This window comes from Sycon ciliatum, chromosome 1 (genome assembly GCF_964019385.1).
Source record: "Sycon ciliatum chromosome 1, ocSycCili1.1, whole genome shotgun sequence".
NCBI lineage: Eukaryota > Metazoa > Porifera > Calcarea > Leucosolenida > Sycettidae > Sycon > Sycon ciliatum.
Window position 1 is genome coordinate 43,613,596 of NC_088643.1, and position 123,544 is coordinate 43,737,139.

Genomic DNA, 123,544 nt, shown 5'->3' on the forward strand with positions numbered 1-123,544 from the left:
TCTTGAATAAGATCTCTTGGAATAAATAACTAACTGGTGGGCGGGAGAACGGGGGAGAAAAGACAAAGAAATAATAAACAACCAACAGTTATAAAACAGAGAAAAGGGCGAACACATCGAAACGACCAATCAGGGACTAATACGTACAGAACACATGACCAAGGCCAAGACAACCAGACCACGGACGAATCACACATGACTCTCATTCCCAGACCAAACTAGCACTGCGCATGTACAGCATTCACTTGACAGTCACTCTCACACAGACGGAAGCACATCCTCACTCTCTGACAACGCGTACTCTTGCATGCACCACATACCATAAACGTCACACATCACTCCATACTCGCGCGTACACCTAGACCATATATGACATCAGACACTGGACTGCACAAGACAAGAACCAAATACAGCGACATGCGTAAATCGTAGTCGTAATACAAATTCGTAACACATAGACTGGAGTTGGCTTGATAGTTGACAATTGAACAAATAAGAGCCCAGTAAGAAAGGGTTTGCTCCCCACACCGGAGCTCGCGCTATTCCGCCGACTTTACTTGACACTTGACAGCGTTGCGAATGACCGAGGGTCCTCAACGTCTGGTCTCACCGTCCAGGAGCGACACTGACTCACGCTGCTATCTGGTGTTCACGAGGTGTTTATCGCGCTGGAAGCGGAGCGTCTCTGTAAGTTTGTATCCCTGGTGATGTTTGTACCTGGAGAGCACTATATAAGTGGTGCTCTTCAGGCACAATCTTCCTCAGCCTACTCAAGCTCAACTGATGAGGGGTGAATTCCCCGAAACACTGTGTATTGAGCAGGGAGTGGTGCTTTCTTGCAGGTTTGCCGAGTCGAAGGTTCGATGGACTTCTCGTGTGCTCTGGATGGCAGTCGTGAGTCAGTCAAGTGTCAAGTAAAGTGGGTGGAATAGCGCGAGCTCCGGTGTGGGGAGCAAACCCTTTCTTACAAATCATCGCCGAAGTCGCAACCACTACTTCGTACTGAAGAGCCCAGTCTCCAATAATAGCCCAGTCTTTAATGATAGCTTGCATAGACCTCGGTCCTACCGGTAGGACCTACCGGTAGGACCATCATACACAGACATGCTGCATGGCCTCTGTTCTAACATTGACCTAAAACTTGACCCTAAACTGTTGCTCAGGGGCTAATGAAGGAGTCCACAAATTTTAGACGTGATCGCACAAGGCATAGTACGAAATTCCTTGGTAACAGCAAATGGTAACCATGGAAACGGTGTATGGAATTATGCATTCCACTGCCTTGGCAGACTAATAAAAACATTAGTACCTCACCACGATTGATGTGCCATGGTCAAAATTCACTTTGGACAGAGTTGCTAGCGCTCCGACAGGAGTATGTGCGGCCATTTTGACAATTGATAAAATTGCGCGTATGCAATGCACTGGACATAGTCTTGCATTTTGCGCCATTACTTTGCCTGACAAAGACGTCAACTCAACAATTGTTTCAAGAAATTTCTCAACCAAAAGCACTTTTGCAGCGCGATTTCTTGGGTCCTACCGGTAGGACCCGTGGTCCTACCGGTAGGACGGCATGCAAGCTATCATTAATAGTAGCGCGGGTAGAGCTGTCATTGGAAAAATAAGAACCCCGGGCTCTTGTCAGAGAAAATACGGTATTCATTATTTCAGAGACCGGCATTGCAATCAACGCTAATCATGTACTAGTACTTATTTTGAAGTTTCATTTTGACTGAGCATAGACATTTTGACTGAGCATAGACATTTTGACTGAGCATAGACATTTTGACTGAGCATAGACATTTTGACTGAGCACAGACATTTTGACTGAGCACAGACATTTTGACTGAGCATAGACATTTTCACTGAGCATAGACATTTTAACTGAGCACAGACATTTTGACTGAGCATAGACATTTTGACTGAGCACAGACATTTTGACTGAGCACAGACATTTTGACTGAGCACAGACATTTTGACTGAGCATAGACATTTTGACTGAGCATAGACATTTTGACTGAGCACAGACATTTTGACTGAGCATAGACATTTTGACTGAGCATAGACATTTTGACTGAGCATAGACATTTTGACTGAGCATAGACATTTTGACTGAGCACAGACATTTTAACTGAGCATAGACATTTTGACTGAGCATAGACATTTTGACTGAGCATAGACATTTTGACTGAGCATAGACATTTTGACTGAGCATAGACATTTTGACTGAGCATAGACATTTTGACTGAGCACAGACATTTTGACTGAGCATAGACATTTTGACTGAGCATAGACATTTTGACTGAGCATAGACATTTTAACTGAGCATAGACATTTTGACTGAGCATAGACATTTTGACTGAGCATAGACATTTTGACTGAGCATAGACATTTTGACTGAGCACAGACATTTTGACTGAGCATAGACATTTTGACTGAGCACAGACATTTTGACTGAGCATAGACATTTTGACTGAGCATAGACATTTTGACTGAGCATAGACATTTTGACTGAGCATAGACATTTTGACTGAGCATAGACATTTTAACTGAGCATAGACATTTTAACTGAGCATAGACATTTTAACTGAGCATAGACATTTTGACTGAGCACAGACATTTTGACTGAGCATAGACATTTTGACTGAGCATAGACATTTTGACTGAGCATAGACATTTTGACTGAGCATAGACATTTTAACTGAGCATAGACATTTTAACTGAGCATAGACATTTTAACTGAGCATAGACATTTTAACTGAGCACAGACATTTTGACTGAGCATAGACATTTTAACTGAGCATAGACATTTTGACTGAGCATAGACATTTTGACTGAGCATAGACATTTTGACTGAGCATAGACATTTTGACTGAGCACAGACATTTTGACTGGGCATAGACATTTTGACTGAGCACAGACATTTTGACTGAGCATAGACATTTTGACTGAGCATAGACATTTTGACTGAGCACAGACATTTTGACTGAGCACAGACATTTTGACTGAGCATAGACATTTTGACTGAGCACAGACATTTTGACTGAGCACAGACATTTTGACTGAGCATAGACATTTTGACTGAGCATAGACATTTTGACTGAGCATAGACATTTTGACTGAGCACAGACATTTTGACTGAGCATAGACATTTTGACTGAGCATAGACATTTTGACTGAGCATAGACATTTTGACTGAGCATAGACCGTGATTTTGACTGAGCACAGACATTTTAACTGAGCATAGACATTTTGACTGAGCATAGACATTTTGACTGAGCATAGACATTTTGACTGAGCATAGACATTTTGACTGAGCATAGACATTTTGACTGAGCACAGACATTTTGACTGAGCATAGACATTTTGACTGAGCATAGACATTTTGACTGAGCATAGACATTTTGACTGAGCATAGACATTTTGACTGAGCATAGACATTTTGACTGAGCATAGACATTTTGACTGAGCATAGACATTTTGACTGAGCACAGACATTTTGACTGAGCATAGACATTTTGACTGAGCACAGACATTTTGACTGAGCATAGACATTTTGACTGAGCATAGACATTTTGACTGAGCATAGACATTTTGACTGAGCATAGACATTTTAACTGAGCATAGACATTTTAACTGAGCATAGACATTTTAACTGAGCATAGACATTTTGACTGAGCACAGACATTTTGACTGAGCATAGACATTTTGACTGAGCATAGACATTTTGACTGAGCATAGACATTTTGACTGAGCATAGACATTTTAACTGAGCATAGACATTTTTTAACTGAGCATAGACATTTTGACTGAGCACAGACATTTTGACTGAGCATAGACATTTTAACTGAGCATAGACATTTTGACTGAGCATAGACATTTTGACTGAGCATAGACATTTTGACTGAGCATAGACATTTTGACTGAGCACAGACATTTTGACTGGGCATAGACATTTTGACTGAGCACAGACATTTTGACTGAGCATAGACATTTTGACTGAGCATAGACATTTTGACTGAGCACAGACATTTTGACTGAGCACAGACATTTTGACTGAGCATAGACATTTTGACTGAGCACAGACATTTTGACTGAGCACAGACATTTTGACTGAGCATAGACATTTTGACCGAGCATAGACATTTTGACTGAGCATAGACATTTTGACTGAGCATAGACATTTTGACTGAGCACAGACATTTTGACTGAGCACAGACATTTTGACTGAGCACAGACATTTTGACTGAGCATAGACATTTTGACTGAGCACAGACATTTTGACTGAGCATAGACATTTTGACTGAGCATAGACATTTTGACTGAGCACAGACATTTTGACTGAGCACAGACATTTTGACTGAGCATAGACATTTTGACTGAGCACAGACATTTTGACTGAGCACAGACATTTTGACTGAGCACAGACATTTTGACTGAGCATAGACATTTTGACTGAGCATAGACATTTTGACTGAGCATAGACATTTTGACTGAGCATAGACATTTTGACTGAGCATAGACTTCAAAAATGGACATTGTTGTTACCTTAAGGTGATCCCCAATTGCACTGGTGACTAAATGCACATTTTACTACACAAAGCACACTCCAGCTACAGTACGCAAGATCGCTGATGATATGCTCTACGAGAATATCACCTACCTACAGTGCTTGCATTCAAATTGGCACTCTAGACATGGGCCGGTGTCTGCAGCCGGCGTACATATAGAGTGGTGGATACAGTGGAAACAGTAGGACATCTCGCATTGTATTGCCTATGCAGTTCTTCCTAGCCACATGTGAGCATGCAAATGTCAAAGAACAAACAAAGAGCTAGAGGTTGGGCCAGGTTTTACGAAACTAGGAGAAATATACCATGACAAGCTGTATGGAGAAGCAGAACCTGGCAGTTCCTTCCAGTTGCTTGACCTTGGATCATGAGAGTATGCCAGCCACAACTTGAGTGCTGATTTATTGTAAGTCAAAACTGACACTGTACATGTTTGCTTGTGTGTGTATGTGTGGTGTGTGTGTGTGTGTGTGTGTGTGTGTGTGTGTATGTGTGGTGTGTGTGTGTGTGTGTGTGTGTGTGTGTGGTGTGTGTGTGTGTGTGTGTGTGTGGTGTGTGTGTGTGTGTGTGTGTGTGTATGTGTGGTGTGTGGGTGGGTGTGTGTGTGTATGTGTGTGTGTATGTGTGGTGTGTGTGTGTGTGTGTGTGTGTGTGTATGTGTGGTGTGTGTATGTGTGTGTATGTGTGGTGTGGTGTGTGTGTGTGTGTGTGTGTGTGTGTGTGTGTGTGTGTGTGTGCGCGCGCGTGTGTTTGTGTTGCATGATCCCGGAAAACCCTCCACAGGTTCTTGTAGCTGCTACATCATCAGCTGAATGATGCCTGTGGGCAAATGACCTGTGCCACTATGATTCCGCATCAGCACTACGTCATGTACTCTGTACTGTCTGAAGTATCTTGTTCAGGTAGCACACCACTACCTACAGACAAGGAGTCATTGCCAGTTTAGTACGACATTGACTGCATTTCCACAACATACACCCACTGCTTTAAACAACGCTACTACTCTTGTAGAAGTAGTAGTTGTCGATGAAGTGTGCGTGATACTGTGTACCCATTGCACAAGTAGCCTTCCATGTTTTGCTTTTCACAATTTTCTATGGCGGCGCTGCGAACTCTTCGTCTCTACTTCTTCACGTGCTCCTCAGCATTTGCTCCCATTCCCACATCCCTGGGATATCCCAATGCTGATTGCCAGTGCCCTGTGTTTTATCAACCTGCATCATGTGCATGACGTGCGACTGTACATGGTACACGGCCATGCTTTGCACTGGTAATGGTATTGTATGAATGGACTGGTTATGCGTGAGCACAGTCCCAGCTCACCTATCTTATTGAAGTGTGTTGTGCCTGTGAGGCCGGTCAGGGTTTGGAAGTACTGTACAACTACATAATCCATTACCCACTAGAGTAGTACAGGTCCAATCATCATGAATGTGCACGTATCTAAATGTGGTCAATGTGAGTTTCGCCAGCGCCTACACTAGGCTATAGGCTACACAGTAAACCAAGATAGAGACAACGATCTGGGAGAAGAGAAAGTCGATGCACTGTATGACTTTCTGCTGGCAACTGCATTCAGCTACTTTGACTAAATCACCTACATTATACATTGTCCAAAGATAAATTGTTCCGGAGGGAATGAAGCAAGTACATGTTGCATCTCATTGAAGTGAAGATCTAGTACAGTCGTGTAGTCGGCGTTTGGTGCAGACGTAGCTGAGTGAAAGAGCTGCCTGTTCCTAGTAGACCTACTGTTTGTTGCACACCACATGGTATTGGAGCATCTGGAACACCACGACCTAAGGTCGAGAGTGCACTAGGACTAGGGATCACCATCCTGTGCTTCCCGATTCTAACAAGTTTGGAGCCGATGGGCAATTGAAAACTGAACCGACAAAAACCTGAGAGCGCTATCAGGAAACAACTCCAGTTAGGAAAGAAGTGGGATACCCGCTTTGCACGCTTCACTTCAGGCTGTGAAATAGAAGTCCCAAGACTACAGACTGCTAGCCACTCTCTAGCAGGAACCAAGGTGGATTTTCCGTGACGCGCCCAGATCCCCCCTTCACCAGGTCCAGGATGACTCTCCAAGCGGACATGACTACTGGAAGCTTGTTGTTGCTGATAGCCATTTCGCAGCGAACTTCCTTCCTTGTCACCAGATCATTGCTACAAAGTAGTGACTAGTCAGTGCAGAGCAGAGCAGTGAGTGTCACAACTAAGCAGGAACAAACTCATGAACTGAATGCATTGTCCCGCAGTCACTGCATAACCTTCGTCAGTCCTTGGAGTTGCAAAGTTCTATAAAAAATACTTCGAAGTACAAAGTCTTGTAGACAGTGCAAGCAACTCAAACACATCCGGCGCCAACAGTGGTAGCAGCCCTCTACTGACACGTTCTTCTTAATTTTCAAAGGTCAGGAAGTTTAAGTATTTACGCCTTTAATTTATGGCTCTGATCATGGCCCATGGGACAAGGTACCGGTCACTCAGCTGATCAGAGAGCACTACGTGCACATGTAGTGAACTGCACTGCGTGTATTGTTATAATAAGGATGGTCACAGCTGAGCTCCGTGAGAAATTTCCCACCACACGCGCAAATGCTGTACAAAGACACAGGTCACAATATTTTATATCGACAGCCTAGCCTACCAAATTTTGCAAACTCATCACGTAGATGTCTGTTTACCGGCACACGTACATATGTACGTGTGCCGGTAAACAGACATCCATCAGATGGTCCATCGTGAAAAGACGGCGAGCCTACAGCAGCATCAGCAAGAGATGCAACCTCTGCCTAGAAGAAGAACTGCAGATCATCACCGCGGACAAGACAACGCTACTGAACAAGAGGAGTGAGCTTGTATCTAAATGCCGAAACGCCGACAAATTCCTACTAAAACTAAGACCACAGTGCAGCCGTGACATAATCACAGGTGTGCAACTCAGAGTTTCTTGCTCAATGCAATCATCAGGCGACTATTAGTATTACATGTTCAGTGGGACTTAGTGGGACTTGGCCAATAAAGTATAGTTTAGTGATAGCTGGTTGGTGTCTGATTCAGCACAAAAAATATTGCCATGATGGCCGTGTGGAGCTATTAGCGCAGAAAGTATGGATTGCTAGTGAATATAGAAATGGATGGTGTGAATTTGTAAACAGCAGCCAGGGTGTACGTGTGACCGTAATCCTTCAGAACTGTTTATCAATAACACTTTAAAAAGTGTTGCGGGGGCTCTAGGCTCACGCGGGTGTGCTCGCTTCAGATCATGTCACAGCACACTGTATGTTTGTTTTGAAAGTGCACGCAAGTGTATGTATACTATAGGGTGTATGTACTCTGAGTTGCATCCAATCTGTAACCTCTGTTGTGCCTCAGTTTGTGTGTAGGTGTGCATGCATGCATGCGCAATCACAAAGTAGGTGTCACATGACATAGTCATTATGGTCACTGCTATCGCGGCGCTTTTTTCAAAGAAAGTTGTGTCAGTGTCACGCCATCACGCCTGGTACATGGTGTCCACTTGATTTCTCCAAGAGTCCTCAGAACAAGGTCCATGGCCCCAGAGCTACCTACTACAATGATGAGCCAAGGGCCATCCATGACTCGCTGAGAACCGTAGCCGATGCGGCTCTTGAACAGTAAATGGACTATGAAAAATCCTCCCATGTTCACACAACACTCGATCGGTCCTGATGACTTCTTTTAGAAATATGCCTTCTGCTAAGACACGGTGGAAGTGGATCGTTCAACACCACGGGCACTGTATCACCACTTGAGGTGTCATGTTAACATGATGATGTCACCTATGGTATTGATATTTGGCACCTGTACAATGCAGAAGATGTAAAGCAACAGCATCCTAATCAAAATTGCTTTGTAAAATGATAGCTAGCGAGGGATGAAGCTTGAGTTTCGATCAACCACTACCAAGGCACAATACTTAGGGCAACATGGTCCTCAGGAGCTTGTCCTAACCTTTCACTCATTCTTCCTGCTCCATCTGCCTCTGCTGCTTCAAATCTGAAAAAAGGTTTTTGCAGGGCACCGCGCCTCTACCGCGTACCGTGACCACTTTGTACACTGGTGATGGTCAACTGATCACCACTGCTTTGAACTACTCAACTAGTAAAGGTAATAACCGTCCACTACAAGCTACGTCTATCTATTCGTGGCATCACTCCATCAGTCACAAACAAAGGGCGGGCAAAGAATCCAAAATTGGTCAAGCCACTTTGCCCAAAGGTATGGAGGCATCTTGCTGCTTCATCTGTAGAAAGTAGTTGTAGTTTCTGTGTTTAACCGTGAGCGAACAGCTTCCCCAAGGCCACATGCACGTGCAATGCTTCCACCACAACTGAGTCGGTGGCTTCAAACAATGGAACTCGCACTGAGCGGCATATTGTTTAGGAAAGATGATGACAGTGCGCCAGTGCTTTGGCGCAACTTTGGTTATTATTATTATGTGAGGTTATCAATATGATCGGTATTGAAGAATACCAAGCTGTTCACGATCGACTAGCGCTAGAGGTTGGCGCCATCCGCAATGATACCATAAGTACCAACAATGCACTAACACGCACGACAAGTACACACAGACAGAAAGCTGACTGCTTCAAGCCTGTTTTCCGCCTGCATGTCCGACTTTTTGTCCCTGTTCAATATTGCAATGCACTGCGCACTGTGCGGCACATTGTGACAAGTATTTGCTATTATCATGGAAGATCTATCCACAAGGAAAATATGACCTGTTTGATGCTCGTTCTATTCTCTCTTTCTCTCTGTCATGTACATGTACATGTATTTCAAATCAACTTGTTGAAGCATGCGTATGTAAAAATGGTTGGACCACGTCATCGTCTGGATGCCAGGCGAGTCATTCACTTCAGCGCACAATACTAATATAATAATGCAAGCCAACAAGTACTCTCTTTCCAAGTTATCCAGGTCCTTAGGCAGACAATTGTTATCGAGGCTGAGGTGTCTTGTCAACAGCCTGTGTATCTTCTGCGATTTATATATTGCAATGCCAAGTGTCCTGTAGATAATTACGATCAAGTTGCTACCAAACTGTGTTGGTATGCAAGAGGGATTGACAAGTGACATTTGCTGAGCATAGCTCGTGTAGGCTCTCCACGTATGTGTACGATCAAGAAGTTGGGAGAATTTCATGTAGTTTGAAGTGACACCCAGACAGCGTCACACTGCAGGTCACTGAGTCACGTCAGCTAGTGGTCGACCTGCAGAGTGCAGACACCACCCATCTTTACCAAACTTTTAGTGTACTACAGTGTACATGTAGTCAAAACTAGACTCGGATGGTGAGCCAAGGATTAAAATTAATTAAAAAAGGGAGGACCATAAGTTTGCAAGTTATCCTGCTAAAAATTGTTAGTGTTGGACAAAACGGATAATTTGTAAACTTATGGTCCTCTCTTTTTTTAAAGTTACAACTAAAGTGTACCTCTCTATGTGTTACGACCAGGTTGATACAAGTGTGTCCAATTACTAGAATTAGACCAAGGTATATTGGTAATATACCCTCCGTTTTCCAAAGCCCAAACGACACACCTCATGTACATGTACTAGCATAATTGGCTGATGTCTGGCTGTCCTAGAATGGGTTTTGTGCAGCTTGCGACATCGTCCGCAGATACGGCCAAGTGCTGCCATTGTGCACTCGTAGTTTAATGACTACAAGTATCACCCAGTATGCTCGCTATGGAGACTATCACAGTCACATGCCAATCTTGAACATGTCCTACATGTACATGTAGAGTCATCAATCTATTCTCAATGACCGTCATCTTCTTTATCTCTGTGGTATAAGTGCCTTCCTTCTGTGGTATCGTCTCGGACGACGGACGCTCGGTCGCCGGCAATTACATCGTAAAACAGTCTGTTTTAGACTTCGAGTATGTGTCAATGACGCCACTATTATTTCTCAAACACATTTTTCAAGGCATTTTACCTACAAGTACATGTATCGTGATAAAACTTCTCAATACAAGGGTTAGTCGGCCTATAATTTAGTTGTAAATGTAGGCAACATCTACAGTCGTCGTTGTATTCAGTACATTTGTGCCAGCAATCATCGCACTGGAGAGAGTCACACTAAGCGTGACCTACATACGCTGAATACAGATAGATTATATTGCTTGATAGAACAGTAACTATTCATCGCGCTGGAGAGAGTCACACAAAGCGTGACCTACATACACTGAATGTGAAAAGCCACTGAATACAGATAGATAATTCTATTGCTTGATAGAACAGTAACTATTCATCGCGCTGGAGAGAGTCACACTAAGCGTGACCTACATGCAGGTATAGATATGGCTTGATAAACACGACTACATAATAGCCTCTTGGCCACTTAGGGTGCATTCAAGGTAGGGGAAATGGACATGCCTCGATCCTTGTGGCTTGTTGTTAAAATACCGGTACTACCGTAGTAGTAGTAGCAGTAGTAAAACCTCTTGTGTGGGCAAAATAATTGTGCACTACTCTGGGCACTCAGTGAACAACACAGCATAGATGTGGTGACCGTCACCGATGGAGCCACACTGTTATAAAGGGTGATGACAATAACCTGTCAGTCACAACTACAAAGGCAGAACTAAAACACAACCCATAGTTGTACATGTAGTGCAGTTGGTTGATCCCAAGAATACTAAAGCGATTAGTAACTGCTGTAGTTGTAGGTCAAGAGTTGCTGTTGTCGCTGCTGCTGTCGCTGAATTAGGATTGTACTTGAACTCTTCTGCGGCACTCCGGTGCTCCAGTAAGATGGGCTTGCTACTGGAGCTGACCGTTTTTGTCTTGGTAAGCCAGAGGCATTGTGAAACTGATGTGCTTTAGTGTGTGGGGCAGGGGATACGCCGCTGAATGAATCGGATAATCATGCATATTCCAGTTCCTGGGGCGCTCTATCCCGCGCGCTCCACCCACCTGAAGCGCCGGATTATTGTCATGATAATCTATATTTTCAGGATCTCCCAAAGGACGTAGCCTATCGGGGATTGTTAGCCACGTATATGCTTTCCTTCCCTGATTTGGGTTTTCATTCATAATAATTGGTACTCGGGTTCGTGTTTTCATTGCATTGCCTTTGGTTTACTATGGCTTTCAGGCAAGCGGTGAGCTAGCTTGCAGGCTGCACCTCGACTCCCTACCGACTCGCATAGGATGCGGTATGCTCCTTTCTTACTGTTGGTACTGCCGTGGTGGGAGTCGTAATCATTACTTATTGAGGGTTCCTGCCTGTTGTTTGCGTGTCCATCATGAAATTGCCGACAAAGGATCGTACGAAAAATCGTCCGTCCAAGAGAAACTGTTTCATTGGAAAGGTTTTGTAGCGTTACGTGTGACAGACAGCAGAGCGCAAGATGCACATGCCGGAACATTGCTGAATTGGTCGATCGGCCTATCAAGTATTTGAATTGCCCACCATTATCTTTGTATCATTCGGATAAAGGCACGATTCCCCTTAGTAATTCTAGTGCAATATGACACCGCGCGGAAGCCGAAGTAAGTTGGGAATACTAGGTGCCACAATCGCCATAGGATTGTACCGTCTTTCTTCCGCAGTGTTCTGTTGATTTTCCGCTAGCTACACTTCAACCAGGTGAAGTCTACTGTAGTGTAAGCGATCGGTGCTGCATTGTATTCTTACTACTACTAGTATTATCAGCAAGAGTGCAATGGTGTAGTACTCTTGAGAAGAGCAAAGAAAGCCGAGCTTGGCGGGGCCTGCTTCGCAGTGGTCCCACTGCCTAGTCTACGGCTACACTGTGCATGGCCATAATTATTATATTATGGGCAGAGCATGATTGGATTTGGAGCGGTGCGTGTTATGATCTTCTGTCGCCAAAGTCGCAGCGTCTCAGTTCGTATTGTCATTTACATGTAGGTCTACAAATCATGTACACGTACATACAGTGCAGTGGTGGGTATGTTGATTGGCTAAATGCCACGAACTCTCAGTAGCAACTGAACCAATCCTCGCACCATTGTCAACGTTCCTGTACAATGTACCATGATTGTGTGACTGTGTGTGTGTGTGTGTGTGTGTGTTGTAAGCTATACTTCACGGTAATGATCACTCACTCAGACAGGGCTAGGGGCACTTGAACCTTTGTTCTACAAATGTGGTTTATAGCTACAGTAATTAGTCCACAGAGGAAGAAACAGTTCTGTCCGCAGATTGAGTAGCTACAGTAATTATAATGATAACATATATACTACATGTACTTCGAAGTAGGTAGTAATGGTGGTCGACGGGCAGCATGAAAAATGGGCAGACGACATTTTGTCAACTACTCGAAGTCATTCAACTAATACTTTCTCAACTTCATCCTTTGCGAGAATCAATCAATCAACGTCGAGGATCATACATGTGTTGTTGAAGGAGGTTGCGTTTGATGGTATCTGTCTGCGGTGTTGATGGTGGTCCATGATCAAAGTTCAATTCTTGAATTTCACCAAGTTTGAACGCAAGTTCCCGCCGTCATAAGAATCTGATCATGCTGACCGTACTAGTACCCCTACACCAACGGCATGCTCAAATCCATACAATGTAAGCAGCCTGGCCGGAATCGTCTCTTCCTGCAGGTGTGGTCGCGATGGGTTGCTGCTGCGCTCGCGCACATAATCTCATTGACATTGTTATTGGTTCTCCTCAAGGTAGATAGTTCGCGCAGCTTCTTTCGACGCTGAGTGCGGTTGCCGCGGCTGCAAGATCTGACAAGTGAAGTGAAAATTGCCAGTATAGGCAATGACCGGACGTCTCCGCATCGCTATTCATTATGTACCGCGGAAAAGAAATTGTTCAAAGTTTTATCGCATTATTCCTCTGGACGAAAAATGCCTGCCAACACCCACGCGTAGCTGTGCTGTCAAAAATCCAACTAATTGCCAACAGGTGTTTAGCGCCGTCTGACAGCTCCTGTGTGCAGGCTATGAGTTCTGCAATGTCAGCTCCACACGTGAGGTGAAAACAGTATGCTTTGGCGGTACCGACAGGAATGACATACACAGTCATGCACTCCCGTGGAAGCAGAGGAGATGGAAACCACTGAAGTCGGTGGGCCGGAGTACTTGTGGCTACTGATATGGTGCTGCATAGCGGTCAGACAAGTCTTGCTAAGCTATTATGCTGTGTGGTGTCAGAAACGCGCAATACATACTTCAAAGCTCCTCCTGACAAGCTGGCCTGGTCGCGCCGTCACAACAAGTACTCATGTCTCAAGGCAAGACAATCCGTTACGAAGTTATGTCCAGTTATGATGTGCAAACCAAGCAGATGCTGGAATAGGTAGCCTCCAAAAAACCCTCAGTGACCGATGACCAAGTGCCGGGGACATGAACAATCATGATGATGCCAGCACACCAGAGTACAAGTCACATGCAAGTTGATCTACATGTACAGTGTACAGTGTGCACATGCATTTGACAACATCTCCGTCCCTACGTGCAAGTCGTAGCACAGACTCTAAGCTGATCAGAAATTGTTTGTATTTTAAAATTGCCAACATTTTGCCCATTGCGCATCGTCAGGTAATCAGTAGAAGAGTTCTAATCTCGCTTTACGCTGTACAGAGTACAGAGAGTACTACAGACCCAATTTCACAATACACAGTCCAAAGACGTCATGGCATTATTCGTTTATTCCACGATGGGGAGAAGCCAATAAGGAAGATTGGCAAGTATGATAGATAGTATTGCTACACAGTTTCCAATCTCTCTCTTGTGATAGTATTGCTATAAGTATAAGTCAGAAACAGCTAGATGGGCCCGGGGAGCTAGCAATGAACAATGGATGATGAAGGAGGAACAGGTGTGATTGAGATACAGTCATGTTGTTTAATCAAAATAATGCACGTGACACGTTCGAAACCAGGAGAAACCAGGAGTGTGCGGCGAGCAGGAACAGGTGCTGCTCAAAAGAAGACGGGATGCATTGTGTCTGGAAGAATTTCTACGATGTTGGGTTGTGATGTAGAAAGGGAGTGAGTTGGAAAGGGTGAGGGCACTGTTGATGGGGGAATTCTCGGTGCCTGTTTGTGTACGCGAGTCCGATGGAGTGGTTCCTTGTCTGTCGTAGGGTACATGGTTGGTGTTGGCGACGCGGTGTAAGGTGTGGCTGTTGCCAAGTTTCAACATGGAGCAGCAAATACTGGTCCAGAAGTCCTTTCTGCGGGGACAAAAGAGACGGAGTGAAGAAAGTGTCTGCACCATACGTCGGAGCTCGCGCTTCCTGCGGACTGACTTGACAGTTGACTGACTGGCGGGAGGTTGGCATTAGAATCAGACTCTCGACTGCGTCGGAAGCACACGAGAAGCCCGTCGAACCTTCCACTCGGAAAACCAGTTACATGTACCTGCGAGAAAGCACACCGAGTGTTTCGGGGAACTAACCCCTCAGCTTGAGTAGGCTAATGAAATAATGATATTTAAATTATTATTATTTCCGCTCCCACTGCACTGACCTAGCTCCGCATTATGACTTACATGTAGTGATGTACTGTAAATATACAAAATTTCGGCGCTGCAAAATTTCGGCACTTCACGATTTTTGACATTTCGGCGGCGATTTATTTTCGGCGTGGGGTAGACATGGTAGAGGGCATGGTATAGTGCGACAGATGCTGTGAAAATTTTCATCGGCGTTTTAATTTAGGCGTTTTGGGTCGGTGCCGAATATAGCCGAAATTAAATAGCTGCTGAAAATTTGTATATTTACAGTATGTACGTGTACTCCGAGTCTCCGAGCCAAAACATCCCTGTTGCATGCTGTTGACGACCGACTCCAGATATCACTGCTACATTTTGTAGTGTGTGTCTGTGGAGTTCGCATGTCTCTCTCATTTGTACTGTAGCTACGGAGTACTGACTGTAGCCTAGGCAATAGCCAATCACATCGTTGTATTTTCGTGCATCCACATAATCTACATAGTAGCAATAGCGACTAATAATAATAATCAATAACACTTGTGCCTGACAACAGTGATGATAATGCACATGCCTTTTGTGTACTTCCAAGAAGTACACCGTACAATCTTGCCATCATTATGTTCAACAACGCATGGTTGTGTGTTACGTGTGATTTCTGATTTTATGAACGTTCCCTTCTTGGTGCTACGCAGTCGTTCCATGCAGCTTGCTCACAGTTTCCACTACCACAGTTTCGCCTTCCACAAGGTACGTTTCATGACGAAATTTAACAAAACGAAACATACTTCAGTAAATTTAATATACTAGTACATCATGTACATTTGTTTGAGGGAAAGTAATAGATGCAAACAGGGAAGTCTGAAGAATAATCGACTGCCATTACCATATAAAATGTAAATTAAAAGATAAATTGATATGAACGTTTTCTCTCTGCAATTATTATGGCAAATGACATACATGTACATGATATGATTTTCAAAGGATCAGTTGGGGAAGTGAACTCATGCGGCTTGAAAAGAGAAAAAAATGCTAGACCCACCAGGACTCGAATCCGGGATCTTGCTTGTCATGAGCAAGGCTCTAACCATCTGAGCTATGGGACCAGGCCGAACCAGTAGTCTATTTCAGTCGCTGACCAATTCTTTCAGCCATAAAGTTCTCCCAATCCTTTAAAAACTTATGAGTTTGAAAATTGTTTATGTGTGGTACGGTGTACATAAATTACACCTGAAAATGATTTTCCAAATAGATGCACTGTGTAAAGGTAAAGGGTGCAACCCTGTCACAAGAAGAGTGAAGACATGTTACGGTAGTCCACTTTTACCTACTAGGTTTGTTTTCTTTTATCAAAGAAAACATGTACTCCCACTGGGCCAGGAGGGAGGGGGGGGGGGGCAGGGAGGTGAGAGTATAAATGAAGATTATACATTGGCCACAGTGGCACCTGTGACCGACACTACATTATTCACACGCTGACTGGGACCATGAACAGTACTTGGGCCAGAAGCTGATAACGTTTGTACCCTGTGCCACTAGAACTAGCACTAACATTTACCATCGACTTATGGTAGCACTGACAGCTATTCTCCTGATTAAAAAGCTGCGTGGAAAGCCAACTGTGTCCTTTTCCCAGTTTTTGTGGCAGTGAAGAGAATGAAGTTGAATCATGGTCGATTTTGTTTATTATTTCACTTGAGTAATGTTTTACCATTATCACAAGGAAACATAGCCTCAGGGGGGGGGGGGGGGGGAGTTAACGAACATTCCTGCCTTGTGCTGGTGTGTATGTAAAAGTAGTTACTTTGCAATAGAGATTAGAGTCAGTATATTCAGTGTAGTTGTTTTTTGTCTATTCTGTGTGGGATACGTTGACGACTTGTAGGATGCGACCCAGCGCCGACTTCTCCTGTGAATGGCCGAGTGAGCTGGCAAGCCACAGTGAGCACTGTACGTGCAGCATTCCGATGTAACGCCGGCTTTACCCTGGTCGGTAACAGAGAGAGAGTTTGCACTGGAAATGGCTACTCTGGAAGGAACCCGGTATGTGTTGGTGGAGGCGGAGGTGGTCCTGGAGGTAAGTTTTGGGCGTTGCTGCTTTTGTTATTACTTATTGCCTGTCCACGCTGCCACTATGTGCACGGGCGCCTATGTGCACGGGCGCCTATGTGCACGGGCGCCTATGTGCACGGGCGCCTATGTGCACGGGCGCCTATGTGCATCTTGCTATGTATTTACAAATGTGTGAGTGTATTCGAATCCACCCGTGAATTTGTGTGTACAACTTGGGTGCGGATTTGCGCGCGCGCGCGCGCGTGTGTGTGTGTGTGTGTATATGTGTGAGGGAGAGACTGTGTGTGTACATATCGGTACAGTCCTGTGTGTAAAGGTGTAGTTCATTTCCTCTAATTTTGTTTGTCCACTTTTCAAGTGCATTCTTTCAGACGTTCACAGTGAACACGGTGCGCACAATGATGTTGACACTCAATTCCAGTTCAAAGTACAGGCCAGTTTAAAAGTACCTTCAAAAATGCTAACCTTTGAAAACTAACATAGACTGGCCAACATACCAGGGTTAATCCAGATGTAGGTGAATGTTACAGTGTTGTTGTGTTTCAAAGCACTGCATAGCCAGAAACATGGCAAGTGTATGACGTGTGCTTGCATACCTGCATGCGCATCATGTGCACACATTATGTGTGTGTGTATATGTATAATTAAATGTGTGTGTGTGTGTGTTTGCGTTTGTGTTTTTTCACTATGCGCATGTTGATACACCTAGTGGAGACACAAATCCCGTCGTCCTTCAGAGCTTGTGAGGAGCCGGTGGGACCGGCCAATGGCAGGGCGGACTGGACGGGTGCTGTGGATTTCAGCACCCTGAGAGCAACCTACACGTGTAATGTGGGTGCCACGTTGCAGGGACCAGCGGTACGAGTGTGTGATCAAGGAGTCTGGTCACCCGCAGAAGAGCCAACGTGCCGAACCGAACAAGGTATTCTACATGATTCTAAAGAGCAAAATGAAGGATATTAGTGCTTGAAATGAAGACATCAGAAGTCATTGAATTATGGATAATGGCAAATTGTATTCAATCTGACCATAGCCAAGTATGTTTTCTGGTAGGTGGGTCCCCCATGTAGCAAAGTCCCTGGTTTGAGTCCAGGTGGTGACAGTCTTTCCCTTTACAATTCCTTGATGGTGATCATACTATGTGCACACCCGTACAGTTTGAGTTACCGTACTGTCTTTTCTATCTATATGCCCACTCCTTTTCTCCCTTGTGTACACTCTGTTGTTGTTGTTGTTGTTGTTGTTGTCTTTTCTCTCTTTGTACACTCCGTTGTTGTTGTCTTTTCTCTCTTTGTATTTATGTCCAGACCAAAGTCCAGCATGTTCCACTCCAACTGTACCAAACAATATGTATATCAGATATAGACTTGTTGGCAACCGTCCAGTTTCGGCCACGTATGAATGCTACAGGGAAGGTTGTACCTTCAGCGGTGCTTCTGAGCGGACATGTCGGAATGGTCGATGGGTTCCCGAAGAGCCAACTTGCACTTGTGGACCAGAACCACGAACAGACCCGCCACAACCAACTGTACCACCTACAACAGGTATGCCTGTGCAATGGGTACCCCCCCCCCCCCCCTCTCCCCCTCCCCCTGCTTGGTGCAGTGGGTACCCCCCCCCCCCCCCCCCTCCCCCATTCTACACACATCCTTTTTGTTCCCTTTTTCCCCTCTACGTTGGCTTGTAGATGTATTGAAGTACATGCATGTGAATAACAGTATGTCCGAATAAGACACAATCCACATGATCCACATGATCCACACGATCCACACGATCCACACGATTCACATGATCCACATGATCCATAAGATAAAGAGAGAAACTGGCATACCAGCCGCAATGAACATCGCGTTATCTCATGTTATACCTTATCATCACACCTGCTCTTTAGAAGCGGTACAGGCAAAGGATACAATGACCCCCACCCCGTATAATGCTAGAGTGATAGAAGCAAGGTTATAAGATACCCGGAGAACACATTGGCGAAGGTGCTTGATTGCCCTATTTATTCTCGTACATTGCGGACATCCTTTCTGTTTTCTGTCCCCTTTCAAACTATCCACTGTGCTAAATGCTTGTTGTCAGGAGAGAATGTTCTGTTGCCGTTTGTGTTGACCTGAAGTGTGTGTGTGTGTGTGTGTGTGTGTGTGTGTGTGTGTGTGTGTGCTCCTTTAATCTGTACAGGGTTCACTATACGTCTACCGCAGGGTACGAGCATCTATAGCACTTTCAGTGTACGAGTCGTCCGCTTTAACGCAGCTAGCCAGCAGTGGGAAACTGCATTTACCCGCGAGGGTTTGAGATCCTCGGATTTTCCCTTCCAGGTGCCAGCACTACCAAGTGGCTATTACACGATCCATTTGGAAGGGTACTTTTCCAGCGGTCAATATCGAACAATCTCCACACTCTCCGAGGGAACTGCTCCATCAGGTATTAGAAAATATTATGTCATGATTACTAAGGGGCCATCCGTAAATATAGATATTTATTTAGAAACGAAAACTAGTTTAGGGGGTTCGAAAAATATCGATGTACATTTTGCATGCGTGAGCATGTCCAGAAAAAAAGATCAAAAATATCGATACTATGCACCATTTGTATGTGTTCGTTTCTCAGGGAGGGGGAGGGGGTTGAAGAGAAACGACTAGTTTTCGTTTCTAAATAAATATCGGTATTTACGGAAGGCCCCTAACCGAATAATTGTATAATATCCACCTTCCCGTGGTGTAATCTGTTAGCCACACATTGAGCACCAATGTGAGGAGTGATGCACAAACAGATTTTAACCAAGAGAGAGAGAGAAAGAGAGAGAGAGAGAGAGAGAGAGAGAGAGAGAGAGAGAGAGAGAGAGAGAGAGAGAGAGAGAGAGAGAGAGAGAGAGAGAGAGAGAGAGAGAGGGGGGGGGGGGGGGGGGGAGGGAGAGGGAGGGTTGTGTGGCAAAGTTTAGTTTTCGTTCGAATGAAGAGGCGGATTGAATGGAATTTTGAGCATCGAAAAGGGTTTCCATGGCAAATAGGGAGATAAGGTGCGAATGCAGCTATCCAGCCCAATGGAAAACATGGAGCGGATTATCATGAACGGTTCAAGAAAGTAAGGAATTGCATGGGAGGAAAGGAATATGCGGGGATGGCAAATATGCAAGCTTCAATGCAACGCATGTTTGTTCAGTGTTCTGCAGGAAGTGGTATCCTAAGGATACAGAGTTGTCACGAATACATATAATATGAGCTACTCAATCTGCGGACAGCATGCTGTTTCGTTCTTTGTGAACTCATCAGCGCGGCACAGAGAAAATGAGGCCGAACCTGATAGCAATGAAAATAAAATTTCCAAAGCCAGATTTAAATCAGGCCCGAGCGTACCTTGCCAGAGTGCTCAAACTGACAAGTCAGTGAGCTCTGCGTAATGCAAACAGCTATGAACTAATAAGTTAGAAATTTTATCACCTCCATATCGCACACTCATACCCAGTCACAGAGCATACATAACTAAGTTGAGGGAAATGGTGCAGATATGAGAGTAATCCAACCGTTGGCCATAAGCGAGGGTCCCTGGTTTGAGTCCTGGTGGTGACAGTCCATTTTTTCTTCAATTTGTTTCCCTTTTGCACCTTTCCCTCACACCAATGAATTCAGGTAGCGTCAACAATTTACCAGTGATGAGAAAATTACACCTCCGGGTTTATGGAATTCTGGTGCACTCGAAAACATCTGGTAGTTGGACGGAGAATAATGAAATGCATTTTGCCTCTTCTTTGATCGATAAAACTCTGTTGTGCATGCGGAATGGGTGAAGATTGAGTCGCTGTGTTGCAAAGGACAGATGTATTAACGGACATTTATCTGTTTTGTGGTGTATTGGTATCTAGGTCAGTTCATTCCCGTTTGGAGCCGGCTTCCAATTGTCACATTTTCCGGAACATCGGCATATATTCGCTTCCCGTCAGGTGACAGTGGGGCGCTCTCTCGTTATCAACAATGGCAGCTTCAGTACCGAGTCCTTGGAGGTAGCGAGTGGACCACGACAAGGATGTACTCACTGGGCACCACGACCGCCGTGCTTTCCGGACTGGTTCCGGGACAAGGGTATGAAGCTAGAGTTCGTGCCATAGGCCAAGGTGGCCAAAGCCCCTACTCTGCTGTTGCAGGATTCCAAGGTGAGTTTGCAGTGTTAGCCAAGGTGATGGGGGGGGGGGGGGGGTCAGAAATTATTCCTAGCTATTTATGTGCGCAAAGTCCATAAGATGGGAGTGTGCAAGTCCAGGTGAGTTTTTGTTCTGTGACTGCCGAATATATCACTGGTGAATCATGAAGTACGGTGATCCGCAGCCGCTCAGTCTTGCAACATATCCATGCAAGCCATGGCCGCATCATTCTACCAGGACTTGACATCAAGAAGATGTAAATGATGAACTGCGTTTTCCCCAGCTCACATGTCATGATGCACACTCATTGATTTGACATGATAGTGCCCTTTTCGTGTACATCTGAATTCCTTATTAGCGCTGTCTGGACTGTTAACATTGTTGATATCTGGGTCCTGGGTTCGAGCCCAATGGCAATGTTGGGTGCCAATTGTCGTCAGTGGAAGAAAGGAACAAATGTAAAAGCACGAGGAGATACATAAACTAATAATATTAGTGAAAAAGGAGAAGGACAAAATGTTACGAGTTTTGTCCTTCTCCTTTTTGACCATAATTTAATTGGCTCACCATCCGAGTTCAACTTAATAATATTAGCTGTTATCATTATAAAATGCAACACTACGGCAAGCACAGGGGTGTCGAAAAGGGCGCAAGTGTACCCAACTGTCAACTTACACGACCTGGAATGTTGTAGCTCGCTGCTGTGTGTGTGTGTGTGTGTGTGTGTGTGTGTGTGTGTGTGTGTGTGTGTGTGTGTGTGTGTGTGTAACCATTCCAAGTGTGAACTTTCAGTTCTAACAGGAATTAACAATGATTGTTTTGTCTTGTGGCAGTACCCGGCGCGCAGCAGCCCTGTGCCTCATCACCGTGTCAAAATGGAGGACGTTGTAGTAACTCTGGTAGTTCCTACGTCTGCACGTGTCTCAGTGGATATTCTGGACGCAACTGTGAATTCCGTGGTAAGCTTGTTGGTGAAAAAGAACTTGATGTGGCAATGTGGTTGCTGTCACCACCAGGACTCAAACCAGGCTCCTCATCTCTATAGACCAGCGATGCTCTAACCTGAGCTCTAGTGTAGCCGTCATCCCGGATTATTCTTCAGACTTAGACACTTACGTTTTGTGTGACACTACATATGCTCAGGTGGGACGCAGCCCTCGCTGTATCCACACACGTCATGTACTAGGTAGTGCACGGGGAGCCCCAATGTGTTAAGTATTCATCAGTGGAGGGAGATAAACAGGGAATGAGTATTCTTTTATATGCAGATATGCTGTATAAGTACATGCATTAGCAGTGTGGCCTGCAAATTGTGTTTATAAGCTCTCTGGTCTCGAATTCATGCCCCGCCAGCTTCTTCTCGTTGGACATGGTCTTGGCCGGGTGCTCTAAGCCTCGTTGTAAAGATGTGCCTGTATTCTATGGACTTCTTTAGATACACCGGTGCAGCCACAGCCAACCTCACCACCTAATCCACAACCATGTGAGTTTAGAAAGTGTCAGAAGTTATTGTGATTGTGATTGTATGGGGGACTTATGGATATCATTTATATACACAACTGAGTATACACAATTGAGAACGAAATGAAAAATCAAGGCAATCATTCCACTTGACAATGTCCGAATTTTGAAGTAAGCGCATGCCAAGGTCAGTAAAATGGAGCCTCCCGTTAAATCAATTTCCAACTCCCTCCAGTCGCGATTGGATATGGCATTGAGCGTATGCTGCTTCGACCAAACCATACGTTTCCAGTTACAATACATTGTAGGCTTTTGTGGGAGATAATTTTTCTTGTTAAGATGCTGTATTACAGCCCCATAACACTTAGCCGATTGGTCAGCTCCTTGGCAATGGTGCAAGCCTCCGATTGCTCAGTATAGCTATCGAATGAATATGGACGGAAAGTCAACTCTCTCCTGTGTGGTTTCTGATTTGACTCCGATGATGGCTTTGCACCACCAGCCGGCTGTCAGCCCAGCCCCTGTCTGAATGGTGGTGACTGCTACACGGACGTACTCCTTGTACTGCCCGGCTCCAGTTTCTATTGCTTCTGTCCTGAAGGCTATTATGGAACGCGATGTGAAAGTGAGTACTATGTAGTAAATTCTACTTACCCTCATTTTTTTATCCTCATTTTATGATTCTTTCCCAACTCAATTGATTGCACCAACAATTCCCTTTAGGAAAGACATCCTACATTTGTATTTCCTCTTGAAGGAGGCAACACATAATTATAACATTGAGTACGATATCCGTCCTGCAAAACAGTCCAGCAACTTTGGCCAAATGACTTCACTACCGTAAAAGTCCGTAAATAAGTACCTGCCCGAAAGAAATACCCCTTCATTCTTTTGGCTCTGTCTGTTGAAGTCAAGTCAAGCCCGATAAACATACCGCCCGAAATAAGTACCGGTACGGTGCGCACATGCAGCACGTAGCATGTACATCTACATGAAAAGGACCTCTCCACTACACACAAGTCAGGTCCGAAAGTTAGTTCGTGCCCGAAAGTCAGTACCCGCCCGAAAGTTAGTACGGGTGTGGTCACTAAATTCGAAAGTAAATACGTACTTATTTACGGACTTTTACGGTATGCCTGTACTGTTGTCTTCCCTAAGATGGTGTACACCTTAACACAGTTATTGGACTGTTGTTTAGTTTTAGCGGTATACTTATTCAGGAGAATGAAGTTGATGACTCCACTGCAGCTGTACTTATGGTTGATTCGCATGGTGGTATATTTATTCACTGTCCAATGGCAACATGAAAATGAATGTAAAGGGGCGTTGGCCAGCCATGGCAACAAAGGGAGTTTGGCAGTTCGGTGATCAATAACTATTTCTTGGAGGTGAACTGTGTTATTGGCATAATTTTTGTTGGTTGTTCAACATTGTTGTGTTGAACCTACTTGAAGTAGCTATCAGAAACCTATACTGCAGTGTGCTGTTCGTTAGGAATCTTTTTGCTCTCCTTTTAAAGGCACTGGCAGTTCGGGGCAGTTAGAAATTTGGATTATGGATGTATTTTGCTAGTAAGCATAGCACACATGCCTGTAGAATCTAAAATTATATTATTATATGTTGGACTCAGTGGGCAGTTATACCCCAATATGAAGTTTGCTCCCTGTAATTATAGAGTTCATTGGTCCACAATCCACAGGCTTTGCACAGTTCAAGATTGGAATCAAGTGTAGAGACATCAGCCTGTACAACAGATTTAATTTATTACTCAACTGTAAGGAGTTCCGTGACCTTATCAGCACAAATCCTACTAACAGTTCAAACCTGGATACCACTCACTGTAAAGGGTACGATTAACTACGCATACCCTGTACAATGTACAATGTACACAGCCAACAGCTGGATTTCACTTATTGTATAAAGGGTCTTACAGCAAGTATCAATGTAGCAGAAAGAAGAAAATGAATAGTCACTATTTAGATTTGAACGCCAGTTTTAGCCAAAAATACTTCCTTTCACTGATTAAAAAATTCTTTTGCATGTTTTTGTGGTTGCAGACAGAAGAGGTCAGCCAGGTAAGCAGGCATGCTACAGATTTTTATGGCGATAGTTGTTAATTGAATGGTGATAGAAAGGTTCTGACACTCTGCTTCACAGCTTCCTTGAATCTCCCCTTACCACAGTTTTCTTGTTGAATGTATGAAGAGCGTGCAAACTCTACTCTGCTCCACATGTACGAGTACATGTAGATATATAAAAGGCATGCATATCACACCACTCTGATCAGTGGTTAGAGCATCGCTGGCCTTGAGGCCTTGAAGGTCCCTGGTTCGAGTCCTGGTGGTGACAGTCAATTTTTTCTTCAGACTTTTCCCGTTTGCATCTTTCCGTCAAACCAATGAACCACTCTGAGACACTAGTAGATAACTATCTGATTAGGAGGCACCTGCTACTAGCATCCCTGGAACTTTGATTTTGTGAGAAAGTATAGTTGTGAGCTGCTGCATTGTCAGTGTTGCATGGTTGACACCATCAGTTATGTTAACACTGGCAATAATTTTGTGTATTTGCATTTTGTGAATGTAAGACTATGCAACCTGTATTTCTACGGATTTCATAGCATCAACATGACCGCCTGTAATTCTTGTAATTCTTGTGATTTTGATGCTGTTCACAGCGAATCCTTGTGCATCGTCACCTTGTCAAAACAGTGGCCAATGCCTTGCATCTGGTGCCGACTATTCGTGCCGCTGTCGCAGTGGATATTCTGGGGATAATTGTGAACAACGTGGTAAGCGTAAAGTGTAGCTACAAAAGCAACAGATCGCATCGTGCATACCGGTATTCAGTTCACAAGTCACTCTCACTGTCACTTCTTGCAGAAAAATACAAGGGCCCAAGAGCAAAGTACAGTGGTTTTTTATACAAAGTACAAGTAGCTTCGTCATGATATGAACTTCCACCACACACAGCCGCAAGCATTTGGGCGAAAGCTTGGAAAGTATTTGAAGTCCTTGGAGAGATTTGGAGAGGTTTTTTTCTTTCTTTTTTCGTTTGTGTAGCCAAGGACTTGGTGTGGCTGTGTGGGGTGGAATTTGATATCAAGCACAGCGTGATTATTATTTTGTATCTACAATCAGGATTGATAGCATGTCTGTCTAGTTTGCTTGGAAACAAGTGAGAACATATGGAAATATGCAGCCAGTGAGATCTAAAACTCATGTAGGGACTTTCAGAATATCTGCATAGAGCTCAGTGAAAGTGATAGGTGATAGCCAGCCTGGGGTTTTTGCACGCTGATTTATAGATCAATACCCGTTTTGTACATGTGATATGAGGGCCCCACCTACAAGGCACCACCACACTTTGCAAGGGTCAGTGCGGATCCAAAAGATCCAGAAGTCGTTTTTTATCGACTTCTGGTGTCATCACCATCGAGCCCTGTGATCCAGTATCAGTCTGATCACTTTATGTATCACATGATTTCGAGTCATAGTTTGTGCAGATGGACTTGTGTTGGCCTATTTTTCAGTGTCTATGTACATGTTTTTCTTCTTCTTCTAGAACCACAACCATGTGACTCCTCACCATGCCTGAACAGTGGAAGATGCCGCAACTCTGGAAACATTTACGTGTGCTCCTGTGTGAATGGATACAGTGGAGTCAATTGTGCTATTGGTAAGAGCTTTAAAACGAAGAATTAGGCACCTGCTGCGAGTAGGTTGTTGCAGTTCATTTTGTGAACTGTACAGTGGAAGTGCAAGTTTCAACAGATAACAAAAGAGCCGCATGATTAGCACTTATTTGCTGCGCAGTTCTCATTTTCTTTTATTCCATACTGCGGCATCCATGCAGACATGAAATGGCCAATTGTAACCAGCTATTGTTCGGAAAGATAGTGGGAGTGATGTGGAAGGCAGTCCTGGCATGTTATCATAGTAGGCCCTTTGGTAAATTTCTGGCCTATTTATTCCACATACCTCTCCTTTCCAGAGTCACCAGAGCTCTACTGTGTTTACGGTGAAGTACTTGTATACTGCACTGCTCGGAGTTGAATGTATACATCAAAAGCAGAGTTCTCTAATGACCAAGAGTTTTCTGGGAGGCAGGACTGATCTGCACCACGGGACTGGTTGATTGTAACCTCGTGAATCCTGGAGCTGCTGAAAACCATTGATTCTCTCTCTCTCTCTCTCTTTCTCTCTCTCTCTCTCTCCCTCTCTCTCTCTCTCTCTCTCTCTCTCTCTCTCTCTCTCTCTCTCTCTCTCTCTCTCTCTCTCTCTCTCTCTCTCTCTCTCTCTCTCTCTCGCACACTCTCTCTTTCCCTGCTGTGAGTTGCAACACATACCAGTATGTTGAATGTGAATGTTTTCTTGTTGCAGCTCCACAGCCCTGTGACTCATCACCGTGTCAAAATGGAGGACGCTGTAGTAACTCTGGAAGTTCCTATGACTGCACATGCCGAAGTGGATACACTGGACAAAACTGTGAACGGCGTGGTAAGCTATTTGATAAAAGTAATATGCTTGACAATACGAGTGGACTGCATTTATTTGATATTTCGAACCTAAAATTACCCGCCTCCAACTTCTAATTATCCAAATGCTGTACAGATCAACCTATTATGTACAGTTGAACATCGATTATCCGCACATCGACTATCCGACCATTCGATTATCCGTAACAGTTTTTTTGGGCGCACGTGCCGTAGAGTACGCACTGTGCATGTAGTGAGCCATTCAAAAATACGAAAATTTTGAAAAGTCAAAAGTAAAAAGGTCGTGCGGCTAGTAATAACCACTGAAAGTGTGTGAGTGACAGTTTTTTTCTTATCCAGAACATTTGCCTTATCTGAACACCGCCTGACAGTTGTCTGCCCGGAGGTGGTCGGATAATCGATGTTCAACTGTATGTCAAAAATTCTTGAAATCGCATGCAAATTTGCACATTTTATTTGCATGTGCACAACATAGTTAGTCACGCACAATGGACTATGGGCCGGGAATGTTCAGTTTGCCAAAGCACTGAAGTTATTTTTGACATAAACTTGAGGTTAGTTACACAGAGCATTAGGCAAATGGATTGCCTGGCGGATTGCTGACATAGTAGGCTCCCCACCGTGATGTGTCTGACCAGGTCAAGTTGATGCTTTGTCGGACTCAGCTTTGAACAGGTCACCGTAAGAACGGGCTGTGTAAGAGCGATATAGTTTATCCTGGTATGTCTGCTGGGTAGGGGGGGGGGGGGGGCATTGCTAGATGGGTGAGATGTGTGTATGATTCTTCATCTGCCACTTTACACATATGTGTGTGCAGTCACTGTGCCCCCACCACCACAAGCTGGTGATGTCGACATCACACCAGCCTCTCTGAGCATACCGGCAGGTGGTTTTGGAACTCTTCGCTGCTCCTACAGTGGAAATTACAGGGTATGTACTGATGATGATTTGAATAGCCTAGTAATAATACTTTTCTAATTGTCCGCAAACTCCAACGCTGTAATAATACTGGTTATCTCATGTGCAGATCTCTCATCACCTTCTACCATCCATCTTGTTTGGGGTGATGAGCCCCCCCCCCCCCCCCTTGTGTTTCAGTGCCCCCTAAACAGTGAGGGTGTTGATGATCTCCTTTGCGTCGTCGCCACATTCAACTATTCATTGCAACACACCACATTCAACTCTTCATTGCAACACACCACAGCGCACCATGCTCAGTATTGGCAACAGCATGAAGGCAGTGACTGAGTCCCTCTGCAAACTAGTGTTGGTTCCGATGATCATTTCATTTCCTGGTTTGCCTTTAATGTCTTGACTACCAGTGTATATTGCTAGTCCCCGGATTCCTTTCAAATTAAGAATGTGTAAAATGTATAGAATAATGTGTTGCTTTCTCCATCCTGTGTTGTCAGGTCAACCGTATTGAATGGTCTCGTGCAGATAGTCAGCCAGTCGGACTTGGAGTCTATCCCCGAGGGGCGTCCATTCTCTTCTTCGGTGCGCCAAGATCAGCGTACACCAATTACGTATGTACCGTGTCACACTCCGGTGGTGAAAGCCGTGGACAAGCAACAGTCGCATCAGGTAAGTTATCCTTTCCGTGTATACTGTACTGTTACTGTACCTTAAAGTTTCCAGAGAAAACTTAGTCAAGTGCATGTGTACTCAGGGGAGGTGAGGAAGGCCGCAGTATGTGAATGTTTTGAGAAGATTTGACTTATGTAACCACCAAACTAGACATGCAGTAAAAGCTTTGCTGCTTGCAACAGAACTATATCCTGTACCTAAGTGTTGTATACTGTGGGTGTCCTGCAGGACAAAACGGGGAAGGTGATAAAGGCGTGAATGAAAATTGGCATGACATGGAGATCTACATAATACTCTGAAGTAAGAATTTTCATCACAGCGACTTCCAAATAATTATTATTTGGAAGTCGCTGTGATGAAAATTCTTACTTCAGAGTGTGTTAAAAAACGGTTCATTTTATCCCTATGTTAAGGGCATGTAGTCACACAAAGGACATTGCCTGTGTTAGCAGTGTGCTTTGTCATATAATGGGGCTGAGTAACTGCAATTCAGATGGCGAGAGAAAGATAATGCAGAAACCTTAGTACATGAATTGCCACTGTCAACTTCTGGTTTACACTGTGGACAGAGGACAATCTGCAATGGTGATTTCGTTGTGAGCATTGAGCAATCAGGTCCATTAGCATCGGAAAGCTATTGAAGATTGCTACTTCCATCGGTATCATAATAATTATTATAGTTGTCAGGGATTTCTTGACAGGGATTTCTTGACAGGGATTTCTTGACAGGGATTTCTTGACAGGGATTTCTTGACAGGGATTTCTTGATACATTCAGTCAACTAGAGAATGTACTTTTGCCTATGAGAATTCAAAGGAATGTGACGTTTTCTACAGTGCATGCAGCATTGTTCCCAGACTGAATGTTGCCATGTCTTTGGCTGGATGGACCTGTTGTACATGGGGTGTTGTATGAGGTGTACTGTCATTTGCCCAGTTCACCAAAGCTGTGATCACCGTGGGGTGTTCTCCTCTCAGTGATGTTTAAACTGACCAAGCACGGCTGGTGAAAGTGATAACTAGCAAACTTGCACTACTAGTGTTTCACCAGATCATGCCAAGCCTGTATTTGGATAGGTACTGAGTTCATGATTGAGTAGGTAGTTCATGTTAATTTCCAGGCCAAGCATCACATGCGTATTCTTCTCTTACTGCTGTCTTCTCTTTGGTCCAGATGCTGTAGTGCAGCCCTGTGACTCGTCCCCTTGCCAGAATGGAGGAACATGCAGCAATTCACTTGGTACTTACTCTTGCAGCTGTACCCCTTCATATGAGGGATTCAACTGTGGACGTCGCGGTAAGGGTCTAACATAAACACAGTTTTGTGCACGTTTTGTCCCGGGACCAGGCTTATATTATATTTCCTAGAACAAAACTTAAGCCACCTCCGGAGATTGTTGCTCATGAGTGAATTAAAAATTAATGTCAATGTTCTCTGGAAATTTGAACCAATTTATGAGCATTGTTCCTTTTCTATGAGGAGAAGAAGAGTAAGTACACGGAGATATCACTAACTTTCCTTTCGAAGGGGAAAGGAGAAGACTATGGTCTCAAAACGGTCTCATGAAGAGTGCATAAACCAAAGTGTGCAGCTCTGTGTCAGTTTGGGACAGTGGAATTTGTCATTTATGTCCCTGTTATGCCACAATACACGATGAGGCTACAGAGCTAGGACAACAGACTAGGTTCGGGAGGACAGTTTACATTACAAGAGGCCAAGAGTGTCTAGACCAGAGTGTGCAAGTCCGCACACTCGCATGGGCTCCAACAGCGTAACCCATTGTTTATGTCATTTCTGTCAGTATTATTGTAAAGACTGATGTCATACTCGCAGATCGTGTAGATGCAGGGCAGCACTCAGTGCAGGGGCATACCTCCCCCCCCCCCCCCTTTCATCAAGGCGTACAACCACATCAGTGGAAACTCGCCCACATTGTGCCCATCTATAAGAAATCTAGCCGTTCGAAGCCCGCACAGTACCGACCAGTGTCACTGCTGTCTGTCATCTCGAAAATAATGGAAAGCATTGCCAACCATCAGCTTGTCAACTTCCTGGAGAAACACCAGTTGCTCTCGACTCGGCAGTTTGGGTTTCGAAGCGGTCTCCGCTCGGCAGACCTGCTCAAGGGTACTGCACCATGGCTGGGCACAGTCAGCTGGTATAGGCGGCCGTGCCTGTGCCATCCGATGATCGCCATCCTGTCTCTCTGAAAGATTATGCTGCACGTGCATGGCAGGTTTTTCACATTAACTATTCATGCTTACCATGGGTATGCTCTGTATCTTGTTTTGTTGTTGTTTGTTCTGTGCAGTCAGTATAGTGCGTGCCTGTGACTCATCTCCATGCCGGAATGGGGCAACATGCACCAACGTAGGCAGCGGTTATAGATGCCGGTGCACCACTCAATATAATGGAGTCAACTGCGAAAACCGTGAGTGTGATTACCTCATTCGCCTGTATTGCGAAGAAGCTACCTAGGCAGGAATTGGAGTCTTCATCCTCCGAAAGGAATGTGCGAGAGAGCTTGCTCCACCATTCACCAAACTCTTGTCTTTCATCAAGGCGTACAACCACATCAGTGGAAACTGGCCCACATTGTGCCCATCTATAAGAAATTTAGCCGTTCGAAGCCCGCACAGTACCGACCAGCGTCACTGCTGTCTGTCATCTCGAAAATAATGGAAAGCATTGTCAACCATCAGCTTGTCAATTTCCTGGAGAAACACCAGTTGCTCTCGACTCGGTATTAAGTCGGGCTCGCTCGTTCTCAGACTGTTAGACAACAACTGGATGGGTTCTGAGATATCTCTTACTTAGACTATCATGATCTCAGACAATACTACAAGACAAAAGCAAAAGGGAAAACCACTCGACAAACCATGTCCGCCAGTCTAACTCTCTCTCTCTCCAGAACTCCCTCAGCACAAACTCACCACTCACTCAAAGTATGGAAAAGCCCGTGCAAAGCAATAAGCACGTGACACGCAGATACCGCGCGACACTAGAACACAGCTAACAGTGCACTACACGTAGGGTAGTGACGACAATGCAAAGTCCGATACATGGCGACTGATATCATGCAGATCAGTAGCAGTTCAGTTAGTTGAGGTCGAACCTCAACACTCGGCAGTTTGGGTTTCGAAGCGGTCTCCGCACGGCAGACCTGCTCAAGGGTACTGCACCATGACTGGGCACACGCAGCTGGTATGGGTGGCCGTGCCCGTGCCATCGCCATCCTGTCCCTCTGAAAGATTATGCTGCACCTGCATGGCAGGTTTTTCACATTAACTATTCATACTTACCATGGGTATGCTCTGTATCTTGTTTTTGTTGTTGTTTGTTCTGTGCAGTCAGTATAGTGCGTGCCTGTGACTCATCTCCATGCCGGAATGGGGCAACATGCACCAACGTAGGCAGCGGTTATAGATGCCGGTGCACCGCTCAATATAATGGAGTTAACTGCGAAAACCGTGAGTTTGATTACCTCATTCGCCTGTATTGGCGAAGAAGCTACCTAGGCAGGAATTGGAGTCTTCACCCTCCGATAAGAAGGCAGCATTGCCTGTTCCCATAACGAATCAAATGAAGGAATATCAACAGCCTCTTCTAGAATATCATTCACAATTATCTGCCGATGGTCAGGGATGTTAAATTATGGTGTACATATCTCCTTCATCTGACACATCCACTTCACTCACACTCTGAAAGCTTTCCACCCAGAGTTGATTACATGAGCACAAGTACAATTGTATGGCATTCTTGTTTTTGATGCACAAGTCTCTGTGCTTTGATCCTTGAAGGGTGATGGCGTTCCTACAGATACGGAAAACTTGGCCTCTAGCAGAGCCTCATGCGAACCGTGAACACTTTTCATTCTTTTTTTTCTCTGCAGGATTCGGGTCACAGCCATCACCGTTGAGCGTGACAGTAAGTCCAGCGTCGGCTGTGCGTCAACTGACAAACACCACTGCATTGTACTGCCAGGCCAGTGTGCCGTTTGGCTACACCGTCACCTCCACGCAGTGGGATCGCACCAACTTTGCACCCATGCCCGTTGGCCGCAGCCAGCAATACACGGGCAACACCTACTTGGTCATCATGGACCACAAGCAGCCCGACAGTGGCACGTACCGCTGCACGGTGGAGGCAACCAACCAGCTAGGACAGACCTTGCGTGGGTCGGCATCGTCCACCATTACCGTCACAAGTAAGCGTGTAGTTGTGCCCAATATGCTCTGGGTAGGCACATGACGTGGCGCTGTCGCTTTCTCATTCTTACTTCACTCCAATGTTTTGCTTCGTTTTCATAAGGACTTCCATGCTGCAGCTTTAATAACCACTGTACTCGACTTGAATGGTACGAAAGGCCTAGTCAAAACTAGAATCGCTTCTGTCCTACGTGTGTTGGGTTCATTTTCTCTAAATCTATGGCTGACTTGTCACCTTCCCTTCCCAGTATTGGCCATGTCTTGTGTATGCCATGAATTGACGTATGTCATGTGGTTGTTCGTAGCGTTGAAAAGCAGGAACCAGAGTTGTTTTATGATTATGGCACAGCACAAACAAACACGTTTCCTATTTTCTCCATACCGTGATTGTTGCCAATGCAGATATCCGCATCCGCATAACGCCGGAAGCTGAGCAAAAGCAAGTTGGTGAGTCTATCCAGTTCCAGTGTATAGTGGAGGGCATATCTGAGACACCAACGTGGCGGCGCCGTAACTCTTCCAGGCAGTTTCCATCGGGCCGCTTCCTGTCGCTGCAGAACCTGCAGTCTTCAGACAGTGATCAGTACTACTGCCAGGTGTCATCGGGCCTAAGAGCCACGGCAACACTCACTGTGGTCCTGTCAGAGAATGAAGGCATGTGCATTGCAAACGATGGACGCAGCATGGACTTTGGCGAGTACCGCTACGTCAATGGCACCGAGACAGTCCGCGAGGCCAGAATCAGCCCAGCTGCGGACTTCATCTTCCTGGTGGACGAGTCTGGGTCCATGGTAGAGGAGCATGCTTGGCTGGAAAGAATCAGTGCTGGATTGGACCAGGCCCTACAGGCCGAAGGAATTGGAACAAGCATTCCCAACCAGTTCTGCTTGATTGGATTTGCACACCCGCCTTCTGAGACCGGACGATCTCTTCCCATGCCTAATGGCGAGGTGATGGGAAACGCTATGCAGTTTGACGAGGCCAGAAAGGCACTGGCCATAGACGGTCGACGTGAGGACATGTACGCTGCCATGAACCTTGGTTTTGAGCAGTGTCAGCTGCGGCCTGGCATGGCATGTCAAGTCATTGGTGTAACCGACGAAGGCCGTAACACTCTGGTCAACGACAACTTTCAGTCAATGCTCGCCAAGCTGCAAAGCCGCCAATGCGTGCTCAATGTGGGTGTCAATGAGCAAATGCAAGCCGAGACTGAATCTGGCTCCATCACAGCACTCGGTGTTAGCAGTAACAATGATAGCGCTATTGAAACACCCGGTGGAAATTTCGAACTCATCCGTGGCAAAGGCAGGGCCAGAGCAATCAGCGGCCATGGAAACACTGATGAGATGTATGTACAGCTTGCGTTCGCCACTGGCGGTGCCGCATGGGACCTGAATGAACTGCGCAAAGGCGGCAACACTGCGCTGGCATTCACCAGGGCCTTCATTGACTTGAAGGTGCGGGAGATCAGCAAACAAGTCTGCCAGCTCTGCGAGTGCACAGGTGGTCCACTGCCTGTGTGTGATGCAGGATGCTTGGGTAAGAATGATGTTGCGTCTGTCTCGATGTTTGCTCTCTCCTTGAAAAAGACAGTAATTTTGGTGTTGCATAAGCTCTGTGATTGTTCTTGGTGACAGAATGTTTTGGTTATTGGAGGAGTTGAATCTCAGGAACAGGAGTATAATGGCTCAAAAAGTTTGTCTGGTCACAGAGCCTCCATTGCCGTATTCCACTGGCCGTTAAGAGTTCAATCTCCCCGTTTACTTCTGAAGTACTTAGTTTAAGTATTGCTCAAGTCTGTGGACAGCAACTTAGTTTAAGTATTGTGTGGATATGTGCTCCATGCATCTGTCGATAACCTCCAGCAAGTGCATTCTGTCTGAAGCAAGTTTCTCCTCTTCCAAAAGAGACTTCTTCAGAAGTAAAAGGTCATTCCAGAAGCTGTGCCTACCCTTATGGTCACTCGGCGACCTCTGGGCTTCTTGATGTCTGTTGCTAGTAAATGTTGTCGTTGCATTATTTTCTCTCGTTGTTGTTGTTACATGTTTAGGTGAACCTCCGGGTGTAGCTGTCAGCGGTCCAACTTCAGTTCCTTATGGTCAGGATGTTGAACTTGTCTGCATACCAACAGCTGGTCGACCTCTCCCGGACCTAGAGTACAAGCCTGGTGTTAATGAAGTCGGACTACCCCCTAACTCAGTTTCAACGCCGCAAGGAGATAGCCTGCTCTTGCAGGTCACGAATCTCAGGGAGAAGTTCTGCATCGACTGCGTCGGAACAAACTTGGAGGGAGAGATCTCTGAAAATCACTGTGTGGATGTCATTCGTAAGTACCGGCTACTCACAGCATGGCAGAAAGTATGACGGTAGTTTGACGGCTACAGTATAACAGAAAACCCACTAGTTTAAAAACGAATCACTGTTTTTTACTACTTTTTTAACGCAGTGGTGATTACTCAAGTCATCTTTTAGTACTCCAATACATGTACTTTGTGAGTGACCTGAGACTTACCATGGCACTTCACATCCTAGTTACCGGTGTGCAAAGTTTGTAATTTGCTGGTGAAACCTCTATCAATCGTCTCAAAGTATGTACGGTTTCAGTGGCACAGTACACCCTCCTGTCCCTACTTGGATTGATTCTTTTTACGATAACTCGACACTAGCCGCTATGCACTGCATCGGTATGCTAGTACAAGTAAGAAAAACTAGCATACCCAAATCCTACCTGCACTGGCGAGTGTACAACACATTTCGCCATACCTATAGTTTAAAATAAACCCATACCTACAGCACACTTTTGAATTAGTTTGAGCGGTGGCACCTGGGATACGTCTTGCTAATGCAGCGACAATGTGTGGATGCACGATAATAATGGTACCGTGTGATGTTTTAATATCGCAATAAGCAGGAAGAGCTGAAGTGACATTGGATTACTGTATTAAATGATGCACTGCGCTCAACGTGACACTACGACAATGAAATCGTGACTTCAGCACATGGTTCAGAATATCTACCTGAGTCTGTGTATATCTCGACCTGAAGTATTTAAATGCTGTAATTTCACAAATTTTCGGCGTACTTTTATTTTCGGTACTTTCGGTGCATCTGTTTCATCCCATAAATTTCAACACACCGAACAAACACTAACACACGTAATCCAATAGGGAACTGCTGCTCTGTACCTAAATTTTCTGTTCACCTAACCTGACCTTTCGCCCTCATACCGAAAATATTGAGCACCGAAAATTTCTGAAATTAGAGTATTCGGCGAGGAGACAACAATTTTAATATCATTGCCGTAGTGTCGCGTTGAACGTAGTGCATTGTTTAGTAAAGTAATCCAATGTCACTTCAGCTCGTCCTCCTTATTGCGATACTCTCCTTGCCGAACATGACTGTGATGTTTGATTGACTTTTTCTGTTTGTTCTATGCATGTGCGTTCACCTGTTCAACCATGCAGCGATCCCACCAGAGGTGGATCTGAGAGGTGACAACAATGGGCCAGTCACCCATGGAGACCCACTGACTCTCAGGTGTATACCAGTGAGCGGACAGCCAGCTCCCTCGTTGCAGCTTGTGCCATCTAGAGGATACCGACTACCTGCAAATGCAGTGACCAGACAGGAGGGTAACACTCTTGTTTTGGACATTCCAAGTCTGACGGAAGACATTTGCTTTGACTGCATTGGAACGAGCTCTGCAGGACGTGACGTAGATTCAGAGTGCGTCACCGTCCGAGGTAAACATTTTCATCATGTGTACTATCATAAGTAGTAACAGCACTCGCAGCACTAGTGTAATCAGCTGAGTGAAATGTGTGTGGCTCTTGTTACCTTGGCTGGCAGTTGTAGTTCTAGTTAACCTCAAGTTGCATCGATGAGGCCTCCCATTGGTCAAAACAGTCGACTGTCTCTGGCTTTCATTACTCACTGCTCATTCATGTTGTGTGTGCTTTGCTGACATTGATCTGGCTGCAGGTGTTCCACCGGAGGTTGACTTGACTGGCACCAATAATGGCCGTCCTGTCACATATGACACTGATGTTATCCTGCAGTGCGTGGCAACGGCAGGAATTCCGCAACCTGATCTGGAGGTTAGACCATCAACTGGCTTCCAGCTTCCTTCAGGTACCACGACAACTAGGCGTGGCAACATGGTCGAAGTGACCCTGAACAATTTGCGGGAGGATGTCTGCTTTGACTGCATCGGGCTCAACTCTGTTGGTCGTGATGTGGATGTGTTGTGTCTGGATGTTCTAGGTAAGTGGCTGGCTGTAAGATGCCTGGATACATTTCAATCCTTTCAAGTCCAGTCCCAAGGGCTTGGTGCAGCCACTATCACACGAATGGCATTGGCAAATGAAAGGTTATGTCATGACTGCCGATCTACGGAATAGCTCCAACGTAATAAATTAGACCAGATGAACACTATAAGTAGTGGTGAGACGAATGTACTGAATGTTCGAATATTCGTTTGGTTTGTGATATTCAAACAAATAGTTATTGTGGTGAATATTAGTAATGTCACTGAACAGTGAATACCAAGTGCTTGTCGAATAAGCATTGAGTTTCAGACACCACCTTCCCATTCCAGCGAATCATGTATAATGTATGTGTTTACTCGCATGTGCTTGTAAACCCGTATCCGAGATAATATAAGTTGCGTATGGTCTGCTGCTCAATATTGCTCACAGGCGAACCACCAGCTGTTGACTTGACCGGATCCAATAATGGTCAGCCAGTGAATGAAGGCTCTCCTGTCAGCCTGACCTGCATTCCTACTGCTGGAGCACCAAGCCCACGCCTGGAGGTATTGCCCGCACCGGGATATGCTCTACCGCCCGGAACTCGCAGCAGGTTAAGCGGTGAACGGCTCATCATTGATGTGCCCAGCATCGACCGGTACACATGCTTTGACTGCATCGGCACCAACAGTGCCGGATCTGGCAGCGACCGAGAGTGCATCTCTGTGCTTGGTAAGGAACGATGGCTATGTGCAGCTATACAGCAGTACTTGAGTCTGTCAATTCACTGTCTATCCTAATTGAACGGCAATCTGGCAAACGCACCTGAGATCTGCTGTTGTGACGTGCAATTTCATCTTGAACTCTTTAGTTTACTTTGGAAATGTGCAACAGGATGGCTGTGCAGTTAGTGCTCTCTAGTTTGAAAAAGAAATTTAGCGAGTGAAGAATTGAACTGGCATTGGGAGTGCCAGGCAAGCCAGAGGTACTATCAAGTCCACCTCCCCCAGCGGATGATGGGGGGGGGGGGGGGGTGTAGCCTTGCAAATATTTCTGTCTTACTATTTTGAGACATTTTTGGCATGAACGATACTTATGCCACTTTTCGAGTGTGTGTATGGTAGCTCTGCAAGTATATTTCTGTCTTTATAAATTGTTTGGTTGTGTTCAGCAACGTGCCCACATCCAAGTGGTGTGGACAGTGTCTACCATGGCGGTACCGTGCGCAACTACACACAACGTCCCGGATCAGAGGAGGTCATCACACCCGGATCAGCAGTCGTGGCATTCGTCATTGACGAGTCTGGATCCATGCGTCAAGAACACAGATGGTTGGAGCAGCTGCCGGAGACGATGGAGAGGAATCTGCGCGCCAACAACATTGGGACCAGGAGGCCAAACCAGTACGGTTTGATTGGCTTTGGTCATGCGGAGCGTAACGACCCGGCACGTGAACGCGGTGTAGTGCTACAGGATTGTGGTACGGCAGGACAGGTGCAGAACGCAGTCAGAACACGGCTGTATCAAGATGGTCGACTTGAGGATGGTTACTCTGCCGTGGGGGTTGCACTCAGTGACTTGTCATGCATCTCTAACCTGCCCACACGCCGACGACAAGGTGAGAGGGTCGCCTGTCAAGTCATCTTGGTCACTGATGAAGGAAGAGACACGCTAACACAGTGGCGATATGACTCACTCCGAAGAGAGCTGGGACTGTATGACTGTGCACTCAATGTTGCCGTGTGGGAGCGTTTCCAGGGACGCAAAGATTCCAACGAAGCATACCGCCCTGCTCTTGGTGTGGCTCACAATAACCAAGCAGTTCTTGCGCTGCCTGGTGACCGCTACGAGATTGTTCCTGATGGTGAAGCGATCGCCATCACCGGAGCAGAAAATACTCACGAGTCATATGTCAAGTTGGCCTTTGAAACAAGTGGCGCCGCCTGGGACTTGGAGTTCCTGCGTTCCGATCTCTACCGTAACTCCTTCACAGATGGGTTCATCAAGGTGAAGGTTCAGGAGATCATCAGAGCTATTATCGGAGAGTGCTTCAACTGTGTCTGTGATAATGGCACTTGGCAATGTTCAGAAGTTGGAGGAGTAGTGGGTGAATTCACCTGCTTAAATGGAAGAAGTAAGTAATTGATGTCTATCCAAACCGCATTAAGTAGTCGGCTTTGTGTTAACTTCACTGTGCTGGTAACTCACTCAACGGTTGCAGCCAAATTGTCACTAGCTGGGAGTTCCCCTCACATTGAGCCTTCCCACCGAGCCCTTTGCTCCAGAATGGGAATGTAACAATACCCGTACGCTCCTGGCTCCGAAAAACCCATTTTCACGTCTATGTTACCGTTTTATCCGCTATACTAGCCGCTCCGGTGTACCCCGCCCCCCCCCCCTCCCGTTTGGACATATAGTGTCCTATTCCAGGTTTTATTCATTTGTGCTGAAATGTATTTTGCAGTATAAGCGTCTGTGCAAATTTCAGGTCTCGTTTAGAATCACAAGTGTGTTCAGTAACTTACAGTCTTCTCATGCGAGAGCATGGGCTTGACTAAATCCAAGCAGTGGTACCATTGTGTTGTTGAACATTACTAATGTCTTTCTCTCCTTGTTTCCTTTGCAGCGAGTGGCGGACAGGAGCCCGCACTGACACTGCCGTGCTGTGTGAACTCAAGACTCGTCACTGAGGGGCCCATTGCATGGTCGAAACTTGGCCATCCGGACTTTGAGCGCAGTGGCTTGGCGTTAGCGTTGGGACCCGAGGACACCGGTATATACGTTTGCAGAAGTCCACTTGGAAATGGCCTATCGGTGGTCAAGTCTGAAGGAGGGCAACTGAAGGCACAAACGCCAAGCGGCCAAGATCAAGTCTGCACTCTGTAATCCTTGCTGGACCATGCCCTCTAGCGCTCTCTCACACACACTTCTGATTAGCGCTATTGGAATTCTCACACTGCAATTCACACGCCCTATCAATCGCTTTAGTCAGGATCACCATTACTTCAAGCCCGGTGAGTTATTGCCACTGGCTTTTTAGGACAGGTTTCAGTAAGTACACTTCTGTCTGTCTCTCGTTTTCTCTATCTTTCACTCCCACCATATCCTGTGTCGATTCTCACATGGTGGGTGGAAATTTCTTACTGTTTCATTGTCAGCACACATGAGTCTACAATGTACAAGCACGAGGCATCCCGATGACCTTTCAAGTCCTTACTTTCTGAGCGGCTCACCAGTCGGTGTATGCTTCAGTACATAAATAGTGCATGATCATTGAATCGTTTTTGGCCAGTCACAGTAACAACACCCATGGTGAATGACATTGTTTTTTCCTTCTCTGCTTTTGCTTTGCACCAGACTAACACTAGTAACAGTAACACCGCTTGCTGTTGTCACAGTACTGTTTTTCAGTTGTACCAAGACATTTATGCATAACATATGCCAATGGTCCTGCAGCATATAGACATAGATAATATTGTAGGCCAACAAGGAAATCACGGTGAAGATATGATATGACTGTGTGCTACAAAGATTGTGCAGTGCCTGGCTTCGATTTTGATTCTCCAAGGTTTTTCCATGGCCGGTGTGTGTATGTGTGTGTGTGTGCGTGTTTGTGTGTGTGTGCGTGTGTGTGGGTGTGTGTGTGGGTGTGCCACATTGCCCCCCCCCCCCCCCACACACACACTCGTTTCTACATGTGTAGGGTCCCAAGACCTCACAGGTGGGGTGGTGTACAGTCTGGGTGATGTCCCAGGCTGTCCACCACTTCTAAGTAGATGTGCAAGTAGTTAAGTGCTGGTGGGGCTAATAAAATAAAAAATAATAATAATTATCCTGGAGAGCACTATATAAGTGGTGCTCTTCAGGCACAATCTTCCTCAGCCTACTCAAGCTCAACTGATGAGGGGTGAATTCCCCGAAACACTGTGTATTGAGCAGGGAGTGGTGCTTTCTTGCAGGTTTGCCGAGTCGAAGGTTCGATGGACTTCTCGTGTGCTCTGGATGGCAGTCGTGAGTCAGTCAAGTGTCAAGTAAAGTCGGCGGAATAGCGCGAGCTCCGGTGTGGGGAGCAAACCTTTCTTACAAATCATCGCCGAAGTCGCAACCACTACTTCGTAATAATAATCCCAAGCAATCTAACCCTAAAGTCTAGAATAGATGTGCTCCTTGTGGGTTAGTCATCATGATCGTTATCATCACTCGTTAAAGTGTTGCACTACACTCTATAGATCAGGGAGTCGTGTACACCCAGATTTATACGACTCCCTGCTGCAGATAACACAATAATATTGCACTCCTGGAGAGCAATAAGGTTTGTATAACGTCATCGGCGCACTTGTGTAAACACTTGTGCTTATGGCAATAAGCTCTCCAAGACTGCGATACCATGCTTAATTATAGCGCTAACGCAATAGCGCTAGCTCAGCGATGAACTAGTATTATGAATCCTTCATTGTTGTCAAGTCAGGATCCTGGATGATTTTGTTGCAACTTGGGGAGGACTAGTAACTGTTAAAGTGTTATTTTTAGATCCTCACGGTAGCATAATCATGGATTTGGTAGATCTACCTGGAGCACTGTCTGTGGCCAGTGTGGGAGCAGTGTACTAAACTGCAGTCGTGCAGACAGTTGTACTAGTCATAGTCATTTAGCTTGGTACAGTCATGTACATGTGTGTGTATGTATGTAAATAAGCCAACAACTAAAAAGTAGAAGTGCGGTTTCGACCTACATGAATATCTACGATGACATAGTAGATCAACGATCGAGGTGTGATTTCGACAAACAATACAATTATTGTTTGTCGAAATCACACCTCGATCGTTGGTAACACTTTTCACTGAAGATCCTATCGCCGTAATCATGGTAATGATAGCACTACTCTTGTACTAGTCTACATGTTACATTGTAGACTGTATAATTATGTAGTGTCAAAGAACTTTATTATTATTTTTGTAGTGCTAGTATATGTAGTAGCTGCAGCATTCAGGTTGCTCTCACTGACTCAGGTCGCACTATCCTATCGCGTTACATGGGACTATCGTAGGACGGCATCTTGGTCACATTCCTTCCGGTAGTTCGATAATAATAATTGTACGCTACGCATAGTGACTCGGTATTCAGAGAAAGACCTCAGGAGGGCCAGCGGAAAGTGAGGTCCTCTTATTGTTCAGTTCTGGCTGTGCAATAATACTGAGTATTGTGAATTATTGTTGCTAGGTGAAGAAGAAGAAGAAAACGAATGTGGTGATGCATGTAGTCCTCCAGGTGTGACGCTCGAAAGACGGAAGTATTTGGGAAGCCATGTTGCGTGTGACTGGAAGCAATTATATTTGTTCGGTGCCGGTTATGGCCAGTTGTTCCTGCGACTAGTAATCATCCAAGCCACAGCTCAGGTAAGCGGGCAAGTAAGGTCCCTGTTAGTTGGAGTCCTGATGGTGACAGTTGTTTTGTCTTCTTCTCAAAGTGGCTTTCCTTTTCCACACCCTTGACTATGGTATGTTGATACATTGGGGTTCCCGGCGTCCTGCAACTTTCTTTGTGCGTGAACTGTCACTTACAGTAGTGTGCACGTACAGTGAGGGAAGCCGCACACACTGTCCCACCATGTACCAGCCTGTGTAGTATCAGGAAGCGTGAATTTCGAAGTCTGAAGAAAATGAACTGCAATGTAGCTCAGCTCTACTAGGATGAAAACTACACCATACTCGAAGCTCAGTGGTTAGAGCATCGCTGGCCTAAACTAAAGCGAAGGTCCCTGGTTCGAGTCCTGGTGGTGAGACTTTTATCCCTTTTAATAATAATAATAATACTCAATCTGCGGACAGCATGCTGTTTCGTTCTTTTTGAACTCATCAGCGCAGCACAGAGGAAATGAGGCCGAACCTGATAGCAATGAAAATAAAATTTCCAATCAGGCCCGAACGTACCTTGCCAGAGTGCTCAAACTGACAAGTCAGAATAATAATAATTCGCGGGATTCGCATTGGCATCGCTTTTTATGTTCAGAAACACACAAACTAGCCTTCGCTTCCGCAGGCCACCACTATGCCTATGCCTTGTACACCTTAGTGGCAAATTCAGACCTCACAAGTGAGTCAGGGGAGAGTAGGTGTGTCTCTCAACCAATCGGGCGTGTAACGGCCCATAACCCTGTAAACTGCATCCTTGTTACCCTCACTCCGAGCTGTGAGTACCCAGTTGACCGTGGGTGTCGGCGCAGTTCACCACGCATAAAAAGTCTTTACTCACGTAAAAAGTCTTTACACGCTCCCTGCTACCAGTGCGGGTCTCGAACTCGGACCTCATGATTCGCAGGCAGGCCTGCAAACCAATCGGCCATATGCGTTGGTCTTTTCAAAAATGAATAGAAAGCTGCTGTTGGATTCTACAGTAAATAGTGGATATAATGTGCCCCTTTGATTTTCGATAATTTATCACTATATCCGGTGCATCACTATAGCCGATATGCATGTATGACTGACACATGGCACATGACTGTGCATGAAATGATGCGCACATGCTGGAAAAAGCATGAAAAGCAGGCACGTGTACATGTGGCTGCTGACAGCATACAGGGCGGGGGGGGGGGGGGGGGGGGGTGAGGGAAGAATTTTCTCTCAATCACGTCTGCTGCCAGATGCATCCAGGCAACACTGGATCAGTTTTGGAAGAAGTGAACTAAATTTGAAGAACAATTGTTTTGTGATCATCACTCTTGATCAGTATAATACGATATTTTCCTGTGCATTTGATATGGTTTGCTTCCTGAAGCCCATCACAATAAGCGATATATCGGTATAGCCGATAATAGTGTGTATAGTGATATTTTAGCTGTATTTTTTGTGATTTGATTTTGATTTTGGCGAGTTCGATCATTACAGCCGGTATATCGTTACACCCGGTCACTTTATAAACCATACTCACTGTACTACAGTGCTGGCAACTGAAATAATCCGACCCCCTGGGCGGCGCGGCACGCCGCCCAGGGGGTCGGATTATTTCAGTTGCCAGCACTGTACATTGTGTACTGCTCAAGATGACCAGCATGACCACTGTTCATGCCTCTACTGCATGTACCTCATTCAAGATGATCATCAGACCCAAATTTGTGATTTTCACCGCCATTTTGCGCCGCCATTCTATGCTGTGCTAGCTACTACATGATGTGTTAGTTATCATGCACATAAAAAGGTGACGTTCGCATTCTGAAGGACGGCGCATTCATTTTGAAAGGGGGGCGGTCAAAAAGTGAAGGAGGGTGCAGCCCCCCCCCCCCCCCCCCCCCGCTATGTCGCTTTGGCGAGAACCCTGATTGTCCCTGGTGGATCCACACCGTCGAGCATTCCAACACCATCGAGCATTCCAAAAACATACTGATGGAGAGAAACAACATTTCGGCAGTGTCTGTGTCAAGAGGGACTTACCCGGGACTATATAGAAGGATGGGAGGGGGGGGGGCATGGTGGCTACAAATACGTGATGAGATGGACCACTTACGGTAACTGTTATGCAAAGGGTTCTGGGTCTATTTGTGCTGTGTGTGTACATGATTATAATAGACTACGCAGTTGTAGCTGTCCACAGAGTGCGCTAGCACTGTATTGTCCTTGGCCAAGACTACAGATTGGTTATACAGGGTTATGGAATTGTTTGTTTTTGATCTGCAGGTTCCGGTGTATAGAGGTTCCGGTGTATAGAGGTTCCGGTGTATAGAGGTTCCGGTGTATAGAGGTTCCGGTGTATACAGGTTCCGGTGTATACAGGTTCCGGTGTATACAGGTTCCGGTGTATAGAGGTTCCGGTGTATAGAAGTGACTTGTGGTATATGTAGATGTATTCAATTTTCTAGCCGAAACGACAGATTCCACTTTCCTCTACCATCTCTACCATGTTTGAGGCTGGTAGAAGTTGGTAGACTAAGAGGCATGGGATTTCTTGTATCCATGGACATAGAGCCGTTTCCTACACAATGTCAAGTTGTGCACTGCACTGTAAGTATTGCAAAGATGGGTGATGTGCGGACTTTGCATTGACGATCTACCAAATCGGATAGGTCTGCGTTTGTGCACTTCCATCCTCCATTTTTTCCAAAATCTGTTCTACTCTACCAAAAAAACCTGCAGTAGATCAGAACAGCAAAACTAGACCTGCATGGTTATCAATATAATTATTATGCTAGTTACCTATCCGAGGAGCACTATGTACGAGATGTTAGTTGTATTACTGACATGACCAGCATGCAGCTAGCAGGCAGGTCACATGACCCCGTGCGGCTGCCTACACACAGGACTTAGCAGGAAGTAGTTGTTGTCACTTCTAAGCTGTCAGTTTCTCGCTTTGTATGTCACTTGAAGAATCTTTCAGCTGCACCATAATTATTGTCTACTATTCACACATTTTTCTGGGCACGGGATAGGTCACGGGTATGAGACTGAATTCTAGGGGAAATTCTTGTCACATCGTTGTCTATGGCTCTCTCAACTGATGCTCAGTATGTATTATAGGAAATATCGTGCCGTGAACCCCCCCCCCCCCCCCCCCACAAAAATCCCACCCCTCCCAACACACATGATGCACATACACACAGGGCCCAGTACAGTACACCCCTGCCAGCACACACACACACACACGCACTAACATACTCGAATGTACACATGTACACACACACACAGCGGACACACACACACACATGCACTCGGTCACACACGCATACACACACACACACACACACACATAGACTGCCCAGCACAATGCACAGAGGAAATCTGCACTGGAAATCTGCGTTACATGCACGTACAGCAGGAATGGTGGTTGGTGTGCTGTTGGGGTCCACATGGTGTATTGCCAGACCAGGAACTGTGTGCTTGCGTGGAATGGATCATTATGATTTTGTCTCTTGCGATGGAATCATGTGTGAGCATGCCCGGGACTGTATAGAGGTGTCACATATTATGGGAAATGAAGAAAGGTGGCAAAACAACATGGTTGCAGATGGAAGAGAATTTTATACATGTGACGGAGGGAGCTAAAATCATGTGATAAATTCGTGAATATTCTGGTCAATTCAAAATGTTTAAAAAGGTGTTGGTAGCTGGATGCCGGGAGATGCAATTGAATGTCGATGTAACTTCAAAGTATCATGACTGCTGGTGGGGGTAATACACAGATCTGAGAGCATTCTGATATTCATAATAATGGAAGAGACGATAATAATGGAAGAGACGTGCAAAGGCTGCATTGAGCCATGCTAGCGTAGACCAGCAGCAGGTTGAGGGTGGAAAGTAGCCGCGCGCGCGGGTGGTAACTAGCACTGGTTTAGTGCTGCATCCACTGTGCCAAGCGCGCCGTTGAAAGTCACCTGAGCATTGGCAAACACCGGAGCATTCTCCAGCACAGCCAGACATTCGTATCCACCCTGGTGTTGCGGTGATGCTCGCTCGAAGATAAGCTGCCCGTTGGCCTGTCGGACGTCACTTGGCAAATCAATGTAGCCACCGCCTGGGCCATTCTTAAGCCAAACTGCCGAGGAATAATATTGACCGTCATAGCAGCATGACAATGTGAATGAGGATCCAGAGACAACACGTCTGACATTACTGCTGACACGTAATCCCGGTAGGACACGTGGTCGAGGTGGTTGTGTCGTTTGACGTGGGAAAACTGGGGCTACAGTAAATGCCGGGCGGCGAATAGTCAACGGTGTGACTCCAGGTCTCCTTGGCCCTAGTAAATAAGGCAAGAAAACACCAATGAATGAGGAGAACTCATTACTCAACAGGTTAGCAGAAACACCAATGAATGAGGAGAACTCATTACTCAACAGGTTAGCAGAAACACCAATCTCTCTGCACTGATGTACACTTCAAAATTGCTGTAACATGACTCTCTATACATGGCAAACAGCAAGTCTCTGGTCCTTAGCCACTTTCCGGCTCCCAGGGATCATGCATTTGTCAGGACCAATCTGCATCCCTCCTGTAGCAGGACCATACCCCATGCTACATGCTTTATCGCGGATAGTGTACAGCATAGGTGCTGCCTAAAAATGGTCCATTCAAGCAATATATTGCCCATGTACTCAATTTTGCACAAGGTGTTGCTCGAGGAGGGGGGGGGGGGGGGGGTGGAGGAGGTTCCACAGGAATGAAAAATGGCGAGGACTACTTCTACTTCTACTGCAAATGCAAATGCAAGTCATGAGAGAAACGCACCAACTGTAAGCTCCACATTGACGCCAACACTGGTGCCTGCAGCATTGTTGGCTTGACACTGGTAGTACTGGTCGTCAACTCCACCGGTGGCATTCAGAATGATAAGATTACCACCGGACAGGCGTGTTCTCGGTGACAGCGGGAACCAGTTGACTGCAACTGGTGTGCCAGCTGAAGCACCAGCGGCGCGGCACACAAGCTCGACCAGATCGCCCGGCTCAGCCACAGCACGTTGGGGTGTGACGCTTGCCTGGATGGACGAGGTCACTGAACAGGGTATTGGTACATTCAGATACAGACACACACACACACACACACGAGTGCACGAGTGTTGAGACTGAGTGCTTTAAAAAATGTGTGAATGGCTGTTATGGAGGTGCAAATAGCAATGTCCAATTGCACCTCCATCAAACTTTCTGCCAAAGATATTTGGTGATCTCTTGTTCTAGAATGGACTCGGAAGGAGAGGCAAGGATTAATTTATAGAAAAGAAAAAGGACCAAGGACATTATAGCGTAACTTGTAGTTCCTTGGTCCTTTTTCTTTTCTATAAAATCTATTGTTCTACTTGGTATAGAACCACATACTCAGGCGCGTCGGAACGACTTTGGAGGTGGGGCGGCCATGGAAGGGGGTCCGGGGGTCCTCCCCAGGGAAAACATTTCAAAAATTAAAGCCAATTGCAAGCATTTCCGGGCATTTGGTGCCATTTCAGTGTACGGTAACTACAATGAAAGACTTTTTGATTCTGCAAAAAACCAAGAAGATGCTACGATCGGGGACAAACATTACCCTCCCCCGGGAAAAAAATTCAAAAATTGAAGCCAATTGCAAGCATTCCCAGGCATTTGGTGCCATTTCAGTGTACATGGACTTTTGATTCTGCAACAAACCACGATCGGGGACAAGGATTTGCCACGTTTGCGCTGAGATCATCGCGCTTTGTTGCAGTGTGCTAAAAAAAAAAAAACGCCGAAAAAGTGGGGCGGCCATGGCCGCCCCGGCCGGTGCGGTTCCGACGCCCTTGATACTGCACACTGACTCTCATGGCTATTACTCATGAGGCACACCTAGTACAAGTACATTTTAAAATATTCTTAGACCTGAACGAGTCGGAAGTGTCCACATTGGAACAGTAGCCTATGATTCACAGAGCATAATGCATGTGCCTTCCAACATGCTCTGCGGATTTGTGGAGAAAACAAGGTATGCCCTGCAAGCCATGGCTGGCAAACGCCCCCTCCTCATCTATATTGGCACTGATTCATCTTTAGCCACTGGAAGGTGTAATAATAATTAGTGCTGAAACGATTACGTTTTTTCCTTAGTGGCTTAGCTGATACCATAACGATCGGCTTATCGGCTAAACGATTATTATTGTAACTACATCAGTACATGTACATTCTGTGAATTCCAAAAAAATTACGAGTCCAACATCGCCAACGACGGAAAGCGGGCGCATAGGTCTGATCTCGCAACAAGGCCGTCAGCTGTTCGGACTGACCAGACGAATACAGAAAAGACAGAGGCAATTCACTGGTTGCAACCCAAGAGCTGATGGTGCCCTTCGCCTATGACTTCGCTGTCCCCGACGATGAAGTCAGAGAAGCCGGCCAGGGGTGCAGATTGGCGGATTTCGACGGTTGAGCTGACTTGAGGCGCACCAAGGCAACAAGTAACTAGTTGCTTTTGCTGTCTATGCTCAAAATAGGCCCAGACGCCAGGCCTAGCTCGTCGTCAAGCAAACTGGTTCGGGAACCGTTGACAGAATGGAAAACATGAACTGAAGACCACTTTACTGTCTTTAGCTCAAGACTACTCGCACGTGGAGGGAACTCCAGCCCCTGCAGCTAGTGTAGTCTGTAGACACATACTGAGCCTGCCCGTCCTGCATGCTGTATGTAAGAAAAGTACGAGCTCGTAGTCAGCTCAAAAGACGGTGACGGTGATCGTGTCGATGTTTCTCAGATCGCGCTTGTACTTTACACGTACATCGATGTTGCAAGTGTACAGTCATATCATGTACATATTCGTGGCATACTCGCAACACTTTCGATGCATGCACGCTTTGTGCGACCCCCAAAAGGTGGAAATCCCGTACCGAGCGTAAGTACCATTCTACTCGTTTAGCCGATAAAATCGAAATAACCGTTCGATCTATTTCTTATCGAGTAAGTAACGAGTAATCGATATAATCGTTTCAGCACTAATAATAATAATAAGTGCAACAAGAAAATGTACCCTCGCAGTGCTATATCAAAGAAAACGCGTGGCATCGTGGCATCGACAAACACAGCTTGCAGTTTTCTTACCCAATGGGCTCAGACAAGTTGATGTTCCAGGCACATTCTCCAGTAGAGTGCAATCCAACCTGCCATCCGTACACAGGCAATTGTAGCACATTCCAATAATCTGGATGATGATCTCCTGCACCTTGACGTCAATAAATCCATTAGTAAATGACTGCCTGTAACGCTGGGTCCTCAACTTTTCCAAATCCCACGCTGCGCCGCCGGTAGCAGCAGCCAGTTTGACATACTTCTCGTGAGTGTTTTCTGTGCCGGTAATTGCTACAGGCCTTCCATCGTCGACGACGGTGTAACTATCACCAGGTTCGGGTAGTACTGCTTTTCCGCTGGACGCCCACCCAAGAGCTCCTTCCCAAGGTCTGGTCGCTGACCGTCGCCCTTCAAACCGCTGCCAGACAACAACATTGAGGACGCATTCTCGCCTTCTCAGCTCATTCAGTATGGATTCATACTCCCAGCTAGTTTGCCGATCACGTCCCTCATCCGTGACCAAGATAACCTGGCAGGCAACCTTCTCACCGGCAGCACGTCGCGAGTTGATGTTCCGGATACAGCTCAGCTGGTTCACAGCTACGGAGATGGCAGAGTAGCCGTCTTCCAGCCGCCCATCCTGATATAGGCCACCAAAACTTGCCTGTACCTCTGGCGCAGTGGTACAATCCTGCAGGACAGCGCCATTATACCGATCTGGATCATTCTGATCTGGATGGCCAAAGCCAACAAGGCCATACTGGTTGGGAGTTCTCGTGCCAACTCCACGTGACTTCAAGTTGTTCTCCAGGGTCTGCGCAATGTTGCCTCCCTGAGCCAGCCAACGGTGCTCGCCCACCATGCTACCAGATTCGTCCACGACAAATGCAACCACAGCTGATGCAGGGAAGTCGAACTGTGGCGGAGCATTTCTGGTGGTGAAGTTTCTCACAGACTGGCCGCTGAGAAGAGGAAGGCCATTGTTCGGGTGTGGACATTGCTCTAAGTCACAAAACAAGAAAGCATGCAGACATACAAATATTATACCAACACTAGACTACCAAGAAGCTGAAGAAACTTCCCTGTTCCAACAGATCAGAATTTGTTCAAGTCTGCATACCACCCAGTGGATACCAATGTTACTGAAACAGGGCTGTCATTGACAGGACCGGCGGAACCGGTCCGGTTGCTCAGGCCATGGCCGGACCCAACTACAAGTTTGTCCACCAACGTGTGTTTACTGCTGAGGTGGCCATGTGTATACCCCGCTCCATATCATACACGAAGTATGAAAGACTAGCTTATGGCCAGACCAATCGAAAACTGCTTCCACCGGTCCTGAATGAGGTAAGTACATGACAAACATGCACTTCAAAAGGCATCACTTTTCCTCTACCAGATCACTGCAGAAAATGCTACCCGTGACTGCAAACATTCATTCAGCTCATCAGGGTGTGCAATGAAGTAAGGGAACTCAGAATCGCAACACCAGCCAGACTAGAGTGAAGTAAAGCTGTTTTCAGTCTCACCCGAGCATTCATATACCGAGTAGCATGCGAAGGTTTGGCGTGAGATGTTTAAAATATACTGTTAATCTCACACCTCGCAGCTCTACACATTACCCAAGTACTGAGTGATGAATTTGTGTCACTCTGAGTCACGGGAAAGCAGCAAAACTACAACAGACTGCATAGCAATGCTAGGGAGGTGATGCAATGCTAGGAAGGTGATGCAATCAGCTAGGGAGGTGATGCAATGCTAGGGAGGTGATGCAATGCTAGGGAGGTGATGCAATGCTAGGGAGGTGATGCAATGCTAGGGAGGTGATGCAATGCTAGGGAGGTGATGCAATGCTAGGGAGGTGATGCAATGCGAGGGAGGTGATGCAATGCTAGGGAGGTGATGCAATGCTAGGGAGGTGATGCAATGCTAGGGAGGTGATGCAATGCTAGGGAGGTGATGCAATGCTAGGGAGGTGATACAATCATCAATTAACCAGATACTAGGAGATTTGATACCTACGAGAAGTTTCACCCTTGGAAACAAAATTCAGAGTGTGATGTCATAGGTTTGGTGCTAACACTGCCAACCAGTGATATTTGCACCTCTGAATAATACTGTGCCATGTCTGGGTACACAGCCGAATGTTCATAGTGCTAGAGTTGTGCAGGGCTGGCTATACGGGGGGGGTTGCTGTGCCTGTTTAGAATCTAGCGCTGCTATGTTACAATGATGGGAACAATGTTCACGGGCTGGCACTGTAGAACAAGATCTAGATGGAGATCTAAGTTTTCTTCATGATTTGAAGTGATACCTCGTACTCTGGACAAACGCGCGAGAATGTCACTGCATTTGCTACATTTAGTGTGGCATACCTGTACTCAACGTCGTGCCAGATCCGACATACGGAGGACACTGCACACCGGAGCTACTCTTAAGGTCATTGCATAACCGAATGAACCACAAGCCGAATACAAACTTGGAGTCTGGAATACTGGTTGCTTAGTCAGACCAGTACGGCTGTGTGATACATACATGTGTACATCATGAATAAATCAACTGCACCAAATCAGAAATACACCTGCACTAGAAACGAAAAACGGAATGTTCCGAGGTGAAAGGACAAGTGCATGCAGTTGCTAGCTGCTTTACAAGTGACTGCATTGGAGTTTAGGGACAATTGGAAAATACTGCTTTACACGCTAGTTATTCAACTTACTTAGTACGGTTATACACTCGGTATCGCGGTGGTTTCCGGCTGGGTTGGTTCCCAGGCAATCAATACAGACCCTGTCCTGAACATTACGCAAGGTGATACCGATGCTGTTGCCACTGACCGCCATGTTTATGGCATCGGCAGGAAGGCTAGAAGGATCCCATGACAGTGTTGGGTCAGGAAATCCGACCAGAGGCTCACAGATGAGATCAACATCTGCCCCTTGATTGATTGGCAGTCCTTTGTTGGAACCAGTGATGTTGACCCTTGGAGGAATACCTGCAGAATATATAGCAGTCATGTACATGTACAGTGAGTAGACTAAGCCGCAGAAGGTGTGGAGGTTGTGCAACCTCGCGTGTCATCACTATCACCTTACTCCAATGCCGACAGTCCAACACGAAGTCAATGCAGCATTCATCTTGCATGCACGTGACCACCTAGGCCAGCTTGCTGTAACTAGTCAGTGTACTCACACAATACATCCAAATGCAGTGCGTGTACTGAAGTATATCCATGTGCATGTACTGAAGTATATCCATGTGCATGTACTGAAGTATATCCATGTGCATGTACGGTCATGTACATGTATGATCAGTTACATACAGTCGTTTGATGCGCCGTATGTTCATGTACATGTAGTCTGAATCTGACGGGACCGATAGCAATACCATGAGCTAATCTTACCGCGGACGGTGACACACTTGGTCTTGGTGATTTGACCAGCTTGATTAGTACCGATGCAGTCCACGCAGAAGTCCTGGTTAACACTTGGCACGGTGATAGTAGTTCCAGTGGCAGGGTCATTGGTAACCTGTGCTCCTGGTGGTAAAGCACCCGTCCATCTCACTGTCGGTCCAGGCTCACCAGATATTGGCAGGCAAACCAAACTGACAGGGTCTCCCTGAGGAACTGGATTCTCTCCACCACCGATGATAATATCGGGCGGAGATACTGCATCATCATGACAACAGAGAAAAATACAAGCATGTGTACTTCTAGCATCAGGACACATGGCACAGCACAGAACACACAGCACTGCCCTGCCCTTCCGTGCCGTGTCCAGCTCAGCACAGCACAGCACCCCTTGAAATCATGTGGATTAGGTGAGGATCTTGACAATGGGGACTATGAGGCCTTCAGAAGATGTCGCTGCTGAAGCAGTAACAGCATGTTAGTTCATGCATTATGGTGATTTTCATATGTGTATTGCTTGGGATAAAACATGATACAATCTACGCATCAATTAATCCACACCGTGAGTCATGGGACTTCCAGGCATGTAGCCCGTGAGGGGGGGGGGGGGGGTTGGAGCCTGTGCACCCCTAAACTCGTTCAAAATTTGTTCAGTATGGTTATGTGAGGACTGAACGTCCCAGGCCGGATTCCAGTTCAGCGGCCTACTATGAATCCAGAATATAATGCAAGTGTACAAAGTCCAATGGTACGTGTAGCTAGCTGTAGCTTGTATTACTGCATATCTGCCCAATTACAAACCAACCAATGTTGCAAGTACAAACTGCTGCAAGAATAATGTTGATCGTGCCCCCCCCCCCCGTAAATGATGGACCAGCTGGACTACTGACTTCCTTGTGGTCCACATAAACATGGCACTGTTCTACCTGTAGTCCAGATGGTCACAAACCCTGTTCTACTTACTGATATCAATGCAGACCGCGTCTGAGTGCGAGCCAGCAGTATTCTGACCGGTGCAGTTGACACAGTAATCTGATGTAGCACTGGCAACAGTAAGGAGTAGCCGGCTGCCATCGGGTCGGGCAAGTGAGCCAGACGGGGCATTGGGATAAGACAGACGGGGGTCGGGGATCCCATTCAGAGGTATACAAGTGAATGTCACTTCTGTGCCACTGACAACCGGCTCGCCATTGTTAGAGCCAGATACTTGAACACGGGGCGGCTCATCTACAAAAAAAAGAAAAAGAACATTAAACAGCCACACGGTTCTTCATAAGACCTAACACGAGGAAAAATGAGGCAGAAATGGTTTCATTTTACTCCTTGACGCGACAGAATGCATTCTCCAACAGGGTGGTGAATAAAAATAAACGCCCGTAGTTCAACACACAAGTGTTGTTACTGTCATACAAGTAGCTTGTACTTACGTATGGTCACGCATTCAGAGTCACGGCCAGTGCCAGCAGCACTCCGACCTACGCAGTCCACGCAGAAGTCGTCTTGGATATTGCTTACAGATACCGTGATGGCGTCACCGGACGCACCAACTTGAGCGTTGGCCGGCAGTCGTTCCCACCGGAGAACTGGCTCGGGAACACCAGATATGGGATCGCAGCGCAGGACAATGTCACCTCCCTTTGGTACAGTATCCCCTTCGGCTGTGCCCACGCGAGTCACATCAACAACGGGTGGCTCAGCTGCAGAAAGAAAACAACAACAATTCACAAGAGAAGTAAAATCTCATGTCACCAACACATGTCTCCAATAATAGTATTTTTGTCCAATAGTCATCAGGGCGAATGCAAGATAAAGAGCCTGGGTAGCTATGGCAAATATGGGCGCGCAAGTAGCTACCCAGGCCAACGGAACGAAAGGTGACAAAAGGAGACAAAAGGTGAGTACGAGGATGCATGCAGGCCAGCTTGGAAAAGGTTGTAGAACGTGCGGGAGGAGGTACCAAACAGTAGAATAAAAATTATAATAGTACTAGGGTTTCATGATTGCTCCACGCATATGTACATAATACATATCCAGTGCACGTACATGTACCGTGATGTATATCATGATGTAGAGTGAAATACTTGAACGAATACATCTCTCCGTACAAGGATTACCGGTATACTGGTGTACTAGCTGTGCTAGTACTTGTTAGCAACAATCCGAACTAGCGCACACGCTGCACTGCATTGCTTTGTACTGCATTCAAGACTGACGTCATGCGCTTTGTTTTGCTGCGTAATCACAAAATTAATGGCACCAGCCCATTTTGCGGAAAAGAAAAACAAATCTTGCTTGCCCTGTTGTGCTCTTCCAGACAACGGATCGTGCTTCAGCAGTGTTTCTTTTCCTTTCGTAGCTTTGCTGCCAGCCCGAGTGTCACCTCGACACTGTATTTCTCCAGTATGTCTGACCTTACTGTCGACACTGTCAAGGCAATGCCTTGCCAAGCCCTCCGCGGCGAGCCTTCTCAGCGCGGCTTGAATCCGAAAGGAAACTTAGTAAAAGTATTTACAGCACCGTTTGCTGGCACAACTAGCCCTTGGTAGCTCCGGCCGGGAGAACCAGCAACATGACAGTGCGGACACGGCTCGCGAGCCCAGAAGCCCGACGTGCACCAATGCCTCCTCCGCCAGCTCAGGTGACGCGGGCTCAACGGATCTCTGCGCTCCCGTACGGGACGAGGTGTAGTCGGCTTTGTCGGCCGCCATTTTATTATTATCGGAGAGCATTGTGCCGCTCCTCACCCAAGGCCAAGGCAATGCGGCAGCTGCCGCCACTACGCCAGGTCAAGCTCCTGTAACCCACCCGATCAGCCACCTGCACCAGCTGTGCCCAAGGCTGTGCAAGAACGTATCTTGCGAGGGGAGTTCGTAGATTTTTCAAGTTTGTTGCCTGACATTCTTGCACACTTCCGGCCCAACGTTCCGGCTGGTGCACAGCCCGAATAACGATATCCAGCTAAATATCGTTGAGTCGGATGACGCGAAGCAGGTGCGTCGCAAGGTTCACGATAATTATACATGTAGCTACCCGGCTCGAGGCATGGACCACATACATGTCTGTTATCACGGCTGCTGCCCTACACCGCACTGCTGAACTGCTGAACGGATTGCGTACCAGCAGTTGATCCTGACTGCTAACCGCCAGTTCTTCCCAAGCGCGTGGCTAGAGTACGACCGCCAGCTGCGGATGCTCGTGGCCCAGTAACCAGGCACGAAGAGGTTGGACACCATCGACGTGAACCTATGGCAGATAGCTGTCACAGCCATGCACACCCAAAATGCGCTCAATGTAAGACGTTCCATCCAGGGGCGGTTTGTGTCCTTTTCGTCTCCAAGCCAGCAGCATTTACCTCCAGTGGTCGCAACCATACTAGCGACGGCCAAGAAATCTGCCGCAACTTCAATGGAGGTCGCTGTTCTTCGTCGTCGTGCCGCTTCTCCCACACCTGCAGCCAGTGTGGCAAGGACCACCCATGCATCATGTGCAACCAGCAGCAGCGCGGAGCCAATCGGCCACCCCGCCGCTCCTAGCAGAACGGCTACCGAATCGCCTGACTCGGTACGTAGCTTCTTTCCTATACACTCTGCAGACACCACACTGCTAGCTGACCACTTTGCCCGCCTGTTACGTAACCACTCAGATCAATCATGTGTTGCGTATGTTCTCCACGGCCTGCGCCGTGGCTTTACTCTTGGATCTGCCGGCCAACACGACATTTCGGGTTTCTCTAATAATCTACCCTTGGCTTTCACTCACTCGGCATTTATATCCGAGCAATTAGCTGCTTCCTGCGCCCGCAGCGAGACCACAGGCCCATTTCCGTCACCTCCATTTCAGTTCATGCGCCGCTCTGGTATTGGTGCCATCCCCAAAAAGAACGGCAAGCTGCGAATGATCCACCATCTGTCTAGTCCGGAAGGCACCGGCGCGAACGACAGCATTCCTGCCGAGCCGCTCTCTCTGCACTACGCGAGCATTGACAACGCGATCAACATCATCAGGTCATGCCCACAGCCTGTGTATTTGTCCAAGCTCGATGTACGCAGTGCATTTCGGCAGATCCCAGTCCGCCGTCAGGACTTCGCTGGGAAGGCTCCTACTACTACGAGCGCTTTCTGCCTTTCGGCCTCCGCCCCAGCCCAGCCGTCTTTGACTCAGTAGCCACAGCAGTCAACTAGATCATGCAGCACGAGTTTGCTATAGATCACCAGCTTCATTACCTCGATGACTTTCTCGATATCTCCACTGGTTTGGCTGCAGCCAACCAGCAACTCACCATCCTCCTCCGGGCATTCACGTATCTCGGCACTCCTCTTTGCTCCATCCCAGCTCGAAGGGCCACCACCATCATTGACCTTCCTTGGTATTGTCCTAGACTGCGAGCGCCACGAAGCTCGGCTACCAGAGGACAAGCTGTCCGAGATCCGTGCGCCACTCATGGCTACTATCAGCGAGCGCAGCATCGGCCAGCGTCAACTCGAGTCCCTCCTGGGGAAGCTCACTTTTGCTGCCCGAGTCATCGTTCCTGGACACACATTCATGCGTGAACTATGATCAGCGTGCCCTGAACTGTATCTGTGTATGCGAGCGCGGTGCATAAAGCCCACCTTGAGAATGGGTTTGCCGGCCCCTTAGTAGATGCGTGGCTTCTGAAGAGGGCGTTGAAGGGCATCCAGCGATGCCATGGTACGGCTGTACTCACCCCTCACCTTCCTATAACTATGCCAATCCTACGACACCTGACGGATGCACGCCGGAAAAGTAGTATCCTGAATGGCCATGACAAGCTGCTCTACCAAGCCGCCATGCTGCTTCTTTGGATTTCTTCGGTGTGCTGAATTCACTAATGGCATCACACGGGGCTGTACTAGCTCCCCTGGTGACAGACGCCTGCAACTCTTCCTGCTTTCATCCAAGACGGACCCATTCGGTAAAGGCGTTACTAGTGACATTGGCCCGTCTGTACCGCCGTACTGCCCGGTCCGTACCATTGTTAGCTACCCATGTGTCGCGAGGGACCGGAGCAACTCTTGTTCGTACTCTCGAACAGACAGCAGCTGACCAGGCAGTCATTCACAGTAACAGTATGGTCTCTTGTCGCTGCGGCCGGTGTACCATCCCAGTCGAACTACTCCGGGCATTCGGTCCACATTGGTGCAGCCACCACCGCTGCTATGGCTAGTGCCCCCGACTCCTTCTTCCGAGTGGCAGGTCAGTGGAAAGAGCGATGCGTGTCTATGCTACATCCGGACTACAACAAGCGGTAAGCGCCAGCTATCGTCCCGGCTTGCTGCCGTGCCATGGATGACATGATCCCCAACTCGGGTGAGTAATAAGCTACTGAACTCTAGCTGCACAATGCTTGCCTGTGCTGACATTAATTGACCCTTGCTGTGCGTCAATAGTGCTTAGCTAACGGAGTGCTGGTTTCATGGGTCCACTCTCACAACTGGTGTTATCTAGCTATTTGCTGCGGCTCTGCCTTGCGCTATACTACATCCATTTAGCATTGCAGCTCTACGTTGAGCTAACAGCAGCTCTACTTTGAGCTAACAGCAGCTCTACTTTGAGCTAACAGCAGCTCTACTTTGAGCTAACCGCAGCTCTACTTTGAGCTAACAGCAGCTCTACTTTGAGCTAACAGCAGCTCTACTTTGAGCTAACCGCAGCTCTACTTTGAGCTAACAGCAGCTCTACTTTGAGCTAACAGCAGCTCTACCTTGAGCTAACAGCAGCTCTACCTTGAGCTAACAGCAGCTCTATTTTGAGCTAACAGCAGCTCTACTTTGAGCTAATCGCAGCTCTACTTTGAGCTAACAGCAGCTCTACTTTGAGCTAACCGCAGCTCTACTTTGAGCTAACCGCAGCTCTACTTTGAGCTAACCGCAGCTCTACTTTGAGCTAACAGCAGCTCTACTTTGAGCTAACAGCAGCTCTGCTCTGAGCTAACACCAGCTCTACTTTGAGCTTCAAACCAGTTGTTTCGAAACCAGCACTCCTCAATCCAAAGATGCCTCTTTGTTGACTTGTTTGTGTGAGGGATGGGGCTAATGGTGTACTAGCTGTGCTAGTACTTGTTAGCAACAATCCGAACTAGCGCACACGCTGCACTGCATTGCTTTGTACTGCATTCAAGACTGACGTCATGCGCTTTGTTTTGCTGCGTAATCACAAATGGCACCAGCCCATTTTGCGGAAAAGAAAAACAAATCTTGCTTGCCCTGTTGTGCTCTTCCAGACAACGGATCGTGCTTCAGCAGTGTTTCTTTTCCCACCATCCCTCCCTATCCAACTTATTCACACCATCATAATTATCATACCCACTAATCGGGTCCACTCTCACAACTGGTGTTATCTAGCTATTTGCTGCGGCTCTGCCTTGCGCTATACTACATCCATTTAGCATTGCAGCTCTACGTTGAGCTAACAGCAGCTCTACTTTGAGCTAACAGCAGCTCTACTTTGAGCTAACAGCAGCTCTACTTTGAGCTAACCGCAGCTCTACTTTGAGCTAACAGCAGCTCTACTTTGAGCTAACAGCAGCTCTACTTTGAGCTAACCGCAGCTCTACTTTGAGCTAACAGCAGCTCTACTTTGAGCTAACAGCAGCTCTACCTTGAGCTAACAGCAGCTCTACCTTGAGCTAACAGCAGCTCTATTTTGAGCTAACAGCAGCTCTACTTTGAGCTAATCGCAGCTCTACTTTGAGCTAACAGCAGCTCTACTTTGAGCTAACCGCAGCTCTACTTTGAGCTAACCGCAGCTCTACTTTGAGCTAACCGCAGCTCTACTTTGAGCTAACAGCAGCTCTACTTTGAGCTAACAGCAGCTCTGCTCTGAGCTAACACCAGCTCTACTTTGAGCTTCAAACCAGTTGTTTCGAAACCAGCACTCCTCAATCCAAAGATGCCTCTTTGTTGACTTGTTTGTGTGAGGGATGGGGCTAACGGTACATGTACAACATGATTGTATACATCAGTATATGAGAAGAGCATTGCCTGCAAGTCAGACCCCCCCCCCCCAAACCAAAACATCTTCCTACACCACTGATGTACTTGCATTCATCTCCAAAAATAGAACTTCATCTAAAAAAAACAGTACTTCATCTCCAATAGTATCGCACGGTGAGCATTAATCAAAAATAATAGAAGTAAAAGTCTCTAGCAGACGTAAATACCAGAATGAAAAGAGCGTCGCTCATTTTAGCGCTCATTTGGCTTACCAAGGACATCAACACACTTGGTCTTCGTGATATCACCAGCTTGGTTGGTACCAACACAGTCGACGCAGAAGTTCTGCTCCACGCTTGGTATGGTGAGAGTGACTGCTCCGTCGCCAGTATCGCCAACCTGTGCTCCAGGTGGCAGTGTACCAGCCCAGTTGACTACTGGATCTGGTTCACCAGCGACGGGAAGGCAAATCAATGTGACTGCGCTACCTTTGGGAGCAGGCTCGTCACCGCCAGCAATGTTCACGTCTGGTGGAGTAACTGTACAAAAGAACATGCACAACACAGCATGCATTGCAATGATTGCTGGTAGAAGACAATGAACATTGAATCAATCTGGTACTACCTGCATATTGTACTCTCCTTGCCTTGCCAAATAGTCACCAGCATAGCCTATAGGTGTAAGTTGCACAGGAATATAAATTAGCAAGGGGGTTGTTTACAGAAGTTTGAGACATGAGAAATAAGAGAAAAATGTGCACCCCGAAGGCGAGAGAGCTAGTAATGTCCAGGTATTTCTGAAGAACCACCGCTGCCAGCAGTAGTAAACTACACACTCGGCCGCTCAAACACTCCCCTGCATATTCCCAGAAAACACATGGATGGATGTGTACAAGTGTGCATGGCCATACTATGTTAAGTCCCCCTTAGCCACAGCATATGCGGTGATGTGTTACAGGCTAAATTATGGTGTTAGAATTACATGGTGTCAGGTCAGCAGCACTAACTTACTGACATCGACGCAAATCTGCTTGGTGGTTGAATCGAGCGCATTCTGGCCGGTACAATTGATACAGAAATCAGCCGTTGCCCTATCCACAATGACCTGCACCGAGTTACCAATTGTCTGCGTACGTGCATTGACTGGAAGAACGCTGGTGAAACTGACAGTCGGGTCTGGTATTCCAGCAACTGGCACGCATGTCAGGGAAACTGTATCTCCATTCACGACCGGCTCGCCGCGATTGGAGCCAGTGAGCATGATCTGTGGCGGTTCAGCTGTGAGCAAAGAGCAGACAATATTGCAATTTTCTCAGATCACCGATGATCACCTGCGAAGTGAAACAGCAGTGGTCAATGATGATAATCAATGGAATCCACGCACAGAATACGTCAGCACTGTTGGTTGTGCGATTAGATCAGAGCAATAGGGTATTAATAGTTTAAAGGGGAAGTTAAGGCAAAAATTAAAATTTCACCAGTTGTAGTCTTCGGGGTGCTGAGTCGAATGGTCGTGGTCCGAGGAAGCTGAGACGCTCCCTTCCTACTTGACTGTCCCTCCAGGAACTTGCGATTCTGCGGCCGCGTTGTTTTCCGCGATTTGAACAAAAGTTCGTGATATCCGCGATATTTGAAAAATCATCCGCGTTATTGTAGAAAACTGTCCTTGATACTTGAAAAGCACTGCGATATTTTGAAAAGCAACCGCGATATTCGAGTCTTTCTTCGATGTTGTTTAGTTCTTGAAGCTCGTCAGTAGTTTACTTGTGAGATCGACACCAGAATGGAGAAGTTTCTGGGCAAATCAGCGGCTGACAAGTCTCAAAATAAGGCTCGCGTCGAGTGTTGTCCGAGGATGGAGGAAAGCTGTCTTGCAAGCTCCTGTCAGGCAGTTGAACACAGTCAGCGCAGCACACATTCTGTTTTGTCATGCATGATTTATGCTGTACGACTTGTACATATCGTACACCACTACAGTACAAGTACCAAATCGGCCGCAATTTTACCACAATAATCCCGCAATATTTGACAAAATCCGCAATATTCCCCGCAATTTGTGGCATTTTACCTCGCAACTTTTGCCGCGATATTTCCGAAATGTCTCCGCAAGTTTCTGGAGGGACAGACTTGAATCCCAATCGAACTCGCGCACTTCCACCGAAACTGGGTGACTGCGCCCTACTAGATGGGGATTTGTATGCAAAATGTCACTAAAAGCGCCATTTCGTTCTTATAAAAGCATGGATGACCGCGATTGGCCCATATGTTGTAGTCTTTTGGACGCTGAGTCGATTGGGTTTGGTCCAAAAAGGCTGCGATGCAGCGTTCCTCCTTTATTCCCAATCGAACATGGTTGAACAAGCGGTCACGTGCTCCTGCGTACACCAGTCACCTGGTCACCGTGCCTGCAGGGTACAACTTACTAGCCTGTTTGACCTTTTTTGGGTGCAGTCGTGTCACTCGAGTTGAACTCGAGTTGAACCTTGGTGTGAAAGTTGTCGCCTGCTGGCGTGGTGACCAGGTGATTTGGGCACCCAGGAGCACGTGACCGCTTGTTCAACCATGTTCGATTGGGAATAAAGGTGGAACGCGGCATCGCAGCCTTTTCGGACCAAAACCAGTCGACTCAGCGTCCAAAAGAGTACAACATATGGGCCAATCGCGGTCATCCGTGCTTTTGTAAGAACGAAATGGCGCTTTTAGTGACATTTTGCATACAAATCCCCATCTAGTAGGGCGCAGTCACCCAGTTTCGGTGGAAGTGCGCGAGTTCGATTGGGATTCAAGTAGGAAGGGAGCGTTTCAGCTTTCTCGGACCAAGACCATTCGACTCAGCACCCCGAAGACTACAACTGGTGAAAATTTTATTTTTGCCTTAACTTCCCCTTTAATGATAGCTTGCATGCCGTCCTACCGGTAAGACCCAAGAAATCGCGCTGCGAAATTGCTTTTGATTGAAATTTTCTTGAAACAATTGTTCAGATGAGGTCTTTGTGAGGCTAAGTAATGGCGCAAAGTACAAGACTCTGTCCAGTGCATTGCATAGGTGCAATTTTATCAATTTCCAAAATGGCCGCACATTCTCCTGTCGGAGCGCTAGCAACTCGGTTCAAAATGAATTTTGATCATCAGTCGTGGTGAGGACCTACTGTCTTTCTTAGCCTGCCATGGCATAGAATGCAAATTCTATGCTCTGTTTCCATGGTTACCATGGGATGTTGCCATGGAATTTCGTAATATGCCTTGCACCATCATGTCTAAAATTTGTGGACTCCTTCAATAGCCCCTTAGAAACAATTTAGGGTCAAGTTTTAGGTGAATGTTCGAACAGAGGCCGTGCAGCTTGTACATGTATATGTGTGTATGATGGCCCTACCAGTGGGTCCTACCGGTAGGGCCGAGGTCTATGCAAGCTATCTTTAAAGAACATCTGATGTAACATCCAAACAGTTTCAGTTTCCAAAAAAGTACATTCGTACCCAATTGTGTTGGAAATGTCACCATGGCCAAGGCTATTGCAGCTCTCACAGGCTACTGTGATAAGAGGTTTCATGCATTGGATCATGTCCGACTTACCGAGTACATCCACACAGTGGGTGTCAGTGTGCTCTCCTTCCAGGTTAGTTCCAGTGCAGTCCACACAGAAACTCTTCTGTGCATTAGTGACCTGCAGCACACTGGAGTCGAGACCGTCTCGGATCTCAGAGCGCGGCGGAAGGGCACTGTTCTCCGATCCCTGGAAATCCAACTCTGGAACGGGTATCCCACCGATTGGAACACACAGAATTGATACATCGCTTCCGTATGTTACATTCTTGGGTCCCGTGGCATCCACGAATGGAGGCTCGCCTGAAACAGCACCAGAAAAACGGCAGGAATTCAACCTTTTAGCTCAGAGCGCAACTGTTCAGTACATGGAGCAGTAGCAGGTGTAGCAGAGTAATCACACTCAACACCAAAGCAGTAGCAGAGTAATCACACTCAACACCAAAGCAGTAGCAGAGTAATCACACTCAACACCAAAGCAGTAGCAGAGTAATCACACTCAACACCAAAGCAGTAGCAGAGTAATCACACTCAACACCAAAGCAGTTTGCCAGAAATGAGCGGAAGAAAAGCACGCTCGCAGCTACATCCTAGGTAAATAGTGTAACATGAGGAAAAGAATCAAAGGACCACCAGTATAAGCGGGAGGAAGAGGCATAATTATCATTTGAACAATAGCCTACAGATACTACTCGGCATTCAAGTGGAAGTTTTGCAGAAAGCTAATTCATAAAACCTGCTTATGACTACAAGCGCTCTTTAACGAAAGACAACAAAACAGCAAACAACGTTCTTGATATCACCCATGCTAATCGTGATGATGTATATCTCTGATGGTCCATCTCAGAATATCACAAGAAGACAGTCCAATCTTTGAGCTTTGAAATTCAGATCTGTAATTTAGTTAGGCAGGCGCAGTGGGTTGGTCTAAGACCATAAATGAGAAACGAGAGGTACTGGGATGAAGTCCAGCTTGAAAGCGGGTGGATTTTTCGAACCGTGCTGCAACGCACAGTGAATTGGGACCTTGAGGTAAGGGTAACATGGACGCGGAATATGACATTTTGGCCTTTGGCCTCTGGTTGATGAATGTGATCTATCCTGCCCCCAGTTTTTAGGAGCTGCACCTGATGCCCAATTCTGGGGTGATGGTGTCCCACAGAAGCAGAAATGTGGTTGGTTCTTCACCTACAAGTACTTCGAAGCCTGCCAATCTGTGACACCTATACTTTTATTTTTTAAAATGTTTAGCTCTACCCCTGACCTGGTGGCTTGCCCTGTACTGGTAAATGTTGATAGCTATACGGCAGCAGTACTTCATCAAGAACTGTTAGCATGCACAGGTATTCCCATGCAAGAACGTGTTTCACTTACCCAAGCATCCTGGTGTACAGAAGGGTGCCGGGCTACTGGTGCAGTGACATAGCTGACACGTCTGACGGCTGATTTCGCGCACCTTCAAGTCAATGAAAGCCTTGGTGAAGGCGTCTGCCGTGTTGCCTCCCTTGCGCAGCTCGTTCAGGTCCCAGGCCGCTCCGCCGTTTGAAAACGCCAGCATGACGTAGTCCTTGTGCGTTGTGCCATGCCCAGTGGGCGCCAATGGATATCCTTTGCCACGTACTAGCTCATAGGTACCACCGATCCTCTCAATGGCACTATCATTGTTGCTGCTAATGCCCAAAGCTGGCTCTGGCGGATCCTTGTGATAGGACATCATTTGTTCGTTGACACCAACGTTCAGAATGCAGCCACGCTCTTCAAGCTTTTGCTTCATATCAGCAAACTGCTCATCAACAAGCGGCGAGCGACCTTCGTCGGTAATTCCAATCACTTGACATGCCATTCCTGGTCGCAGTTCACAGTTATCAAATCCCACTTGCATAGCGGAATACATGTCCTCAGTGCGGCCATCCTGTGCAATGTCTTTGCGAATCTCATTGAACTCTGAGGCATCTCCCATTACTTGGCCGCTCTCCATGCGAATAACACGGCCGTTGATATCGGGTGGGTGGGCAAAGCCCACCATACAGAAGAGGTTGGGTAAGATACCCGAGCCGATTCCCTCAGACTGGAGAGTCCTGTCCAAACCAAGACTGATATCCTCCAACCAGGCATGCTCCTGTAACATAGAGCGCGACTCGTCAACCAAGAAGATGATGTCTGCTGCAGGGTTGAGACGAGCTTCACGCACTGTCTGGCTGCCATTGATGTAGCGGTACTCTTCAAGGCTCATGGTCTTGCCGTCCGGTGCAATACAGATGTCACCTGCCATGATTGGAGCGAGCAACAAACAGGGAACAAGGAATACAACAAGGATTGGAATAAGACATGACTTGAGACACTCCAGAACACTGAGAAAAGTGTCGCTGGCTGGTGATTATATTCGGTAACAATGTGTCTCGGCATACGAGTACCCAGCCACAGTTAGCCAAGCCACCTTGCTGGCCTATGCCATGATACCCCTGTCCCTTGTGAAGCTTAGCCGCCCTTTTAACACCCTGAGCTGTGGAGCATGATTTCTTAGTGCAGGACTTCAATGTTGTCCAACGCTACTCGCAATACAGTTCTCGAGCCAGGGGTTGGGTGTCATTGGCCCATATTGTACATGCACAACCAGACGGGCATGTCAGGTCAAGCTAGGCATTCTCAATGTGTGTGGCTATCCGGGCTGGTCTAGCTGTGGGTAATCGTGTCATTTCTCCCTTACCAACAGTAACAATAGTGCAGTCTTCAATCATTTCTCCATTGCCAGCATCAACTGAGCAGCAGTAGATATCCGTATCGGCTGAGGTAACGGCATTCATCTGCAAATAGCGACCCTTGTGCTGGTCAAGGGTTGTGGAGTTCTCTCGTCGCCAGCTAATCGTGCCGCCAATACTGCCACCCCGGGGGTTTGTGACAATGCATTCGAGCAGCTGGTTTCCACCTTGACTAAGTGCAACATTGCTTGGTGATAGCCTCACAGAGATAGCTGCATTGAAGAAACAAACAAAAATGAATTGAGAATACAGCCAGAAACATAAGCACAGCTGTAAAGGTTATATTGATATATGCCAGACAATAAGACGTGCCTTTCTAACTAACCGGTTTATGCTGTATAACTTGCACTGGTTCGACTTATGTATAACTTGCACTGGTTTGACTTCTTCGCTTCATTTCCCCATGTTTTCCAGTACATATACATGAATATTACCATTGACCATTGATAAGGTATTCTTGAGGAAAGAAAGAGTCATACATTGGCATCAGCCTTACTTGTAACCTGTATTCTAGCCACTGCGCTTGATGACGTTGAAACACCATCGGCATTCCTGGCCTCCACTGTGCACATATACGAGCCACTGTCGCTGATTTCATGATTGCTGATGCGAATGATGGCTCCGTTGGAGAAGGTATTTGAGCGACTAGCCGGCAGTGGTCTGCCGTCTGTCCTGCTCCATGTCCTACCGGCAACAGTGTATCCGAAAGGAAGAGCTTCCACGCGACAGAAGAGCACGGTGTCGTTTGTGGGCCGCCGTACTGCACTGCTTGGCTGAATGGTAACCTAAACACCGTTACAGCATAGCAATACAATCATGTACGGATATGATGGCCAGAGATGAGTATTCTAGCAGAGACATATGAAATTTCACTGTCCACTTTAGCCTGTGCAGTTTACAACATCTGTACCTTCACGCTGTCTTGCTCACACTGCACTCTTGAGATCTTGAGATCAGCTGCTCCTGGAATTCTATTACCGGTACAATACGAGAGTATCCTGAGAATGTATGCTCGAAGACAGTTTGATACTGTACTAGGTGTGTAGCCAGTGGATTGATACTGTACGCATGCGTGTAGCCAGTGGATTGATACTGTACGCATGCGTGTAGCCAGTGGATTGATACTGTACGCATGCGTGTAGCCAGTGGATTGATACTGTACGCATGCGTGTAGCCAGTGGATTGATACTGTACGCATGCGTGTAGCCAGTGGATTGATACTGTACGCATGCGTGTAGCCAGTGGATTGATACTGTACGCATGCGTGTAGCCAGTGGATTGATACTGTACGCATGCGTGTAGCCAGTGGATTGATACTGTACGCATGCGTGTAGCCAGTGGATTGATACTGTACGCATGCGTGTAGCCAGTGGATTGATACTGTACGCATGCGTGTAGCCAGTGGATTGATACTGTACGCATGCGTGTAGCCAGTGGATTGATACTGTACGCATGCGTGTAGCCAGTGGATTGATACTGGACGCATGCGTGTAGCCAGTGGATTGATACTGTACGCATGCGTGTAGCCAGTGGATTGATACTGTACGCATGCGTGTAGCCAGTGGATTGATACTGTACGCATGCGTGTAGCCAGTGGATTGATACTGTACGCATGCGTGTAGCCAGTGGATTGATACTGTACGCATGCGTGTAGCCAGTGGATTGATACTGTACGCATGCGTGTAGCCAGTGGATTGATACTGTACGCATGCGTGTAGCCAGTGGATTGATACTGTACGCATGCGTGTAGCCAGTGGATTGATACTGTACGCATGCGTGTAGCCAGTGGATTGATACTGAACGCATGCGTGTAGCCAGTTGTGCGGAAACATTCACCCCGTAGAATGTTGATCCTTGTTTCAGCAAGTACACGTTTGGGCCATAAGAAGGCCATAAGGCTGACTTGAAGTTGAAGCTAGCCATGCCATATACAGGTAATATAACAACGTCCACAGCCACAGTCATAGGGACATGCACGGGTACATCAACAGGCACATCCACATCCACATCCACAGGTACATCCACAGGTGCATCCATAGACACAGGTGCATCCACAAATACAACCACAGGTACATCCACATCTAACGTTATATCCACAGCCACAGGTCCATCCACAGGTCCATCCACATGTACAACCACAGGTACATCCACATGTAACGTTATATCCACAGCCACAGATACATCCACAGGTCCATCCACAGGTCCATCCACTTGTACAACCACAGGTAACGTTACATCCACATGTACAACCACATCCACTGGTACTGTTCATGTACATGCATATTATCCACATTTACACGTAAGCCGTACATAGGGTCGGGTCATACCGCAAACATGTGCTTCACGTAGCACAGTCTATCTGGCCTGCCACGGATCCCTTAGAAAATATGTTGTGTCATCTTGCTTATATCAGTCTAGGTTTCCCTTCAGAACGTTTCAGCTTGTGTGCACACTTTCGATAGGAAAGCAAAACACCCCCCTTCCAAGCCTCAATTGTCAATAGTGAGCTACATGTATTTTTCAAAGTCCTGCGCACACCTCCCTCCCCCCCCCCCCCCCCCCACACACACACGCTAACACCCCACCTACATCACACGCAGCATCAGCAGTTGTGAGGCGCATAGCACGTTCTGCAGTAATAGCCAATGGGGTACATAATATTATTATGTCTGTTGGGCAATAGCTTACAGTAAAGAAGCCGATCGGAATGGTACTTTCGGTCGGCGTGGGATTAGTTGGCGGGGCAGGTGGTGCCGTGGTTGGTGCTGGAATCGGCGGTCTTGTGGTTACTGGTGTGCCTACACAGAAGCAAACACAAAGGAATTGTGCTCATGACACACTCTGTGACACTCCACATCTCATACACTGGGAACATGTCCATACACATCAATGGTCATGTTTGTTCCCTCAGGTCAAGTTCTATAGTGTGGTCTGTTAGAAGTGCTTGTGCTGCCCAATACAAAATGTAGCATGCATATCTACATGTAGCATGCATATCTACATGTAGCATGCATATCTACATGGAGCATGCATATCTACATGTAGCATGCATATCTACATGTAGCATGCATATCTACATGTTTTTCGCAAGACAGTAGCAGTGTTGCGATAATACTGCCATAGGCATGAAATTCGGAGCAGCAACCCATCCAGCCACTGTAAATCATCTAATTTCGCTGGCGATTTAATTTTGCTGATTTCGCCGCTGGGTACCAACCGGCCAAAGTAAATCGCCGGCCCAAGTTTGTCATAGAGGCAAATGATGGATGGATGCATGTGAGAGCACTAACTACTGATTGATTTCCTTTTTGAAAACCCTAACCGGCCAAAGTTTAATGATGGCCAAAAGTTTCATTTCGAGATCGGCCAAAGTTTCTCACCGGCCAAACATTTGTTGATTTACAGTAGTGGCAGTTTGTGTTTCATGTGTGCAACCCTTGGCATGTCATTCATGTGTGCAACCCTTGGCATGTCATTCATGTGTGCAACCCTTGGCATGTCATTCATGTGTGCAACCCTTGGCATGTCATTCATGTGTGCAACCCTTGGCATGTCATTCAAGTGTGCAACCCTTGGCATGTCATTCATGTGTGCAACCCTTGGCATGTCATTCATGTGTGCAACCCTTGGCATGTCATTCATGTGTGCAACCCTTGGCATGTCATTCATGTGTGCAACCCTTGGCATGTCATTCATGTGTGCAACCCTTGGCATGTCATTCATGTGTGCAACCCTTGGCATGTCATTCATGTGTGCAACCCTTGGCATGTCATTCATGTGTGCAACCCTTGGCATGTCATTCAAGTGTGCAACCCTTGGCATGTCATTCATGTGTGCAACCCTTGGCATGTCATTCATGTGTGCAACCCTTGGCATGTCATTCATGTGTGCAACCCTTGACATGTCATTCATGTGTGCAACCCTTGGCATGTCATTCAAGTGTGCAACCCTTGGCATGTCATTCATTGCAAGAGATGGGGATGTCACGGAAAGGCGGAGGTGGGTACATCAAGACTGTACAAGCACTGCTAAGCACCCATCCTCATCCTGATGCTAACCACATTTCCTTGTTTGAAAGGAATGCCATGCTATTTCACACCAGCATGTTGGCCTACAAACCGTGGGAGGCTATCTGCTATTTACGATACTTACTTCCTGAACTGAGAGCGAACTCTGCCTCGGATACCACACCATTAAGTGTGACAACACACTTATAGATGCCCACGTCTGCTTCCGTTGGGTTGAATACAATCAGCTGATCACCGGTGGCAATCAAGCGTGGATTTCCCGCGATCGCCTGGCCATTCGCTGTGGTCCAGCGCATGTAGTTGGCAATGCTACCGGAGGGAAGAGGTTGCGATGTTTGACAAGTAACATACTGGAACGAGTCGGCGTTGATGTCAATCAACGTAGGATTCACAGTGACACCTAGTACCGCTGTGGGGAAAAAAAACGGAAAACATATATCATAATAATCATAGGTTAGTAGCATGGCAGGGAGGGCCTTATTTCTCGGTTGTGCCCAACAGAATATCCCAACATGGTCTCGTTGGCTGGCCAGGATACGGCTAGGAGGAGTTGAGGTGCGAGTGGAGCTGTTGCTGACTCCACCAATATCCTGCAGGCATGTACTGTGTCACATGCTATAGCAAAGCCGTGGTTGCCTATAAAAACCCTTCAATCGCCAGATTCGCCACGCAAAGTGGTCATTGGCTACCCCAGCCTTGTATTGCTTGGAATAAAATAAAATAAATAAAGTATAACAGCCATACACTAAAAAGTGATTTGGGGCTAGGTTTGACATATTGGATGTGCATATGAGTCGGGTTCGAGCCTCGTGTATCCAACTGTGACTGCATGCAAAGTATGAACAAATATGTACTTTCTCCCTTCCTACTACAGGGAAAGCTACATTAGGGGTTTTACTGTAATTCAATTTCCAGGTTCTTTGCCTTTGCAAGGTGAGTCCCTGCCTTCTAAGGGGGGTTTCAAACACAAACCTTTCTAAACATTTTAAATGTCATACCGCAACCGAAACGCATGACAGTGACAGTATCTACATTATGTCATGGATTATGTCATGGATTATGTCATGGATCTGAAGTCATGAGTGAAGTGGCCATGGCCCAGGAGTGGCTAAGACGCTTACTGTTTGCACAGGTAGCACCAGTGAAGCCAGGAAGACAAGCACAATCGAACGAACTTCCTCTGGCAGTACACTGTCCACCATTCTCACATGGATTATTGAAACAGGGTTCACCTAATATTAAAAAAATACACAACAACACAAAGTCCACTTGTACAGTAAAATTCACAAGCAATATATTACGGATGTTGCAACGTTAAACCCGGTGACTTGGTGCGAGCGACTTAATGCTGCGTTCTTGTGTGTATGATTTGGTACGTTTCCAGACACTGTTGCATGTGCTGGCGATGAGCATCTCCATGTGGCACATGCTTGTGGCATGCCTTGCACTTGTTACATATTACCACACCGACACATGGCTCGTGCTCCCGCACTGCAGCGTTCTATCACATCACAGTACAAACCACGGTGTTGAAGGCGCGAGGCTTTGCATCAATTATTTATTTTGTGTAGTTATTGCATCAGTTATTCATTATGTGTAGTTATTACATCAGTTATTCATTATGTGTAGTTATTGCATCAGTTATTCATTATGTGTAGTTATTACATCAGTTATTCATTATGTGTAGTTATTACATCAGTTATTCATTATGTGTAGTTATTACATCAGTTATTCATTATGTGTAGTTATTACATCAGTTATTCATTATGTGTAGTTATTACATCAGTTATTCATTATGTGTAGTTATTGCATCAGTTATTCATTATGTGTAGTTATTGCATCAGGTATTACACTGCGCATATTCTTGTTTTCAGCTATTGTAGTTGCTTGGTGCCGGTTGAACAGAACAGTTTCTACTACTAGCACAATGGTCTGTTGATTCTGACTACCGGTATGAAGAAAAGAGCAAAACACCATGTGTAAATCTGGCCCACAGGTCCTGTACATGAATCTGCTGATGCTAGTGGGACATTTTCAATGCACAGCGGAAATGGATGAAAACATTCTGCACACTCTCCACCTTCGATAGACAAGCAGGATTTGTAATGCGATCAACAAGCATCCCTCCCTCCCCCCCCAGGCTGCAGTCTCCGAGGAGAGGGTGACGAGGAACATTTTGGGAACAAACCGAGTATGGTATGATGAAGCTGTAACTGAAAATCACTTACGGTCAGCACAGAACCTTCCCATGTAGGCAGCAGTGCAGTCACACACAAAGCTGTTGCTAGCTGGCAGACTTCGACAAGTACCGCCATTTTGACAAGTCACTCCGGAGCACGGGTCTGGTTCTGATAAGAGCACAAGGAATACAGTGAGTAGCACAATACCATGTCATCAGGTACTGAGTTCACCTATTTCAATTAGGCAACAGCAACAGCAGCATGTAGGGTCGGTAAATGAAACTGGCCTTTTTTGGAAACACACCTGGAACATTGGTGAACATGCATGTCTAGTTTACGTGGCACACTTCAAGTTGGCATTGCTTTCAATATGCATGTGCATGTAACTGTTAATGATATAGTGAGGTCTTTCCTTTTCAGAACTTTGAAGCTCCATTGTAATCAGCTGTATTGCACCGGACGGCAAGACCATGAATCTTGAAGAGAACCGCTACATCAATGGAAGTCAGACAGTACGCGAAGCTCATTTCAACCCTGCAGCAGATATCATCTTCTTGGTCAACGAGCCCCGTTCTATGTTACACGACCATGCCTGGTTGGAAGATATCAGTCTTGGTTTGGACAGGACTCTCCAGTCTGAGGGAATCGGTTCGGGTATCTTACCCAACCTTCTGTATGGTGGGCTTTACCCACCCACCCGATATCAACGGCCGTGTCATTCGCATGGAGAGCAGCCAAGCAATGGTTGATGTCTCAGAGTTCAATGAGATTCGCAGACATTGCACAGGATGGACGCACTGTGGACATGTATGCTGCTATGCAAGTGGGATTTGATAGCTGTAAACTACAACCAGGAATCGTGTGTCAAGTGATTGGAATTACTGACAAAGGTTGCTCGGAGCTTCACGGTTGAAGAGAAATTTGCTGATATGAAGCAAAAGCTTGAAGAGCGAGGCTGCATTCTGAGGATTCGCCAGAGCCAGCTTTGGGCATCAGCAGCAACAATGACAGTGCTATTGAGTATGAGCTAGTACGTGCCAAAGGATATCCCTTGGCATCCACTGGACACGGCACAACACAAAAGGACTATGGCATGCTGGCGTTTGTAAACGGCGGAGCAGAAAAGTGTTGATGATCATAGTGAAGTCTTTCTTTTTTCAGAACTTTGAAGCTCCATTGTAGCCTTGTCATCTTTTCAGTACATGTACACCTCCAACTCACAACACACAAAGTACTCGGCTACACCACGTACGATTGTTTCAAATTTTTCACCCAAGAGGGCATCATCATCCCTGATGATGCCCTCTTGGGTGAAAAATTTGGAAACTTTCGTTGTACGTGGTGTAGCTGAGTACTTTGTGTGTTGTGAGTTGGAGGTGTAGTGAAAAGAAGTCTTTCTTTAGTAGAAAAAATGAACACCGTCCTTTCAGTATTACGTAAAATGTTACTGCTGATGTTCTTGTAGTGAGCTACGGGCGATGGCAGAAAACCTGCGCATGTTTAGCAGCAAATAAAGAGTGAACAGCATATTGCAGCCTCCTTGGACAGACTCTGTTTGATTAAAGGGGCACTCCGGGAATTTTTTGGGTGGTGTGTTCTCTTCATGGGGGCCTTATATGGCCCCCAAGGAATGGAGAATCGCGAAAACTAGACCCAAAATGTCGATATATGAAGCCAGGGAGGGCCAAGTTTGTCTCCTCTTTTGATGGTTTTGATGACGTCACGTGTGATTAGTATTCAAATTCTCTGCATGTGAAGATCTTAGTTGTTTGAATTTTCTGGTGATGAAGAACGATGTTTGGTCAACATTCCCAAGCTTCACAACTGCGACCATACTCTAAGGAACCTGAAGGACCTCCTGAGGTGCCCCTGGTAGAAGCGCAGCCTAATGAGGGCCAGGAAATTGGAGCGGACGACTTCACTGATCAACAAGGAAATAACGATTGGTGTTCCTGCCAGAAATGTGGGGTGATGCAGAGGGCAGTCGATTACGTTCGCTGTCGAGAGAGCGCTGCAGCTGTTAGCATTGACAGCCCTTTGACATACGTTACACATCACCCCGACTTCGCGTCAGCTTGTCTAAACAAAACTGTTCTGACCATATGCCTCACGGCGTATAGAGAATTTCGGGATCCTCGTACTCGGACCAGTGAAGTCGTCCGCTCCAATCTCCTGGCCCTCATCAGGCTGCGCTTCTACCAGGGGCACCTCAGGGGGTCCTTCAGGTTCCTTAGAGTATGTCCGCAGTTGTGAAGCTTGGGAATGTCGACCAAACATCGTTCTTCATCACCAGAAAATTCAAACAACTAAGACCTTCAAATGCAGAGAATTTGAATACTAATCACACATGACGTCATCAAAACCATCAAAAGAGGAGACAAACTTGGCCCTCCCTGGCTTCATATATCGCCTTTTTGGGTCTAGTTTTCGCGATTCCCCATTCCTTGGGGGCCATATAAGGCCCCCATGAAGAGAACACACCACCGAAAAAATTCCCGGAGTGCCCCTTTAAGAGTTCAGATGACTACATGTTCTGAAGGTTTCATCCATATCTGTGCTTCTACAGAATCAGGAAATGATGCTTCCCGAGAAAATGTTCGTACAACTCCCTATAAGGAAGCGTGCACTCTTCCTATTTCGATGGAGGCGTATATACGTATTCGACTGGGTGTATAGGACGAATGGTGCATCACAGCTTTCTCCGAAAAATTGCATTCGACTCCGCACCCAGAAGACAAAGTGTTGTGATGTTTTGATTTCAAGCCGTACTTCCTGTTCAAGGGGTGCGACGCAGAACAACGGTCGCCAGCGCACGTACTTCAGTAGTCTTTTAAATAAGTGTGAGTGCAGGACAGACGATGTTCTGGACAGGCATGAGTGCACAATGCTCTGGGGTATGAGATAACCAATCTGAAAATACAAGCCATCTCTTCCAGTGGTTGCTAATCACAGCCTATATGTTATATTCAATGCTCACAACAAATACTTTACACACATACTCCACACAAACAAGCAGCTAAGAACAGCATACATGTATTTCGAGTCAGAACTGACCTTGCTCACATCGGTCACCAGTGTATGGCGAGCGGCATGCACAGAAAAAGCGGTTGCTCAAGTCGTAGCAAGTTCCACCGTTCTGGCAAGGTGATGATGCACATTCATCGACATTTACAGCTGGAAAAGACAAGTGAAATGCACAGAATAAGCTCATTGGCCGAGCAGAGCAGACTTAGGTTCACTGGTTTATAGTCATAATTGTTGGTTTCCAACAATTTCGCCTGACCATTTCACCGGCAATTCACAGAATAGAGAGATGCATGCCGAGGTGTCATTGCAGTCAGCCAGCAGCTAGGCTGCCTCTGATAAGGAGATAGGAGAGGACATAGAGGGAACAAGCCAGGGTATGCATGCCATTGCCATCACACTGTAACTGAAATCACTTACGGTCAGCACAGAACCTTCCCGTGTAGGCAGCAGTGCAGTCACACACAAAGCTATTGCTAGCTGGCAAGCTTCGACAACTACCGCCATTTTGACAAGTCACTCCGGAGCATGGGTCTGGTCCTATTAAGAGCGCACATACATCAGAGAGTACTGTACAATATTAGAGAGTAGTACAATATTACGTCTGATCATGTACTGAAGTACACCTATTTCATATGCAACAGCATCAGCAGCAGCAGTGGTGTGTAGGATAAAGAAAGCCTTTCATGGATGTATACCCGACCTATGTGTGTGTCCAGTCAGTTTGAATACAGGGAGGTAAGAAGTGACTTGATGCACCTCAACTTGGTATTGACTATTGTGTTCAACATGATTGTTCTGGTAACTGTTTTAATAACACAGTTAATAGTCAGTGAAGCTTGCCTTTTGCAGACCAGTTTTTTTGTCTACAAGTCATCTCTCCCTCAACAGTGATTATTCATTAAAGGCTTTACTAAATGCTCACAGCAAGTATTCCACATTACCAAGAAGTAGGAACAGAATACAGTCAGACCTCGCTTATCCAGTCCTCTTTTATCCGGATCCCTCGCCATCCGGAAGAAAATCGTTGGTTACCGATTTACAGCATATGCCATGCAAACATACAATTATGTGTGTTCGATTATCTGGTTCTCTCGGGTATCCGGATATTTTTGTGGAAAACGGATGTGTGCGGTTATGCGAGGTCTGACTCAGTACTTCGAGTCAAAACTGACCTTGCTGACAGCGTTCACCAGTGTATGGCGAGCGGCATGCACAGAAAAAGCGGTTGTTCAAGTCGTAGCAAGTTCCACCGTTCTGGCAAGGTGACGATGCACATTCATCGACATTGGTAGCTGAAGAGGGCAAATGAAATGCACAGAATTACCTCATTGGTTCAGCAGGTGAGAACTTGAGCTAACTTGAGCATTGCACCATATCTGGTGTCCAAGACACTGAGAAGGCATGATTAAAATACAGATAATGGGCACATGGTAGATACATGTATACTTCCATGAAAACTCAATCACATTGAGCCAAGCTATCACATTGAGTCAAGCTATCACATTGAGTCAAGCTATCACATTGAGTCAAGCTATCACATTGAGCCAAGCTATCACATTGAGCCAAGCTATCACATTGAGTCAAGCTATCACATTGAGTCAAGCTATCACATTGAGCCAAGCTATCACATTGAGTCAAGCTATCACATTGAGTCAAGCTATCACATTGAGTCAAGCTATCACATTGAGCCAAGCTATCACATTGAGTCAAGCTATCACATTGAGCCAAGCTATCACATTGAGTCAAGCTATCACATTGAGTCAAGCTATCACATTGAGCCAAGCTATCACATTGAGCCAAGCTATCACATTGAGCCAAGCTATCACATTGAGTCAAGCTATCACATTGAGTCAAGCTATCACATTGAGCCAAGCTATCACATTGAGCCAAGCTATCACATTGAGTCAAGCTATCACATTGAGCCAAGCTATCACATTGAGCCAAGCTATCACATTGAGCCAAGCTATCACATTGAGCCAAGCTATCACATTGAGCCAAGCTATCACATTGAGCCAAGCTATCACATTGAGCCAAGCTATCACATTGAGCCAAGCTATCACATTGAGCCAAGCTATCACATTGAGCCAAGCTATCACATTGAATCAAGCTATCACATTGAGCCAAGCTATCACATTGAGTCAAGCTATCACATTGAGCCAAGCTATCACATTGAGCCAAGCTATCACATTGAGTCAAGCTATCACATTGAGTCAAGCTATCACATTGAGCCAAGCTATCACATTGAGTCAAGCTATCACATTGAGTCAAGCTATCACTTTGAGTCAAGCTATCACATTGAGCCAAGCTATCACATTGAGTCAAGCTATCACATTGAGCCAAGCTATCACATTGAGTCAAGCTATCACATTGAGTCAAGCTATCACATTGAGCCAAGCTATCACATTGAGCCAAGCTATCACATTGAGCCAAGCTATCACATTGAGTCAAGCTATCACATTGAGTCAAGCTATCACATTGAGCCAAGCTATCACATTGAGTCAAGCTATCACATTGAGCCAAGCTATCACATTGAGCCAAGCTATCACATTGAGCCAAGCTATCACATTGAGCCAAGCTATCACATTGAGCCAAGCTATCACATTGAGCCAAGCTATCACATTGAGCCAAGCTATCACATTGAGCCAAGCTATCACATTGAGCCAAGCTATCACATTGAGCCAAGCTATCACATTGAGTCAAGCTATCACATTGAGCCAAGCTATCACATTGAGTCAAGCTATCACATTGAGCCAAGCTATCACATTGAGCCAAGCTATCACATTGAGCCAAGCTATCACATTGAGCCAAGCTATCACATTGAGCCAAGCTATCACATTGAGCCAAGCTATCACATTGAGCCAAGCTATCACATTGAGCCAAGCTATCACATTGAGCCAAGCTATCACATTGAGCCAAGCTATCACATTGAGCCAAGCTATCACATTGAGCCAATCTATCACATTGAGCCAAGCTATCACATTGAGCCAAGCTATCACATTGAGCCAAGCTATCACATTGAGCCAAGCTATCACATTGAGCCAAGCTATCACATTGAGCCAAGCTATCACATTGAGCCAAGCTATCACATTGAGCCAAGCTATCACATTGAGCCAAGCTATCACATTGAGCCAAGCTATCACATTGAGTCAAGCTATCACATTGAGCCAAGCTATCACATTGAGCCAAGCTATCACATTGAGTCAAGCTATCACATTGAGCCAAGCTATCACATTGAGCCAAGCTATCACATTGAGCCAAGCTATCACATTGAGTCAAGCTATCACATTGAGTCAAGCTATCACATTGAGCCAAGCTATCACATTGAGTCAAGCTATCACATTGAGTCAAGCTATCACATTGAGTCAAGCTATCACATTGAGCCAAGCTATCACATTGAGCCAAGCTATCACATTGAGCCAAGCTATCACATTGAGTCAAGCTATCACATTGAGTCAAGCTATCACATTGAGTCAAGCTATCACATTGAGTCAAGCTATCACATTGAGCCAAGCTATCACATTGAGCCAAGCTATCACATAGAGCCAAGCTATCACATTGAGCCAAGCTATCACATTGAGCCAAGCTATCACATTGAGCCAAGCTATCACATTGAGCCAAGCTATCACATTGAGCCAAGCTATCACATTGAGCCAAGCTATCACATTGAGCCAAGCTATCACATTGAGCCAAGCTATCACATTGAGCCAAGCTATCACATTGAGCCAAGCTATCACATTGAGCCAAGCTATCACATTGAGCCAAGCTATCACATTGAGCCAAGCTATCACATTGAGCCAATCTATCACATTGAGCCAAGTTATCACATTGAGCCAAGCTATCACATTGAGCCAAGCTATCACATTGAGCCAAGCTATCACATTGAGCCAAGCTATCACATTGAGCCAAGCTATCACATTGAGCCAAGCTATCACATTGAGCCAAGCTGTCACATTGAGCCAAGCTATCACATTGAGTCAAGCTATCACATTGAGTCAAGCTATCACATTGAGCCAAGCTATCACATTGAGCCAAGCTATCACATTGAGTCAAGCTATCACATTGAGCCAAGCTATCACATTGAGCCAAGCTATCACATTGAGCCAAGCTATCACATTGAGCCAAGCTATCACATTGAGCCAAGCTATCACATTGAGCCAAGCTATCACATTGAGCCAAGCTATCACATTGAGCCAAGCTATCACATTGAGCCAAGCTATCACATTGAGCCAAGCTATCACATTGAGCCAATCTATCACATTGAGCCAAGCTATCACATTGAGCCAAGCTATCACATTGAGCCAAGCTATCACATTGAGCCAAGCTATCACATTGAGCCAAGCTATCACATTGAGCCAAGCTATCACATTGAGCCAAGCTATCACATTGAGCCAAGCTATCACATTGAGCCAAGCTATCACATTGAGCCAAGCTGTCACATTGAGCCAAGCTATCACATTGAGTCAAGCTATCACATTGAGTCAAGCTATCACATTGAGTCAAGCTATCACATTGAGCCAAGCTATCACATTGAGTCAAGCTATCACATTGAGCCAAGCTATCACATTGAGCCAAGCTATCACATTGAGTCAAGCTATCACATTGAGCCAAGCTATCACATTGAGCCAAGCTATCACATTGAGCCAAGCTATCACATTGAGCCAAGCTATCACATTGAGCCAAGCTATCACATTGAGCCAAGCTATCACATTGAGCCAAGCTATCACATTGAGCCAAGCTATCACATTGAGCCAAGCTATCACATTGAGCCAAGCTATCACATTGAGCCAAGCTATCACATTGAGCCAAGCTATCACATTGAGCCAAGCTATCACATTGAGCCAAGCTATCACATTGAGCCAAGCTATCACATTGAGCCAAGCTATCACATTGAGCCAAGCTATCACATTGAGCCAAGCTATCACATTGAGCCAAGCTATCACATTGAGCCAAGCTATCACATTGAGCCAAGCTATCACATTGAGCCAAGCTGTCACATTGAGCCAAGCTATCACATTGAGCCAAGCTATCACATTGAGTCAAGCTATCACATTGAGTCAAGCCATTATTTGTGATCTGTGGAGTGCAGCTACCCGGCAAGCGGGAACAACTTACTACCGAAGTACAAGAGAACAGAGTATATTGCTTGCAAGTGTGCCTTGCCAGTCAAGTCCTCTTGAACCAACTGGTGGTGTGCATGCAAGTTGTTCCACGAGAGCAGACTGAATCTGGTGAACAAAACCCCCACACTGAGTGTGTAACTCATCCAGTGAGGGGCGTCGGACACACTACGGTCACTGTGGTGGTGTTAGTTTACAGAGTGTAATGTATTGCCTTCAAGTACTAATGCTCTGGTGTTGCATTGCGTTACCTTAGTTATACATTGGCACCACACGTTATCATATACCACTCATATCATGTCACACCTATATCATGTCACACCTATATCATGTCACACCTATATCATGTCACACCTATATCACGTCACACCTATATCATGTCACACCTATACGATTGGTACAATAGACTAGCAGAGCTACGGGGAGATCTCTCTCTCTCTCAGCCTGCACACCTAACTGTTGGTCACCACAGTCACTACAGCATTGACAATACCACTCTTTGTTCTGTCATGACCCGGATCAGACTCGTCGTGAAAGCGACCATGCATTGAGTTCAGCAGCCAAAAGCTGGGCTCCGAAATATTCTAGAGTTCTGTAAGAACCATGATTAGTCCCGCGAAGGATTTGGCACCTTCGTTAGTTGAGCAATCATGGCTTACAACTCGTGGCCTAGAGTCACAAGTGTTGTCGTACGGCGGCTACACCTTCAGTACAAGTCGTCAGCATTGTACTCACTACACTGTTGAGCTTGAGGGGACCCTGCTTAGTCCTGCAAGGGAGCTGATACCTTTGTTAGTCGAGCAAGCAAGGCCCCTCTTCTCGCGTCGTACGACGTAAAGGGTCCTGCAAGTGTTTCGCGCACTGCGGACTCCGTTATCCCTTTTTGGGAGAGGTCACGGCTTGACCGTGAAGCACCCTACGGGGTAATGAGAGGGAAGAGCCTACGGGCAGGAGATGAAGGGTGACCAACGACCAAGGCAGCGTACGGAGGCGGCGTGCTCTAGCTGCACTGCAGCAACTTCCGACAGCATACTCCAGGCCCCGTCGCACGAAGAGCCTCGGAGTCCTTTCATGTAATGTGGGTGAGCGAGCTCCCCGTATTGATTGATCATTCTTTGTACTATATTCTAGTTTGGCTGATTGCACATATTGCACCACTGTTTGTAATATAGAAATAATCCTTACGCATTCTTGCCACTGTATACTTTTGATCACATAATGTAGCATATATAAGGAGCTGTTTTGCTAACATTCATCCTCGATTCTCGGGGAGCTCACTACTCCTCTCGATTCTCGGGGAGCTCACTACTCCTCTCGATTCTCGGGGAGCTCACTACTCCTCTCGATTCTGAGAGAGTCACTCCGACTCTCTCCTGCTTTGGTCTTTTGACTCTACACACTTGATCTTTCGATCTAGTACTGCAATGGTTCAAATAAACACTGTTCAAGTGGAATTAGAAACCTGTCGTTCTATGTGAGCTAGCAACTTGGATGGCGACTATATTGGTCGTCTACCTGGGTAGCCACTAGACTGATCTAAGCCAAGTCACAAACCCGCCAAGCGCGGCCCTGACATTTGGTGCTGTGACCAGGATCCAAGCTGCGTCTTGCTGTTGCTCCGGCAGAGTAGTCGTAACTCGGTGTGCACTGGTCCATGCTGAACTCTGAGCTCTTGTTTACTCGAGCATGCAGAGGTGTGAATTTGATGTCGATTTCACGAGGCTGCATGCAGTTCTCAAGTGGAGTCGGAAGCGAACTGTTTTGTCCTGTTCTGGCCTTGGTCCGTTCAGTTGAACACTCTGTCTGAGTGCGTGCACATGGAACTTGAACTCGTTCTGTTTTGTAGCTGTTGCTACCACTTACCAGTTGGCGTGCCAACTTGTTCCGGAAGACCTGGCGAAAGTCGGTCATGCCGCCGACGAGAGTTTCGACTCCTGCACCACTTGTTGGTCTGAGATATGTGTCAGCTGCACTCGATTTGCGGTGTAGATGGCGCATTTTTTCGAACCCACAGAGGTTCTTGCTAGGACGTGCAGTGAGGAAACTCTACTGTTTTGTCAGCGCTTGCACAGAAACTGCTCGAGAAGCGAAATGCTTTTAGACTTTTAGAGTCGTCTTGAAGTGGCAGGATCGATGACTGCATGAAGCTTAGCTTCTACGTTGCCCTCAGCTGCAGTTGAGGAGTGTTGCTGTTCTTTTGAACTTTGACGGGTCAAAAACAGTCAAGAGGGCTATGTCCTTGTCGTGTGACGGAGTCACGAAGCCAGATTTCGAAACTGGGCGCATCAGTTGAGATGCTGGCTGAAACGATGATACAGTAACAAGTTCTGCAGAGAGCTTGAACAACTGCTGATTTGAGTTCGTTGATGCGGATCTCGAATGTTTTGATTGGAGTGTGATAGAAATCACTAGTGAGCTGATGCCCACCTGAAACCAGCACTTCTGTGTTGGGCGATGCCTGTTTGGTGTCGGATCTGTCGACGTCCGCACCCTGTGGTGTTTCGTCACGTACTGAGTATGATGTTGGTTACTGGTTCTGGCATTGGACGCGATGTGCTGTCCCAATTCCTTGCGAGATCACTTCGGGTGGTGGAGCATTGCACTTTAAAGCTTCTAAAGCTGACGTCGTTCCGCCAAGCCATGATGGTGATGGCAAACGAGAGCACGTTCTTCGCTTGCGGAGGCGTGAAGTGATACTCCCTTTTCGGAGGTGACGGTTAACGCCGTGCTAGACACGTCGGAAGGGTTGCCGACCTGTGCCTTGACGATACCTGATGGGTGTTTTCAAGGAATGAATGATGTCATGATGGCGCATGCGCTAGTGAGCCCTACGGTGGATGGTGTTCCCGTACGGGTGTTGAATTACTCTGACGAGGCAGTGGCTCTAGAGAGGGCAATGCAGATTGGTCGGTTAGAACCAATATCTGAGGTCATGAGCATCGTGACCGAAGACACTCTGGCTGATGGCCAGGGAGAGGAATCAGTTCAAATAGCTGAGACGGAGGACTCTCTCGGGGTCTGGAAGCAGTTGCGCATTGGCGCAAGATGTCCGGTTGTGGACCCCCGGAAAGGTTGGATGAGGACGAACTCATCCATGGAACCTTTGAGGTTGGGCGAGGACGAACTCGACCCTGGAGCCTGTAGGTTGGACGAGCTGGACTCGATCCTGGAGCCTAGGTGTGTGGACGAGCTGGGACTCGGACCTGGAACACACGGAAGTGGGGGTCGGAAGAGATGGTAATGAGACATCTCTGGGACAATCTGGTATCTCCTGCGAGGAGATCCACTGCTTGCAAGCCTTAGTGCTTCGGTGTCGAGATGCGTTCGCTTTGAACCCATCTGAGCTTGGTCGCACTTCGGTGCTACACCACACAATTGAGACACGTGATCGTGGTCCTGTTGCACAGGCTACTAGGCGTATGCCATTGTGTCTGTCCTTGCTGGCAGCAATGAACCTACCGTGGAAGTCTTGGCGAGGTCGCCAAGGTCTTTTGTAATGGGTGGAGTGTGGGTGGAACCGATTCGTTGGACACCACCAAATCTATGAAATGGCTCCTGGAGCTCTGCAGCAGTTTTGTACTGAACCGGATACCTACGTGGTAGAAGGGTGTGTCGACCACACGTTATGGCCTATGGTTTACATTCATCTGAGATGACACGAAATGGCGAACTGTCATACGTATACGCTTTGCGTGAAGATTTGCTACGTGCATTTAGTTGTACATGACAAGCTGCGTGTTGATCATCAGCACCAGGCTCATCTCTACGATAGTGGAGCAGTACCAGTTTCATTTGAAGTTGGAATTTTTTTTGATGGAAATGTCCCTCCTGTGGAGCCACATTTCGTACTCTATGCCCGTACCTGTTGCGGTGCAGAACCCGTTGGCTTGGCCAACGAGAGCTAGGCGGTTACCGTCACGACTCGCTGACTTTAATGTTAGTTGAGATCACGGGGACGTGATTCTTGAGAGGCCGGGGAATTGTCATGACCCGGATCAGACTCGTCGTGAAAGCGACCATGCATTGAGTTCAGCAGCCAAAAGCTGGGCTCCGAAATATTCTAGAGTTCTGTAAGAACCATGATTAGTCCCGCGAAGGATTTGGCACCTTCGTTAGTTGAGCAATCATGGCTTACAACTCGTGGCCTAGAGTCACAAGTGTTGTCGTACGGCGGCTACACCTTCAGTACAAGTCGTCAGCATTGTACTCACTACACTGTTGAGCTTGAGGGGACCCTGCTTAGTCCTGCAAGGGAGCTGATACCTTTGTTAGTCGAGCAAGCAAGGCCCCTCTTCTCGCGTCGTACGACGTAAAGGGTCCTGCAAGTGTTTCGCGCACTGCGGACTCCGTTATCCCTTTTTGGGAGAGGTCACGGCTTGACCGTGAAGCACCCTACGGGGTAATGAGAGGGAAGAGCCTACGGGCAGGAGATGAAGGGTGACCAACGACCAAGGCAGCGTACGGAGGCGGCGTGCTCTAGCTGCACTGCAGCAACTTCCGACAGCATACTCCAGGCCCCGTCGCACGAAGAGCCTCGGAGTCCTTTCATGTAATGTGGGTGAGCGAGCTCCCCGTATTGATTGATCATTCTTTGTACTATATTCTAGTTTGGCTGATTGCACATATTGCACCACTGTTTGTAATATAGAAATAATCCTTACGCATTCTTGCCACTGTATACTTTTGATCACATAATGTAGCATATATAAGGAGCTGTTTTGCTAACATTCATCCTCGATTCTCGGGGAGCTCACTACTCCTCTCGATTCTCGGGGAGCTCACTACTCCTCTCGATTCTCGGGGAGCTCACTACTCCTCTCGATTCTGAGAGAGTCACTCCGACTCTCTCCTGCTTTGGTCTTTTGACTCTACACACTTGATCTTTCGATCTAGTACTGCAATGGTTCAAATAAACACTGTTCAAGTGGAATTAGAAACCTGTCGTTCTATGTGAGCTAGCAACTTGGATGGCGACTATATTGGTCGTCTACCTGGGTAGCCACTAGACTGATCTAAGCCAAGTCACAAACCCGCCAAGCGCGGCCCTGACAGTTCCAAGTACCCTGTGAATCAATAAAAAGGACTGATTCGGGGCCTAAATTTCGAAAACATGTCGGAGGAACCGACCCAACCCCATCAGTAAATTTTATGTCAGGTAGCTGACCGTACCACCCTAGAATTCTTCTGACGCCCCTGACCGTTGGTGACTCACTCACATTGAGTACATCTGGGTCCAGCGTAACCAGGTGGACATCGACACGTGTATCTACTACCATCAAAGCTCGCCTGGCACGTCCCACCATTTGAACATGGGTTGGAGCTACACGGACGGGCAGGTTGGGTATCTAGGTAGCACACAAATCACCGTGGCAACATGAATGAAACGCAGTGACAGCGATCATTATGTCGAAAAGGAATATTGGGACAACCAATCAGAGACAGGTACAAACGCAGCAATGAGACAAACCTGACATGACAAACTCACAATCATGTGTGATACAGACCACGTACCCTAACATATTTCACACCATGAACACCCAAAATCAGACAGATATCGCGAGAACATATAACTGTGAGGGGAGTTAACCCTTTGAGCCCGAACCACGAGTTAACTCGTGTTCAAAAACGACCTAGAATCCGAAGCACGAGTTTACTCGTGTGCAACTGTGCGAGTTTGTGCAGTGCATACACATCACTGTTCAAATTGCCGTCTCCATTGTCCTTTCTTCGATCGCCAAGAATGAGGGCTCATTGGATAGCTGAGAGGATGAGCTTTCCAACGATGTGTCGTTTGATATAGCGCAATGAAGAATCACTGAGCGCTAAAGACCGAAACACGGATATGCTTGAATTTGTTTCAAATTTTGTGCGTGGCGAGCATGGCAGTGCTCAAGCGGGACTTCCCCTGTGACTCATGGTTGCATAGCATATCCGAGACCAAATGAATCGCCTGAGCTTCAGGAATCTGCAGGACTTTGAATCACCGTTCTACATTGAATAAAACTTCAGAACCGATGAAATTTGTGGATGTGGGTACAGTATCTCGCTCATGCGCAATAGGTCAGTTCTCAAAAGACATGAAGGTGATTCTGTTGGTCCTGTCGAGTATTTAGTGGCGGTATCTGGAGAGAGGAGATCTCTAGCTTCAAAGAGACCAAAATGGAGATATTCCAAATCTGGTGAGTGATATTAGAAAATTTTGAAATGTATGCTGGGACTACTGCGCGAACCCTGTAGGAATCCCTGGATGCCAAGGTAGGGCTCAAAGGGTTAAGGTAGCTCAAACCTCTAAAAATATTGACAGAAGGATGTCCGGTGTTTTGTTTTCAACTCAAGGTTTGGGTTGTATATGGTCAAAAAATGCTATTCATACTGGGGATACTTTATTTATGCTCAGTGTAGTCGCTTGTCTTACCTCTCTCACACCGGTCGCCTCGGAAACGGTTCAGGCACGAACAGTAGTAGCGATTTGAGATGTCATAACATGTTCCACCATTGAGACAAGGGGATGATGCACACTGATTCGTAGCTGGAGTGGGGTGGTAGCAAAAATGAAACATGGCGCGAGGCCCACACAAAAGAACCCAAGAGGCAAACATATTGACAAAACGCACATGATGCAGACAATGTTCTGTACACCAAGAAACACTCCCTTCAGCTGTCGGTTTCGCTCTGCCTCTAGTGTACCTTCAAAAAAGCATCACAAGAGCTTGGTCATCACAAGAGCTTGGTCATCACACTTTGACATGTGTGTATTGTACTACAGTAAAACCTGACAAAGCAACCACTCTGATGAAGTGACCACTCTGATGAGCAACCACTCTGATGAAGTGACCACTCTGATGAAGTGACAACCTGTCCTAGAGGACCACTTTCAAGAACAAGGACCAAGGCATGTTCAACATGCCTGATTTCCAGTAAAAAGACGCTGGATGAGGCAAACACCTTCACATGGAGGCTACATTCGGAAGGTCCCTTGAACAGTTCGCTTTGACAGGTTTCATTACATGTGCAAGAAATCAAAAGTCAACTGTGACTGCACTGCATGAGCATCCTAGATTTCCTGAGCATATAGAAATCCCTCAAGTTTCAAGGCAATGTGGGAATCACCGAGACCTGAGTATTATCAGATGGATGAGGCACTCTCAGTGGAGAGAATAAAAGAAGTAAAGAGGTAATGGGTTAGTGACATAACAGTGTAACAGTACACAGTATCACAGAATCCAGGTGGATGATATCACAGTATCACAGAATCCAGGTGGATGATATCACAGTATCACAGCATTGCTAAGGACTGGGCTCAGTTCAACAATACCATTTGAGGACATAGGACAGTAGAAACTCTCTTATCAGAACCTCCCTGTCCAGTGTCTGGGCACCTCTCTGAACCGCGCAACCTGTATGCGGGTACATCAGAGTCAAATCTTGAAAACTTTCTTCCTTTCCGCGGCAGTCAGCCGAACTACTTCACCGCAGAAGAGGTTTTAGCCCTCGGATCCTACTGGGCAGGCTTGTGAATGGCATCGATCATGATCTAGTGCGGCCGCTTGAAGAGACTCGGTATCATATCCATGGGTATATCTGAGATATGGTCACCCTTCAGTCCCGAAGCACCCAAAAAACGGAGAGCTTCTACTGTATAAAATTAACATGCCAACTATGGAATAAGTTGGGGGCAGTTTGTGTGCTGCATCTTCTAGGTCTACTCACGTTCAGAAAGTGCCGAGCACAGTTGACCAGTGTACCCAGGTGCACAGTCACAGGTGAAACTGTCGGTGGCTAGCCTGCTTCTACAGGTCCCTCCGTTTTGACACACGACTCTAGAACATGGGTCTGGTGCCTGTGTACCTGCAGACCGTATCAAACATACCATAATTATGCTCTCCATTATTAGTGTTACTGGCTCTAGAACATTTAACTATACTGACGAATAAGTATGATTATTGGCATTTTTAAATTGCTACTCCCCAGCCTAGAGTGCATGACTGATGTGAATGTGCAAATGCATAGTTAATCCTGTACACAGGAAATAATAATACTCGCCCAGATGGCCCTGAAATGGAGGGACGGGGGGGGGGGGTAGCAATGATACCAAATGGTGCTATTTTGCTTGGCCTACTAAGTTGGGTAAGACAAGGTAATCTTAGAGCGACTTCCTGTCAACTTCTGGATGGAAGTGAGCTACCCAAATACTCACGACTGCCACTAAAGACATGTTAACCCACATGCATGCACGCATACACACAATAAAACTTAAAACAAACAAAACATCAATATGCACATTTATCCAGACACGCTCTCACATACACACACACACACGCATGTGCGTGCCAAACGTACAAAACGTGGACACATGTACACCAAGCAGATAAAATACAAGGAAGTGGGGTTTGCCATAGTTCTTTTTTCTTTCAATTTTGTCTGATAAATATTTACGAGACTTTGCATCGAGCGACACCGTGGATAACATTGAGCCAAGAATTATGCAATAAACCAGAAGAGATATCTCTTCACAAGTAGGCAAATAAATGCGTAGGTGCCCGGCAACAGCAATCGGGCGAGTCACAGCAATGTACGTATTGCAACTTCAATGATACACATACACGATTGACCACCCATGCCTCAAACCGGCGGGTCAACCACATGGTGGCCCGGCAACTTCAAACGGGAACACACCGATACAACCAAACCGGCGGGTCAACCACATGGTGGCCCGGAAACGTCAAACGGGAACACACCGATACAATAGACACAGTTGACCACCCATGCCTCAAACCGGCGGGTCAACCACATGGTGGCCCGGCAACTTCAAACGGGAACACACCGATACAACATACACAGCTGACCACCCATGCCTCAAACCGGCGGGTCAACCACACAACAACATACAGGTGTCACAACACTGAGACAGTACAGCACAACACTGAGAGGCAAACGCATTTGACCCTCCTTGGGGCCTCATCACGTGGCACAAGATACCGACGTGTCATGTCTAAAGGGAGGGAAGGAGGGGAGAAAACACAACCTTGAGTCACTTTGGCTAACTGGATGACAGAAATTGTTGACAAGGAAGTTGCTTTGCTGACACGAGGCAGGGCAAAGCGGCCACGCAAGATTGATTTTTTCATCCACCATTTTTGGAAAAAATATTTTTTATTCATGTGCCGCGTGACGAACCCGTGACAAAACACGTGCATGCGTGGGCTAACTTGGCTTTGCTGCTCAAAGCCGTCATTTAAGCTGACAAAAATACGTACGTGGTGGCGTGGTTGGCCTAGCACCGATCTCGCATGTCCTACCACTGAATCCAATAGGACACGCACAGTAGAAGTTTGATCCGATGGGATAGCATGTTGCTCTGTTCAGACATGGGTTTCTTGCGCATCCATTGAGAGGAGCAGTTGTAGTGGGAGCTGTATAACGTGGACATTGATCACACACACACACATGCACACACACACACACACACACACACACGCACACACGTGCGCGCGCACACACACATACACACACATTCACACAGACGAACGCTCGCACACGCACACACACACACACACACACACACACACACACACGCACGCGCGCGCGCGCGCGCGCACACACACACACACACACATACACACACACATGCGCACACCTTTAATATTCCTCCTGCTGATGAAAATGATAGCGAAGGAGCTATCTACCAGCATCGCAGCACGGTGTGTGACACTTGAGGTCCCAGGACGATGATAGACATTGCCGCATGACCAGCGGTCGCCCAAGTCAGGATCAGGCCGAACTCGAGTGGGAGAATGACAAAGAGCAACAACCAGCCTCAAGCTGGGCAATCCTGGGTAGCAGTCAACCATCATTCAATGGGAACAGGGGGACTAGTGGACTGAAAATCATCCACAGGTGCAGTTTCATCGATTACACTGGCAATGCTGGGAAAGCATTGCAAGGATCGGTCCAAACATAGCATGCTTAGGAATACTCTAGTCAGCCCCCCCCCCCCCCCATCATTGTCAGCCAGAGTCCCCTTGAACCCGCATCATTTTGAATTGTTTATATATTTTAACAAGGGAGCAAGACATCTCCTTCTGCTTGCATCAACCCCGACTACAGTACATTGCCAATGACTTGCAAGACCATTAGCAGAAACCACTGCAACCATACGGCACTGGTGTCTGCCACACAAGGAACATCTCCTCAAAGATGCAACCACTCTCACGCATATAAACGCGTACAACATATGCAACACTGACAAAGGCAAAGATTCAGCCTTCTGGGTGTTTTAATCAACAACCGTAGATGTCCTTTTAAAATATGGAGTGGAAGTACATGTCGCATCATTTCAGAAAGCAACAACTACCTACACCAAACAGTACAGTGAAAATCATGGGGCGGACTGCAGGCAGTTACGACCTCACCTTCCACCACAAAGCCGACGTCCATTGACCCTCCAGATCGCCGTCCGAACCGGTCTACAAGTAGAACTCTAACAAGATAAGCACCTGGCGGTAGGTTTCTCAAGAGAGCTGCGATTTGAGAAGTGGGTACTATCACACATTTCTCTTGAGTGACCGGCTCACGGGTGAGACGGTAGCACACTCTCCAGCTGGAGTACGTGACCTGAAAATGAGTGAGAACAACCGACCGGAACGTTGCCAGTAAGTTAGTGCTAGCAGCAAAAATGCTGTGTGTGAGGAGCTCAAACCCATTGCTCCGACCCATTGCTCACTATATGCATGTAGCGTGCATCAGATCTACCCTAGCATGGACAGCAGTAGCTTAGCATCAGATCTACCCCAGCATGGACAGCAGTAGCTTAGCATCAGATCTACCCCAGCATGGACAGCAGTAGCTTAGCATCAGATCTACCCCAGCATAGACAGCAGTAGCTTAGCATCAGATCTACCCCAGCATGGACAGCAGTAGCTTAGCATCAGATCTACCCCAGCATGGACAGCAGTAGCTTAGTATCAGATCTACCCCAGCATGGACAGCAGTAGCTTAGTATCAGATCTACCCCAGCATGGACAGCAGTAGCTTAGCATCAGATCTACCCCAGCATGGACAGCAGTAGCTTAGCATCAGATCTACCCCAGCATGGACAGCAGTAGCTTAGCATCAGATCTACCCCAGCATGGACAGCAGTAGCTTAGCATCAGATCTACCCCAGCATGGACAGCAGTAGTCTAGCACTGTATGCACACAGCATAATTATAGTGAAACAGACATGCCATTGCCAGTTCGATCTCCCGACAAATTGGGCCGCTATTAAGTCGCAAAATCTTCAAAACAGAGTTGTAAAAGGAACGCTATGCGAAGATTGCAAACACTTTTTAACGAAGCAAAGAATAGGAGAGTGCACTTCCCGGCATGCAAGACGTGCATACTTGTTGTGAAACCAGCATAAAGCAGTGACGTTTTCAATGTTGATCGGGAGATACATGTTTTAAACACATCAAAATATTTGAAGACCTCACGCCTTATTCGGAGATTTGGAAAACCTGGTGAAGGTAATAGCAAGAATCTAGAATACCCAACACACGAATCGTAACTCACTAAAACATACAGCGACCCTCCTGAAGGACAAAAGTCTGTTTGGAAGGATGCAAGTAATAATTATAGAAAACGCGTTTTGTTCCGGTCATACCGTAAAGTACCGTTGATCCGCCCCCTCTCTAATTCCCGCCCCCTGTCGATTTTCTGCCAGTGAAGCAACTTCGGCGTATACAACGAAATACGATGTTGAGCCGACACATGCACTGCTGTACACAATAAGTGCGAGTGCAGGATGAAAATGTGCACAATCCAGCACATCGACTCTGATTTTCCACATTGTTGTACATCGTACTGCACTTGTCAGCCTTGATCTAATTCCCGCCCCCTGCCGAAAACCCAGCTGGGAAGCGACATGGTGTGTGTGTGGGGGGGGGGGGGGGGAATCAACGGTACTTTACTTTACGGTAGTCGTTATCTCATCTTGACAAACTTGTGCCAGAAATTCATTTTTACCAGATATTTTCGTGCTTGAGTTCAGTAAGGGGAAAAGAAGACAACGGGGCATAAGGTGTGAACATGCAAGAAGAAAACATGCGATAATCAACTATGTCTAGTATCTGCCAACTGAGCTGGCAACCAGTGTGGTAGATAGCATCCTGTGCATATTCGTAACACACTGAACAGCTTACAGGATGTGATGTGTGCTGTTATCCGTATTTAATGACATGACACTCGAGTGACTTACACGCTCGTTACCAGTCAATGGCGGCAAAACAACGCGGACGGTTACGGTGCGAGGGTCATACGTTGTGACTCTACCCTGTTGCCACTCCGGGACTTTCACACCTAGACAAGACCAAGGCAAATATTCACACACTCGGAATGAGCATGAACAGGGAATGAGCATGAACAGGGAATGAGCATGAACAGGGAATGAGCATGAACAGGGAATGAGCATGAACAGGGAATGAGCATGAACAGGGAATGAGCATGAACAGGGAATGAGCATGAACAGGGAATGAGCATGAACAGGGAATGAGCATGAACAGGGAATGAGCATGAACAGGGAATGAGCATGAACAGGGAATGAGCATGAACAGGGAATGAGCATGAACAGGGAATGAGCATGAACAGGGAATGAGCATGAACAGGGAATGAGCATGAACAGGGAATGAGCATGAACAGGGAATGAGCATGAACAGGGAAACTGTGACAGCAATAGTAAACCACTGGTTGATTTGAAGTTTTTTTTGGTTTGGGTTTGAAAATCTCTATTTTACACATGCATTTTTCTGATTTCTTCTCCAGTGTATGATTTATTGCATTTTAAACCACTGTGTTAATAAAGTTGCCGGTAAAAGAGGCCTGTGATAGTAAACCAACCACTGGTCATAACCACTGGTCATAACCACTGGTCATACCCACTGGTCATACCCACTGGTCATAACCACTGGTCATAACCACTGGTCATAACCACTGGTCATAACCACTGGTCAATTGCTATCATGTAATAACCACTGGTCAATTACTATCCCACCAACCACTGGTCAATTACTATCACGTAATAACCACTGGTCAATTACTATCACGTCACGATGAATAACCACTGGTCAATTGCGGGTCAATTACTATCATGTAATAATCAGCAAAATGGACACCAGACACAAAGAAGGCTCAACTGCGCCTAAACAAATACATGTATCGTCCTCCTGGACCTGCATGGCTGGAACTGATCATAGCGGCATGTTATTAGAGTTGGGCTATCTGGAGGCTGGTGTTGAAAACTGGTGTGATAATCGGTACGAACACTCACTCAATGCCATGAACTTTGGACCAGAAATCCGGAATATGAGTACAGAGTACCCTGAACTCAAGCAGAATGTCAGGGCATAGGTCCAAGCGGAGACAACATCAAGCATAGTCATCGTGACACAGACCAGTTGTAGGGAGTGAGATTACGCCCAGGACCGCAAGCACCTACACAGCTAGACAAATAATGCTTCCTTCAGAAACAAAGTCTCTGTGACTTCGATAGACCTGACAGTTCTGTGGAATTAAAGGCCCTGAGGCATCGAGTGATGGGGACTCCATGTGAGACACACATGGCCAGCCAGTTTTTTTCTCTCCGTATGATGGTGTACATACATCAAAGGAGTATATCCAATCACTGTCTCAGGCGAAGTGATTTTGTTTATTTCGTGAGCACAGCAACTCCTTAGAATGTGAATATATAATCACGCAAATTTTGTTCCCTGAAGAAGAACTGGATTGTGCTTTGTCGTCAAGCATCCGCAAAGAAGAACTTGATTGTGCTTTGTCGTCAAGCATCCGCAAAGAAGGCTTGAAACTCACCTTGACTTAATCCACCTCCAATACGCTGGTGTAGGGTTGTCAGTGTCTCGTTACCGGAGTCCCGAACACGATCAATACGGATTCCAGTCAGTCCGGCCTGCAGGTTGGGCACAGTCACTGGAAACGCAGAATACGGCTGACCATAACTGGATGAACCCTCTCGAAATTGCCATGTACCCAACGCCTCATTGTACGAGTAGATCACCAAGTTGTAGCGGGCATTTGGGTTAGGCTCATTGGTGATGAAAGAAACTTGGATATTGAAACCTGGAAAACACACAGGCACACAAACACACACACACACACACACACACACACACACACACACACACACAAACACACACACACACACACACACACACACACACATACACATGCACAAACCCGCACAAACACAAAAACACACGTGAACAGCGAACGTAAGCCATAAACGTCAGACATTACGGCATAACCTTTATACCATACTGTGCAGTGGCGGATCCAGGGGGGGGGGGGGGGGGGGTCCTGAGAAAAATCGAGAATTTCATGTCAGCACAAAAAGAACATGTACTGTAGTTGTTCAGAAGTACAGTCATGTAGATGTACATGCAGTGCATTGATAATGCACTTCTGACTGCTGTACATGTAGACAGGTCTACCAGCTAACAGTGCAGTGCTTCAGGCATCGCGAGGCGGCCGCAAGCCACAAGCAGTTGCTTTGTGCTGCTCTACCACCATGACCACGGGCCAAGTCAACCAACTGTGCATGTGGGCGGTTTCTTCCTTTCCATTTTTCGAAACAATCCAAAGTAGGGGTGAAACAATTATACCGAGTACTCGAGTACTCGCTCGGTTTTTTCAAAAATAATCGTACTCGGAATAAATCAGAGTACTCGTTCATACATGGTACATGCATTTACTACAGAAATCTGCAGTTTCAGGGCAGCAGTCGGCAGATGGTGAAGTGCAGACTGTGTGGTGAACATTTGTTCACGAGTAGAGAGAGCTCAAATGAGAAATGACCCACCAACCAATATACCCGAGAAAATGACTGCTTCTCGGTTCAATCCGGGTTGTATCATGTTATTTTAAAGCCCTTGGTGTGCAATTTTTAGGAGATGAAAAATACTCGAATACTCGAATATTCGATCGGAGAAAATCAGAGTACTCGAACTCGGGATCTCAGTGCCAACTTTCACCCCTAATCCAAAGCCACTCTTCATCGGCGCTGTCATTCGCTGCTACTCTTTAGTTGGGTTGGGTGTAGTCAGCATTCCTTGGACTACAGTGCAGTTATTGCGGAAGAGAAAGGATGTTCTGAATGATGACACTCCTCGTGAAGTTGTCACTGCTCATCATCCACCTAACGCTCCTCAGAAGATGAGGGCTCCCGCCTCCGATTTCCAAGTGGAGTCGGTAATCTCTACCTGCAGCAGTATGCACTAGCTGCTAGTTGTTCCTCGGCAGAAACGGAGTTCCGCGTCAGTGATGTGTTTTGATGACATTGGATGGATTGTAGACACTGTTTCTCTTTGTTTCTGTAAAGTGAAGACAATGCTTGTGTGGTTCAAGAGCAGTTCGTATCGTAAAACGCTATAAATTTTCGAAAGTAGAAATTAACGGGGAAAGTGATCATTTCAGCATTGCTGGCTCTCAACATACCCATATTCTTTAAAATAAGTTGAAGACTTCTCCAAGCACTCACTGAAGCTGCGTGACAGTAGATTGCAATTGATATAATTATGAGTCTGTCGTGAGTTCAATGGCTTTCTCCCCTGCTCGCTTTCAATGCGTCATAGCATGCGATTCCAACTAGCACAATCAGGCGTCATAACCATCACAACGGCACAACCGCAGTCTTCTTCAATATACTACAGTCCATTCAGAAAAAGATGGGCCCTGGCTCTGGCGAGCTCCCGTATTTGGCGATTTTTCGTGATTTCATTGTACACAGTGCAGTGCTGCGAAATTTGAACTTTGAAAAAGAGTCCAAAAAGGGTACCTGAACTGGGGTTCGAACCCCACAATGCACTGTTGCAGGCTGGGTCAAACGGCCTGGATTTTGATGGTTTTTTCCAATTCAATGCTTCTGGGGCAAAACCTGGCCGATATCCTATTCTTGTTATGGCTTGCTTTTTGGACAAATAGACTTCAGAAACATAATTGGAAGAGGATTCCATAGGGGATTGCAGAAAAAATTCTAAAAAAACTCAAAGTTTGACCCATTTATGGCCAAAAGCTAGAAGTCCATCTTTTTCTGAATGGACTGTAGTATGAAATCTGATTCTATGTGCATAGTATTGGCTATTGAACTTTGATTAAACCGGACCCCCCCCCCCCCCTATAGAGATCTCTGGATGGACCCCCCCCCCCCTCATAGAGATCTCTGGATCCGCCCCTGCTGTGCGCCCACACAGTTTACTAATCAGCTACATGTATACATGTATATGTTGCGAATTTATGTTACGACTATGATTTACGCATGTCGTTGTATTTGGTTCTTGTCTGGTGGAGTCCAGTGTCTGATGTCATGTATGGTCTAGGTGTACGCGCGAGTATGGTGTGATGTGTGACGTTTATGGTATGTGGTGCATGCAAGAGTACGCGTTGTCAGAGTGTGAGGATGTGCTTCCGTCTGAGTGAGAGTGACTGTCAAGTGAATGCTGTACATGCGCAGTGCTAGTTTGGTCTGGGAATGAGAGTCATGTGTGATACGCCCGTGGTCGGGTTGTCTTGGTCTTGGTCATGTGTTCTGTACGTATTGGTCCCTGATTGGTCGTCCCGATTTGTCGTCGGTTTATTACTGCTTGCTCTTTTGTTGTTTTCGTTGAGTCTTTTCCCGGGAGTCTTTCCGGTCGTCGTTTTTGTCCCTTCACAAAGTTTGTCTCTCTCCTCCTGCGCCCTCACCATTTATTGATAGCATAATAAGTACTGAAGAGATAACCAAGAGTTTGCGTTGTTGTGTGGCGGGGGCCAGGCCCAGGGGGAGAAGCCTGTAGTAGACGGACTTTCTACCGTACCATACCGTATGTACCGTATATCGATAGACTTACTATACCGTATATAGTACATTATTTTGCTCGATCTGTACGTTATTTTGTGTACGTCGTGTGTACGTTATGTTGGTGCATGTGCGTGTTGCTGTGGTGTAAGAAGTAGTCTTCGTCTTGAATTCGTCTTGTCTAGTTGCTTTTCCGCAGTTGTCTTTAAATAGACAGTCACTTGAGTCTTCCTGTGCAATCACTAAGTGCAATATTGTTTCCCTGAGAATACTACTTGTGTTTTGAGTCGGAGAGACTGAGCCAGTTTTACCTTGTCACTCGGTCGCGTACTACAAAGCCTACTTCATTGGCGCCCAACGTGGGGCTCGAACCCACGACCCTGAGATTAAGAGTCTCATGCTCTACCGACTGAGCTAGCCGGGCCTCACAACCAGATTTGTCGTCGCAATATTACTGCTTGTTCTTGTTGTTTTCTTTGAGTCTTTTCCCGGGAGTCTTTCCCGTCGTCGTTTTTTGTCTAGTCTTTTCGTCTTTCTCCTCCTGTGCCCTCACCAATTATTATTGAGAAGTGAATACTAGTATGGAAGCTAACTGAATGGTGCGTTGTTGAGTGACCGGGGGCCAGGGGAGAATTCTACTTCTTATATGCGCATGCAGAATCACGTGATTATAGAGTGGTGTAAAGTTATAGGATGAATTCAAAGTGGTACAATCTGAAAGTATTGACAATTGAAGCATAACAAGATGAAGTGTGACAACAATAATCAATTATTAATCCCCACATATACATAATGTTGTTTCCCAAACACAATTTGGAGACATGGAAATGTGCCATAGTTCTACAGGTCAAAATACACAGTATTGGGGCTGTGTAACAATTAGCAATCATTACAACCTGATACCTCTTGTGTGCATGCTAGCTGACCAAGGCGGTGGATAACTTGATTTGTACATGTATAGCAGCTGCATTTGTTGTCTCCATTCTTGTGCAATCATGCATATGTAGGTTGGTTCTCTTCATGTTCATGTTATTGTGACCTATTTCATAGATATTGGTTGCCTTGTTGTTTTCTCTCCCCTCTCCTCTCACCCAAGCTATTGCAAGTTTTGCGTAGCTAAAGTATGTTAACGCGGTGACGTAATGTTTTCACTGTATGCTGATGTCTATCACGCGCGTGTTCGCGCCAGCTCACGGATGCGCCGTTGTGCGCATGCGCAAACTCTCCCAGCAGCTCGCTTTGCATACGTACACCCTTCAGCAGCCTTCGTGCCTGGCTCTCTTTGTTAGTTGCATTGGCTCGCATGACTCTTGCTCCGTTCTCTCGTCCCCTGCCGGCTTGAGTGTGAATGACGGTATATCTCGGGATGAATTCAGCCTGCAGTACGAAACTGTCGATACAGCTATCTCTCTGATCATGCAGGCAGGGCGTGGCGCTCTTTTGACGAAGGTCGACATCAGGAATGCATTCCGTCTCTGTCCTGTTGCCCCCTGTGACTGGCCCTATCTAGGCATCTTCTGGCAGGGACAATTCTATCATGACAAAGTGCTACCATTTGGATTGCGTTCTGCACCATACATATTCGATAAATTCGCCACAGCAGTCCAGTTTATTCTCGAGGATGCATGCCACCTAAGCCAATTACTCCACTACCTGGACGACGTTCTGAACGTTAGTCCGCCCCACCTGCCCGTTGCGGAACATCATCGCTCACTTATCTTAGACATGCTCCGCTATTTGCAGATACCGGTGGCCTCTGAGAAAGTCGAAGGCCCATCCACATGTCTCACCTTCCTCGGCCTGGAGCTGGATTCGCTGACGTTTGAGATCCGGCTACCGTCCGCCAAACATGGGGCGTATCTCGGCAAAGTCAACGGCCTCCTTCAATCAGGCATGGCGTCCCGGCGCGAACTCGCCTCCGTGTTGGGCAATCTCTCGTTCGCGGCCCGGGCTATTCCTGCCGGTCGTACCTTCCTGAGGCGCCTGTACGACCTTGACCGTGCAACAAGCAACCTTCCAAAGCACAAGGTTCTCACCCTGTCAGCCGGAGCAGTGAACGACCTCAAATGGTGGCAGCGTACCCTATCAGTCTGGCCAGGGAAGTCGTTCTTCCTCCTGGACAAATGGACAAAGGCGCCCAACTTGCAATTGCAGACTGATGCCAGCGGTAACCAGGGCTATGGAGCGTACTTCCAGGGACGATGGATCCGTGGAGCATGGTTGCCCCACCAGCATTCAGAGTCCATACAGTATAAAGAACTGTACGCTATTACCAGTACATGGGCGTCAGAGTGGAAGTCCCTCCGTATTGAGTTTCAGTGCGACAACTCAGCTGTTGTAGACTGCATCAAATCCGGCACCAGCAGATCGCCACCCATGATGTCTCTAGTTAGGTGTCTGTATCACCTTTGCGTTGCTCACGATTGCCTGATTTCAGCAGTGCACATCCCTGGTGTTACTAATACCATTGCCGATGCTCTTTCCCGGAATCTGTTGCAGGAATTCCGCCGCCTGGCACCCACGGCACAGCTCCATCCGGACATGCCGATCTTGCCCACACCGGACTGACCGAAGACGTGGCCAGGCTGGCGTCCCTGGAAATAGCACCGTCATCCAGGAGGACATACTCAGCTTCAGAGCGGCGGTACCTGGATTTCTGTCAGCAGCATGGCGTCGTGGCCCTGCCTGGAAGCGACGTTACGCTGTGCTACTACGCAGCCCTCCTCATGCGCACACTGCGGCCGGCCTCGGTTCGCACATATATGTCAGCCATCCGGAACTTACACGTCGAAATGGGCCTCGAGTACCCGAATCAGCCGACGTCCCTGCTGTCACGAGTGTTAAGAGGCATAGCCCGTTCGTCGGGACCTGGCCGCCCTCGTTTGCCTATCACAACACCCATCCTCCGGCAACTCTGCCAACGCCTCCAAGTTTCCTCCGTGCGGCACCCAGTTGACCAGGCAATGCTGCAGTGCGCCTTCACCCTGGCCTTTTATGGCTTCCTGCGCTGTGGTGAGCTCACCTCGTTGACGTTTGGCAACGTGGCCCTGGACCAACAATTATTTCGTATCACCATCACGCCGCTGCAATCAAAGACGGACCCGGACGGTAGGGGCACGGTAGTCCACGTGGGCGGCTGTACCGATGTCATCAGCTGCCCTGTTACGGCGATGGTGCGGTACCTGACGGCAGTGTCAGCGGAGTCCCAATCTCCTAGAGATCAGCTGCTCGTCTACCACAATGGCCAGCCTCTGACACGAGCGGACGTCACGAGGGAGGTGCGGACCCTCCTACCGCTTTGTGGGATTACAGATCCGTCCAGCTATGCCAGCCACTCATTCCGGATCGGAGCAGCCACGTCTGCAGCTATCGCAGGCGTACCAGAGCACGTGATCCGCCATATGGGGCGATGGCGCAGCGACGCCGTGCTGCGCTATATCCGTGTTGAGCCATCCGAGGTGCGGCTAGTATCAGAGAAGCTGGCCACAGTGAGTGACTGACCAGTAGCGCTGCACCTTGACGAATGTCTCCTCCGGTATACATACCAACTCTCAGTACCGCTATCGGTACCTAGATTTCTCGACTGCTAGCAGCTCCTGCTGTACTCCTCGTTCAATGCTCGCGTTATTTCTGAGCACTGACTTATTTGGTTGGCCCACCAGGGTAACTAGCTTGGGCACTGAACTCTCAGTAGCTGGCAGCATTCTCTCTACTCTCCCGAATCACTCTATTCGGTTACTGCCCTTGGCAGGTCAGCCGCCATTTCGGTCTCACTCTCGGTCCCCGCCTCTGTCGGGTCGGCCGCCTCCATGGTTACACACTGCCAGCTCCTTCGCCCAGTTACCCTGTGGTGCCAACCAACTACTGCTGTGTCTGTGTGTGGGTCGTGTATGCCTCCGCGTACGGAGCATGCGTTAATGCAAGTTTTGCGTAGCTAAAGTATGTTAACGCGGTGACGTAATGTTTTCACTGTATGCTGATGTCTATCACGCGCGTGTTCGCGCCAGCTCACAGATGCGCCGTTGTGCGCATGCGCAAACTCTCCCAGCAGCTCGCTTTGCATACGTACACCCTTCAGCAGCCTTCGTGCCTGGCTCTCTTTGTTAGTTGCATTGGCTCGCATGACTCTTGCTCCGTGTTTTCACCCACCCACCCACACCGACTTCATTGTGTTACAATTCTCATTCTGTAGCACCCCGCTTATACTACTAACCTCATTCGTCTTCCAAACTCACTCTGCTAAACAAAAACAAGCAGGGATTGGGCACTGAACTCTCAGTAGCTGGCAGCATTCTCTCTACTCTCCCGAATCACTCTATTCGGTTACTGCCCTTGGCAGGTCAGCCGCCATTTCGGTCTCACTCTCGGTCCCCGCCTCTGTCGGGTCGGCCGCCTCCATGGTTACACACTGCCAGCTCCTTCGCCCAGTTACCCTGTGGTGCCAACCAACTACTGCTGTGTCTGTGTGTGGGTCGTGTATGCCTCCGCGTACGGAGCATGCGTTAATCTGCATAAGCGAAGCTGTGGACGCAGCATACTGCTGCTACACTTCAACGCGGGAATGCGTGTAATAATAATAATAGCAGCTGTTTGATAGTGAACTCAGTTACTGTCACAGCATGGTAGTGTCATGTCATGGGTCAGACTTGTCGTGAAAACGACCATGCACTGGGCTTTCAGCAAGTCAGAAGCTGGACTCCGGAATATTCTAGAGTTCTGTGAGAACCATGGTTTGTCCTGTGAGGGATCTGACACCTTTGTCAGTTGAGCAACCATGGCTTACAACTCGTGGCAGAAGACAACCAAGTGTTGTCATACGACGAAACCTTCAGTACAGTCGTCAGAGCTGGACTCACTAGACCTGTAGAGCTTGTGGTGACCACGCTTTGTCCTGCAAGTGAGCTGATTACCTTGTAAGTTGAGCAAGAGTGCACGCCTCTTCTCGCGTCATACTTGTACAACGTAAGGAGTTCGCAGTGTCGTGCTGTGAACTCCGTACCCTTTTGGAGGGAAAACGGCTCTGCCGTCACGCATTCATGGCCAGCAATCAAGGACATCTGAGAGTTGTAATTTTTGTACTCCTCCGAGGTGTGATTTTTGGCGTGCTGGGCCAAGCACAAGGAAGCCATCTGCAAAAAAACTGCAGAAAATGGTTGTTGTTTGATCCTTTGGTGTAATCTTTGTTTCTAGTCGAAGCTAGTTGCTGTTTGGAGCAGAAACGCTGAAATTGACTATTTTCTGCATGTACTCATACATGTACTCATGTACTCAGGCATGCAGTCTCGCTCGTATTTTAGCTATTTTTCTGGAATGGATGCTGCTCTGCGCCCCTTGGTGAACATTTCCTGCGCTCGTGGAGCAGCTGAAAAGGACCACTGGTATGTCTGGTTCCTGGTTTGAAAGTGGAGAGTCGACTTTTGTGCCTTGAAAAAGGAGTAGAGAGCGATAAAGGTACGTCTGTGGCTGATTTTTGAGTGCTCCTCGTACATTTTTGATCGTGATAGAAATTCTCAGACCAAAGTCAGACCAAAGTCAGCGCGATGATGGTCGTACAGTTTTCTTATGAATTTTTTAGTTGTTTCATCTCGTATCTATGTCAGTATCGTGATGGTGAAGTGGAGAGGGTGATTTTCTTCCTCTAGGCTTCGTTCGGCCGACTTTGCTTCGTCCTCGTTGAAAAGTGATCCTGAAAAAAAGGTCGATTCGCAAAATTATGTTGATTTTCAATGTACGAGATGACATGCGATTGCTGGCTATGTTATCTATGTAGGGGAAAGAGCCCATATTGGGCAAAGCTACAACGAAGGTACAAGAGCAACACAGCTATGCTGCACGCTTGATGCAATGCAACCCAGCCCACCGGACCAGGACCAGCATATGGAGATGACACATTTGGGCGAGCGGGCCCCCGCATTGTTATTTATCTAATTAATATTTGGCTGATTGCACCCCTGTTTGAAATGTAGCAATATTACGTACGCACTCTTGCCGCCGTTACCTACTTTGATCACATCATGCAGCCTATTATGAGGAGCTGTTTTTGTCACCATGGACTTCATCCTCTTTCTCGGAGAGTCACTCTCACTCTCTCATTCCCTGGGTCTCTGATTCTTCGCGCCTGATCTCTCGATCTAGCTTGCGATCTTCCAATATACACTGTTTGAATTATTCACTTTTTGATTTGGAAATATAAACCAGTTGTTCTGTGTGAATCAGCTAACTTGGATGGGGACTCTATTGGTCATCTACCTGGGTTGCCACGAGACTGATCGATCTTTGTCACAAACACAGACACGACAGTAGTATGCCAAGACATACATGTAAATCTACATGATTTATACTCGTGTACAGCAAACACATGTACAGAGAATGTGCAGACTATTGCATTCCAGCTTCTCTCGAATAGGGTTGGGTTCAAGACAGAATGAGAAGACATCGAGGCAGGAACACATCAGTCAGCCTGTTAGGGAGAGAAAATGTCATGACCCACTGCGAAGCAAATGTATATGCATACTAATACTCACTGGGTAAGCTTGGCTGAGAGCATCTTGGACCAGTGTACCCAGAAGCACAGATACAGTTGAAGTTCCCACCAATAGTAGATGTGCAGAAACCGTTGTTTTCACATGGATTTGGTGAGCATGGGCTGGTTGTAGGGAAACCTGGGCCGGTCGACAATGGAGAAATAATGATAATTATATGACATGAAGACTTGATTTACTAAGAGTGCCTATGAATACACACCTTAAACAGTCACAGTCACAGGGATGTATTCCCGAGCATAGACCAAGGTCACACAGTGAACTATGTATCAGTGAAGTGACAGAACTAGAAAGAAGGATGCCTGGCTAGGAAGGGTCTGCAGTCTTTAAAACAACCAGATCCACATGTATCACAGCGGCACTGGACGCTGCTCCAAGCCTGGTCAACCGCGGCACAATTTCACTTGGCAGCACAGTTTGGAAAGCCCTGCACACGTCACATCCATTCTATAGCTTTTTCTAAAGTAAAATAATAGATCAATGAGGGTTGCCGCACTGCAAACTCTTGTAGGGCTGGTGATAGAGAAACTAGACCCCCCCCCCCTGCACTTTCTACAAATACAAGACAAACAAAAGCGGAAAGGAAATAAATTATCTGTGTTTCATTACTTGTAATAAATCTGAAGGTGGTGTCTACAAGTATTGTACATGTGTATTGTAGTGTTCTCTCAACTTGCTACATGACTCCGCAGGGAGCAGCCGGTTGCTCCAAATGGAGTTTTACCCCATACGCATTCCGGCATTACAGAGTGTGGAATGTGTTGTGTCTTTTACTTGTTTCATCACCGAGTGTGGAATGGCTCTACTGGTAGACTATAATGCCAGCCTGACAGATCAGTGTGCTTTATGTGCTTGATAGTCTGGAAATTGGCACGCATACACACGCATGCATGTAAGGAATGCATGCATGCACACAAATCAGCATACACACACACACACCAGCATGCACGCAAACACGCACGCACGTATGCATGCACACACATGCACATGCATGCATGCATGCACACACATACACACATGCATGCATGCACGCACACACGCGCGCACACACACACACACACACACACACACACACATCTACCTGAAGAGGCCGTAAAAGACAGTGGAATGCTGTATGGAGTGGTGCCTCCTGATCCTTGGAGCTGCAGCCTGACTTGGTAGGCACCTGGGCCAGAAGTAGACAGAGTAGCCGTACGCTCTCTGGTTGATACACGCCGTGTCTGCCAAGCACCAGAGCTGCCACGTCTCCACTGAACTGTCCAGAACTGATAGGCCTGTACGCAAGGTACACAGTAGTTTTAAAAACAACATCACAAGTTACACAAATATCACCATGATCAAGAACAAGCACGGTATGCGGTGTTCTAATTCGTTGCTCCTCCTTCAATCGGGTTGGGAGTACTTCGAAGTACTTCAAGTATGAAATTCTGTGGCGAATCCTAGTCAGTGGCTGGCTAGTGAAATCACTCACAACATCCACCACACGGATACACACAGAATACTAATCATGAATTGAAGCTCAAACGGTATCGCAGATATCTTTCGGACAGAGATCTCAGTTCAGTTTAAAATATCAGTGGACCCAGATAGAAAATTGACCAACTTTGCTGGCTTTAAAATGTTTTTAGGCTGCATGGACTTTCAGTCTTTCACACAAATCTAATCTACAGGTGATCTGGAGGGTTTGTATCACAGGGTACAGCATGTCAAGGGGTTGCCTGGGTTACCACCTTTGTTTCAAGTTTCAGCAAAGTGGCACTAGCCTCCTACCTACCCACCCACCATCTGCGTCACCCTTTTCTGCAGGTGAAATGAAATTCAGTACAATAATGATCTCAATCATCAGCAAGCAGTAAGCCTTAGCCATTCATTGTCCATGTATTCAACATGGCCAGGGCTGCAAGCGACCATCACTATCTCACTGTTGTTCTATGAGTCAAACACATATTAAATTTTGTGAAATAACCCATCCACTCCCATGTTGTAAACTTGGGAGGGGGGGGGGGGGTTGTAACCCCAGCAGCCGTGCCACACCGAGTAACACAGGAGACAAAGGTAACGTCATTCGAGGGCAGTCACCTACAGGTTCTCTGAACTTTACTCATCCAATCATGCCACTGGCCGGCCATCCAAACCAGTGGTGTCCAAGGGAATTGTACAATATTAGCTGGGTGCAATACAGGATTTGAATCTTTCATGTCTCCCTGGATACTTATTCATGTCATTGTAAAGACAAAAGAGAACAAAGTGGACTAGCTGACACATTTATTCAACAGTACAGCCGTGGCGAAATAATGACGATACTTGGATGAATTACATGTACATGTAAATACTGGTAGAAAAGGAGATTGAGCGCAGATGCAACAAGTTGTTGTGTCGTGGCCAAGTCTGCAACTTTCAACCCAACTTACCTGACCACTGGGAGGGTTGGGCAGTTCAATGGTAACTTGTCCCTGCCGCAGAGAAGCAGTTGTGACGCCAGTGCTGGGCCATGCTGGAATGAACGGGACTGGGGTGAGGAATAACAACAAAAGAAGAGAACAATGGGCCAGTTGTCGAATCCGTACTATGGTGCAAGTTATTAAGTTTGCGCTGAGCACGCCAAGGTTTATCAAAACATGAATGTGCGCACACATGCACACATGCATGTACACACACATGCGCGCACGGGCGCATTCCCTCACACCCCTCAGACATGCCCATCGCGGAAGCGATGATAGCGAACAGCTATGTTAGACATAGCAACTTGTGCTGGGATTACACCATTAAACAGCTTGCAAGGCTGATGAATTGACCGCCACTAATTTTTTTAGCCTGGTGTCCACCACACAGCTGATTGAAGTGGCTTTTTCTGGCCAGTGAATCTCTATTTTTCATATTTCATTTTTTTCATTTTTTCATTTTTTTTACACACACACGCCACACCACATACTCCGGCATACACTGGCTGTTGGTAACCACCCAGGAGAATGAAAGAAGAGCTAGGAGAATGAGAAAGAGAAGAAAGATGTGTGCGACCATAATCGTCGGGAATTGGAGAGGCGATGATAGCGATGCTACAGCAGAAACCATAGCAGCTTGTGCTGGGATTGCACCATTCAACACACACACACACACACACACACTTACACACACACACATACACACACACACACACACACACACACACACACACACTTGGAAATGATCCCACTTATGGACTCACCACACCTCCAGAAGTGCGTGAGGACAAGGTGCCGAAAAAGGATTTCATGGCATCAGGGTATCCGTCCCGAGATTCAACTTTTACCCCTGCCCCCAGTGAAGGTAATACAGGTGGAATCCTGATAATTCGAATATGGCTGAGTTTGAACATACCGCTTTGAAGTTTCTTCCAGGACCAATTTCTATCAATGCAACTCCCACTTTTAGAACAATATCAGATAATTCGAACCTCGAACTGGGCGTGTCTGATGAATTAGAAGTCCCACGGAATCCACTTACGTAGAAAATGTGTGGGGTTTGTGCTAAAAATTCTAAGTTAGCAAAGCATAATTTGAAGTTCACTGTACATTATACTTTGAAGTACAAGTCAGGTCAGTGTGCATGAGCAGTCAGGACAGTGTGCATGAGCAGGCTGCAAGTCAGGTCAGTGTGCATGAGCAGGCCGCAAGTCAGGTCAGTGTGCATGAGCAGTCAGGACAGTGTGCATGAGCAGGCTGCAACGGCCAGTTCAATGCCGGTGAAATCTGCATCTGAAAAGTAATCACTCAGACATAATATGAGGGTAAGCAGGAGCTGAATTAGCGCATGTGGTGGAGGCCGAACTAATTCAGCGCTGTGGGTACATTTTTTGGATAATTACTATCAATTAGAATGTCCGGATAATTAGAAGCCTTTCCCTGACATTTTTGGCGTTCAAATTATTAGGATTCCACCTGTACTTGCTACTAGTGCGAGTGGCTATATCAGAAACACCCCCTCCTCACACCTCAGACCTCACACCCCCTCCTCAGACGTCAGACCTCACACCCCCTCCTCAGACGTCAGACCTCACACCCCCTCCTCAGACCTCAGACCTCACACCCCCTCCTCAGACCTCAGACCTCACACCCCCTCCTCAGACCTCAGACCTCGCACCCCCTCCTCAGACGTCAGACCTGCCCATCGTGGAAGCGACGATAGCGAACAGCTAAGTTAGACATAGCAACTTGTGCTGGGACTACACCATTCAACAGCTTGCAAGGCTGATGAATTGACTGCCACTAATGTTTAGCCCGGTATCCACCACACAGCTGATTGAAGTGGCTTTTGGCCAGTGAATCCCTATTATTCATTTTTCATTTTTTTTTCATTCATTTTTTTCTTTTTCGACACACACACCACACCACATACTCCGGCATACACTGGCTCACATACACACAGACAGACACACACACACACACACGCGCACACGCACACGCGCACGCACACACACACACACACACACACACACACACACATACACTCAAGCATAGCCTTGCCCAGGAAAAGTAGAGGTCGTGCAAAAAAATATTCGTATTGACCATAACAAAAATTGAATAGTAATCCTGACAAAGTCAATAGCACATATGCAGTGAAACAAGCTAACAGCTTCTGTAGTATACGTACGTTGTATGTTGCTCCTTCCAGTTTGCGTACTAAGCGTAGAAACAGTTTGACGGCCACCTCCAGCCAGCTGCTGATCAATACGGATAGAGTATGATCCAGCTGAAAGGCCGTCTAGTGTTATGGGGAAGCTAGTGTACCTACCAGAAAGATTGAGGAGAAATTTCAAGACTTAGTTTCAGCCTATATTTCACCCGTCCACATTGCTTTTGGCCCAAGTTTTGGGTCATTGTTTTAAAGAGCAGTGACCAGTCTAAGACTAGTAACAGAGCGGGGTGGGGAGAGGGAGGGAGGGGGGGGGGGGGTAGTATGCTTGTGCAACAGACCCCAGCGTCAAAGTGAGGCACACAAGCACCCTCTAGTAGTGACTATCGACTGCATTAATTTTGTTGAATTGTATGAGAAAACACAAAAATCAACAAATGACTAGAGGGGCGCCACTTTTCACTTTTCACAGAGGGGGGGGGAGGGGATGCGCCTCCTTTGGCTAGAACCCTGCTCTTATTCGAGCCCACACTATTATAAAGTGATTGTCCGGTTCTGTATGCTGTGAAAGAAAGTCCAGTGGTGTGGTGGCCGAGGAAAGGAGCATGGATTCGTCTCACTGCAATAAGTTGGCCCAGTTATACTAAACCCCTGCAGAGGATACTGTTGTGAAATGATGTGTTGTTTTCCTGTGTGATGGCATTCCCCAAACTGTCTCGTCTAGTCGCGTGCATGTGTGATATGAGCATGCGCGATGTTGTAGTCGAGAGTCCTTTTGTCAGTCTTCTTGTTCGTCCTTTTGAGTGTTGTCTCCATTTCCGTAATGTCAATAATAATTATGTAAACCAAACTAGTCTTGTCCTTTGTGTCCTGCGTCCCGGGGAACGGAATGGCTGAGATTCCGTTACAACGTGGTGCCGAAACCCGGGACGCAGAGGATGAGTAAGTTTGTCATGAGTCTGTTCATCGTCGTCAACAACGAAGTAACTGTTACTTTGAAGTAAGCAGAGCGGAGGAGGTGAAGAGCTGGTGGGAGCGGAAGACGACGCGGAGAGGAGGCAGAGAAGGTGATGACTAGAACAGTCACTGTGGACTGGAGCCTGAGACGGCAGGAACCGCGACGGAGCGTGTGGCCGTGGCTCGCCAGAGGACAGTGGACGAGTCTGGCGTCACCGACTGTGTGTCGTCCTTGTTGTTCGTCTTGTTGTCTTGCTCGCTGTGTTGTTCTCTCTCTGTTCAGTTCGTTGCTTGTTGCTGTGTTGTTTCAGTTTGGTTGTTGTCGGTCTGTTGCTCTTCTATTCGTTCTGTTGTTCTCCATTGTTTTTGTTGTAGATTTATTTGGTGCGGGTGTGCGCATGTTATTATTTTGTTGGAGCTTCGGGCCCCCGTGTTTCGGTTGGCCTTGTGTGGCGTGGCCTGGTCGTAGAGCGTCGGCTCTAGGTTTTTGTTTGGCCCTGTTTCGTGGCCCGGATATTAGAGCGTCGGCTCTAGGTTGATGGTTGGTTTTCGTTTTTCTGTTCTGCTGTGGTTCCTTTTGCTGTTGTGCATGTGGAACGTGGTGTCGGTTTATTATTTTGTGGAATGTCATCAAGGGGGCAGGTGTTGTGAAATGATGTGTTGTTTTCCTGTGTGATGGCATTCCCCAAACTGTCTCGTCTAGTCGCGTGCATGTGTGATATGAGCATGCGCGATGTTGTAGTCGAGAGTCCTTTTGTCAGTCTTCTTGTTCGTCCTTTTGAGTGTTGTCTCCATTTCCGTAATGTCAATAATAATTATGTAAACCAAACTAGTCTTGTCCTTTGTGTCCTGCGTCCCGGGGAACGGAATGGCTGAGATTCCGTTACAACGCTGGTAGGTGAGTCATGCTCTCTGGATCAACTAGGTAACTCTACAGTATGTGGCACGGAGAAACAAAACTACCGGATGATGAGTGACCGCAAGCATCTGTATCATGCAAGAAGAAGGCAGCTAATTATAATTATGCTCGATTACCTGTATCATAATATGCACAGGCATGTCAACAAGACCACTAAAATGTAGCCATGCACGTGTCAACATTACCATCGGGGATCGGAGATCGGTATAGTCTTGGTCAAGGTCAAAAATCAAATACAATAGTGTAGTTTTTTCTTCTCTGGTTCTGAGCATTTTCCCTTAGGCTACACTAGGTGTTCCATACCTGCAGTCCAAGACATTTACAACATGTGTGCCCAGTACATCCAGAACATGTTTCCACTCACCTGACACCATAACGACTCTTGTCCCTCAACAGAGTGAGCTGCCCATTGCGAAACGTGTACACTAGAATGTCGTACAGAGCTGTCCTGTCACCACCTTGCAGGCTGAGGGTCAGCGTGTATGTACCCGCTTGAGCTGGAAAACAGCAGCAAGGATATCACAACACTTCTCAGTTTCACCTGGATGACCTTCTGCAAAATGGCAGCTTATATGTACAGCATTGATTGCGGTTAGCATTGATGGGCAATGAATAACAATAATTATGTGAGCGGTTCGGGTAGAAATCACAGGTTGCCCCACATTCGAACTTTTGAGGAAAAAGGGCCCCAAAGTTTTGGGCCCACGTGCGCATACTGAAATAGTTGTCATTAGATATGACAGCGCTAATAATTGACTAGGGTGTCTTGACAGTCGCCAGCTGCCAGCTCAGAGGAGTCCGTTGGCAGTGGCAGTCCAATTGAGCCGAGCGAGCCCCAGTCAAATCCTGAACCGAAGGAACCTTGTTACTTGCTGGTCCAGTGGTAATATTACTACTCTTTGCAGGACTAGGGCTTGGAAAAGGGTCACATTGAATGGGTTTTCAAGGATGTTTCAAAACAATAGTATCCCCCATATGACCTTGTACGGAGGACTTCTGACTTAATGCCGGGGATCATGACATGAGCTGGAGTGTAGGAAGAAGCCGGTGAAGGAGAAAGTATACAATGGATGATCAAATCAATGCTGACCAGGAGCTGCGTTATTGTATGTGGAGAGATTATCAGCAAGACCAGACATGCACTGATGATGCACACGCGCATTCACACATACGCACGTACACTCACACACACAGACTCAGTCAGCCGCCAGCAACCGGGTTGAAAGTCAAAGTGAACAAGAACATTAGACCGTTTCGAATACTGGGGTGACTTCTGACGACCTCTCTGCGTGTTTACGATTTGATTTGGATTTCTATATCTGCAGGTAAGCCACCGTTCTGTGTGTAAAATGTGACTTTTCACAAGCTGCATACAAACAGGTCTTTTTCTGGTCCCGAATGGGTTCGTCTCGGTATACGAGGCTTTGGTGCATTCAAAACATGACATTGTTCTGATCATGAGCCAGGGAAATGCACCTTCCACATAATCGTGCAAGGAAATTTCACTTGGTTACATCACTAAGTTTGTGTACATATACACTGTACTGGTACAGTGCTGCAGAGTGCATTCTTCCAGGGGATACTTTAACCCCCTCTTAGCCCAAACCCACGGGTACACAACCATGCCTGCGGGCACACCTCCGCATACGCACATGCGCGCGCACGCACACACACACACACACACACACACACACACACACAAATGAAAAGCGAAAACTGCATTTTGACACATCAAGAAATCAACTGCAAAGGAACGCTCCTTCACATCCCGACAGTTCCAGAGCTTGAAGAAGACACATCTTCCGATATGACACCATAACAGGATGTCCTGGACAGTCATGTGACACACACTCACAGCAACATGCCAATATCGCATGTGTGCCAGGGCTATCTAGGCTTTGCTGCGCAAAGCCCACATCTAACTTCCCTGCTCAATGCAGACAATACACAATCATAGTATGCTTTCAGCAAGACACTACACAATAACCCCTCGTGACTAGTATGTCTTACGAAGAAATGGCCGCAAGGTCGGTGAGATCCGAGGCGGTATGACCGATCCAACGCATTCTGGAAACCTGTGAGACCAGACGCCACCCCTACACGTAATCGGTGTCTGCGATGGCTGCAGGCGATATGGTTGATTGCAGCTGTAGCTAACACTGACTGTGCTCCCATCATAGCTCCACTGTATGCGTCCATTGGGCGGTGCTCCAGGTATCTGACACCCTACAACAATACAAGTACCAGCAGCATCACATCCCATAGGAATAGTAACCTTTGTACCAATCTTATCATGCCACATCAATCGAGTACAACTACGTGCCGTTCAATCATACACGCCTAAATGCGAGAATGTACACAAGTGGAATGCCCACCAAACAAAAAGCCGTCACAATCGCAAGGTGGGGCTTACACATAACAATAAGGAGGGAGGAAATTTGGTTGCTTCAAGAGCTGCACCCTGATCGAGGCTAACCGATCACCAGGTCAGAGATCAAAGTTCCGTGTTCTAAGAGATCGATCACCAGCCAATATACAGTCAGTGCACTGATGAGGTAGAGCATGAAGTTTTAGCTAATCCCCCCCCCCCCCTCTCTCTCTCTCCCTCTCTCCCTAAATGTTAGAATGTACAGCTATGGCCAAAGAAATCCGACCCGCGAGTCAAAAGTAGCGTCGTGTTCCCATTTCAATGACATCATGCATGTCCCCATAACTGATCCGAGGGCTGCAGCAGCCGCATGAGCCTTGGCGCTGCTTTCAGGCCGTGGGTTGGATTTCTTTGGCCACGACTGTATGTGTATGCAGCATATAGCTAGGGCGTACCCTGGCAACTGGGTGAGCATGGTGGTTTTACAGACACCAGCCTGCTATGCATAGACATGCGACTACATGTACAGTAAAATTCCCCAGATCCGGACGTCCCTAATCCGGGCACGGCTGTCTACCTTTCTGACCCATCTAGAGTCACAAAAACTGGCATTTCAACAAAAAAGGGCCTTGAAAACTATTGATTGGCATAAAAAAATGTTTACTTGCATTGAGTACGTATGGATGTTCTGAGTTGCGGGCAATTCCTAGTTGCGGGCAGTGCTCGATCCCAACCTGCAACCCGGATCTGGGGAGTTCTACCTCGATCCCAACCTGCAACCCGGATCTGGGGAGTTTCTGTACAATGTACCTGAAGAGGCAAATGCTTACAACTGCTAGTGCGTTTTGATCTTTTAAATACAACACAAAGGACCCTTGCAGTATTGCATCTGATGACTTTGCTTTGCAAGCCTTGTAGCTAAATGCTGTTACTATTGTAATAACTATAGAGCATAGGCACCGTGAATTACCGGTAGGTGAGATGACTGCGATGCATTGTGATAGTACTGGTATAAGCAATCTCAAGGGAGATAACTGTTCGCCTCTCTGCCTGCCAGCTCCTGTGCCTGCACTCCTTCCTACTAATATCTTATGTGAGCATATAAATCAGACTACATGCATGTACATGTACATGTTTCCTACGAATGCTACCAACTGACTATGATACCAACTGACTATGATACCAACTGACTATGATACCAACTGACTATGATACCAACTGACTATGATACCAACTGACTATGATACCAACTGACTATGATACCAACTATGATACCAACTGACTATGATACCAACTGACTATGATACCAACTGACTATGATACCAACTGACTATGATACCAACTGACTATGATACCAACTGACTATGATACCAACTGACTATGATACCAACTGACTATGATATCAACTGACTATGATACCAAATAATCCCCCCCCCTCCCCCTCCCCCTCCCCCAGGTGTCTGAAATGCTGGTATTTCTCTCCTAAATATATCAGAGCTCAAATCATCCATCCTGCCCGACTCCCGCCATTCCTCTAGAACTGTCTCCTTGATTTCCTCTGTGCTCTTTGATGCTTTCACTTGTTTCCTTGCTATCGGGCACCTCTCTTGTCGTTTGGTAGTTGTGAATTAAAATAGAATCAAACAGCCAACAGCAAGGTGTTTCGGCGCTCACGTGGCATTACGCCACCCTGTGGAGGGTGGCGAAACACTGAGTACAGTTTGCATGTATCTCATATCAGAAAGGCAAATGATGGCGACTACTTACCACCTACTATTTGTTGACATGTTGACAGCAGGGGGAGCTGCACAGAAAATACAGATTTAATCACCATGCCGGTCTATTCAACTACTGTGCTCTCTTTTTCCCTTACCATTTTCTCACACTCTCCACCTTTTCTCTCCCCCCCCCCCCATGTTTGACCTCTGACACATGCAGCACAACCAGTTTCATGTTATGTGTAGCGGAGATCAGGGAAACTGAAGACCCAGAGAACTGCATGATTAGAATCCTCAACGCAAATATTTTAAAAACGATAGGGGAGGAAGTGTGTGCGGATCCCTATATGGCAGCTTGCGCCTTTCCTGCTGACTTGCCACTTGAATGACTCAAGGCTACCTTCCAGAGCATGCCAGAAGGCCATCAAACCGTCCACTCCGCAAACCTGTGAGAAAGCACCACTCCCACACAGCTGTGCACTTGAATCGTGGCAACTTAGTCTTTCAAAATCGTCCGTACATGAACCATGCAAGATCAATGCATGCTCATTAGGCATAACATGTCATCTGGCCAGCTCGCCCGCCCACACACTTGGCAGGAAACTGGTCCATTCAGGTATTGATCAGTTCTTAGACTCTGAACAGCCCTATAGTCGACAAATCACACAGGTATTCTATGCCTATTCAAATGCTAACGTCTTCAGGAAGATACCTGCTGCTGTTCACCAAGAGTTCGGGCTTCGTTTGTGTTGTTACTCTGTCGTGTTCACTTTCCTCCCAGTTGGAGCACAAATTCCATTTTTTGAAAGGTATTTCGAGCTAGATCTGAGGGGTGAGTATTATATAGAGAGATAATCGAGATATTATTGTATTCCGGTTACTTCCATCTTTCTAGAAGACGGAGTGAAAAAATTCTTTTGGCAGCTGGCCTAGTTTGTGGCAAGGTGGGAGATGATTTCGTGTTTCTGTGAACTTCGGCAGGTTCTACCTGGCTGGTGCTGTTTTCAAGTTTTATTTTTTCAGGCTACGCGTGCCTCGTATGTGCTGTTGGTTTGGGAGGAGAGCTAGGTTTGCATCTGTTATTCTTGAGTAATCTTGCAAATCTTATTAAAGGGGATGGGTGAATTTGAGTGCCTGAGCCCAGCGAGCCCTTCAGCTCATGCTCTTGTCCAGATTGTGCTTCTCGATGTTGGCTTGCTGGATGACCTGGCCTTTGAGTACGAATTAGCGAAATTTCCAAGTACAGTCTGTATCGGCTATAGAGTGACCGGATATAAGAATGTATCGGCTACAGTGATATTGGTACGAAATATCAAAACGTATTTTATCCAGTCAAAATACACTATAACCAATATTATCGGATGTAATGATATATCGGATACTATGATGGCAAAAAAGAATCAAAACATGCATAACACACTATATTATTATCGGCTATAGTGGTAACTTTAAAATACATGTAGCAATGATATCATGAAAGGCCCTATTTTTTTACTTTCTTCACGTTGCTTATTTTTATAGTGATATTATGTACATGTACATAACAGAATTTTTTATGGAAATGCGGGCACTGTCAACTATGCAGCATGCTCATTTGTCAAAACGCCATGCTGGAAGTATTTCCTCGCCTTTCATGTGTCGATCGAAAAAAGAAAAAGAAAAATCGATCGTATCGCATGTAGTGATGCATCGGTTCTAGTGATAAAATCACGGAAATCAAAAGGGTACGCTATAGCCGATACAGACTGTACTTATATTGTATGTGCATGTATATGTACATGACTACTGCCTTCATCATCGTGGAATGCGAGTGTACAAAGTGTTCTGCCCCTGTCCCTGATCCTCAAAACAGGAGGGTGTGGGGTGGGGTGGGGGTGGGGTGTGGGGAGGGGGGAGCCAAGTATAATTTCTACTCAGCAACAAAGCGACAATCCGTTCTCATTGATGTACATGGCTGCTCAATCATTGAGTCAATGAAATCTGGCCGTACGAGACAAGTACGTGCCAGGCACAGGGCCTGCTCTAGACATTCAACACAGCCTGGTCAGAGTGTACCTGGCGCATGCAAGCCAGCCGGGTCAAGCCGGGTCAGATCATCCGGCAGAAAACAACCAAAAAGCCTGCTCAAAACGCAGGAAAACAGAAAGGCGAATTTATTACCGTCAATCGAAAATTTTAGAGAACAAGGCGAACTATCGAAGTCCGCAAAGGCGCAAACGTAGAAGGTAAACGACTAAGCGCGAGTTCTTTTTCTCTTCGCTGCGGGCTCCATCGTCCAAATCACCAGGCGGCTGAAAACTTGCAACTGTGTCAAAAGCTATAGCCAAAGTTACGCTTTTGTCTGCCTGCCCCATCGACTTTGAATGTCCTGACTTCCTGCTTGCCGCTGGCCAGATCGCGCTCGAACCAGTTGACCCCAGTTGACCCTAGCCGAGTTTCTGTCGCTTGTAGACTGTAGTGTGTACGGTTGCGCTAGATTTGCAACAGATGGGATCCGCGAGTCGTAAAATACCGGTATTTTAGAAATCCATTGTCAGTTTGAGACATTTTTCAGCCGGGTCAGACTGGACCCGGTGTTATCTGTTCAGCCAGGTCGTGCAGTTCCCCAGCCGGGCGCGCGACCCGGCTGACCCAGCTCTCCAGCAGGCCCTGAGGCACTGTGCAGCGCTACACCTATGAACACTGCGTTTAGAAATGCTGGAGGGCACAAACTTGATTCACACGATCGGATTTCATTGCGGAGCACTGTACATTATTGAGAGGATACACTGGCGCACTGCAGCAAACAAGTCAATGGCAAACTTGGCCAACTAACCCTCTTCAGCAAGAGTTGAAGATGTTGCTAGATAACAGCAATCTTACTTAGTACATGTACTGGATTTGCACTTGTATTTGAGCATATCGCTTCCTACATCACGTGTGTGGTTGCGAGGTTGCTATGCCATCTCGATGCGTCGCCATCTTTCCACTTCTTGACAGGCCTCAGTGAGCACGCAAAAGTGCATGCACCTACCTGCTGTTCTTTCGGCTGTTTATTTTCCTACTGCACATAGCTGTGCTTAGTCTAAAACTGAAATGCTTAGAGTTATACCAACATGTGACAATAGCGAAGTGGAAATTCACAGGCCGTGCAATGACATTATGTACATGGACATCGGAGTATTCGAATTATACAGTACAGAACAGATGGAGCCACGCTTTTCCTCTACTCTTTCAGTACAGCTTCTACCGATTTACGATTTAGTCTTCCAGAAAATCGTGACTTCGTGGTGCAAGGTCGGTTCCGAAACCGTTTCCATAAAAGAACCGCTTATTCCCGAGAGGAATCGCCGGACATGCGCAACCCTGAAACAACATACAATGTAGGTGCGCGTATGTGTGTGTGTGTGCGTGTATGTGTTTTCGGAGAATGAAGTGACTCACCTGCCACACTGCCAGCAGCAGTAGTACGGTCCTCATGCCGTCGCGATTTCCTCCGTCCTGTATTGCCGTCGTCCAGACCGATAAGAAACAGCCCAACCGGTTGTCTCTCTAGATCTCTCTCCACCACGAAGGTAACCTTTGAAAGTTTTTGTCTTCCTTTCTGCACTGGACGCTAGGCCATCGCCTAGCGATCGGCGATCGGCAAGCTAGGTGGACGGTCGTACAAGTAAGTAGTCTCCGTCTGCGGGTGCACGTGCCAGCGGTCAGCGCGCGGCTCTTATGATGGTTTCATCCGTCACAGCCTCACAGCTACAGGACTAGTAAATCAACAACGGAGGCGTTCGGTGGTTATCAATTATACTAAAACTGCATGTAGTAAAAGAAAAATGCTATCAAAATGACAATGAATGTAGTTTTCGTTCAGAAGAGGTTCGTAGGTCTACGTACGACTTCGGCGATACATTTAGGGAATTTTGTGTCGCTCCCTACGTGGCAGCTCACGCTTTTCCTGCCAACTTGCGTCTCACTTGACTGACTCACGACTGCCATCCAGAGCACACGAGAAGTCCATGAAACCTTCCATCCACTCGGCAAACCTGCAAGAAAGCACCACTCCCTGCTTAGCTTAGTTCGTAATGAAAACGGTTTATGAAATTCTGATCGGCTTCTAGCCCGGAAAATGTATTTTCAGGATCTGATTCTGGAGCTAGCATGCCACTGCTGCTACATTCGCATAAGTAGGCCGCTGAGGTCAAAAGTCCAGGTCAGCACTCAGCACATGTAGCATGCAGACAACCGGCCAGTAGACCTACTCAGTAGATTTACTGGCAGTAGTCTATTATTCTTTTATTCCAATATGGCGTGACGCCAATAAGGACGGTCGATAAGTGTGATAGAACTGGTACTAGCCAGAAACAGCTAGATGGAAATTAACCAGGGAGGCAAGAAGCAATGGATCATGAAAAACAAGCGGGGGCAATAACGTTAGCAGGGGTGATCGAGATATCAGAAACCAGGGGGATGCGCGGAGCAGGAACAGGTACTGCTCAAAAGAATACTGGATGCATTGTTTCGGAAAGAATTTCTACGAGGTTGGGTTGTGATGTCGATAGGGAGTGAGTTGTAAGTCTAGTTGGTGATGGGCGTCACCATGGATACCAGTCATTACTGTTGTTGTTGTTGTTGTTGTTGTTGTTGTTGTTGTTGTTGTTGTTGTTGTTGTTGTTGTTGTTGTTGTTGTTGTTGTTGTTGTTGTTGTTGTTGTTGTTGTTGTTGTTGTTGTTGTTGTTGTTGTTGTTGTTGTTGTTGTTGTTGTTGTTGTTGTTGTTGTTGTTGTTGTTGTTGTTGTTGTTGTTGTTGTTGTTGTTGTTGTTGTTGTTGTTGTTGTTGTTGTTGTTGTTGTTGTTGTTGTTGTTGTTGTTGTTGTTGTTGTTGTTGTTGTTGTTGTTGTTGTTGTTGTTGTTGTTGTTGTTGTTGTTGTTGTTGTTGTTGTTGTTGTTGTTGTTGTTGTTGTTGTTGTTGTTGTTGTTGTTGTTGTTGTTGTTGTTGTTGTTGTTGTTGTTGTTGTTGTTGTTGTTGTTGTTGTTGTTGTTGTTGTTGTTGTTGTTGTTGTTGTTGTTGTTGTTGTTGTTGTTGTTGTTGTTGTTGTTGTTGTTGTTGTTGTTGTTGTTGTTGTTGTTGTTGTTGTTGTTGTTGTTGTTGTTGTTGTTGTTGTTGTTGTTGTTGTTGTTGTTGTTGTTGTTGTTGTTGTTGTTGTTGTTGTTGTTGTTGTTGTTGTTGTTGTTGTTGTTGTTGTTGTTGTTGTTGTTGTTGTTGTTGTTGTTGTTGTTGTTGTTGTTGTTGTTGTTGCTGCTGTTGTTGTTGTTGTTGTTGGTGTTGTTGCTGTTGCTGTTGCTGTTGCTGTTGCTGTTGCTGTTGCTGTTGTTGTTGTTGTTGTTGTTGTTGTTGTTGTTGTTGTTGTTGTTGTTGTTGTTGTTGTTGTTGTTGTTGTTGTTGTTGTTGTTGTTGTTGTTGTTGTTGTTGTTGTTGTTGTTGTTGTTGTTGTTGTTGTTGTTGTTGTTGTTGCTGCTGTTGTTGTTGTTGTTGTTGGTGTTGTTGCTGTTGCTGTTGCTGTTGCTGTTGCTGTTGCTGTTGCTGTTGTTGTTGTTGTTGTTGTTGTTGTTGTTGTTGTTGTTGTTGTTGTTGTTGTTGTTGCTGTTGTTGTTGTTGTTGTATTCTTTATTTATAGTGGTAAATCCAAAACAAAGCCTAATGACACTGGACCCCGGCACTTGGGTAAAGCTACAACGTTAGTGAGTGAGGGAGAGCCCGGAGAGGGGTGGGGGAGAAGTCGTGGAGAGAGAGAAAAGTGCGAAATACTAACAAGAGCATCAATGGACCAGGTCTTTAGTTAACTTTGCAATATACATGTACATGTATGCTTCATCATCATCATCAAGTTCATGGCGTTGGGCTTGAAAACTGGCAAGCATTATACCACCATGATAGCGGTGTGCGTTTCCGTACATCGCTGTAACTAAGGTAGTGTAACTTAGTATTATTCGATTACACTACAGTACTACAGGCGCAGTCATGACGTCAGCTCAGTAGTAAAAAAGTCATATTATTTCTAAACACGGCTATACATCACCTGTTGCTTGTTTGCAAAGACCAGTTTGTAGTGATGCAGTATTGCAGAGTGTAGAACTAACCAGCAAGTAGCAAGAGTACTTCAAAAACAATCCTAAAGTCAAGACACATGACGGACAGGGACAACCAGTTGCTTGTGGTGCCAGGTGCCAGCAGATTGCTTCAGTGTTATTCATCTGTCTGGTTTATCTCGGGCTGTTCAATGAAGCGTGGATGATGGGCCAGGGACAATCATTAGCACTGGCTGTTTCGTGCCCCCTGGTGTCACAAAGGGTATGCCGATCACAATGTAATGGAGCAAATGCCAGACCTCTATAGTATCTAGCTGTCGCAGCATTGACTGTTGTGTGGCATGTTGTACTGTGTGGAGGCACGTGCTATTAATAATTATAACGATGTGTGTCATGCTTTCAGCTAGTTCAGTATGTGTAGACCCCCCCCCCCCCCTTGGGGCAAGCTTCCTCAAGATGCGCGTGGATAAATGAAGACAGGTCAAAATAATAGGCAATCCATGCCCCTGAACATCCACAAGAGAACTAACCTGAACATGACCAATTCGCCTCGCATGCCTTAGGATTATTATTATTATGTCCTGACATGTTGTTACGTATACTGAACTAAAACATTGTCTGCATGTGCTAATGTTATAGTGCAGCCAGATTGCTATTCCATGTATCACGAATTGATACAAAGTAGCGATCACCCCTAATCAGTGTGAATGAACTCGCTGTGGGATGCATCCCCCGAGAACAACACACTTTATTTCGCAAAGCTGCATAATTGTACATCCAACATTCCAAGGCTTCACATTCCAGAATAGCCTTGGACACTAGCCATGGTAGCTTGACAAGCATGCCATGACTTGCTAAAACGTTAATGCTGTCAAATTTATCTTATGGCTCCAGGGCGGCAAGATGACCTGACATCGTGCTTCATCCACTAGCTTGAAGTTGTACTGAAGCTACTAACGTGCCAACTCCCTGCATGACAGCTCTCTAGGGATTGGTGATTAGTGAAGAATAGCGACCCCCTGTCAATAGCTATTGCTGCTCCAGAGAAAGTGGATAACCTGACACTATTTACAATAATTCTTTGGTTGTAGTCCTGATGATGAGCCATGCCCGAAAATCCAGCAATTTAAGATAGTTTCTCTCTTTCTCCCTCCCCATGACTATCTCTTTGGCTTTTGATTTATTTTGGTTCATTGCCTCAACAGTACAATGTAAAGAGGGTCGAACAGAAAACAAAATAACTGAGGGTCACCAGAAAGGGAGAAAAAAAGGTGGAGAATGTCGGTCGAAGCCCACTCGCTGAGAGAAACGCTCTCTATGCTGCTTCCCTTTAGCCAGCAGAGAGGTAGCATTATTACAACACGAAAGGCACAAAGGCCTTACAGAGTTCGTCGCAACTCCGAGTTTCTTGCACAATGCAATCATCAGGCGATTTTCTTTAGATTCCATTAAGTTTTCTTTGTGAACAGTACTATTTGGGGTAAGGAATACTACTTGAAGTTGAAGGCAACATTGCAAGCATGAACACTGAAATCTTGCGCGTGCATGGTACATAGTGCTTACACTGATGCCCCAGTGAGTGCTTTGCGTGGTCCTTATCCTGTCAAATCATGCTGGAAATTACCGGCTGAAGCACCCATCTCAGTCATGAATTTTGGTATTATTCATGACGCGTTCAGATACGGATGGCATATCACTGCGTCTATAATATTCCATGCAGCTCAGCCTGATAAGAACTGATAAGAACTTTATTTAATACATGCATCCTAATTCACCTCCTTCAAACTAATGCAGAAAATCCCACACGTACTCACTAGTAGATCTACATGACTGTACTTTACTCACAGGCAAGTACAGACTGTACCCGGCTTCCGAGTACATGTAGAGGTAGACACTGGTGTCATGCCCTTCAGCAATCCTCAGACAACTGATAGTGATAATGTTGAGCTCAGCCAGGCTGCAGGGGTCATTGTGCAGTGCTTACTCTAAACTCACTTTCTCTCTTCCCCTCCGAGTCGAAACAGGCTTCTTCGCTGCGAACCATTGACTTTAGAATTGACCAAAATTTTGGACCCGAACCACCGTCATCGGTTTGAAAACTAAAGAATTGAATGACAAAACATATAATAGTCATGATACTTGTGGAAAGGCGGTAATCATAGACAAATCCTGTGAAGACCAATGTCGGAGTGAATATCCAAGTGTCAACTTCACGGGTGAGGTGTAGGGAAGGAAGCGAGTAAGTAAAGAATGCCTTCCTTCTCTGACTCACAATTGAGGATAACCCCCAACTCCTACGCGTCGAAACGCGAATATTCTGTGTAGGGTGGGGAGAGAAGTGCAGTGAGTGGCAGAATGTCGCAAGACAGGTGTGAAGTAAACGCCAAAGCACCGCACCGCCTATCCACAGCCACAGTCATGGCGGCAGAATGGTACAAACAATCATGCCGGTGATAAGCATAATTGCATGACGGTAATGCCATGAAGGTAACAGAATTAGAACAACAGTGACATGCTGTTTGTAGCGTAATGATACTCATAACTGTACACAGCTTTCTCTCTGTCTCTCTTGTATTCAGAACTGTGCGTTAGAGCTGGTACGCTTTCCAACGGCCAAAGAGAGTTGGAAAGCTGTCTTTGTGGGTAACTTGAACATTTGGGGGCTCATGTAAAATCGCACTGATTTTGGGATTTCCCTGCAACTTTTTGCTTCAGCAAAAATGTTGTGCTTGACCGCATTCCTGTCACTTCGCAGTGGCTTTTCGTTGGTGCAGTTTGTATCCC

The 123,544-nt window shown here is 46.5% G+C and overlaps 3 protein-coding genes and 1 non-coding gene across 5 annotated transcripts in view; 2 read left to right on the plus strand and 2 right to left on the minus strand.

Annotated features, from left to right (window-relative positions):
* LOC135827519 (extended synaptotagmin-2-B-like) overlaps nucleotides 1-5,896 on the plus strand; it is a 27,054-nt gene extending 21,158 nt beyond the window's left edge. For both annotated transcript variants that reach the window (XM_065340007.1, XM_065340011.1), the window contains one exon: nucleotides 5,358-5,896. In XM_065340007.1, coding sequence (XP_065196079.1) covers nucleotides 5,358-5,390 — 33 coding nt within the window. In that variant the 3' untranslated portion in view covers nucleotides 5,391-5,896. The remainder of the gene's footprint in view (nucleotides 1-5,357) is intronic.
* Nucleotides 5,897-11,172: 5,276 nt separating this feature from the next.
* On the plus strand, nucleotides 11,173-40,758 carry LOC135827537 (uncharacterized). Its single transcript, XM_065340020.1, has 27 exons — nucleotides 11,173-11,402; nucleotides 15,725-15,779; nucleotides 16,915-17,106; nucleotides 17,812-18,024; nucleotides 18,410-18,646; nucleotides 19,287-19,532; nucleotides 20,971-21,258; nucleotides 22,080-22,205; nucleotides 22,682-22,729; nucleotides 23,210-23,332; nucleotides 24,765-24,782; nucleotides 25,385-25,498; nucleotides 26,272-26,385; nucleotides 27,090-27,206; nucleotides 28,023-28,135; nucleotides 28,618-28,789; nucleotides 29,966-30,088; nucleotides 31,104-31,223; nucleotides 32,143-32,262; nucleotides 32,685-32,999; nucleotides 33,403-34,539; nucleotides 35,051-35,326; nucleotides 36,465-36,743; nucleotides 36,982-37,263; nucleotides 37,698-37,979; nucleotides 38,419-39,381; nucleotides 39,874-40,758. Exons 1-27 carry the CDS (start codon nucleotides 11,367-11,369, stop codon nucleotides 40,131-40,133), a joined length of 6,369 nt encoding a protein of 2,122 aa, XP_065196092.1. The 5' UTR covers nucleotides 11,173-11,366; the 3' UTR covers nucleotides 40,134-40,758.
* Nucleotides 40,759-46,014: 5,256 nt separating this feature from the next.
* LOC135827632 (uncharacterized) lies at nucleotides 46,015-118,273 on the minus strand. The gene is made up of 35 exons (XM_065340099.1): nucleotides 118,122-118,273; nucleotides 114,748-114,784; nucleotides 112,623-112,838; nucleotides 110,977-111,109; nucleotides 108,755-108,891; nucleotides 106,537-106,634; nucleotides 105,207-105,399; nucleotides 104,108-104,245; nucleotides 94,604-94,870; nucleotides 92,997-93,097; nucleotides 91,174-91,375; nucleotides 90,019-90,174; nucleotides 88,472-88,609; nucleotides 87,177-87,290; nucleotides 85,978-86,106; nucleotides 76,817-76,936; nucleotides 76,062-76,181; nucleotides 75,672-75,791; nucleotides 72,666-72,785; nucleotides 71,559-71,669; nucleotides 70,562-70,846; nucleotides 69,098-69,207; nucleotides 66,906-67,194; nucleotides 66,358-66,621; nucleotides 65,025-65,915; nucleotides 63,681-63,953; nucleotides 61,116-61,382; nucleotides 60,378-60,644; nucleotides 54,580-54,849; nucleotides 54,116-54,379; nucleotides 53,144-53,410; nucleotides 52,460-52,735; nucleotides 49,774-50,742; nucleotides 47,462-47,728; nucleotides 46,015-46,973 (listed from the first exon to the last, which is right to left on the minus strand). The coding sequence occupies exons 1-35, from the start codon at nucleotides 118,155-118,157 to the stop codon at nucleotides 46,555-46,557; spliced, it is 8,064 nt and encodes a 2,687-aa protein (XP_065196171.1). The 5' UTR covers nucleotides 118,158-118,273; the 3' UTR covers nucleotides 46,015-46,554.
* Nucleotides 97,935-98,007, minus strand: Trnak-cuu (transfer RNA lysine (anticodon CUU)). The gene has a single exon. It is a non-coding gene; the product is annotated as a tRNA-Lys (tRNA).
* Nucleotides 118,274-123,544: the final 5,271 nt, after the last annotated feature.

What these genes read in the sequence shown, in the direction of transcription:
- LOC135827632 (XM_065340099.1), bottom strand. Translation starts at nt 118,157, where the DNA reads ATGAGGACCGTACTACTGCTGCTGGCAGTGTGGCAG. An exon ending in GGGAAGGTTCTGTGCTGACC is followed by an intron (nt 71,670 to 72,665) that starts GTAAGTGATTTT and finishes TTTTAATATTAG; the next exon opens with GTGAACCCTGTTTCAATAAT. An exon ending in CGCGGTCTGCATTGATATCA is followed by an intron (nt 53,411 to 54,115) that starts GTAAGTAGAACA and finishes ATGATGATGCAG; the next exon opens with TATCTCCGCCCGATATTATC.
- LOC135827537 (XM_065340020.1), top strand. Translation starts at nt 11,367, where the DNA reads ATGGGCTTGCTACTGGAGCTGACCGTTTTTGTCTTG. An exon ending in AGAGTGCATCTCTGTGCTTG is followed by an intron (nt 37,980 to 38,418) that starts GTAAGGAACGAT and finishes GGTTGTGTTCAG; the next exon opens with CAACGTGCCCACATCCAAGT. An exon ending in CACCTGCTTAAATGGAAGAA is followed by an intron (nt 39,382 to 39,873) that starts GTAAGTAATTGA and finishes TTTCCTTTGCAG; the next exon opens with CGAGTGGCGGACAGGAGCCC.